Here is a 125,977-nt window from a genome sequence, read left to right on the forward strand (position 1 = left end):
TATAATATAATATAACATAATATAATATAATATAATATAATATAATATAATATAATATAATATAATATAATATAATATAATACTTTTTTGGTCAAAACTTTAGATTAGGGTCCAATTATCACTATTAACAAACTAACTATTAACTGCGACTTTTGCCTCAATAAACTCCTTATTACTGGTTATTAATAGTTAGTAATATAGTTGTTAAAATTAGGTATTAGGTCATTTCATATATTAATTTTATAAAAATTGGAATTGAAAAATGTACATGCATTTCAGAATTGTAATTTTTGGTATATGTGTACAGAATGCACTCAGGCTGCATGGACCACATTATGCAAAACTGTTTAATTCAATTAACATTATTTATTTGGTTGAAGTTTTTTATTATCTTTATTGTAATCTACAGCTGGTTAGGCTAAGCAAAGAGCTATTGGACCCACTTTATATTAGGTGTCTTTAACTATGTAGTAACATTTAATTTAATCATTTGATACAATGCACTTGTTGTGTAAATACATGTTTTTACATCATACTTACTTTTTTTTTTAAATACCTGCATGTAATTACAGCTGTAATTACTTTAATAACATCTATAATTACAATGTTGGCCTTCCCTTACCCCATAACCCACCCTTACCCATACCACCAAACCTGTCCTAACCGTATCCCACCTCACCGCAAAAAGTGTTTTGTAATACAACATGAAGACGTACATAAATTTTTTATTTTTTTTGATGTTAGTAGACACCTAATATATAGTAGGACCGAGCTATCTAACATGTACTGTAGAATGAAATGGCCTACAGTGCCCTGCTTATATATCTCAGAAGAACTGAGAATATGAGGAAACTTAACAACTAAGAGAATAAACAGTTGACATTTAACAGAAGAAAATCTTCTTATACGGCATCATTTTAAAATGAACCCACTTCCATGGAAGAGAGCGGCAGTGGCACTCTGACTTGACAAAATGTCAGTGTGTTTTCCTCAGGAGAGCATGCTACTTTGTCCTCTCTTCTCAAAGCTGAACGCATGGTTTGCTCCTGGATGTGGAATGTTAATGAGGTTGATGGGTTTGATTGAGGTGAGTTGGGAGAGAGAGGGAAAAGAGGGACAGCGAAAGAGAGGCCCGCCAGAGCGTGAAGGAGTATGTCGCTCATAAGAATTTACCGCTCCCCCCTTTCATAATACAATAATAGACCCGAGGAAAAAAGAACTGGATTTGTTTGACTTCACCAGTCCAAGACATAACATGTTTTGCTGCATGTCATCTGCTGATGTCAACAACTGCCGAAACAACCGTTGTTAGAAAGTTTTACTCCCTGGATCCAATTTTCCTGCCTCTTCACCGCCAGTACATGCCAAAACACAAAACCTTACAGTATGACTTTTTTTTAGATATAAGGAAAAGCAATCTTGTGTTTTCAGTGAGTCATAGCCTGGACGACATCATTGTCATTATTTTCATTTTCAAAGTCCCCACGAAATCAAAATGATTTTGTTTAAATTAAATATTTCAGTCTTTATTATGATTTATCCGTGCACATGATTAATGTTTTTAAATTATTTTCAATAATAACGTGTAAACACGAGTCGTGTTTCTCGGCGCAAGGGCGGGACAACCTGTCAATCACATGAAATCACACCAATAGCAAACAACAACGATCCAACCATCCAATCAATTACTAATGGGCAAAATCATGTCCCACCTTACGTTTTTTTTCGTTTTTTTTTCGAGAAGCCGTTTCACTCGGATATATAGGTCACAATAGGGAAGAAAATACAGCTTCTGTTTCATGCCGACTTTAAAAAGACGTAATAAATGAGCTATTTTCACATTTGCAATGTCATTACAGGAGACTCTGCTGTGTACCTTTACTTACAGATAAAGCCAACAAATACAACAGTACATTACCATGCTGCTTTTTGGACTAAATCCACTATGCTCAGACATGCTTGAGGGGGAAAAAGTTATAAAATCCTTCATTATCCCAAAGCTCCCATACACCTGAGCCCTTGGCGCTTTTTTGCTCCTGCCAATGAAAGAGTGTGAAGAGAATCAGGTAGCTGTCAGAGCGTATCTTATCATGTCTCCACAGAAAGCCACAATATGTCTCTGCTGATGGTCTTGAAAACAGAATGAGATCTGCAAGGTTTTTCTTCCTTAAACCGCAGAAATGTCCGGACAAGATCAGAGGATGTATATGTGTGCTCATGAATTAAATAACCTGTGTTTTCTTGTACTATATTCCAATTTACATTTATCTGTTGTTGTTCCAAGCAGATGTTATTGCAGAAATATGTAGGTCTTTTTTTTCAACCCCATTATCAGATGCTACATCTTTTGGGGCTACAGAATCCACGGAAGCGAGAACAAAATTGAAGATCTCATCAGCAAGGAAGCACATCACTGGAACGCAGAATGCCGTAGCCTACGCTGTGTGTAGGCAGATATCACAAGGCTCCAGGCAGACGCATCAGGCTATGAACATACAGATCACAGCTTGCAGCTGGCTCAAAGCTAAGTACAGCATCTAGAAATGACTGTCTGTGAGGGCAGATGCTGAAAGGTTATTTCATACATATGGATGGTTTAGGGTTTATTTCCACACACTAAACATATATATTTAGCAACATATATTTGTGGATAAGTCAATAAGAAACCTTGCTTTGCTAAACAAAACATATTATGAAAGGTTTTGGACTGTAAGCAACCGTGAACAATTGCACAAATGTAGGTTGACATGAATAGGTTAGAACATCATTGCCATGAGCTACTACACAGAAGGTTGATGGTTAGGCCTGGTTAGTCTCTTGTTCTCTCCTGCCCCCTGCTGACGTATTGTGTTAATGACAATACAAAACAAACAATGTCAAGTTCAATTTGCAGCACTGGTGATGCATGATGATGATATGCAAAGTTTAACACATCTTTTACTTCAGCATTATTATTATTATTATTATTATTAATCATTCTTTTTGTCTTGTTTTCCAGTACAAATGTCTAATTTACTTGAGAAGTTGTGTAAGATAATAAAACTTGGTTTCAGAGAAAAACAACTTGAAATAAATTTATTTTGTACTCTATTTTTTTTACACCCTTTTCTTATATTAAACAAACTTCAATCATTTTTAATGATTAATATATATAATATATAATTCAAATGATGATTCATGTATAATATATAATTCAAATATAATATAATTCATATGATTTTATTTAATTTTATAATTCAACTTTTTTTATAAGATTCATTTGTAATATGCAATCTAAGTAATCTTGTTATAAGGATTTTTATTGGAATTAAATAGTTTTTATATTATTATTATTATATTTGATTGGTCTTTTTGTCTTGTTTTCAAGTGAAAATATCCAATTTACTTTAGAAGTAAAGTTGTATAAGATAAGAGAACTTAATTAAATAAATGTATTTTAACTCCATTTTTAACATAGGCCTACTTGTCTTATGTTAACCATAGACTTCAGTCATTTTTTAATTAGTTTTATATTAAATATATAATTCATTTATCATATTTATATTAAATGTAAATATAATATAATTAATATATATTTGTATTATTATTTTATAAAAAAAATTTTTTTTAAGATTCATTCATAATACAATCTAAGTTCATTTTTATCTTGTTTTAAGAATGTCTAGGTATTTTCATTAGAATTAAATAGTTTATCATTATTATAATTATTATTATTATTGGAGTTTACGCAAAGCTATTCATCTATGTGTTACATTCTTCTCGCCTTCATTTCTTATTACAGTAGCTCAGATTTTTCCTGTGCACTCTGTTGTGTATTCACCTGGGCTTGATAAGACAGGAACAGTCTTCTGATTGCCTAACCCATCTAGCTATTTTTAGCACCTTCACCATCCTTATCATCAAGGTAAAATAAGAATGTTGCTGAGAGGGCTTAATTACGTATTTCAAACAGATGCAGCGACACAGACTCATTTCCCTCGTTCACTCACTCTTCGCTTTTGGGACTCTGTAGTAATGAAACAGGAATTGACCTAAATATTCACTTTGCTTCACTATCGTTTTTAATTATTGCGACGTTAGAAAGCTGTGTGCGTTCAAAAGCATCTAAAGCTTCAGCTGTATTGTGGGAATTACATCTTAAATAAAAAAATCATAGTCATTATTTAACTGGTGCTCAAAGGGATCCATGTTTTTTTTTTTAATCCAACATTAATTTATATTATGTTCCCTTTCGAGGGAACTCGCGCTGCGTCAATGACGCTTTGGAAACGCCCCTGCGTGATTGTCTGAAGCACATGTGTCAACTAGTTCATGGGCGGGTGACGTCATGGCCAAGGTAAGGATAAAAGCACATCCGGTCTTCTGTGCCTCAGCAAGCGCTCTGTGTTACAAACTGTCTGTCTTATTTATTGTTGTCTGTCACAATATATATACAGCTCAATCTAAGATATTATGGCGTCCAAACAGTCTTACAAGTTGTGTGCTTCTCCTTGCCCTCGTTACATCACGAGTGGAGATACACACAAACTTTGTGTGATGTGTTTGGGAGCGGAGCATGCTCTGTCAGCCTTCGAGGGGGCTGATCGTGAGCATTGTGAGAGGCTGCCGCTTCGCACGCTCCGCTCTCGCTTGTCACTCTTCGAGGAGGGTGTTCAAGTGAGCGTTCCCTGCAGCTCGGGCCCCACTGCTGCCGAGGCAGCACGGAAGCTTTTGACGTGGGGATCGTAAATGGAGCTCACTTCGGGGTTTGAGACGGGCCCCGCCCTTTCTCAGCCTTTACCCGTGGGATCCAGTGCTCTCTCTCCGGAGTTGGAAGCCTGCCCCGGGGTTCCTTCCACTCCGGAAGAGCCACAGGTGCTTCAGCTGTCTAATTCCGAGGAACTAGATGTGCTGAGCATCGAAATGGAGGAAGAAGAAGCTTCTTCCTCAGCGTATGAGGAGCTGGTGGAGATATTATCTTACGCTGTATCTAAATTAAATATTGAATGGCCAGCCGAGAAACAAGGCGCTCGTTCCAAAAGTCTATTAGACGCTTTTTAACACCAAGCACGGTACCTCCACTGAGGGGACTTCCATTTTTCCACGACCTTCACAAAGAGATATCGAGGACGTGGAATAAACCTTATTCAGCCAGAGTATTTAGCCCCCAGGTGCAAATTTATTCTGATATAAGGGGGCTAAAAGAATATGGTTATGGGATGGTGCCTAAAGTTGAACAGCCACTAGCCAGTTATTTATCCCCGGCATCGGCATCATCTCTGAAGTCCCCTACGCTGCCCACTAAACCGCTAAAATCATCATCTATGTTAGTGGGTAAAGCATATACGGCAGCAGGTCAGGCTGGAGCATGCCTTCACACTAAGGCCATATTACAGGCATACCAGGCTGATCTGCTGAGGGACCTGGAGACTAGCGAGGGGGCGGGGCCTGACGTGGTTCGAAAACTATGTCGGGCCACTGATCTTTCTCTCCGAGCCACGAAAGAGACCGCTTTTGTTATTGGGCGGTCTATGACAGCTAATGTGGCATCAGAGAGGCATCTTTGGTTAAATTTATCAGACATCAAAGATAAGATAAATATTTCCTTTTCGACGCCCCGCTATCGCCTCCTGGCCTCTTCAGTGACGCAGTAAACACAGTTGTCGAGAGGTTTCAGGAGGCTAAAAAGCAAGCGGAGGCGTTCAAACGGTATCTCCCTCGGCGTCACCAGGCCCCTAGGGCTGCTGGGTGTGAGCAGCTCCAGCCGTTAAACTCCTCATACAGAGCACAGCAGAAGGAGAGTGTCGCTTCTGGCGGCCCACCCCAAAAACCGTGGGGTTCTGTTTGCGAAGAAGGAGGCTTCTGCAAAGAAGAGGTCCTGACACCTATGGTGTCAGACTTCTGAGGGCAGCCCCCTCCAGAGTGGAATGGTGTTCACCTCAGTACATGGTGCCCATTCCATCTCCCACCACCCTCGGTGCCTCGGGCGCAGCGGTTTCCAGCGAGCCTCTGACTCAGCGCCTCCACGACGCTGAGGAGGGTCGAAAGTCAGTCAATTCGGTTATTTCCTGCCAGTATATTTCAGGTCACCGAGTAACTGCTCTTATATCACCAGAGGCCAGCCTCGAGAGACCATACTTAACTCCAGAGCTCCGTCCACATGGTGTGATCTAAGACAATAGGATCCAGTTAATTGCACTGTTAGTTCAATACTTGAGTTCCTGCAAGATTGTTTTGATTCAGGGTTATCTCTTTCCACACTGAAAGTTTATGTTGCTGCCTACCATACCCCTCTGGGGAGGTTATCTATTGGAAGAGATCCTCTTGTTATACGTTTCCTTCGTGGCACCCTGAGGCTGAGGCCAGCGGTCCGTACCAGAGTTCCAGCTTGGGATCTGGCTCTAGTTCTAGAAGGTTTATCTGTCGCTCCCTTTGAGCCTCTCGATTCTGTCTCAGAGAAGTTTCTGACCCTCAAGACTGTCATCCTTCTAGCCATTTCCTCACTAAAAAGAGTAGGAGATCTTCAGGTCCTATCAGTATCTCCGTCATGCCTTGAGTTGGCACCTGGGATGGTCAAAGCATTCCTTTATCCTAAACCTGGATATGTACCTAAAGTTCCAACCAATGTACCACCGCCTATTGTTCTGCAAGCGTTCTGTCCTCCTCCTTTTAAAGATCAGGATCAGGATAAATTAAACCTCATTTGTCCAGTCAGAGCACTGGACACTTATGTCCACAGAGTTTCCCAGTGGAGGAAGTCTGATCAGCTGCTGGTTTGCTTTGGGCCCCCTTCCTGCATCCATACTGTTAGCAAATGGATAGTCAAGGCTATTTCATTTGCGTATGAGGTTATGGGCCAGCCTTCACCTTTGTCCACTAGAGCCCATTCTACTAGGGGTATGGCGGCCTCCAAGGCCCTTATTTCTGGGGTTTCCCTTCAAGAAGTTTGTGATGCAGCAGGCTGGTCTTCGCCACTCACGTTTGTCAGATTCTATGATTTAGACATGGATACCCCTGGGTCTAGGGTTCTCATGTCGTGACAGTTTTAACACATCAGGTTCTTGGCCGTATGGCGTTCGAGTATTCTCATTCCCAAAGCGTCATCGACGCAGCGTGAGTTCCCTCGAAAGGAAACGTCTCAGGTTACAACTGTAACCCTAGTTCCCTGAGTAGGGAACTAGACGGTGCGTCACTTTGCCATACTTCCTACATCACTGTGATCAACTTGCCTTGGGCTTATCGAAGCTAGCGGGTCACCCACCCGTGATGCTCATTCTCGCCATTGGACTAGTTGACACATGTGCTTCAGACGCAATCACGCAGGGGCGTTCCCAAAGCATCATCGACGCAGCGTCTCATTCCCTACTCAGGGAACTAGGGTTACAGTCGTAACCTGAGATATTTTTTCTTGAAGTCAGTTGAATGTTCAGGCCAAAGAAACAGAATTTGAAAAAAAATTAAATAACATTGAGTAAAACCTCCCTTTCCCTACTAACTACTCCTCAAGGTTATCCATTAATTCAAACTGTTAAAGCTGTATAAAGCTCTCTGGCATGGCTGTATTCCAGTCATGGTTCTCACAGCACTTTTTAACACAATTACACACAGCAGCAGCAGTGCACAGCAATTAAAACTCAACATTGATTTTTTTTTTTTTTTATAGAATAGTTATTTTTTTTCTGAAAAATATATTTGAACTAGAAAAAGCATGAAATAAAATAAAAATGTGCTTAGAAAATGAAAAAACACAATTTACTATGAACATTTACATATGAACATTTTCTGAGTAGACATCAATTTACAGAGAAAATATACACTCACCTGTTTAACTGCTCATTGATGCAAATATCTAATCAGCCAATCACATGGCAGCAACTCAATGCATTTAGGCATGCAGACATGGTCAAGAAGACGATCAGCTGAACTTCAAACTTCAAACCGAACATCAGAATGAAGAAGAAAGGTGATTTAAGTGACTTGAATGTAACAATGTTGTCAGTTCCAAATAGGCTGGTCTGAGTATTTCAGAAATTGTTGATCTACTGGGATTTTCATGGATACATGGATTTTCTCAGGTTTGATCCGAAAAAGAGAAAATATTCAGTGAGTGAAAATGCCTTGTTGATGCCAGAAGTCAGAGGAAAATGACTAGGCTGGTTCGAGCTGACAGAAAGGCAACAGTAATTCAAATAGACACTCATTACAACAGAGGTCTGCAGAAGAGCATCTGAACGCACATGTGACATATCGAACCTTGGAGCAGAAGGGCTACAACAGCAGACCATCACACCAGTGTCTCTCCTGTCAGCTAAGAACAGGAAACTGAGGGTACAATTTGCATGGGCTCACCTAAATTGGACAGTAGAAGATTGGAAAACGTTGCTTGATCTGATGAGTCTCGAGTTCTGCTGCGACACATAGGATCAGAATTTGGCGTAAACAACATCAACGCATGGATCCATCCTGCCTTGTGTCAGCAGTTCAGGCTGGGGGGTATTCTCTTGGCACACTTTCCACCAAATCTGCAGCAACCGCGTGATGCTATCATGTCAATATGGACCAAAATGAGGAATGTTTCCAGCACCTTGTTGAATCTATGCCATGACAAATTAAGGCAAAAGGGGGTTCAACCTGGTACTAGTAAGGTGTACCTAATAAAGTGCATGGCCGCTAAAGTGTATATAAAGTGCATATAAAGTGACTAATCTACGTTCCACTTACTACCCCTAATACATAATTTAGATTTGGTTGATACTTTAACATTATATAATTTAATTAAATATGTGGTTATAAAAAAAATATAGGCATTCAAATTGGCTCCTGGCTCCACAGGGGGTATGGGAGGGGGACATGGCCCACCCTGGAAACCCACCCTGAGAGTTCTGTGACCCACTTTAAATCCAAAACCAGGCAACAATCACACCAAAATACCATCCTATAATGCCTAAAACAATGTCGCTACATTTTTACAGTGAATTTATGGCAATCCAATTTGTACTGTAAATTTAAAAAGGTTTTTCAGCTCTACATTATTTGATGTATTTTTTAAAAACTTTCACTAATATCTAATATGAGATTGAGTGCTAGTGTGTGTGTGGTCCTGGTAAACCCTACGCTATGAACTGTACAAAAATGGCAATATCCGAAATCCTTGTCATTGTGGGAACATTTTTTGGTCCCCATGAGGAAAAAAAGCTTATAAATCATAGTTGATGTTTTTTGAAAATGTAAAAATGTATAAAGTTTTCTGTGATGGGTATAGGGGTAGGGTTAGTGTAAGAGCATATCATATACAGTTTTTACAGTATAAAAATCATAATGTCTATGGAATGTCCCCTTAAAACATGAAAACCCAACATGTGTGTGTGTTTGATGTGTCTGAACACAAAGTTCACTACTATCAAACTTACACATGTCAGACTCAAACAAAGTTTCTAAGACTAAACAGCTCCGGTCATTCCCTGAGGGAACCCAGCACTTACAAGCCAACTAGTGCCAAACCAGCTATAATTCATATAATGTGCATCCCTTACATGTCAATCTGATTCCACAAAGGGAAATTGTGCACAAGCAAATAGAATAGAGAAGGAAAATAGATGTTTACCAAGTAGTTTGCACTTATATTGCCAAAAAAGTAACAATAGTAACTTCACAATGAATATTGCCACAGGAAGACCGTTTTGTATGTAGCTTTTCTAGGACTTTTGGAGCTCAGTATAGATGGGAGGACCGCATTCACGTTCTGAAGAAATGAGGTTCGGAGGGGAGGAATGAACAAAACATTTGTTTGTTATCAGAGGACCTCTCTCCCAAGGTCTCCCTTGGCTCTGGCTGTAGAACTTCTGACCAACACGCCTCTTAGAAAGAGATCAGCCTCCCCGCGGCTTCAGCTTCACTAGAACAGACCACTACAACCAGAAAACAGCACGCACATAGACTACTTACCAAGACCAATCTCAGCGGTCCAGCCCAGCACTCACCTGAACATCGGAGGAGAACAGGAGCTGCTTCAGGACGCCACACTAGAGGCCTCAGTTCACAAACACTGTAAAAACCCTTCCACCTAAAAGAGAAGATGATAAAGAGGATGGTCTGGTGGATGATGCTCTGCTTTAGTCTCGGCTGGTCCATGCCACACGCAGAAGGCATGTTTGCTGGATCTCATTTCTGCTCAGTTATTGGTACAACTCGCTGTTTCTTCTGTCTGGGCAACAAGGTCCATGAGATGCCAAGAAATATACCGAAAAATACCACATTTGTGTGAGTATAAACAAACACGCACACAAATGCACGTTAAAATGCATGTATAGTAATAAACAACTAGATCTAGAATTTCAGGTATTAAATAGCTAAGGACACGAAATTCCACATTAAAAACATTTACATTTTATATTCATTTCAAATATTTTGATGCCACATAGTTGTTTTGGATGTTGAAGCTACAGTACCTATATGTGTTGTTATTGTTAACTAAAACTATAAAAATAAAGTTTCAAATAAAATGTTATAAATATCACATGACAAAACTGTAATGGTTAAATACAATTACTATAATCAATTTTTGTAATGAAAATTGATTATAGTGATTGTATTTAACCATTACAGTTTTGTCATGTGATATTTATAACATTTTATTTGAAACTTTATTTTTATAGTTTTAGTTTATTATGATTAAATGTTACTATAAAATATTTGTAAATTACAAAATAAAATATGCACATTTTTATGTATTGGATTAATTTTTTTGTCATTTAAACCCATTATAGTAACTTTTAATCAATTAAAAAATGTATTATACTGACTTGTGCGCTATAATAATGTCAAAAGCTTGACAGCCTTATAAAAAAAAATCGGAGAATCTCAATGACATTGTTATTGTAGAGCTTGTTGTTGTGGTTTTGAAGAGAATACATGTTTCTGTTGTGAGACCCAGAACATTTTTTTTTTGTAAACTCAAGGCTATCGTCCCTCAAAAGAATTCTCAAGAATGATATATGGGGGAGTGTGTTTTTTTATGTAAAATGTATCGCATGAATTCATTTGTTATTTAAGTCAACTCATTTCAGCCAGTCAAAGAGACAGAGAGGTAAACATGAAGATGAAACTATCTTTGGCTCCTCAAGCAGGTTAATCATGGGTTGTATTTCTGTTTTGAGCCGACTGTCAGTCAGTTTGGATAAGGCTGCCCAGCTGAATGTATCTCAAGATGCTCTGCTTAATCACACATTTCACACTAATGTCTGTCTGCACTTTGGATTCATTACTTACTTTTCCATTATGGAAAGAGCAACACGAGCTTGTCAGCTTGTGTTTCTCAGCGTGCCATTTGGCACTGCAGGGATGAACCGTTCTGTGCTTTCCAGATGTTTTCTCTCTTTATAACTGCAAAGATCAGGGCAAATGTGTCTGAAACATCATATTCTTATTCTTTGAGTTAACTTTTTTTTACTACAAGTTAAACAAAATGAAAAAAAAAAATTTTCATTTGATTTTATTTCACTTAAATGTTACATTTGTTTCCTGAATTTTTTTTTTTTTTTTTAGTTTTAGTTAACAATAATAACCCTGATTCTGTCATGTATGATTAAAGCTGCAGTGTGTATTTTCTGCACCACTAACAGCACTATGAAACATAAAAATAATGATCGCTTGCACCACTGGTCAGCCATACAGACAAACCCTCCCAAAGTTCAGTCAGGGACAAAATAAGTAAAAATAACAAGAATCAAACCAGTCAAATGATGTAACAAAGATATAGTGATTTTTCTAATCTTTAATTTCCATATCTCTTGTACCAACACCATTTGCTTTAAAAGGCACTCAGTGTGCTTTGTGTAATTGTGCTGTCTGCATTTCTGAGGGATTACAGGCATGAATATCCACAGGAAGAACACACAGACACTAATGGCAGTGCGCAAAAACAATTACACAAAAAGCTGGACAGTAAATAGATAATTTGCAGTTGTCTGTAAATAGGCTACTGGTAACTGTTCCTATTTCTCATAACATTTCACATCTTGAATGACCTAGTTTCTGCTATGACTCATTCTGTTCAAACTGACTTTCATGAGGATACAGCTCACATATATTTATAGTTCAGAAATACACTTGGAAAGAGTTTTTAAGAGCACACACACATTCTGATACTCTAAAAAGAATAATTGATTAATAATGATAAATTACCGAACAATAACCACCAATTCGCTGATACGTGAAAAAAGTTATGAACTGCCATGAGAGTGTGATTTCAGCCAGTCTGCCAGATTTCATATAGCGCACTCTCCATTCAAGTAAATACCAGCTATGATAGTATATGCCCATTACCCATAGAACATATAGCTGCCTAGACGTCTTTCCAAAATGGCTGCAGAGTCGATTGACTTATTAAATTAGATTGAAAATAAATGAGTGTCAATCTGGTGGATGCTAAACTAAACTAAACGGCCATATCTGATATAGCTCTGCCAACTTTTACATCTGATTGCTTATAAAACATTCACATCTGAATAGACTGTGATATTTATAACTGTAATACACTGATGGTAATGAATTATTGGATGGTGAATCACATCTCTTCTATTTAATTTTACGCAGGGAGATCAAACTGACTCAGATCAGCGTGTTTCACCGAGCAGCCCTGTCTGAACTACATGAGCTGAAGAGAATGTGAGTGTAAGAGTGAAGGATACAGATATGTTTACTACTAACACATGGAAGTGCTGATTCAGCAAGAATGCATGGAGATTAGAAAGCATTCAAACAATCAAAAACCAGAGAAATTGCTACTGAATGCCCACAACTCTTTTGGCTTAGTTTGGCAAAAGCGCATATAAACACATGATATTTAGTCTTGATTGAATGTTTAGACTTTAATATGGAACATGATGTTTAACAGTGACCCAGACACTGGAGATATGTATCACAGGAAAATACTGCAAAACCTAAGTGAGAGAAATTGACAAGTGTGATTCTTTATTGTCAATTTCATTTCTCAAATCATTTGTGAAGTGATTTGAATTCCCCCGATGCACTTCAATAGATGCAAATAGCGAACATTGTGCATGGCAATTAAGATTTTGTATCAATTTGATGTATTACAATAAGCTTTAGACATTCATATTAAAGGCTCATAATAATATCTGTCGCTATATGATTATTATTCTCCTCTTCAGAGTGGTGTCCGAGAATGGTGCTCTTGAGCAAATTGAAGCCTTTGCCTTCTCCAACCTGACAGAACTACAGGAAATGTATATTGCTGCACTGCGTGTGGAAATAACGTCCAATCACGTTTTTGTTGACACATTGGAATCAAATATTGCAGTAAATTTTATGAAACACATAGTAACCTTTCTATCCACCTATCTGACAGAACTATAACAAAATCCAAAAACCTTGTGATGCACAGAGATGCCTTCTGGAGACTTCCAAAGCTACGGTATCTGTGAGTTCTTTTCTGTCTTCATTACTCTTGGGTCTAGTAAATTCTGAATCATTGCGGTTTCAAGCTGTAGTTCAGCAATTTAAAGGGAGTATATTCCCACATTAGTTTTAGCCTAGAATTGAGTGATGTTTAGTGTCCTGAAAGACCTCAATAAAAGCAGAATCACGGGTCAATTTCCATATCAAATGTTTCTCACATGAAACATAGGCTACAGATGCAAAGACAAAATACAAATGCCACTCTGATGTATTACATTCATTACTTGTCTCCCTGTCTGTCTCTCTGTGTGTGTGTGTGTGCATGTGTGCGTATGTGTATTCCTCCAGGACAATATCAAACACAGGTCTTAAAATCCTGCCTGATTTTTCAAAAATCAACTCTGCTGCTCTTGAATTTCTATTGTAAGTCTCTACTCATCCTGTGTCACTGTCTTAATGTGTATTTATTAGAATAAATTATCTATATACTGTTCAAATCTGCTATATCAAATCTATGTTATAGTGATCTACAAGATAACATGCACATAGAGAGAATTCCCAGTAACGCTTTCCTCGGATTGACCAATGCCACCATAACTGAGCTGTAAGTGCAGTTATTCTTTATGTGAGGAATGAATGATGTGACGGGTTGTTGATTTATTGAATAATAATGTGCACTATACTTGCATTTAAATTGAATAGTTTGTCTTGGAATAAATGACAAACACAAGCTACTTTCAACTGCTGTTAAATGACCTGTTCAAACAATTTTTTCAAATATAATACACAAAATTACATTAAATTGACTAACAAAATGTTTACCATACATGAAAATGTAACAGAGTTATACTTTATATGAAGAGTTCAGATGCAAAAGTGGAAGTGGCATCTAGTGCCATCTGAAATTTTCTTCTAGAATGATCATTTTTATCAAGCTTGTATATTTAAATTCAGTAATTTCACTTAAATGGCAATGAAAATGACCTATTTTCATTGTAATTTAAAGGAGTCATAACCTAGTATTACATTGGATACCTACTGCTGTATTATAGTCTTTCAGGCCCTTCTAAAAAAGAAAAGTGGAAAAATAAATAAATAAACACAGAAAAAAATAAACACAGACCTACTTTTACCCTTATTTCTGAAGGCATTATTGTCTCGCGAGATCAATGCGATGTTTTGGCTGTCGTGGACGCTCTATATGGCTCTGCACGCCAGTTGAAAGGGTTGTTGGGACAGCGTCATTAAAAATGAATTTCATCCACTGGTCCCTGATAGTTTCGTCCGGTTTTGGGAGATAAAACACATTTACATGTTTTTTATGGCAATCAACCACAGAGCAAGTCCGGTGTGCACTCGGTTTCTCCATCTTTCTCGACTGAACTGACTAATATGAGGGGGAGAGGGGAAGGGCAGGCTTGCTTCCTGCTGCGGTGTCCATATATGGTATATCCTACTACCTCATGACGTCAAGAGGGAGCTGAAATCAAAATCTCGTATTTGAGTGCGCGTGCACGCGCGCTGGTTTATTTACCCTGAGGTAAACAAACGCTTCACTTTTAAATATCGGCTTCCCGGCCAGTGTATAATCGTTAGTCGATCATAACATACATTGATTCTCGTGGAAAAGTGAAAATTGCAGGTTATGACTCCTTTAAGTGAAATTACTGAACTTAAATGTACAAGCTTGATAAAAATGATCATTCTAGGAGAAAATTTCAGATGGCACTTAGAGGCTTTTGCATCTGAACTCTTCATATACTGTTTAAAAGTTTGTGGTCAGATTAAAATAATAATAATAATAATTTTATTCAGCAAGGATGTTAAATTGATCAAATGACAGTAAAGATGTATAATGCAAAAAAATATATATATATAACGTTATATATATATTTTAAAATAAATGCTGTTCTTTGGAACTTTCTATTAATCAAAGAATCCTAAAAAAAAGTATCATAGTTTCCATCAAGAAAATATTAAGCAGCAGAACTGTTTTCAACATTGATAATAATAAGGTAGTCATAGTTATTATCTAATAAGGTAGATAATAATTGGTCTTGAGCACCAAATCAGCATATTAGAATGATTTCTGAAGAATCATGTGACTGAAGACTGGATTAATGATGCTGAAAATTCAGCTTTGCATCACAGGAAGAAATTACTTTTTTAAAATAGATTAATAAAGAAAAAGTTACTTTTAAATAGTAATAATATTTCACAATATTACTGTTTTAGTGTATTTTTGATTCAATAAATGCAGCCTTGGAGAGAATAAGAGACTTCTTTAAAAACGCGCTAAACTTTTGGAAATCTTAATGTACTCTTTGTAGGAGATTAACAAAGAATGGGATTCGTGAGATAGACAGCTATGCATTCAATGGTACCAAAATTGAGAAACTGTGAGTTCAGTTATATTTTTTTTATACATTTATAAATTAGCATCTCACATAAAACCTCTAATCTTTCGTCTAATCCCTTTCTCTCTCTTTCTCACAGCTTTCTCATGGGAAACCAGCAGCTGAATCACATCCACAGTAACGCCTTTATAGGAGCTGAAGGCCCCATCGTTCTGTAAGCATGAACAACTCTGACTTTCAACAACAATACAACTCACCAGCTGGACAAACCATACACCCACTCTATGTCCTCAGGACAAGCTCTCACGGCAATTCCTGTTACACTCACACGAACCTGTTACCTGGTTTGTACACAATTAGTGTGTGCATATAGTTCAACAACAATCTACGCACATCAAATCCTGCATTAGACACTGAAATGGCTGCTGTCATTACAGGGACATCTCACGTACTGCCGTCCACACGCTACCAGAAAGCATGCTGAGGACCCTTAAGCTTCTGACAGCCATCTCGGTCTACTCTCTAAGGAGACTTCCAAGCCTTGAGCTGTTTACTGAGCTCACGCAAGCCAATCTGACATACCCCAGCCACTGCTGCGCCTTCAAAAACTTCAAAAAGCACAAGTCAGTTACAAAATTACATCACATCTGTTTAATCTCTTATGAGTTACTCATCCTCATATTGTTCCAGACCTATGTGGTTTCTTACATTTACAAAAGGAGTTATTAGACAGGATGTGTACGCTGCTCTTTTCCATACACTGTAAATAGATGGTCCCAAAAAGCGAAAAAGCTGCCAAAAATTACGAAAAAGCTCCATAAAGGTCTGTTCACAACCCGACGAATATTCCGTGCGATAAACACTTTAATTTGGATGAGCGGATGTGAGTCCGTTATGACTGACAGAGATATTCGTGTATCGTCAATGCGTCAGAATTGCTTTTCCATCGCATAGCAAATAAAGCTGGCCAACCAATAACATATGCACTTTTGGTCACATGTCCAGATTCACTGCTGTTATATAAAACTAGGATTTGGTATTTTGATTCCCTGGAATCGGCTCTTTAGTTTCTGTACTCTTGTATTTGATGTTGATGGATAAACAGTATGGCTAATACAAAAATCTGAACAGCTGTTTGAATTACTTTCTTTATGACAAGCATGTGCCAGAAACCAAAAGTTGCGCAGCACTCTGTGTATTGGGGTAATTTCTGCTTTTCTATAAGTGCCACCTACTGTCAGAAAGTGAATTTTCATTTTCATTCAGCCTGTCGGCTGTTTTTTTATGCATTGGTCTAAACAGGCAAATTATATGCGAAAATCAGACTGAATGTTCCAGTGCATTCCAGCGCACTCTCGTGGCAGTTATTTGAAATATTTTACATTTTGCCGAATTCGTGGATAATTCGTATGAATTCTTACAATTTCATTCTTACATTTCCGTACGATCTACGTAACCCACTGAGTTCGTTTTAGGGTTGGGGTTAGGGTTGGACCATAATGCCTTGGTTTTTTTTTTTCTTCTTCCTAAAAATTGTACAAATAACATTAATCTGAAACTGCCAACTCATAAAATAGTAAAAAATATATATAATAATGAGATCGGGTTGAACTTCCATGTTGGTGTGAACCGGGCTTAAAGTATAACAGTAGTCTGTTGGCCTTTTGCTCTATATTTCAAGTTGTTTAAAATCACATTTTCAAATTTGGCATGTCACAACAGGTTACAAGAAAAACAACAATAAGCGATGTTTAGGCCTTACTGATACCAAAATGCTGTAAAAGATATTTACTGAACACATTTAAATATACACAAACTGACTTTTCTTCACACAAAGCGCTCATATAGAAGCATACAGAAGACTTGGAATATTGTAAGACCAATATGTCTTATGGACTACTTTTATGATGCTTCTTGTCATTTTAAGAGCTGGTCACCATACACTTTCATTGTATGGAAAAGAGCAGCATGAACATTCTGCTAAACGTATCCTTTTCTGTTCCATGGTAGAAAAAAAGTCATACAGGTTTGAAACAACATGAGGGTAAGTAAATTGTGACAGAATTTTTCATTTTCTTCTTTTAACACTGAAAACCTACTGTACACTCAGATATTTTTTGGTGTTTCACACAGATCTGTAAAGAATCAAATGTGTAACGACCCCGGTGCCCTCAGCCTGGAGCCAGATTTTTTCAAAGACCACTGTAAGGATGTGATAGAAGTGACATGCTACCCTACACCAGATGCATTCAACCCTTGCGAAGACATCATGGGTTTTATGTTCCTACGTGTTCTGATCTGGTTCATCTGCGTACTGGCCATCGTGGGAAATTTAGTTGTTCTCCTGGTGCTCCTCACCAGTCACTACAAACTGACCGTTCCCAGGTTTCTAATGTGCCACTTGGCTTTCGCGGACCTTTGCATGGGAATTTACCTGTTGCTCATCGCCGGCGTGGATATTTACACGCAGTCCCACTACTACAACTATGGCATCGACTGGCAGATGGGAGCAGGGTGCCATGTGGCCGGCTTCTTCACGGTCTTCTCCAGCGAGCTGTCCGTCTATACCCTGACTGCCATTACCCTGGAGCGCTGGCACACCATCACTTATGCCATGGAGCTGGAACGCCAGCTGCGCCTGCGCCATGCCTGCGCAGTGATGGCAGCGGGGTGGCTTTTCGCCCTGCTGACTGCTCTGATGCCCATGTTGGGAGTGAGCAGCTACAGGAAGACCAGCATCTGCCTGCCCATGGATGTAGAAACAGGGCTTTCACAAGGATACGTGGTGCTGTTGCTCATACTCAACGTAGTTGCTTTTCTGGTTGTGTGTGTCTGTTATATGCGCATCTACCTGACCGTCCGCAACCCTGCCTTCGTTCCTGCCAACGCAGACATGCGTATAGCCAAGCGCATGGCCGTGCTCATCTTCACAGACTTCCTGTGTATGGCGCCCATCTCGTTTTTCGCCATCTCCGCTGCCTTAAAACTACCACTGATCACAGTTTCTCATGCTAAAGTCTTGCTGGTGCTTTTTTACCCCATAAATTCCTGCTCAAACCCATTTCTCTACGCCTTCTTCACTAAAACCTTCAAGAGGGATTTCTTCATTCTGACTAGCCGGTTCGGCTGCTTTAAAACGCGTGCGCACATTTACCGCACAGAGATCTCTTCGGGGCAAAACGGAGCCATGGTGCCTTCGCCAAAGACTAGTGATGGAACACTGTACTCCCTGGTGCACATCGCTCAAGTGCACTGACCACCAACTCAATCCACCATAACACAGGTGTGACCAGCTGAAACCATATGCTGTTTTGAGGCAAAAATGAGGATAAATAAGGAAAATGTGGAATCTGAATATAGAATTCTTGAAGGTTTCTATGGCATTAAATAGGGTGAAGGCGTCCCATAATGACATTATAGTGCTTGACCTCTCAGGTCAACTGATTCAGATGTCTGTAGAAGTAAACCATTCACAAGATGCTGCTTGATTTTCTTTTGACATATCCTGCACGCATTAGTGTTAAAAATTGAGATTAGGTGATATCTTTAGTATGAATAATGTAGATCTCTTAATTTTTCAACAAAATTCTGGCATCACATCATTTCACCCTCACAATGTTTCAAAATTGTATGACTTTTTCTTCTTTGAGATATGTGACCCTGTACCACAAAACCAGCCATAAGGGTCATTTTTATTAAATTGAGATTTATATATCATCTGAAAGCTGAATAAATAAGCTTTCCATATTAGGATAGGAAAATATTTGGCCGAGGTACAACTACTTGAAAATCTGGAATCCGAGGGTGCAAAAAAACGAAACATTGAGAAAATAGCCTTTAAATTTGTCCAAATGAAGTCCTCGACTGTGCTGCATTCACTCACAAAAATACATTTTTTTATATATTTACGGTAGGAAATTTACAAAATATCTTCATGGAACATTATCTTTATTTAATATCCTAATGATTTTTGGCATTAAAGAAAAATCGATAATTTTGACCCATATAATCTATTGTTTGCTATCGCCACAAATATACCTATGCGACTTATGATTGGTTTTGTGATCCAGGGTCACATATTTTGTCAAATGTTTTACTGGCCTTTCCATACAATGAAAGATAACAAAAGTAATTGAAACAGAATAACTTTTGTGATCCATGGAAGAAAGTAAGGCATACAAGATTGGAACAACGTTTAATTTTCACTTTTTGGGTGAACTATCCCATTAAGGATTTGTGCTCATACTGCTGACAGAGAAATATGCTAAAAATGAGACTGAGGAGATTTTGAGAACTGAGGAGTGAGTTTTTGAGATGAGGAGTGTGTTTTGTATATTTGTTCATTTTTTAAATAAGAACGGCCATCATATAAATGTAATTACACAAAATAAAAATAAAAACTCCAGGTCCATTCAAATAGTTTTCCTTTGTCTGTTGTATTATTTCATTTCTCATGCGTGTTGAAACTGAGAAGACATTTATAGCCCTTGCCATCATCCCCTCTTATCGAAAATATTCCAGTACTTTAGCACTGGAATGGTTTGTTCAAGGTCACAGTAACCTCACTGGCCACCCACAGTATGAGAGAGGATGTCTGAGAGTATGGGAGTTTTAAGTCGAACGGACTTACGGTACATTAATAAATCCTTCGCTGGACATCCACACTAAAGTAAAGCGCAGCAGGCTGCTTTACACAAACTGAGGCACATGACAAGTTAGGAGTGAGTTTCACTCCAAGTTCTTCCTCTGTTCTTATCTTTGCACCTGCAATAATGTTTAAGCTCTGATACAGAGAGCTGTGGTTCTGCTGGTGTTTTTTTTAGGCAGCAATGTTTGTGAGCGGTGGGAGTGTGTGGCAGTTACAGCAGCTGCTTTACATGGCACCCTGAACTCAAACCTCAAATGGGCCTAGGAAGTCCACAAAGAAGAGGAATCTGTTATGAAGATATGGCTCATGTATCAAGGCCAGGGGTTCAATGCCGCAAGTCAAGGGAACAGTGGACAGCGAGAGAGCCACACACGGAGAAGGCAGAGAGCAGATACTGCAACTTTTATAGCTTTAAAATCATTTGTAAAAATCTATTTTTAAGCATTACTTAAAAAAAAGCAATGCCTGTGCTGAATGTGCTCCATTCGATTCCACATTTCAATGACGACCACGTTTCTACATAAGACTTATGCTTTTATAATAAATCATGATTATATTATTACGGCTAATTCTGTACACATAAACATAAAACGGAGTTTAAAAACAGGCCAGGTTTCATGGGAATTTCAAGAGTCTGTAACTTCAACTGATCACTGGATGGCGCTGTAATCCACCAAAAGCAAGAAGCAGGTCACAAAAACACCAACAAACATTGTATACTCTCGCAAAATATAAACTTGCAAAATATATTCTGTGCACTGTTTATTCTGTATGCGTAATTACACAAAATGACCAGTTCACTGCGTGGAATAACGTATCCGACACGACACGACCTTTCAGTTCCAGTGTGATGGATGTTTCTGAAATAATATCGGCCGTGATTAACACCTTTCTTGACACGATGCTTCTTTAGACCGCCAAATATTAAGGAATTTTTACACAATCGGGATCAATAAGTTATAATTTCTTAGATTACAACTGGATAGGCTAAGGTTACTTGCTGAATAAAACGTGCAATTTCATAAGGTTATTTGACAACAATTTTGCATATGCTGTTTGGGAACTATCCCTACTTGGTGACAATACTTTTCACTTAATATTTTTCAAAAAACATAAATCAGAACACTGTGTCCGCAGTATTCAGTAAGGGCCTTAAGGCATGGAATTAATAATCATTTTAACTCTATGATAATAGGGAAGACCACACCACAGATATAACGATAATGACACAGAGGAAAGATATCGTTGGAATTACTTTCAGAATCCAGAAAGATCACAAACAACACACAATAAATCAGTAAAAGAAAAAACTCTTTTATTCTTTAATACCATATATAATGCAACAATTGCATATCTTTGGCAAAAATAAACTTTATAAACCTTTTATTAACAGAGGTTAGCTTACAAAATCAAAAATCAGGTTCGGACTGCCACATACATGGCAGACGAACATGACAAAATTGATGGGAAGTGGCAACTCAGTTAGTGGACCATATCTTAATAATAATAATTAATATTAATAACAATAATAATTAATAGGCAGCTGTTTTCAGAATTGGCCTCAAATTCTAAAACTACTGCTCGGTCCCCCTCCCTGCATTAATACTTGCATTCTGTAGTAGCACTATGTACAGCTGGGAGGGGAGGAATTGGCAGCCATGGTTAAAGTGACAGGGAAAGAGCTTCACAAGGATAGGCAGTTTTATAATAATCAACTCAAACAAGAAGTTCTGGTTTGCCAGTGTAAGGGGGCAAGTGGCAGTTATAGTTCACAATTTCACATGCTTGGGTATATAAAATCCTAATGTAGCCTCAAACAAACACTTAAAAACCCAATCATAAACAAACAACCTAAAGGTCCGGGACCACAGGGTACACACAGCCAGGCGAGTTTTGTGAGCAGCAACTTTGGCGATCTCAAAGGGGACAAAAAAAGAAAAAGAAAAGAAAAAAAGTACGGCCGGGAGTCCAGAGTAGCACAGTTCTCACTTCACATCCGGTTGGATATCCTATCACCTTTAGCTCATTAAATATAATGTCCACTCTCCCCTCAGTTCCTGTCATCCTTTCTCCCATGATCAGCACCATCCGCGAGCCGCAGTGATGGGAGAATGTCTTTGTCTCAGCTTGCAGGCGTGTTTATTGTGCAGTTCACATTGTCTCCGGTTTCCTCTCATGCCCTGGGAACTCTCTGGAGGTCTCAAAAGCAGCAGTGGAAAGAGGCGGTCCACACAGCACCTCCTACTGGAGGATTCGTCACACATTTTGAACCAAGAAAGATGATAAAGGCCCGATTCAGGTAGAGGTGACGCTCTTGCCAACAAAAAGTCAAGGAGCGGGAAGAGGGGAGAGTGTTAATAGAGGTAAAGAGGTTCTTGTTTTGATTGGCCGCTATTTAGTACGCTCCAAAAGCAGGCAGTATGCGCACGGGCAATGATTTAATCAAGTCAGTGAGTGCACGTGGAGCACAACACCTGATTATACAGATCGCTAGCTTCTGAGAAACACTGAGGCTGATGGGCATGCAACAAAAAGCTGTTTCTTTCAAGCTGTTCTCCAGTCATAGTGGTCAGGATGGGGATGCAAAACTGATCCAATCAGGATGCACGGGAGGAGTCACATGGTTTTGACATCATAACTGCGGCAGCAAAAGGCTCCCAGGGGCATGCCGTCACCACCACCACACGATATATAAACCAGCAGTACAAAAATAAAATAACTACAGGTATTTAGGTCAACTAATTATTGCATTTCTTCTTTGTATCATGTTTATATTATGATTCAAAATCAATGGCACTTTCAAAATTCTTTTTTCTTTTTTTTTTCCCCGCTCTGGTGAAGCGTGAGAGGTCTTGGGAGCTTGAAAATCCATGCATTCATTTTTCGTATAAATAAGTTTGTTGATTTAGAGGTGGAAGCATGCAAATCTTCTAAGTATGAAGCTTTTTGACAGTGTCTCTCTCTCTTTTATTTTTTTTTATGATTAACTTCAAACCCTCCAGTTATAAACTAGCTGATGTGGGCTGTTCATTCAAATCGGATTCTTTTCTGTACATATAACATGTCAGTATGGCTTTTCTCTCCTGTGTTTGTATTGCCATGTTTGATGAGTGGACCGGGATGTTACCCCAGTTAAAAGACCAAAGGAAAGAAAACACCCCAACAACTACAAACAAGAAGGAAGATACACCAAACCAGAAGAGAGAGGTTGGGCAGGCCACAGGATGGAGTTGGAGTTGGGAATTGGGTTCATTTTCTACTGAGTTTCCTGCTCTTGTGTCTCGAGGCGACTAAACTGGTGCGAATACCGGCCAGGTGTAGAAGCGAGCCGGCCGCCTCCTTGAGCTCCTCGTCCACGTCAGACCGAGAATCTCTCCTGCTCCTCTTCCCTAAATGCTGGCCCTGCAGCGGGTTGCGTGGCCATCGAGCCCGGCCTTCCCTCTCCTGATCATGGTGCAAACCCAGGCTGAAGTTGACTGGCTGTGAAAGAGGCATCTGGCGAGGACAGGGCGGGACAGGGGTGCTGCTGTAGTTGTGATCCTGCTTTGGATCCCGACTCACAACCACCAAGTCCCTTCGGGAGAGATCTATGGGTCCTTCTTGGTCTGGGTCTGAGAAATCATAAACAGAGTGATAACTGATGATTAGACAGTATTATGAATTACTGTAAGATCAAATGTATTATTTTGATGGCAAAGCTGAATTTTCAGCTGCCATTACTCCAATCTTCGGTTACATGATTCTTTCTGAAATCATTAAAATGTGCAGATTTGCTGCTCAAGAAACATTTGAATTATAATCAATGTTGAAAAAAACAAACAGATGTGCTGCAATTGTTTCAGGATTATGAATGGAAAGTTCAAAAGAACAGCCTTCATTTGAAATATAAATCATTTGTAACATTATAAACTGATTGTTCTAACGCAAATTTTTGATTGAATGATCCTCATTTGAAACCAATAACATAACAGCCAATATACATTACACACATACATGATTGCTGTGATTATGTGAACAGTCTTGATTAAAATAAACCAGATGTAAAACATGAATAAAAAGAAGCAGAGGATGAAAAAATGAGGTGTTGGTGTATGTGATGGTGGTCTCTTACATGAGTCAATGTTCTGCTCAGAGGCAGACTTTAACAGCATCATGGCAGTGGCAGCATCAAAATCACATTCTGTAAAGAGAAAGAAATCTTTGATGCACACAAATATTGACTATGTGATGTGTATATGTGTGTGTGTTTGTGTGTGTGTGTGTTTAAATGAATGAGTCACTTCCACCCAGGAGCGAAACAGTCTCTTTCTAATTTCAAAGTACCAGTGCCTTGGTTGTCAAGGTTACCAAATACAGGAAAGAGATGGCATCTATGAGAACCGTGTAGACTTCAAGTACAGGGTGAGCGGAACGAAAAGAGCTGAGATGAGTGATAGGCTTCAATGTGTGATGGTATGTCAGATAATGGTGTGTAAAATGTGACCAGGTCATGGATTTTCTGAACAGACCTGATGAAGTCTACTAACCTTTTAGGGCACAGCCCTGCTCTGAAGTGAAAAGGTGATGAGGAGGAGACGAGGCACTGCAGAGTAAAGAGAAAGAGTGAGAAGATATTAAACACACCTGTTGGATATTCTCTACACCTCTATAGTAATACAATACAAAGTGTGTGTGTGTGTGTGTGTGTGTGTGTGTGTGTGTGTGTGTGTGTGTGTGTGTGTGTGTGTGTGTGTGTGTGTGTGTGTGTGTGTATGTATGTATGTGTAACATTTAATTGAACTAAGACTCAAAACAGTAAAATATAATAATGGGGTGTAACAATTTACTAGTTTTCTTGAAGCATGTGTAAAAATCCTAAATGTATCGATCTTGAAACAATTTTATCTCATGAATCGCTTGTGTTGCCTAATAACACCGCAATTGAATTCCAATACTAGTTGCTGATTCCAAAAATAAAAAGTGTCTGTTTTGCTCTACCATGTCACACTTTCTCACAAAATATGATGTGCTTTTCACAGCATTTCTGCTTTCGATTTGTAATGTGAAGAAGTCTTGTATTATCCCTTATTCACCAGAAAAACTGCCACAAACAAGACATGATTCCTATCTTTCTCTGAGCCAGGTTACAACTTTGTTCAATTCTCCATCCTATTTTCACATTAATTCCTGATTTTAAGGTTAGAATTATGGACGGTGACAAAAGAAAATGCAAGCATGACTTATGTTTTCAGCTACATCTGTGGGTGTTTTACTACATCCAAATAGCTACAGAAAATTATAGATTTTGTACAAGAAACTGTAACTTTAATATTTGTGGGATTGTGGTGTGTAAAAGAAAAATATGAAGGATCTTTTGATTTGATCTCTGCTAAGTTTATTTGTGCATGTATATATTATTCTAATAAAACATTGAGAAAAAAAAAATTATTACAGATTTTATGAAAAAAGCTGATTTATTTCTTTGACATTTAATGATTATTTGAGGATAGAGTATTTGAACATTTTTCCAATCCTTTGCAGAATGCAAGTTAAATGACATTTTAAAAGTCAATAAAAACTTTTGACGTATAACTGCTTTTGTTATTTTGATAACTGCATTAAAGCTAATACATGTACATAATTTTAAAAATCTCCTTTTGTGGAAAAAACTACAAGATGGAAAGTTTATATTGATTTGTTTTAAGATGCTAGGCTGGGTAATTGATTTATAATGCAAAAGATTTGTGTACCATATTTAAAATAAATATTAAATTACATTATGTGCAAATGAATGGCAACAAAATACACTTAACTTAAAAGCTAGTTTTGGCGCAAAAAACTGTCTGAAGTGCTTTATTTTTCCTACCTAAGATACAAGTTATTTAAAAATGCATTTTAAAAAAAGGACTTTTTTTTTTTTAACAGAGTATCAAATCTGCAAGAAAAGCTAGAATTAAATACCAGTGAATCAAGATTTGAACAACTATATTATAAATACAACTCAATGAACAACATTTCTAACCACCAAAATACACGCATCTGTAAGTCTGTGACTGCAGCTGAATAGACATTGTATACTAATGCAGGAAGCTGTGGTGTTTTTTGGCAAACAACCGAAATTTTGGTCAACACCAAACATGAGCAGAGCATCATAAAAACTAAATCACTCCCATTAAATTCAAAAAAGCTGTCTACACTGGAAGCGCTTGTCTGTTTGCAGAGTATTAGTAAGCACTATAACAAGCATTGTTGATAAATGTCAGAATTATCAATTTGTTGTATAATCGGGCCAGTGTTTATACCTAGGAGGGGAGGCAGGAGGGGTGCAGAAGGCATGTGCATTTGGGAAGTGCTGCTTCTTCAGGGCTTGCATCAGCATGGGCCGGAACTCGGGGTGAACGCACCACAGAGAGCCTTTCCCATTGGTCTAGAAGGAACAGAGAGGGGAGGAGTCAGAAGCGCAAGAATGATTTCAGCATGGTGGTGTGAGGAAACGGCTCAGGTTAAATGACAACAGGACCATCTGTCTGTCTGATCCTACACTATACATTCATGAACACATCATGAATGCAAAACTATCATTTTGAATCATCATGAAACTATAATGACCATATGGGAAGGATGTGGAATGGTGGCTTCCACTGTGTTTGCATGGGGGGTTTTGTCTGTGTTTGAATAAAGGACTCATCACCCTTTGTCTGAGGTGTGGTCCTGCAGGGGGAATATGACCTTGACTCACTTCACTAGCCGTGTTCATAAACAGGAAAGAGGAAACATTGCCATGGCAACAGACACCAGGCTGAGACATATGAAACCCACAGATTCACGTTAATGAAACACACTGTCCTCACCGTTCCATAAATCATTTCGCCATCTACGGTTCACATAGAAGAAATGAAAACATCTGCCTCACTTCATTTAACTGGCTGCGTGCCCTGCTTTGAACACATTGGTTTTCAAAAAGCCCTAAACCAATATCCCTCTTGACAAGCCTGTTAGCACACTGCAGTCAGCCCTGCACTACTTTATACACTGACCCAGTTAGTTAACATCTGAGCGAGTTCTCTGCAGCAATGTTGTGTGAACCAGTCTTGAGAAAAAGATGTTATTCTAATTTATTACAAGGCTCTCTGGAATACTTGATTGTGATTGGTCAGTCGCAGCATTCTGAGGTCAATGAGCCCACTTTGCTGATTTCATGTCTCTTACAGCACAATGCGATCATGCATATTAAAAATAATTTCAACCCTCATTAATATTTTAAGTATGGCTGTCGATTTAACGTGTTAATTTAATTAATTAGGTATGGAAAAAAAACACGATTAAAATTATTTAACACATTTAACCTACCCACCCTGCCCTAGAACTACATAGGTCATCTTACATTTCATACGGTTGATTGGTGACGAACAAGTAGTGCAAAAGCTCAGTGCGTGATGGAGCCTATAGAATGCAGTTAGAAGAATGCCCCTATAATGCAAGATATTGGGGCAAAATGCCCCTGTATGAATTTTTATGATATAGTTAAGCAATATCACACGAGTAACGAGCGCAATACCACACAAATGCAAATGTGATATTGATTTACAAAAGTTCAATAAATAGTAAGTTAACATTGTGGTATATTTTAGACAATATTTTCTGCTTTTGCTCAATTTTATGATATGACAACAAAGTACAGTGAGATCGATCAGAGAGCAGACAGAATCGCTCTTGCGATACATTGAGGACATATACCTATCGGTCTGCGCAACACCGCTTCAAGTCGAACACACCTGGTGTTTCGTTTCTGAAGGAATTCACGTACTGAGCGAATAAATCGGGTGAACCAATAAATCAATGGCTCATTCATAAAGAGAGCCACTTAATTCCTCCTGAATGAATCAGCCGTTTGAACGAATCCAATGAATGAATGACTCAATGACTTACTCATTTAGACATACCTACTGCCAGTTTTAGTTTCTTATTTTGAGTATCACTTTAAAAAAAAAAAAATCATATTTTGGGGATAATTTGCCCAAACATGAAAATTCAGTTTATTTACATTTACTCACTCTCATGGTGTTTCAAACCTGCATTACTTTTTTCTTTTGTGTACCATAGAAGACATTTTGAAGAATGTTGGTAACCAAACTGTTTTGGTCTGTATATCTAAATACCTATTCAGATGCAGCTTTTGACAGAAAACATGGCCCTTGTAGTCTAAATGTTTATGTGTAATAAATTCTAATAAATATCTAATGAATTATTTATTTCTAAAACCACTTTTTGTAATGTCTATTTAATGCTTTTCAAATTTAACAACGACTTAAAACAATCTTTTGGGGGTAATTTCTCAGACAAATTTGATGTGTGATTAATTTGTGATTAATTAGATAAAATAATCAGCACATCTTGTAATTAATTAAATAAATAAAAAATTAAATCGCTTGACAGCCCTAATTTTAAGCCCATTAATTTAATAATTTTGGAAATAATGTGCAGTAAGACGATCATTATTGCTAAATGTGTATTGCCCTTCGTAATAGGGATGCATCAATATTAAAATTCTGGCAGATACTGGCAAGATGAAAATTATTTAATGCCATTTATTGATCATGGCCGATAATTAATAAAATGCTCATATTAAAATATTATACTATTTTGTCTAAATATATTCAAAATTAAAAACACTATAACTAAAATTAAGTGAATTTAGGACTCACGGCATTATAAAGTCCAATACAAAACATGAATATACGTTTTGAGATTAGCTAAAAACAACATTTAACAAAAAGCAAAAGTTATATATATATATATATATAATTAAAAGAGGCAGAAATAAATGTCAACAACAGTGTTTAGTATTATTTAAATAATATTCTAGAATTTATTAATATTATTTGAATTAGCTTTTATTATTAGCTTTAATTTATTTTATTTTTTATTTTTTTTCATGTTGGTATGTCAACTTAAACATTTAATTTCACTTAGTTGTCAAGGGAACATACTTTAATTTCGTTTTTTTCTCCTCTTTTTTTTTCACTTTAATTTGTAATAGTTTTACTTTTAGTTAATAATAACAACATTGGTCCACAATTAAATATCCAATACTGACCCATTCAAGAAAAAATAAAAATAAAAAATAACAATATTGTGCATCCCTACTTCAACATGATAGAAGACCTGATGGTAATGACTGACTGTCTGTCTAACCCTTACATACACAACATGGGAATGTTCCGTTTCCTTGAGTTCTTACCTTTCCTATGCTTCGCTCTACTTTACGGAAGCACTTGTTGAGGGACAGGTTGTGGCGCACTGAGTTCTTCCAGCCAGTAGGGGCACTGGAGAAATATGGAAAATGCTTGAGGATCCAACCGTAGATGTCCTTTACTGGGAGAGATTTGCTGGGCGACTGCTCAATAGCCATGTATATCAGTAAGGAGAAAGAGAAGGGAGGCTTTGACTTGTAAGGATCTCTTTCACTTCCCGCAGAGACAGAGGAGGCAGACGAGGCGGTGTTACTGTGTGGCGATCCACCGCCACCCTCGATGTCAAACAACGGGCTGTTGATGGGTTGTGCCTCGGGTCCACCGAGTGTGAAGTTCTGCAGCAAGTTCTCATGAAGCCAGTTCAGGTTGGTCAGCTCGTCATCTTCAGACTCGCCTGCTACCACACTCAGTGCTCCAGTACGAACAATCTGGTCCAGACTGGTAGCCATGGGACTGGAAGCACTCTCTGCTTCAGGGAGAGTTCCAGCTCCACACACGCCCTGCGCTCCAGGAGATTCAGCTTTCTTATCTGGAGACATCCCTATTATCGGACACATCAAACCAGGAGGGTCTGTGGAAGTGAAGAGCATTGGAGAGAACACTGATTACTACAACAGTCAATCATAAATATATTTGGTTTTATTTATTTACCAAAACACAATTTTCATTTAGCCAAAACCGAAAATGAAGTTTGAGTAATTAAATTTGGAAAGCATTGAGTGATTCTTTGCAGTGAGTCTGTCTGTTGTTTGATTAACATTAAAAACACAGACACAAACTCTAAAATCAAATGCACGGATCCAATATACTGATACACATGCGTTTTCTCTCTCGACTGTTTACGTTCACTTAAGACACTACGTTTACTAAGATACTCGCCAAAATGGGCATTTTGACATCATTTTGTGTGAAATTGTCAGTTCAAACTCAAGACGACGTGAAACAGAGCTCAATTCAGTATTCACGTGCTGTCAGACATGGCTTTCTGGGCACGTACTTCGGATGTGATATCTTTCGCGTCTTCTTGCGCAGAACCCGACAGTTCTGTCAATGAGCCCTGTATGTACTCTCTTTTCTCACTGTGTGTGTGTGTAAGCGCTCTCAGCCAAGCCACATTGCGTAAAGCTCAGCAGGCAATGAAATTATATCTGCGCTAAACTTTTTTTTTTGCGTCTAACTCAATTACAGGCGACTGTAATCCTACAATTTACTAGCCATTGGCTAACTGCATAGCCTATGCGAGTGATTAACTCGCATTGTAGAGGGTTGTAAAGTCCTTCAGTAATGCTTATCAATATTGCAGTCAAACTCTTTTGCTACTCTTTTGACTCGTTGGGCAATAATTGCTCATTTTCGGTCACATAGGCACTGCTGACATGTTCACCTTTTGTAGCTTATTAACATTGTGTACACAAAATATGCTGACATAGTCAAAAGGCTTCTTTGGAGAAGTGCTAACCCTTTTTATCAATGATTTCATTTCTCCTAAATGATTTTGCAAAAAAAAAAAGACATTTTGGTTATCAAATTTATCAAGTTATCAAGGTAATGTGTGTAATTTTTGCTGGAGGATTCTAGAATATGACCACAATTGATTAATGTACTAGCATAACAGAAGTCAATGAGAGAATTATGTAATATACAGTGCAATGCATAAGTTAATACACCCATGCTAAAGTTGACTAAAAAGAGGAATAAAAAATCATATTTTGGAAATTGAACTTAATGCCTTAATTTAAAAAATTAGGAAAAATCCAACCTTTAAGGACACCAATTTTCTTTGTGAATGAATAATGTATCGTAAATAAATAAATGTTCTTCCTTAAAATACATGGTGCATAAGTTAGTACACCCCTATGTTAAATTCCCATAGAGGCAGGCAGATTTTTATTTTTAAAGGCCAGTTACTTCATGGATCCAGGATACTATGCATCCTGATAAAGTTCCCTTGGCCTTTGGAATTAAAATAGCAATGCAATGCAATTGAGAGCAATGCAAATCAAACTAGCTTTTAGGCTAACTGAAATAAAACCATGCCAATCTCTAGGTATGGTGAATGCTATGTGATGATGTGGGGCTATTTTAATTCCAAAGGCCAAGGGAACTTTATCAGGATGCATAGTATCCTGGATCCATGAAGTAACTGGCCTTTAAAAATAAAAAAATTAAATTAAGGCATTAAGTTCAATTTCCAAAATATGATTTTTTTATTCCTCTTTTTAGTCAACTTTAGCATGGGTGTATTAACTTATGCATTGCACTGTATATATTGGTTACAATTTTAACATTCATAATTTAAAAATGTGAAAAGTATAAGATATGTTGAGTTTTTTTCCACTTTCTTTTATCCCTAAAACATTGTGATCTCATTGTCATCTCTTCCTGTACCATTTCTCTTGCGGGAATTAAGAGGCCCTTTAGGACAAAGTTAAGGGCCTCTTAGGCATCTACTCAAGTGTCTGAGAGAGCCATGACCCTCATCCTCAAGACGATACCACACCAGAACAACTAAAGTGTGTACTCTAGGGTTCTTAGAGGAGATTCAAGATTAGAGGGTCCTTAGACAACCACTGAAGACGTGCAGGTCTGTTATCAGCGCCATATAATAAGACAAAGACAAGGATAGAGAGGATAAGTGATATTCAGTTCCAACCAGTGGCCGGCATGGTGGGGGCGCCCCCACACAGCCTGAAGAAACACAAACAAGAGAAAAACTCACAAAGACCGATTAGAAATCTACCTGCCACAGACTAAGCAAATGGCTTTAATGGACATCCATGGAAAGCACACAGAATATTTATAAATAAATCATCAGCTCAAGTAAAAGAGGGCTGAGTGACTGGGAGAGTGAACGTTCCTCTGCCCACTATTATACCCACTGCCATGGAAACCATACAGCACATCAATAAATAAATAATCACATAAAGTGCTGCTCTGAATCACTCTCTCTCCCACTCTGGAGAATAGAGTGGAGGGCACAGGGAGGGGGTTCCACTTCCTCTTTTAGACCGTTCAAAACACCAGACACGAATAAACATCAACCCTTTCACATAAGTACTGTAATATAAGGTGCTAAACAATAGCTTTTACACAAAGTTAAAGAGATGGTTTATCCCAAAATGACAATTATGTCATCATTTACTTATGTTCATGTCATTATGAACCTATATGACTTTTTTTTATCAGTGAAATACAAAAAGAGATATTTTAAAGAATGTGCACGCTGCTTTTTTCCCACAATGAAAGTGGATGGAAACCAGGGAACGTCCAACTCCAAAAAGAAAAAAAAAGCACCATAAAAGTAGTCCTTGTGATAGCTGAGATGTATTTCAAGTGTTCCAATGCTACATGACAGCTTTGTGTAACAGCAGACTGACAATTAAGCAATTGTTCACTGAAAATGCTTTACATTTGTGATCACCATTTACTTTTACTGTGTTCCACTGAAGCAAGTAAATCATTCGTGTTTTGAAAGACAAGAAGGTAAATAAGTGACTATTTAAATTTTTGGGTAAACTATGTTTTTAGGGAGCTTTCTTACATCCGCATGATTACTCAGAATAAAATAGCTTTCACATTACGGATTAATACAATGTAGGGCTGCACGATTAATTGCAATTAACATGAAATCACACTTAAAAACGATTTGGCTTACTGCGATTAAGAAAAAATGTCTGCGATTATTTTTTATGTGCAGCTTGTCAGTGACGTACGGCTCTGTGATCAGTAGTAAATGCTGCTCCATGTGAAAGCACTATGATTTTGAGTCGCTTATAACGCGTCAAACATCTTTCCAAACATTTATGAACCTCTTGTCCAACAAAAGACAACATTTCATAGATCTATCAAATCAGTTCAATCTTTTGTTTATTCAGCTACAGCAATAGTATGATGCCCATAGGGATTTCCTGGAATCTGCGGAGGGGCATATTTAGAGTTTCTGCGCAAGAGCGCCCTCTGGCGTTCAGATGGAGCAGCATTTACTACTGATCACAGAGGCCTGCTGCACTTACAAGCTGCGCATTAGGGATGTGACGGTGAGTATATTTTCCCACCGGTTAATTGAAGAGTCACAACACCGGTAATACCGGTATCACCGGCGGGGGCTTTTAAATCGCTAATTTGAAAGCAAAACTAAAATATTGCACGTCCGCACGGGCATTCTAAGGGGCATCTTTCAAATTAGCGCCAATTCGGGGGAAGATTGCTTGAATGGTGAGTTCATTAGCCTATTATTCTTAATGAAAAACGCAAATAGGCGCTTTTATTATAATTATATTTGAACTCAATAATATGAACAGGGAAAAAATTAAGTAAAAATTAAATTATCTCATGTTATTGTTTTATCAATCAATTACATTTCCTGCCTTTTAAATCTGTAGGATATGGGTAATACTAGTTATATTGTTGATATTTGTTCCCCGGTACAGTTTTGTCTTGTCTGCTTATTGCGTTTTTAAAGGGCTTGTTTTGCTCTTTTTGTGATATCTGGCAACCCTTCACCCGGAGCTTTAATGAAGAGGGTGAAGAGTTCAGAAGAGAGTAGAAAGGAGGGCAGCAGTGTGTATACGAAAAGCAGCTAGTGCCAATTGGCCAGGAGTTAGCCTAACTAATAAAGTAGTTTAAAGTATACACACCTTGCAACCAAGTTAGTATTTTACTCTAGCCTGGTGGAGACTGAGAAACTGTCTCCGCTCAGCCGCTCGGCTCTCGCAGCGGGTCTTTTGCATCAATAAAATGTGATCGGTTTATGCAAGCGTCAAGTTGAGACATACGAATCCAAGAAAGTGATTATCAGCTGGTTCCGATCAGTGGCCGATCATTTGGACTTTTGAAAAATATAATATGCGCAGTTGCATTTTCAGTATTTAGTGATTTAGCCTCAGATACAGGATATGTTGCTTCGCTTTTACAAGCAGGAATTGACAATTTCCACATGCCGTTTTGTTTTCCAGTACCATTCTCTTTGGATGTCTTTCTTCATGGTCACTCAAGGGCAGGGACGACAGCAGTATGTCCTTCATAGAACATTTAGTACTGTCTACTTTCCCTTCTGCCCCAGGAGGAGACTTGATCTCTGCTCTCATGGTGGCTCTCATTAGCAAGACAAATCTACCTCCCTTCAACAAACTCATCAGCCCATTACCAAACCCTCCATCCACACATACAGACAATGCTAATGGTGACGCTCTACCACGGTTAACTACTTCAAACAGAAATACGCCCAAACAAACCCACTATGCGTAAACTTTGGTCAATGGGAGGGGCAGCTGAGAAATACAACTAATTACCGTTTTAATTCCTAGGCTCTCTGGGAAACCTATGCCATTTATTTAATGTCACTGATAATTATCCAGAATAGTTTATGTACACTCTAATGTTAAAGTCGCAATGAAACAATGTAAAGACAAACCTTTTCTTCAGTATTGTAAGACAAATCTGAATGTAACAGACTACTGAAAAAGAAAAAGAAAAAATTTGCTAATTTTTTTACTTTTTGCAAGCACCATTTATTTTGCTCAGTGAAATGATCTAATGGATTTTACAAAGAACAACCTGTTTTTCCTTTTCATCCCCTCTATCTAAATTCCATCAGTTAGAAGGAGGATTTATTCAGTATTGAACCGCTGATGTTTGCAGAACAGAGTACTGGGACGAGCATGTGCATCTGTAATAAAACAGTTGGAGATGGAGATCAAGGGGTCTTCTACGTGTTTAAGCATGCTTAAACAACCTGTTTCAATTGGGCGTCTCTGCTGAGGTATAAGAGCTGTTCTGCCTTGATTCCTGTAGCGGTTGGTATTGGTCTGTCTAGTATCAGTCCTGACTCAAGGGCTCACAGCGCATCTCTGTTGCTGTGTGAGAGCTGATCTAAAAGCCCAGCAGGAAGGTCACCTAACCCCTATTAGAAAACTACTGGAGATTAACTACTTTTTTATTTTTCTCTGTATAATCCAGAATTCAGGTATTTTCCTTGATGTCGAGGTGACATCTGACAGAGACTAATGGATTTACTTCCAGTCACAATAAGCTCTAAGAAACTCTAACAAATCATACAGTACAAAGACCCTGTTGTTGTTAGTTAGTTCAGGGCTAGTTTTCTCCACAACTCTGAATCACATTTAAAAGCTAAAGCTTCTTAAACATTCATATGCTGCAAGGATTCTAGAAGCTTGAAAGCCGTAATCCACAGCTGTAAAGACACCACATGAACAATGCCCGAGTTTGTTTTTAAAATTGAACATTTCAAAACTTGTCAGAAATGTTTTCATTTTCAATTCTAATTAAAATGAATTTAAACAAATCTTATTTACATACAAATGAGTTCCTTAATTTCATAAATGCTTCCTATTTGTTAACTTCTTGACAACTTTACTTTACGTAAAACATATAGGCCTATACTTAATATTCCAAAACAAATTCACAATAATTAATCCGTAAAGCCTCTAATTTATCTCTAATAGATGCAGAGTTTTATAAACAAGTCCATTTGGCGTTAAATTGTCTGTCCCCACCAACCATTCAGGCTATCAACATTTTGGTGCTTTTATCACAAAATTTGCTTGCTAAATGGAAAGCACGCAGTTTGAACTCTGTCACTAAGCACCATTCAATGACAGTTTTTGCATATATTCACAAGAACATCACTTGAATTTTGAGAATTAATCTGTGAATGAACACTTCAACAATTAAATGTTAAGTTTTACACACTGCACTGCATGTAAAAATATGATTGAATCAAGCCATGTTAACAATCTGTCTGTCATACTGCATGACTGTTGAGGTTATTTTTTTCTGCGACTAACTAATTAAAACTTGGTTGAAGAAAACTCTTCTCGTCAGCTAACGTTCAGTCGAACTATTAGGTGGCAGCCCTAGAAGAAATGAACCAAAAGAAGGTGAAGCCTAAAAAGAGCACACCCACCTTTAGATTGGTGCAGGTATGACATCACTTTGTAGGCCAAAACGCGTAAACGAGTTTTAGCACTTCCGGTTCCATCGTCTCAAAGTCAATGGTTTTTTTTAATGGGATTTTGGTTAAATGGCTGAAATAAGGTCTGTGGTGAACACAAGCTCAAGATACTTTCACATTTTAGCCTATTCTACGGCATAAAATCAGTATTACAACACCAGATTTTTTTAAGATGTTATGTGGCGGTTGCTAACAAGTGGCTAAATGGGACTACAGAGGCTGTCGAGAGATTAAACGCCATCAGCTGAACAGGTAAACTCAATTCACTTATAATTGTGCTCTTATAAACTATTCTAACTCAAACTTTCTGGGAAGAGTTTTCAGAAGCTTAGTGATGGTGGCGTTGAATTCTAGCGATCATGGTAGTTCGTTCATAGCCTACCTTTAGCTTTTTAATTCTGGCGACTGCATTTAGGCTTCAGAATTCATAAAAGTTGTGTTTATCTGTGGTAATTATCTTGATGGACAAAACCTGCAAGTATCATAAACTTTAACTGATCACAGAGCTTGTTTTTTGCGATAATCCAAAAGCCTATGGAAAAATCCTATTGGGTTTTTGTCGAGGGAACCAGTGTGAATTTTAACTGTTGGTTGACCTATAAAGTGACGTCATACCTGCACCACTCATTTACGTAATTGCCATGGACCAATGGTAGTTTGAAGCTGTTTACCAGCCGAAGAGAACTTTTCTTCGTTTTAGCCTGACTTTGTTCGGAATTATGTCACTAGTTTCTTATTTTTTTTCCATGGTGGTGGCATACAAACCTTCACCCATACAAGCCTCCACACAATCTTCACAGCATGCTGTCTGGACTTCGTCCCGTGTCATTGTCACACCCTACAGTCTCAATTAAACACACCCTGTTTATTCACACAGGAGTGACCAACACAATGGAGGCTATTGTGATCACAGTGACACAGGCTATGGTACTGGGGGGCAAGCTCTTCTCATCAAGGCACTGCCTGACATTAGCATCACTGTCAATGGACAGAGGGGCCCTAACTGCCTGCCGGCTGCTCGACGGACTTAAATCCTTCAGAAAGGAGACGAAGAACTAAACGAGGAGTGTGACAGACCAAGTCTAAGAACCCAAGGTTGAGTTGGGGGTCGGAGTGGGCGTGAGGTGCGAGGTGTGACACGGTCCAGGCAAATGCAGGGGGAAAAAAAAGCACACATTTGCAACTGAAATCCAGAGCAGTCGCCTATATTTGATTACCACGCCCCGGTGTCACCATGTAGCCATGGCAACCACAGCGTTATAGCCTCCTGGGGATGTGAGTTGCGCCTTCTGGTCTAACGTTGAGGGCATCGAGGAACAAAAAGAGGCTAACAGCAGATGAGAAATATGTGCAGCTGGAGGTATAATGAGAGGATGGAAGGAGGAGGGGTCAGCAAACAAAGGCATTGTCGTTACAGGCCGCATAAAAGCTTGGACATAAGTTTGATTTGCTTTTCAATTGAGCTTGGAAAGGCTGATGGGTTTTACTACAAAAACAATTATAAAGCATGTTCGATAATCTTTGGAGGAAAGCAACTATATGTTCGTTTAAATGTTTTGCCAGTCAACCAGGAAGAGTTGCCAAATACAAATTTGTGGTCAAAGCTTGTTGTTGTTTTTTTACACCCCTCTTGCAGAGAGAATGAAGCATTTACTGTAATGCATATGTGTTTCTGCCTATTGTTTTAAAGTGTTGTTGACTGCTCAACACTTTTTTGTCATGCACTCAAACTCATTAAAATGAAAGTTGTTTAATTTTGTTTTGACTGAAAGATTCAGACAGCTTTGGATGTCTATACACACACTTTTTTTTTTATTATTATTCTTTCTTTATAAAGAGACACGCAAACCTGGTTGAACCTTGCAGCAAAAACAATGACTTAAACTCGTACACTCTGCATTTTTGGGACAGAAACGTGCATACAGCCAAGAGCCAGATCTTATCTATCATTGTGAGAGTCATAATGAGACTAATTAATTTCCCGTTTAATGCCAGGAGAGAAGCAATAAGCAAGGGATCATTTGCTGTGTCCTACAAAAGCCCTCCAGAGAAAACAGCACTGCACAGACACTATTGCCATTCTCTACATTAGCGCAGGATTCGGTACTAATGAAGTCTCTTAAGGCAATTGTGCCCTTTCTGATACAGCCAGCCATGCATCTGAATTCTGTACACTGTGAGTACAGCTAATGTGGTCATACTGCAAATAAAAGCCAATACATGACAACCCTGTTAACAACACAGACACCCTTTTCACTGCCTACGCAACATGACCTGAATGAGTCTACAGTCTAAAGTGCAAAAGTAGACAGCAGAACTAAATAATGTGCTCATGTGACACTCAGCTAGAGTTGTGTACTCGTCTCTCCAGCTCTTCCCTAAGCACAGCTATGCGTTCACTAAGACCACGTGTCAATGTCACTCAGGCGTTATCTGCAGCCGGAAATAATGAGTGCACGTCTGCGTCAGAACATCGCATTTCATCAACAAGTCACGAGCAAAACTATCAGTCCTTTGCTTTCGATCTCAACGAAAGTTCATGTCCAACCAACACATGTAATAAGCCAAACAAAACAAGAAAATAACAGCCCCCCCTCCCTCACTTCTCGTGTTACATAGTTGCCCTAGATTCTCACTACTCGCCACAAACTGAATATTTATTTGTAACCTTCAACTGTAACCTTTAGCATTACTCTGGTGTTACAAGGCGACAATCAGGCGAGTTCGATTAGCGTTCTATTCGAACGTTCTCTCTGATATTTGAGCATTCAAAATTTAAAAGGCGCTTTCGCGACACTTGACGTTTTGAATTGTAATTTTATCTGAAAATATTTTATGACTGCATATCTGTCGTGCGTTCTGAAACTTCCGCAGATAATGTCACAAGAATGCTGGCCAGTCTTCTTTAGAATGAGGATCTTCAGTTAGCGTCAAGCTAATGCGTGGAGCTTCCGAACACCACGCGAAATAAAACAGAGAAGTCCTGGGATATACTTATTGTTTTCGAGTATTCATTCAGGAAAAGTAGACGAATATGACTGGTATGTGCTTGGTTTAATGTCTCGTGTCAGCTCGACGGCAAACGCATGCATTTCACTCAACTAAGTTAGCTAGCAAGATCACATGGTCTAAAATGTTTCTAAAATGATTCTGGGAATAGAACGGACGAGTGTACATTTCAATACGAAAGGTGAAAGAATAAATAAATAATTAATTCAACAACAAAAAACAACATAAACACCGAAATAAGGGAGGTCAATGGCTTGTTATTGACTAGAAATTATTTTTTTTTTTTTTTTTCACGAGACACGTTTCATACTTGTCATCTGATTTAAAACGCGATGGCATATACGATTCCGCTTTAAATAAACAGCATTAAAAAGCGTTTACTTACATTCGTGCATTCTACTGTCGCGTCCGACGACAAAAGCTGCCGTGCTTTCATGCAGTAGCCTTTCGCTCGCGCTGTGTCAAAAGATCAGCAGCTGCTTCCTCCATCCACGCAGCAGCGCGGAGATCACGCCGCACGGCAACGCTTCCGTACCCCCCCTGCCGTCGCCAAGGCAACAGGGCCACTTCAGCCAATCACACCCCCTCCTCTCCGATATCCCCCTGACAACTGCCGCATCGCAGTAGCACTTTTTTAGCAAACCTAAGCAATTGCGTTCAGCACGCGCTCCGCGTTGCACCACGTTATTCATTCGAGGTTTGTGAGGAAAAATCTCGGTGTTATTTCAAACGGTGTCGCTAACCAAGTCGGTGTAGATTCAGATGTTTTTTGACGTCACATTCTCATTGAGAATATGCTTTATATTTAAATGCTTTACTAACTTAGACGGCGTATGACCACCAACCAGCTTACGTTGGAAACGAGGTCAGATGCTGTTGCGTCATTTCGCGGGGGAGACCTGGAGGCTCGTCGTCCAATCGCAGGCTATTGCACGATGTGAAGTAGAGAAGTGCTTAACAAAACTTACCAGGCAAACTTATGTAAGTATTGTGCTCCAAAAAAAAAAAAAAGAGTATCTCTTTGGAAAGTAAGGACTATGACCATAAGAGTTTTATTGTAGCCTACTTTGTTTTCCCCTCTGGTAAATATTAACCCTTTCTGGCTGAAATTATGTTAGAGAGACAAAAATGTCTGCAGCCATAACCAGTCAACATTTTGATATTTTAATAGTTATTTCTAATGTGCAATGTATCAGTTCTGACTGACAGAAAATGCAGGCCTGCATTATCTTATTAAACAATTAGAAAGAAGTAAAAGTGAGTTAACTGTAGCCTCATTATAGGAGCTGTTTATGCAACCCCCATGCATGTTGGGTGATCACATGATTGATTTATGGCATTGAAGTGGGCCGAAGAAGGGGCCTGTCTTCAGCAGAGGACAAAGTTTAGAGGAGATACAGCTTACTGACTTCATTCTCAAAGGTCATCACACGTGACACACTCAACATGAATCTCACGGGTTAATTAAGAGTCGTGCAAAATTGAATACTTTCATTTTGCTATACCAATACCATTTAGTTTAAGTATTTATTCATGTATTTTTACGTTATGCCAATACGTTTATAGAAACCACTTGGCTTTTTATTGCAGTCATCCAGGTTCATATACAATTCAGTTCCACTCACTTCCGTAGATAAGAAGTTCACGGCCATGTGTGTTCAAACACTACGTCTCCATTTATTTGGCCTTAAAAGTCTGAACTACCTAACAGTCATGTATCTGAAACGACTTTATCGTTAATTCAAGTTTTTAGTTTCTCTGAATAATGCAAGCACAATTTTTTATACGTATGGATAGTATTAGATGCAAAGCAGCCAATTTGCCAATGACATAAAACCTCAAGTTACACTGACCCAAACTTAAAGTGTGGAATATTAACTACAGAAGTACTCTCTCAAAATTGTATCCATATTATAGGCTTTTTTGATGAGTACAATCCAAGGAAGAGTTGTTTCTTTGAAGCCTGAAATCTAAGCATGTCTATTTAATAGATTTAGACAACAGACATAGATTATTGCGATATGGATTATCTCGTATAAAAAAACACAGAATGAAGCATAAAAATACAAATACTTGAACCAAGAGTGTGTCAGTATGCGGTTCAGGTTGTTTGCCTGTAATGATGGTGCACATTTACCTAGGAATAGTGGAAAGAGAAGGGTTTATGATTTCATGAGTTATTCTTATCAGACAAGATAAAGCACAGCGCTATAAAAGTCTCCTACAGCGAGGACCTTGCTTCCGTTATTTGCACAAGTCGAGCGTATGCATTATAATATTACAGGAAGGTGACACCTGCAATCAGGGTGGTATCGTCTTATAATAACTGTAATCGAATCATATTTAACAAGCTCTTGAAGGCAGTATACTATTCTGTTCAACCGTAGTGACAGATGTTTTATGGACAGGAAGACAGGCTACAGTTTTATCAGATAGTAGTGCATGTCGAATGTACTGTTAGGATTCAACAAAAACAAACACAACCAGAGTTGATCTAATAAAGTTTATTTTCTTAAAAATGACCAGTTTCTGTTCTTTTCTAGGAAATTAAACCATTTTAAAATTCATACTAGCATCTACATAATGGTTATTGAAGACTTCACAATATATTAAGTCTAGATGTTATGGTACACATGCATAAAATTCAGGCTGCATGAGAAGCCACAGTCACCACATTACACATAGATGGAGTTTCAGGGGCAAAAAGACAATGGGGCTGTAGAGATACTTGTCTCAGCTTTAAAGAGGCCAGAGGCCTCTGATATAACCAACTCCAGCAAGGCTTTTCAAAATCAGCATCGTACTTAAAAACAGGCACAAGTCAGGCCATGGGCCCAAAAGAATGCAATAAAATAGTCAGGATGCACTTTTAACAGTGATGCTATGACCACATGAACAAAAATTAACTGAATGAAAATGCTCAGGGATTGTTTTTTAATAGAAATCTTTTCTTTACATTCTCTGTAAGATTAATGGTCAAACATGTTTCAGAATTCTTTGGGCCCTTAGTTAACACTTCAAACCGCTTGGAGATGAAAGCTCCAAATACTAAGAAAGGGAACTTGAGAATGAGAAAGTTATATACAATAGGCAAAAATAACCCTTTTCTAATAATGGCAGCAACAAAGGTGTTGCAAACATTTCTGAAAATGCACAACCGTAAGTTCCACACATCAATCACTCACATAAAAGAATTTCACTTTAAAGAATTCATCTCATTAAAATGAAAAAAAAAAAAAAAATGCTGGAGGACAATTTAGTGTTAGTTTTCTGATCTTTTCTTTGTTATTCCTCTTTCACAGAAAGAACTTATATGCTGAGACATGTGTATGATTACAGCAAGCCTAATGTGTGCTAACAAAAAAATATTAATAACAATAATAATAATAATATAATAAAATAAAAGACATTCAAATACAGTAAGATTTTTTTTTTTTGCCTGAAAATATAAAACTACATGAGAAAGCATTAAAATCATATTTGTAGATCAGAATAACATATTAACATATTTAAAATAAAAAAGCAAGTGCTAATCACATTGTTTGTTTTTTTTTTGTTGGTTTTTTTTTTGTTTGTTTGTTAATTTTTTATATCATACATATATTTCAGCACATCTGCTGTCAAAAAAAAAAAAAAAAAAAAAATTTCCCCGGGGAGCCATATTGGTATGGCTCTGCCTCTAATCTGAGAAACCGCAATCTGTAGCTCCTAGTGGCTCCGGTCGCGGTCAGATCTGTACATAAACTGCAGCAGAACTTGTCTTGAATCTCCACTTGAACTGAAGTTGCACAGGGCAGGGCGCACAGCGTAGGGCTATGCGATTGGAAGGACCAAATAAAGTCTACTCCCTTCCCAAACACCACCACTGTGGCACCCACCTCCATAATCTCCATAATCCTGAGTCAACATATTGCTTCACAATATTTCACTCTTCCAAATCATCCATCACGCTCCCAAGCAGAAGTGGAGAGAACTCCTTGCATTCTCAGTTAGCAATATACAGGAGTATCTGCACACAGTACTGAGGCAGCTTTACACGGTTTCAGAGTTCTGCATCTCACCTTTCCAAAGATAGTTTCTTTTAAAATGATTAATTCAAAGTCTGACATCTGACGTCTTTTGTTATCCACACACACTTTGCACACCAGGTCTCTCTGGCCCAGAAATGGCAGGCGCTCTGGATTTGTAGGCAGGTAAGATAAAGACCAGGGTGCTGTGATGAAGGATGAGCTCGCTCTCAGTTGTGCTGTAATGTGTTGGATTCTATGGGAGGTGCCGAGTCATACAGAGTGTCCGTGTCATGGGTCGGCTCTCCGGCCAATGTGCAAGGATTGGACAATGTACCCGCGCCACAGTCACAAAAAAACCTATATGGAAGAGATTATAAAACGGATTAGAGCAGAATCTATGAGTCAACTAAAAGTTACAGAAAAACTGTAATTCTGCAATTCACCAGGAACTATAGCTTTCACTTTAACTGTCACTTTTTCCAAAAAGTATTAGTTAAGGCATTTACAGTGTTACAATTTCTATTCTTGAAATTGTCATATTTCACAACATTATTGTTTTTACTGTATTTTTGGAGACCATAAGAGAATACACGGTACACAGTAGTGTATATATTGCACTGACCTATCATGCCGTATAAACTCCACATCATGCCCTTGGTGGCACTTCTTAATACAATTCACACAAATTGCATTACGGTCTGTTGTGTTACAGGTGTGACACCTAATGGAAGAGAAAGGAACATGGTGAAATACAACCATTACTGTTGGTTTTCAAAGCAGACTGCTTCAAGTTGCCTGCCTTCTGATTACCTGTAGAAATCGTGCATGGGGTAGCTGGTGTAACTGGAAATCTTGTACAGGCACTGACCTCTGCTCACTGCCTTTTCTATGGCATCCTGATTGTTCATGATTTTATTATCTAGAAAGTTATGGAAAAGATTTATTTTAACATATCTATATACATACATATTATTGAGGTAAAATGAGAAAGATAGTCGGCTATGAGTTTATAAGATAACGTTTACCTTTCATTGTAACATTGACACCAGAGGCTAGAAATAAGCCTCCAAATCTGTTGTTGAATATTTGATTGCCTTCCAGAGTCGCCGTTGCATGGTTTGTGATTTCAATGCCTAAAGTGGGGGACAGAGAGAGTGTTATTTGAGCAAAATATTAGAAAAATGGCACAAGTTATTTGGGCTAAATATTAGAAAAATGGCACAAAAAAAACCACACACAAATTCCAATTCCAAGAACTCCAGAATGCCCAGTACGCGTTTTATTCACAATCATTATAATAGCACTGCTTTTTAATTATTTCACACCAAAATAACCATTACATAAGACTTAAGACCACTACAGTGGCGGCATGTACGCACTTCTGACCTTAAACCTTCTACCGACCTGCAGCAAAGCCGTCAAATATCCGGTTCTTCCGCAGCACCGGGTGGCTGTTTGTGCTGATGAGAACACCAGCCTGTGCGTTCCTGAAGATGTCGTTCTCTTCCAACAACCCTGAATATGCATATAAAGACATTGCTATTAGTTTCTATGATAATGATTAAACATGGTACATCCATTATATTAATTGGGTAGCTTTTTTGACAGATTAAGCTCAGTTTTAAATCACAAGGGCTTTCATTGGGGGATTAAATCACTAACTGTGTGATTTAGCGCAAGAGAACCCTTGATCCGTGTCTAGGAATCTGTTCTGTTTACATTTTTCTACTTTAAGTCTCCATCAGCTGGCGTAGCATTTCCTGCACTGTACTCATAAGCAGAAAGAAATTTTCCAATCCATTCTTACCCCTCCCGCCATTGAATATGCAAATACCCCCATCCCGTCCATCATGGATCTTATTCCTGCGCAGCGTGGGGTTGCTGTCCGTCTTAATCCACACCCCCGCCATGGCATTATCAAAGATCTCATTGTCCTCGATAAAACCCAGCCCTACGAACAGACAAACAAATTATGTTAAACCAACAACAAGCAGAAACCTCTCTTACAACTGGCCACCCCAATATGACAGCTGAGATCTGTAACTGTTTTCACAATTTACAGCATTACGGCTAAGGAAAGAACTTACTCATAAACAAGCTTCATAATGAGTAAAAAGACAAATGGAAAGAGGAAGTAGATAAAGAACTTACCAGAGTTGTAAACAAGGATGCCTCCATTTTGTCCACCCCAAATTTTGTTTCTTCTGATTTTCGGATTGCTTCCAGTTCTATTTAAAAAATAAAATAAAAAACAAAACCATCATCAATCTTGTACAATGCGTCCAAAAGGTATCAAAACAAATTCAGTAGACTTTTTTTTACAACCAAGAATCTTGAAAACCTATTTGTACCCTTGATACTTCCCCAAGAAGCCAAAATTCAATTACTTCCTCCCTACCTGATCTGGACTCCAGAGTACATATGATTGTAGATATCATTATCTTCCAGTACACCATGTCCATTGTCATAAAAATACACCCCAACCTTTTCAGAAAAAAACAAAACAAAAAACAATATTAACAGGGAAGAATGAAATCTAGATTATATCAAAAGAAGTTTAGAAGTTCCATACCTGTTTTCCGCTGTGTATCCTGTTCCTTCGGAGTACTGGCGTGCTTCCTGTGGTCACCCACACTCCGGCCAGTGTGTTGCTGTATACCTCATTCTCTTCTATTACACCCTGGCCCTTCTCATGCTACAAATAGAAACAGACAGTCATGCTATGACCAATGCATACTGTGCATATTTTTTTGTTAGCAGCCCGCAATCTATTCCAGTCAGCAGTGGTGTAAAGTATTTGAGTAAATGTAATTAGTTACTGTACTTAATTAACTTTTTGGCTACTCTGTAGTTTTACTGGTGTTTATTAAAGATATTAGCAACTTTTAAGCCCCTTTCACACAGAGATTCCGGAAAATACACGGATAAAGTGACCCGGGATTTGACCCGGGTTCATTTGATTTTGGTTCATTCACACTGCCAGTGATTTTCCGGAATCAGAGAGCGCGTTCACACACAACCCGTGTATGTCCCGGATAGACACGTGACATCGATGTGACTTGTAATGTCTCAGCAGCGTCTTCAGTTTGCTTATGAGCTGCGATTTCTTATGAACCACGCTTGTGCATTTATTTCTCTGATTCGATCATAAACTTGCGCATGACGTACCGTTTCACAGCTGGCGAACGATCCTGGCTTCAGCGTCATCACTACGACACGGCATTATTACGGCTTTTGTTCACACAGCGCGCGTTCCGGGACTGAACACGGCAATGTTACTAGGTCCCCAACCCGGCATCGATCCCGGCATTAAACCCGGGTCGTGTTTGCGTTCACACAGAAGGCGTTCCGGCAATTTGCCGGCAATTTCCCGGGTTCAATGCGCTGTGTGAAAGGGGCTTTACTCTCTACTTGACAGCATTTTTTAATAAGTGTATGTACTCTTTACTCCAATACATTTGTGATGAGTAATGCAATTACTCGTTACATTTTGCATGGCACCTAACTTTTTTTTGGCTGCAGTTTATGTCTGAAATAAAGAAGCGATATCGCCATCCTCACTGTAAAAATGATTGTGTTATTAACGGTAAAATACTGTAAAAATACTAAGATAAAAAACGGTAAGATTCCATAACCTTAGATCTAACCTTACATTTAAATGTAAACTTCACATTTGATGCATTTTTGTTGAAATAACAGTTTCTTTTTCTTTTCTGATCAGTTATGTACATTAGGGTTTTATGTTACATCTAATGTTGTTAAATTAATATTTATTGCATTACTTTAGTGTTGTGTGTTACCATGATGGTGTTTTGTGTGAATGACACTGTGCACCTTTTATATATTAGTATTAACTTTCTCAGCGTGTGGAAAAGCGGCTGATGAACTTTGATTCATCATGTGACTTTTTTTTGGTGGTATGGTTTTCAGGTACTCTTTATACCACTGCCAGTCAGATTATGTGCATGCTCACTCACCACATAGATTCCTCCATGCTGCCCGTCATGGATCTTGTTGTGCCTTACTATAGGACAGCTGTTCGTTCTGATCTGAATGCCAGCCAGGGCATTTCCATAAATATCATTTCCCTCAATGAGGCCCCTCCCATCACCAAATATGTAAACGCCTCCTTGGTTTCCATTGAAGATGGCATTTCCCCTAGATTAAAAGCAGACAGCTCATTTTATAGATAAATCAACAAGATGGATCAATCAATTGACAGTGTGCCGAGTGCTTAGCTCAGTACAATCGATACCCAAAATTATTTTCAAGTCTAAAAATAGCAATATAGATTTATACTAATAGGGCAGTGAGGACAAGGGAGACTGACCTTATTGTCGGATCACTGTTGGAGGTGATCCACACGCCAGCAAAGTTATTGGCATAGATTTTGTTTTCTATGAACTGGCCTCGGCCTTTCTCGTGAACATAGATGCCCCCCGTTTGGCCGTGGTGGATCTCACAGCGTACCACAGTCGGGTTGGCATACGCTTTAACCTCAAACCCTGCAATCCTGTTCCTATGGATATTACAGCTCTCAAAGTAGCCCTGCAGAGGGAGACAGAGACAGAAATCAGCTTACTGGCTGCTGCCAAAAACGGATGAAATCTCTGATTGAACAAAAATTAGGAGCAATTACCATGCCATGGTCAAAGGTAAACACTCCTACATCTCTGCCATGGTGGATATGATTACGTCTGATGATAGGATTGCCATGGTTTTTTACCCAGATACCCGCAAGAGCATTGTTTGAGATTTCGTTATCTTCATAAATACCCTGTAACAACAGCACACAGGTAAAAAAAACAAAACATAATACAGTTATTGTGATTATTATTTGTCAGTAAAGCAGGCAATAGTCTTGTCTGCAACTGTATTATCTACAATTTATGACTAACAATCAGAGTGTCAACACTGAGATAAAGCAGATGTTCAAAAATGCAACATTTTTACCAGATGATTTTGCCAAACCATGATGGCATTAATCCATTTGGGTATAAGTCACACTAAGCCTTGTAATTTAACCACTATGTAACTATAGATAACAGGAAAAGTCCAAGCCAAAATAAAAATGTATCATATGGCTTCAGAAGACTTATAACATAGCTGCCAACTTTTGAGTTTAGCTTGGAGTGAGAATTATGGAAGGGGGTGGGAAGTGAAATTGTGGAAAAAAAAATCTTGCATCACAATAAGTGTATTGTGATTGTCAAAACATTTTAGTAGCTAAAATGAATTTTATTAGGATGAGGGACAACATGTTGCAATGTTTACATGGTACAATTTCTGGTAAGCTACTTTTTTAAATATTGCTTGACACAAATTTCACGATTTCAATTCAATTCAATTCTTGTGATTTGATTTAATATTGACTCATTTGGATAAATATTAGGTCCACAAGATAGGCGTTAATTTCTCAAGAAAAAAAAAACTCTCACCTAATGCTTTAAACATACAGAGAGCACTATCAGCTGGTAGTAAAAAAAATAAGGTTAAAAAAAGTCCTCTTTGCTTTGCGATTTTTCTGTGCGTGATAAAAATGGATGTGTGGCGTGAGAGTGTGTGAAAAGTGTGAGTCTCACGGTGAATGCGTGAGAGTTGGCAGTTCTGTTATAATATTGTGCACGAGTCATATGAATCACTTTTAAGAAGCTTTAAATGTTTTTTTCTTCCCTGTTCGTGGCTTGACTGAAAGATCAGTGTGATCCTTTTGTACAGAAAACAGTTGTGTGAGAAACTTAACAGCATACAATCTTAAAATGACATGAGGATGAGTAAACAATGACAATTTCCATTTTGAACAGTTCATTTAATGCAGGTTCCTACCTGTGCATGATCAGTGATGTACAGTCCAACGTTTTCACAATCGCTGATGTTGCAGTGTTTAATGGTAGGTCCGGCACCCTGACCACTTACACACACTGCTGATCCCACTGCGCAGACAGAGAAAGGACCTCAATCACACAGATAAAATTTCTCATACATCAACTGCTAAAATATGCCACTAACAGCAAGGTCGTGAAATCAATTCTCAGAGAACACATATACTGATAAAATGTATACTAAGTTTAAATGCATTTCAAGTCAAATGAATTTCTGCCAATTTAACTGAATGCATGTAAAAAGGACTTCTCCCTCTTAATGCGTCATGTTAATGAAACAAACATTAGGCTGAGGAGCAAAACAATCGTGCCACAAAGCATTTAGATATGAAGTAAGCATCCATCCATGATGCCTAGTTACACAGAATAGACAGGCTATATAGTACCGTTCAAATGATTAGGGTCAGTACTATTTTTTTATTTTAAATTAATACATTTTATTCAGCAAGGATGGACAAAAAAGACATTTCTAGATTTCTATTTCAAATAAACACTGATGAAAAGAAAGTTCAAAAGAACACAGTATCCTTAAAAAAAGTATAACGGTTTCCACAAAAATATTGTGCAGCACCACTGTTTTCATTAGGCCGGTCACAAACGATTAATTTTACGATTGAGTAATCGGATAACTTTTTTGCAGTAGTAAAAATAGACCTAAGGCAAACAATAACCTTTAAAATTACTTAAAATACATATAACAATGAAGCAATTATTATTGCTTCAAATAAAGTATAAAAAAAAATAATCAAATGGTTCAATCAAACACTTAATATGTTTGTATATTACATTATGTATTTTAGCAATCAACCTATGTCCATTATGTATTATAAAAAAAACGAGCAAGAAGGTGGCTGGCCGCACACTGAACTCAGTACAGACTACAGAAGTCTATCAAAACTTTTTTTTTCCTTCTGGATTGCACAGCGCAAAAAGTGCAAAGTTAATTAAAAACAAATGAACAGGAGCAAACGTTTCAGCACATTGCTATCATCATAATGCATTATGTATTATAACAAATGCCTGAAGAGGGCACCACATGCCTGGTGATCGTTGTTGTTGTCACACTTTAGAGCATGTGTCAAATCCTAGTTTAATATTGGCATTAAAATGTCCACTTAATATTGGGCCACTTCTTTATGATAGAAATGCTACAGTCACTGCAATTTCTTTAACAAGAATATGTGGACATTAAAACATGCAAACTCAAAGCGAGGCTTTAAACGTATATAATTGCGATGAACAGTTAGCATATTTAGAAAGATGTTGATGTATTCTCCTGTGATGGCGTAGGTTTATAAATGATTTACCTTACAAATCTGGCACTAAAATGTTGACGTAAAGTAGTTCACTATGGCTAGATTAACAGTGTCAGTCCAAATCCAAATCCGATTATCTTTGTATCCGACTGGAATATGATCTAAAATGATGTCCACACTGTGTATCGCAACTGTTCAGATCCGATTTGTGTGTCCACGCAGATCTTTGACAATACGGCAATGATGTTGCGCTGATGGAGGGGTTTGCATTTGCAATAGAAATGTTGTCTTATTTAAATTTTACAACATGGAAATGTGTAGCCGCGCTGGACTACTGCGTCTTGAGCCTGCCGCAGAACTGTAGGAGGCTGGTATGCACAACTCTTTTTCCGCGCCGGTTTTAAAATACGTTTCAAAAATAATAATTTTCTGCTCGCCTGGCACTTTGCAACAACACAGCCTTGTTTCGGCAGCGACTTTCAGCATGTTCCCTATAAAACGTCTGATGTTTACATTTTACGTGGCGTGAGAAAGTCACATAAACCACGCAAAATCTGATCAGAGCGTTCAGACTGAAGTGGATTTCCTGATATGTGATTTGAATAGGATTTCAAACCACATATGGATGTAGCTTGAAATGGATTTCATGTGCTTTTTTTGGACTGACAGTCTGAACGTAGCCAATCTTGATAAGAAATAGAAGGACGAATTGCAGTAAGGACTAGAGAAGCTAGCTCGTTCGGATCTTTACCACATATTAACTTAAGTTTGTCAATTTCGCGCTCTTTCCTGCTTACTAAGTCCTTCTCTATATGATTTCGCAGCTTCCATGTGTTTTTTCCGTGGTTTAGACATCATAAATTAGTGTAACAATGTGTTCAGTAGTACACAAACAGTGCAATCCATGCCGTTGTTTACATCCGAGTACCTCCAATATGGCCGCGCATCCGGGTAACTGACCAAATCGTGACGTTGGTGCAAACCCTCTATTGATAAGAAATGTCAGCATTCATTTCTTATCAGCATATTTAGAATGGTTTTAAGGATCATGTGTCACTGAAGACTGCTGATGACTGCTGAAAATTCAGCTTTGATTTCATAGAAATAAATAACATAAATATACATTTAAAATAGAAAACTAAATAATAATTTTTCACAATATTACATTTATATAACATTAATATTCGTTTTTTCCTGGATTTTTGTTAACATAAAAACAGCCTAAGTGAGCGCAAGAAATTTCTTCTAAAAACATTTTAAAATATTACGGACACCAAACTTTTGAACAGAAGTGTATTATGCTAGGGAAGCAGATGGTAGTGTAAATTAAGCTTACCTGTGCAGGTGCTGCGGATAACACAGTGGTCGATATTGGGGCTGCAGTTAACCGTGATCTCCAAACAGTGGTGAGCATTATGGTGCTGTGCTGACTTATCATCAGGGTTGAACTGAAGCAAAAAAAAAGCAATATTACAATCACTCAAAAACATGATTTGCTGCAGCCTCTGATCAAAAGCATTAAGGGTGAATTAGAAATGAGCCAGCATTATTATCTAAAAAACACCATGCAATGAGCTAAAGAGAAAAAGCTGTAAAAACTGTTACTCACCCTGATGGTCATGTAGCCCACATATGCATCTTCAGATCCCTCCATAAACACAAACGTTGAATCTCTAGTGTTTTCAATGACAACCTTGTCAGCTACCTTCCCTGAGGCTGAAAGGAAAGAAAACAGGGGTGTTAGTGACTTTAGTCAAAGTATGCAAGGTTAAACATTTGATGTTATTTTCAAGATTTAAAGTTAAAGGATATAGGTAACAAAAACAGGGTCATCAGATTCACCTGCGCCAATCATTGTGATGGGGGATTCGATGTAGATCCATTCATCTGTGTAAATGCCAGAATGCACAAATATCAGGCCATCAAAATGAGCCTCTTGCACCCCTCCAAGTGCATCCTCAATGGTGTCATAATACTGAAAACCAGAAAAGCGCTGTCATTACAATGAAGCTGAAAATGTGTTTATTGAACTTTCTTCAAAAAAAAAAAAAAAATATATATTGTAATTGCTGAAGCCAACGATCCATACCAACATATTCTCTCTGCCTTTGTATCTGGCTGGATTACTATAAAAGTGTTCTGCAAAACCAGGCTTTACATGTGCTCCTTTATACTGTGGAAAAGAAAAAGCAAAGACTTAATGAATACTTCATTTTTTGCACCTGTATTTAATATTTTTGATTGGTTTACCCAAGATGGACAGCTAACATGGTGCAAATGTGGCCTTAGTCACTTTATTAACTTTCGAAGAGTGAATATCATTATTACTCATTGTGACAAATCACAAACAAAATGCATCAGACTGGAAAAATCATCTAAGCATTCACATCCATCCTGATTTAAAGAGGAAAATAGAAACACAAGCTCTCATACCAACTGCTGAAAGCTCTCTTTCCATGGGTTTGGTTGCTCATACTCTTCCGGGTTGATCTGGTAGAACTTCCCCGGCTCTGGATGCATCATGGGTCGCGTGTACTCAAACACCTCCATGTATAGTCTTTTCCTGTAAAACACACAAACAGACAAAACAATCACTAAAGATATAACCTTATGGAAAAGGTCATATCTGAACCAATCCCCCACTAACAAAACATTATGGTGGCTGATAAGCATTTTGATAGCAATTTCAGGTCAGTGCTGAGCTTAAACACTACTGTTCAATTTATTTATTTATTTTCCAAAAAATTGTTTTATTTAGCAAGGATGCATTAAATTAATCAAAAGTGAGAGTAAAACTCTAACATGGTTACAAAAAAAATAATTTTCTATTGATCAAAACATCCTGAAAAAGAGATTACGGTTTCCACAACTGATGTCAACGTTGATAAGAAATGTTTCTCAAGAACAAAATCAACTAATTAGAATGATTTCTGAAGGATCATGTGACACTGAAGACTGGAATAATGGCTGTGGGAAAATCAGCTTTGCCATCACAGAAATATTATGTTTAAAAATATATTAAAATAGAAAATTATTCTAACCTGTAAAAAATATTTCACAATGATCAAATAATGCAGCCTTGGTGATCATAAGAGACATTTTTCAAAGAGATAAAAACAAAAAACATACAGACATCAAACATTTGAACGGTAGTTTATACTGTTCTATTGTGTAAGCTGCAAACAAGACCTCAAGAGACAATTCTGTCAAGATTAGATGTTAGAAATGTCCGCTGTAAAAGCATTACACTCTTATATTTTTTGCAAACCATCCCTATTAGTGCAGTTTCCCTGTCATGATCATCATAACATAACTTTTTAAGGACATTGCGACAATGCGCTGGTTGTCTCAATCTACTGGATCATTAGTATCCCACTTACAGCATGACACTGCCCTTAACATTTTCTTCCATAGTCCAATGAAAGTAATTAATGTACTTCTGCAAATCCTTCTATTGTCAGTATGTAAATTCTCACCAGAGAATGGGGTCATTTGCAAGCTCACTGAAACGCTTGCATACGCAAGCAGCCTGGCACAAGTCCTGCTCCAGCAGGTAGGAGAAGATCTTCAGAACGACTTCATCCGGAAGCTTCTCTTGTAGATACTGCTCTGCAGGGGCAGCTGAAACATTGTCAACAGGGAAAAAATATATATAAAGCAAACTGCTTGCAAAGCACACGTAATTAATAGCAATAGTCCTTTGATAAGCAACAAAACTTTTAATAAATGATCCGAGACCACAACTCTTCACTCACCTGGCAGGTCCTGGGATTTTCCCGACACTCTTGCACGTTTAGCTCTGTGACCGAAATTTTCTGTGGCTGAAGTGGAGGCTCCCTGTATCGCACAAATCAGACATTGACTTGTTAAACTGATTAAAACAACTTTAGTAGGGCTATCTCTGTCAAAAGTACAAACTAAACAGGGTTAGTTTTATCTCAAAAGTGCAAAATCTTTACCTCCATACTGTTTTTTGTGGGGCACACGGTTCGTTTAGGCAACAGGGACTTTCTACGGAGTTGGTATGGACTGTTTTGAGCTCCTGGACCAGATTCTTCTGCAACCATATCTGCAGGGATGTCCTCATCTACAGAGGGCATAGAAAGAAAAAGAAAACAATCCATTCAGCAAAACATATCTCAACCTGCCCTGCACAAGCTCAGACCCCAAGTTCCACCACAAACTCCTGATTTCCATGTTTGCACTGAACATTGCAAAATGTGCCTGCAGGAACAAAACAGACCCATTCTCTCAAGGAAAATAGTCAAATAAAATTGCTGGCTTTCTCCAAAAGCATAGCAGTGCAGACAAGACCTTTGCCCATCAGTAGGTAAGAACATCACACATCGGTGCAAAACTCTGAATTTCCATACTTCCAGAAGGCTTGCTTTTCCATATCTTAACGCATTTAAGGAGTAAAAATCCTAAATGCCTTAACCTTCTTCATACAATTGGTTTTGCAAATGTAAACACCATTATATGTTATCCATAAACCAAGAAAACTACGGCAAAAACGACTGCTAATCTTTATTCAGCTGCAAATGACTTACCTACCTACCTGTCAATACCTGGTGTACTGATCACCTGAGAGCCTTACGGTCTGTCCTTCCCTACAGCACAATTGGTACCTGGAGACAACATCCAAAAGTGAAAGATGAGAAGAGCAGCTAAAGCTTGACTCTCTAAACTGTCACGAATTGTATGGCAACTCACAGCTGACTGGTCCATCGGTAGCAGACTTCACAGACAAGACGGCAAGGCAACAAAAAGTACATCAGGGCAAAATATCAACACAAAAGGAAATCCTTATCTGTTCAGCCATGGCTCTGGTCAGTCTCTCTGCCTGCCTTGTGCCTACATATGCATCTAGTCAGTGTCCACATCCAAAAACGTCTAAAAACAAAGCAGTATGGAGAAGATGCTCTTCCTTTTCACCAAAAACAGCATGCACAGATTTTAACAAAATGTGTACCCAAATAAGAACTTAAGAGCATAACATCACACCCTTATGTAATACAAATACAGATATTACATCATTTTCCTTTCTAAAAAGTCCAACTACCCTAACTAAGGAATATGTTGACAGTGATACGTTGATGCTATCAGGTGGTAATATCCTAGTATTACTATGGTGCGTGTTAAAAAAAAACCATTGGGTTCTTTTTAGTGTAAAGGTTATATTAATATTAACTTTGAGAATATGAATGGTCTGTACACTCAAGTCAATGCATTGTTTAGGCTGATGTTCTAACTGATATAAACAGTAACTGCAAACATCAGAACAAATGTAAACATTGAGGTAGTCAAAATGCACTGATCACTACTGGTCTAAAATAAACCAATAAACCCTAATACATGCTTAAAGAGCATGCAAACCTAACGCATTAACACTTTATCAATGGATTTTTTTCAAAAGAAGACCAGAAAGCCTGTCAGTAGGGGGTCTGTAACCCAGCTAAACGTGGAAACAAAGGTTTCTGATTGATCATCGCAGAAGCACCTTCATCAGCAGAACCCAGGGCTATGTGCAAAGCATCTACAAACCAAACCAACAAAAATAACTATCCGTATGATAAATGTTCCACCATGCACATATCCCCAACAAAAGAGCAAAGAGAGCCTTTATCATACCCCGTTTTCTCGCTGTGAGCTCAAGTGCGCAGCTACTTACGTTAGCTAGCGTGCTACCTAGCAGTGTAAACAGTTAACTTCACAGCCACTGCATTCAAAGCTAACGAAACCCGAATAAACACAATGCAGTTGTAGACATTAATGCGGTGTGGAAAGCAGCACCTGTGTTAGTATTTGGTGTAAATTGACAATGCTATCAACGGCAGCTCAACACTGAATACTACAGCTACGCAGCGCAGATTTTCCTGCTTAAATCCACTTCTCACGTCTCTCTTCCACCTATAACCCACGACAGATAACTTATACCAGACATAAATCAACATTTACCTTGTTATCTTGTTTCTAGGTTTAAAGTTAAACAGGAAAGGTGACGAGTGCGTTGAAAGCTAGCCGTTTACGATTCGGGCTCGTGAAGCCCAAACAAAGCGCGGCCTGGCCTATATATATATGCGCCTCGACGCTCTGCACACAAGCCCTTTTAATCAGGCCGTGCGGCTTCGGAGTGGCCGTGTCGGGTCAGATAGATTAAATACCGTATACGACACGGCACAACATTGAAGCGTTGTTGAATAAAAGGTCCCCGTCTTACCTCTTTCTGCGTTGTTTCTTTCCGGCTGCACCGGGCGCGGCCTCGACACTCGCCTGGGTCTCCTGCTGCTCGCTCTGACGGAGTTCATTTGGCGAGGTGACTTTACCCAGAAAAAATACGCTTCCCTCGAACCTTATTCTGGTGTTATTAGCATTTACACAAATCTCTGGTCTGAAACAAGTCAAATCACCCGTCTACGCCGAAAAAGGACACCAACCCTAGGCAGTTTTTCTTATTCGGGGTGTTGTTGGTGTGTGTTTTTTCGGACAGCTCCCCCCTGTGCTGAGCTCCGTGTCTCTCTCTCTCTCTCCCTCTCTCTCTCTAGCAGGAGGAGCCATTAACATGGACATGGTGAACGTGCACAAGGGGGCACCACTGGTATTCAGCAAGAGTAACATTGAGTAATTGCTTTTAAATATTGATCCTCCAATTTTGGAGAAGTTCAGATTCAAAGTGTTAACAGCCCTGGTGCCATGACGCTGAGATTATAACTGTGTAAAAGCTTTCCCTGATGATTAAAAAAAACAGCTTAAACCAGCCAGAACTGGTCTCCAAGGCTGGTCAAGATAGCAAAAAGTGGGTTATGGGTGGTTCTGGCTTTACTAGTTGAGCACCAGTTTGGTCAGGCTGGGAGACCAGCTAGACCATCTTAAACCAGCGAAATATCGTATTCTGGTTTAAGATGTTTGCACTAGACAAACTCGCCTTAATGCATTACTCTTATAAACCTGATTAATTAAAAAATTAAACTGTCTTAGAACTGAATGAAATGTGTACTTTATTCTGCTTATATTACCAGGTAAACTAGCATGGATTTTCAATTCCAGACTTCCAAATATGATCACCCTCATGAGAGACCCCATCCTAAAAATGTAAAAGGCAGCTCTGTATATATTTCAATGTGCAAACACCCAATTTATACTGTGAAAAAATATATGAATTCGTGTAACATTATGTGGATAATATTTAGTTTATATGACGTTTTCTTTCTAATCATTATAGTACTGTTACTTATACGATTATAGAATAAATATTTTTATTTATTTTAATCTTTATTTTAATCTATTCGCTTTTTTTTATTATTACAAATATTTTAGTTTAATCTTATTTTATCATTTAATAATTTATACATTTGTTACACTTTTCCCAGACCTCAATTTGAAATCCCCGGAACTACGGCAACATGAAGATTTAGTACATTTATAAAAGCACAATTCATAGAAAAACATTTAATTGACTCTTGGTTTCTTTAGAGTTGCTTTTGGGTTTGAATCGAAATTTAAATGTAAAGTTAAGTGTACAAACAAGGTCTGTCTGAACTAAAAGAGTTTATAAACCATTATCTTTGAAATGAGGTAAAATGAAACAGAAAAATGTAAACGTTCCCCAATTTATCCATTAGATGGCGACATTGCCACTAACCAAAATTCAAGTTGTAATTTTAACTGACAGTGCACACACACAAACAAACAAAATATTTAGAAATGTTTTACTCTGAGAGAGGATTAATGGCTACAGAACGCATATAACAAGAAAAAAACATCTGAAAAGAAAGAGATGATGCTAAAATGGAACATTTTTTCTAATCTACTATAGATGATATAAACTTCCATTATACCATAACCAGTTTTACTGAAATGTTGAACTTTCATCCACTAAGACAATGCTTATCCTGAAGCCCTCAGGCTGAAGTCAGTTTGACTTTGGCAGAGCGTGACACTATCTCATTGATGAAGCCATTGTTTTGGCCGATGACCTCTGCCTTGAGTTTGCGCAGCTTCTCTTTGACAGCCTCGTCAGACATGCCTTCAACAGGCATTGATTTCACCTTAGCCAGGAAAGCCTCGATGATCTTCTCCCCCTCCTATGGATAAATTCACAAGACAGCACAGCAGTTTATTAACTGTAATATTTTAATGCACTGAGCTTTGCAAATGCAAACATTTCTTTTAATAACACATCTTACCTGTTTCTCCAGGCAGCGTTTTTTGGCTTCAGGCCCAGCTTCTTCCCCGGCTCCGGAAATATCCTGGAACTCCTCAAGCTCCAAAGCCTTCTCCCTTGCATTAGCAATCACATGCTTGGGGAAGTTAGCAAGCTCTGCCACATGAATCCCAAAGCTCTGGTCACACACGCCTAAGTCAAATCAAGCACATATCATACACCAAGCACAATGGAAATATACAACCCAATCCAAGTTTTCAAAATGATTAAAGAGTGTAGTATGCATTTCTTTGCTGGAAAGCCACATACCCTTTTTCACCTTGTAGAGCATTGTGAGAGTGCTGTCTGTGGTCAGGGCAGTGACGTGGAGGTTACGGACAGTGGACACCTGCTGCGCCAGCGCCGTCAGCTCATGGAAGTGAGTGGCAAACAGGCAGAAGGACTTGAGCCGGGTAGCGATGTACTCGGAGATTGCCCAGGCCAGACCAAAGCCATCATATGTGGATGTGCCTCTGCCTAATTCATCAATAATGATGAGGGAATCCTCTGTGGCTGATCTAAAAAAAACAAAATACAAAACATGACATACATTTATCACAAAAAAGCACAGAAGGCCACAAAATGCACATTGTAAAATAGGGCCGTCAAAATCAACGCGTTAATTTTACGTTAACGTGTTAAATATTTAACGCAATTTGCACAGCATCTGTTTTTTTTCTCCTGCCATCCTTTGTCTAGCATTACAGTTTATGATCATGCACTCATTCATTCAAGTTAGGGGTGTAACGATACCCTCATGTCACGATTCGATACATATCACGATACTGAACTCACGATACGATATTATTGCGATACTCCAAGACATATGTCTTAAATGTTAACAAAAAATTAACTGTTGATTAAAATGCTAAATTTGGTATTATATTGTAGGTGTGAATGAATACGCTTGGACTTGGTGCTGGAAACTCAAATGCACAGGACAATAAAGACACCAGAATAAAAATATTAATGATTCTGAAGCTGAAAATACAGAATTATTTTAGATGAATATGCTTGCACTCTTTCACTGACTAGATATATTTTAAATAATGAAGGCCACTTCTTACTGGTAACATCAGACATTTGGCATTATCAGGACCCACAAATATTTCCCCATTGCTTCATTATACATTATATTCAACATTATATCTAATAGTTTAATGTAGTACTGACACAAAAACTCTGTAAACTTAAATTGTATCACACAGTAATTTTTCATTTTGGGTGAACTATCTACGATACATTGCATTTTTGTATTTCGATATATTGTGAAACGATATATTGTTACACCCCTAATTCAAGTGCTATTTAAACCATTCTCATCGGAAATGCATGCAGAGAAAGCCGCGCCAGTGAGTTTTCTTTTGCTCTTGAACGGACAAACACACAAAATTATGTCAAAATGACTATATTTGGCGAGTATCCTCGGAAGCAGCGCACTCAAATGAGTTAAGTCTTAAATGAATGTGAGAAAATCCAAGTCATGTGCGTCAGGTCTTAGTGACAGCAGCCTAGTAAACCTGCTGCTGTCTGTCATTAATGTTAATCGGAAAAAAAGAAAGAAAAGAAAACTCACTCACTGCTCTTGAATGAATAACCTTTGTAGCTTTAATAAGAATGAATATATATTCAATTTATAGTTTATGTATTTATGTATATACAATTTATAGTTTATCTGAAAATTATTTTAAGTTGTTGATATTTTTAAAAGCCCATTAAATGTTGAAAATTATGGCTTTAAATTATACTGTAATGTTTAATGGCAAAAACTGAGCAAAAAAATATTTAATTGAGACATCAATAGCACTATTGGTAACATTCACACTGGGATTCATTCATAGTGCTTAAGAAAAAGATACCATTAAATGTTAAAAATCTGCCATCTTTATGTTGATTCTACATTTTGGAGATACTACAAGATAAAAATATATTATGTGATTAATCACAGTTTTTTTTTAAAGTAAATTTTCTTAATCGATTGACAGCATTTTTGTAAATGTATCAAATGCATTAAATTATGATAATGTATGCTGGAAGCATAAAAAAAAAAAAAAGTAAAAACTTGCAATGTTAAATGTGTTTAAAAAAAATTCAGGTTCAATACAAGTCACTATGTAATCAAAACGGACAAATCTTGTGTGCATTATAACTGGTTTATCTGTGCACATAGTTTTTTATTATTTTTTATTCATGAGCCCTTGTAATCTTTAATCAAGATAACTACGATATCTCTTCTCTGATAATGTGTTCACCGGCACGAGGGCGGGACAAACCGTCACTCACAAGAGATCACAGCAATAGCACACAACAATCCAATCAATTCCCGATGGACAAAAACAAGTCCCGCACTACATTGTTTCTCGTTCGAGAAGCCGTTTCACTCGGATATACATCACAATAGGAAAGAAACGACTATCGCAACTTCCATTTCATGCCGACTAAGTTCAACTGACCGCATTTGTGGCATAATGTTGATCACCACAAAAAATTTAGATTAGTCCCTCAAAAAATCAAGGTTACAGTGAGGCATTTACAATGGAAGTGAATGGGGACCATTTTTGGAGGACTTCACAGCAGAAATGTGAAGCTTATAAATGTATAAAAGCGTTGTCGTGTGTAGTGTGAAAAGTGTAGTCGATTGGTACAACTATTTTAATTATTTCTAGAGTCATTTTAGGTTCATACCTTTGTTGTTATATATCTTTTTTCACACTAAAATCATGTTCACTAAACTACAAGCGGGTATAGTGAGTATTTTAATATTTACAGATTGGCCACATTTACTTCCATTGTAAGTGCCTCAACTGTAACCCAGACTTTACTTTTAGGGACAAGTGGAAATTGATTGTTGGTTACCACTGAATCTACAAATGCTGTCGATTCAGCTTAACTTGTACTGAACCTGGAAAATTCCTTTAAAAATAATGGGAGTACAAAATGTTTCAAATGTGAGTTCTGACCGAAGAATAGCAGCCGTCTCCAGCATCTCAGCCATAAAGGTGGACACTCCTTTGATTTGGCTGTCCCCCGCACCCACTCGAGCGAGCACACAGTCCACCACGCTCAGCTCTGCCGCATCACATGGCACAAAACAGCCAATCTGTGCCATCAGCACGATCACACCCACTTGGCGGATGTATGTAGATTTACCACCCATATTTGGACCTAAAAATATCAGAAAAAAACCTTTTATCATATAGATTATGGATTAATGCATTTACATACATGAATCTTCAAATTAATGCTAGTGCTCATCTTGTACTCGCTCATTTTTATAATCCTCCAATCAAATAAGAGCTGACCTGTGATGATATGAAACATCTCCTCGCCCCTTGTGAAGGTGACATCATTGGGAATGAAAGCCACATCATCTTGGGCTTCAACACAGGGATGTCTTGCCGCTTTCACAATGAGTCTCCCTGATCCTTTCTCTAGTATTTTGGGCCTAATGTAAGGCACTGGGGCAGCATGGGACACCACGGCAAAGCTCACCACGGTATCCAGCTGAGCTATCACCTCATTTAGAGTCTGTACTGGATCCACATAGCCTATGGTACAAACACAGGGTTACTGAACTATTCGTTCTCAACAGGCTAACAACATTATTAACCAAAATTAAAAACAGCTTAATGTTAAAGGAGAACTCCGGTCAATTTTAACATTGAGCTAATTTTTTTGTACATTTGGAGTGCTGTCAGTACAGAGAACAACGACAAAAATCGGTGTTGCCTACAACGTGTTATCCTCTTTTTAAAATTTGCACCCTGTTGACTTCAATGGGGCAAGTTTTAAACCTGCTTTTAGCCTCTTAACATCCTTGATGTGTCATTACAAGTGCACAGGTCATGTGAGTGATTCCTTCGGAGTGAACGCGGGTGAATCTGACTGCAGTAGATGTGAAAGAAATATATAAAAAATTATGTTTATTCAGCCAGCGCACATACCTGTATTTACATCCTGTTTTCGGTCGAAGTCCACAGTAATCGATTGTCGAGTTCACGCGCGTGATCATAGGTACTAAACCTATGCGAACCGGAGTTCTCCTTTAATAACCAAAATGACTAAAGGATAACGTGTTCAATATACATTAATGTTGATAACCACAGAAAATCATTTTAAACCATAAACCTGGGTAAATTCACAATGAAATTAAAATGTAAATTATTTTAATGGAACTTTGCCGTATTATAAATTATACATGAGATCGCACCAGTCAGCAAACGACAACCAATTAGCCAACGATCCAAACAATTGCAAAAGGACAAAATCAAGTCACCCCGATATTTCTTGTTCGAGAAGCTGTTTCACTCGGATATGTCACTATGTAAGAAAAGAAAATCAGAATGTCCATATCATGCCAACATTATTTAAATGCTTACATTACAACAATTCTTCCTTAAAATGCATTATTTGAGCTGTTGTCTAACCTGCCATTTTTGAAGTACATTATTGCAACATTTGTTTTGACAAATACCATGTTAATAAAATGTTAAAATCATGTGTTCCAATCACTTTAAAGGTATAGCGGAGGATTTTCCCGAATTTTAGAAAAGAACCGCTCTCTCCACTTTTTGAAAAAATGCACATGCGCAACACTCTACCTGCTCCCGAGAGGGAACTCCTATTAAACGTGTGCATAAGAGAGCATGCACGAGCCTAGTTCTCCTCGTGCACGGTCTGTTTACAAGTTGCTGTCGGCATGGCTCATACAAGCCTACTTTCCTTTACCTGTCAAGTAGAAACTTCGCGACTGAGGCATCAGTGGGAAGCCCAACCTGTGCTTTTAGCGCACGCCAGCGTGTGAAATATTCTCCCAAAAACACTCTGGTCTTGTTTCTTTCTTCAGAGGCCTTTCTCTTCTTGTCATACAATTCGTAGACACTTTTTCTCTTGCGACCCTCAGACATTTTGAAAAAAACCCGGTGAGAACGGCGAGCTTCAATGAATGGCTGAAACCGTAGCTCACCACACATATACACCCGAAAGTGCGCATGCGCAGAAAGCGAAAACTACCTAGGGACGAGCACGTACAATGGCCTTACGTAAACATATCACCAGAATGATTGACAACTAGGAGGACCAATAGTCTTGATGATCCACCTGGAAAAAGAAAATCCTCCGCAATACCTTTAAGTGCTCGAGCTCTTTAACGCTGGATGGATTCTGATTGGATTCTGTCAATGTTTTTATCGTTCATCAGTTGGAAAAAATCATTCCGAAAAAGATTTCAACAGTATCATTCCTCTGTGTCATTATTGTTATAGTTGTGGTGTGGAAGTCCCTATTCTCATAGAATTCGAGCAATTAGTATAGATATATGTAACGTCCTTTGTGTGAACGGGCCTTTATTTCATACAGGTTTATTTATTTATTTTTATTATTTATTTTGAGGAGGGGGGTTTTATACTCCTTAATAATATTGTCTCTTTTTTGGGATATTATACTCTGTGTTAATGGTACAGAGAGAGCCTTACCTGTATAGTATTCAGAATTACAATCAGATTAAAGTGAAAAGTTCAAAAACCACAGGGAACAACCCTTTAGAAATGAACGACTCTCACCAGCGGCTATGCTGATGATCTCTTTGACGATGGCGTTCTGAGCCTCTTCATACTCTTCTCTGCTTTTAATGTACTCTTCATTCAAAGAGCTCAGCTTACTGTGAAACACACAACACAATCACTTACTAAGAACTCCAACCATTAGCTGCACCAATATTTGAACATCTCATACAACATCCTTGCCTGTTAGTGAATCGCACTCCGTTCTTCTGAACATCTAAAGTTGTGAATTTCTTGTTGTTGCGAAGGCTCTTTTCTTCTTTGCACGTGACTCGGAAAAAGTAACCGATCTGTGCATTGGAATCGAGCTTCACAGTCTTGGCTGCTTCCAGCCCTAAAGATCAACATTTGTTACTAGTTCAACACCAAAATGCTTAATAGGGAAATGCATTTAATTTCCACACTTTGATCACTTACCAAGCTCACGAGCCGCACTGTTCAAAGCGGCTTGCATGGATTTCTCCAAACGATCCATGTTCTCCCTTAGCTCACTCAATGTGGGATCAAATGAGGGTTTTACTAGGAACTCGTGATGCTCAACCTGACCAAAAAAACAAAAAAAAACAAGTGTTACACATTTAAGGAATATGAGTACTTAATGATTTTAAAGTTTGCTTAAAGCACAAAGTGCAAATGACAAGAGCAGACCTGGTTCATGTCCAGTGTGGTTTCAATCATCTCCTGAAATTTTGAGAAGTCAGAGATGAGGTCGTTAAGAGGAGAGATGAACGCTGCGTGCAGGAGGACCTGATGTTTCCCTGTTAACAGATTAAAATACAGCCGTCACTCATTGTGGTGTCCCACAACAAACTTTGTTGCTCAAATGCTTCGGATGCAAAAATGTTTCGAAATGTCTTTTGGCAGACCAAAGCACAAGTTTCAATAAAAGGATATGTTTCAGTCCAGTCGCTTTTTTATGTACTTCACATTTTTGCTGCTGTCCTAAAATGTATTTTGCCATTACCACAAACAAGCTACGTAGCTGCTTGAATCTGAGTGCAATAGCGCTAGGTTACCATAAGTGGTTTGTAGTTGATTGCTGTCGTGACACACGAACAGCACTGAACGTGCACATTGGCCGGTACAATTTTAAATATATAAAAATGTATCATAATAAACTTTTCATTAACTTAACTGTACAACAAAGGAATTGTAATTGGCTGCTGTTTCTGCATAAAGTGGATCTATGTTGATATATCTAATTTTTTTATCGATCATTTATTGGTAAAGGGCGAGAGACCTGGCGAGTCACATGATTTTTGTCAAAGAGCCAGGTGTGGCTCGCAAGCCATAGGTTCCCGACCACTGTACTAAGCCATAAAACATTTTCACAACCATGTATTGTCCAAATCCATACAAAAGTTAACCAGCAACTTGTGAGTAACTGTTTCAATGCCAATTTTTACTCGCATTTGAGGATTTGAACCCTGGCTAACATGCTAAGGACGTCCCGCAGATGCCGCTGCGAGCTCGTGTAGAGATGTCAGGAGCAATCCGTGCAGGAAATAAATGTATTAGAAAACGTAACATTTTGCAGTTAATTTAGTCATTTTTAAGGCCATTTCACGATTTCAATCATCATACAATTACGATTTATGATCTCGGATTTGCGCTTTTCACGTGGGTCATACTTTTCAGTTCAGACAATACAGAGATCCGTATAAATACTGAAGAAAAACTGCTTACCACAGTATCTCTCCAATGCCAGCACCAGATTCGGCAGTTGCCCCACAGCTTGATAGACCCGATAACAGTCCTGTAAGGTAGAGCTCTGACGCTGGAACTTCTTTGCCATCCGGTTCAGATCTGGAAAACGCCGGAGAAGATCCTCTTGACAACTTTTCCTCAGCTCAGAGTCTTCCACAAAAGTCTCCACAAGGTCCAGTCTGCACAACATGACCACAAATGCACGGATCAGTTCTAACGTCAACCACACACGCTGTTAATTTTAATTCACATATCATCCACCCGCCACCCACTCGAACCTATGATTTTCTCTGATATAGACATCCGCACCCGATCATCACACATTACAATTTTTCAAAAATACTCATTAAGCATGCTAGTTAAAAATGGCAAAAATTGCATTTCCTAATAGCCTAAACACAGGCTTTACTCCCTTCAAACATAAATTGTCGCTGTTTCCGTCACTGCAACTTCCCGAACACACATACACACTATATTAAATGCATTCATCCCAAGCAAAGGCTGGATATAGGCTTTATGAGCTTATTGTCATATTCACATGAAGCGCTTCACATCACATTCCTAGCACTTGATTCGTCCTGGTTAACTATCTCCCACGAATAATTTCTGTTAAGCTTGAGTGTATTTTTTTAAGCTATTAAGTTATAAACAATAATGTAGGTTTTTTTGCCTTTGTGTTTTATATAATGATATAGGTGCTCTAGCCATTTTTTTCCTTTATTGGTTTCCCCTTAAGAGATAGACATTGTTGTTGAAAATGAAAGTAAAAGAGTGACGCACGTTTGTTGCGTTTTACAATTAAATGAGAGTTCGGTGTCTTTATTTTAATCAACACAATAATGATTTATCTCTCTTCGACCCGTGACCCACATTTCAATTGAATTATTTTTTACCTGGCCTGCCGACCCGCGGATTTTCCGCAGTGTCCACGGATATAACCATGTTAAACACATACACACTACCGTTCAAAATATATATATATTTTCAAATAATTAAGACTTTTGAGAAGGATGCATTAAATTGATCAAAAGTGACAGAAAAGATATTTAATGTTAGAAATGATTTGTTACAATAACTGGGTAATAACTAGGTACTAACCCTGAATCTACCTCTAAACCTAATCTAAGCCCATGCAACCTTATATTACTTATAGTACACCAAGTTCATTTATGTTTATTTTGTGCTGTAACTAGCAGTAAAGAGGAAGAGATGATCGGGGTCTGCCGCTTTGCTTGAACTGAGGTGCTACAACGATTTGTCACACCGCGCTAAAGAGCTCCCAAACAGTATTTATTGTTTGAATTTTATAATAAAATGGACAGAATTTAAAATCTGTGTCTTTGTTTCACATTAAAAGTAACAAAAGAGAAAGTGATAAAAGTGATTTATTGGATAGGAGGCGTGATAAAGTTCTGTTCATTCATTAACTGAAAACAGCATAGCCTGACATTCTTGAGATTTAAGAATTGATATCAGGTCATAAAAATGAGAATCAATTAAAATCAAGAATATTTTTTACCCAGGCCTTATATATAGCAAACAAAAGCTCACCTTTCTTCTATCTTGTTTTTGTCAGTGAGAGGCTGTTTGATCCACTGGTTGACCAACCGCTGTCCTTGAGGGGTACGACATTTGTTTAAAAGGCCTGCCAAGGAGTGTGTGCCAGTGGCATCATCAGAGGAACCCTGAGAAATCATAGAGGAAGAACATATATCAGAACTCAAAATAACCCTTCGCTGAAGAAATAGCATATTTTTGTGTTTTTGAATAACCCCTGACCTGGAAGAGATTCAGGGCCTGCACAGCAGCATTATCCAGACGCATGTACTGGTTGAGGTCAAACGTGGTAATTTTGAAGGAACCGAAATTGGCCTCATCTGAGAGAAGCTCCAGGTATTTGATGACTGCTTCTAAGCAAGACATTGCAATCTGGAAAAGCAAAACCTGGTTAAATCTCCAGGCGAACCACCTGAAATGACACACTTGTAACTTGTTGCAGCGCCCCAAACCTGCTTCTCCATCTCTGGAAGGGCAGCACTGGACACCGTCTCTCCCTTGCGGGCCTTCAGTAGGCGATTCAGATCCTGCACAATGTCTTTGGTTGTGAACTCAGATTTCTTCCTGTCTGTGAGCAGAATGCCACCCCGTTGCACAACCTGAATTATAAATAGCATCCAATATGGATGAAAGAATTATTATGGTTATAAAATCTTGGTCTATGGATGCAGTGATATTAATGGGGTCATGAAATGTATTTCCAGATCTTTATATAATGTTTCTGGAGGTTAGCCTTTGAAGTTAGTGAAGTTTCTTTCATTAAAAAAGTTCAAATATTTATAAAAATGATCATTTTCTATCCTCATTTCCAACCATAGACGGTCTTACTCAAAAGCAATATTGACACACATGAGTTGTGGAAGTCATCATGAAACCAAAATGAACAATTCTTTTTTTGTTATGGAATATTGCAGTATTTATTATAAATTATTTATCCATGCATTTTTTTTTATTATTATTAATCTCCTCAATCTTTAATCAAAATAACTTCTCCCTCTTGCAACAACATTTCTTCTCTGATGACACGTTTACTGGTGCAAGGGCAGGACGACCTGTCAATCACATGACATCACAGCAATAGCTAACGCCGATGGAGCAATTTGCAGAGCGGGCACGGTACGGAGCGATCACTTTAGTCAAACTAAACAGACTTTGGGGGTCAAACTTGCTCAGGCATGGTTCAGATCGCCAAAACTCATAAACAAAAACTCATACGTTAAACTGTGGCGTTACCTTTAAGGTATGAAACTTGTTTGTTTTTATTGTAGAGTGACTATTTCAATGTACCATTTTCTGACCCCTTTAAAATTCTATAAAATTTTCATTTTATAGTCAATATTAAAATTGTACTGTTTTGTCAAAATGTACAAACTAAAACAAATCATTTTAGATGGTAAAAATAAATTTAGGCATCTCAGCATTATGTTGTGCAGAATAAAAAGTGGATAATCATTTTGAGATTCCCAAAAGATTACAGTTAACATCAGTGTTATTAAATTATGTTTTTAAAGATTAACTTTAAGTGAGTATTATGATGGCTAAATGTAAATGTATAGGATATAAACATGCACAGTTAAATACCCAATATCAACCAATACCGTTTAAAGGCAGGTAGGTGATTTGTTCCAGAAACATTTTTCGTTATGCTGGTTGAAAGTCTCTTCACAACCTGATAGCAATCACTATGTTAAGTTGTCTAAATGTATTTATATGTATATTTATTGTCTTTGGAAGTAATAGGACCATGGAATGTTCATCCAATCCAACATCCTACCTGCCTGTCAACATATGTCTTTCCATACCTCCGTGCACCCTGCTCGCGCAGACATCACACGTCATCAGTGTGTTTCATGCTATGCAGAGTTAGACAGATCTCAGTCACGGAGCACCACAACCGAAACAGCAGCCACCTTTTACAGTTCAGCTTATGCTGCATTCACGCGATAACTACTGTAATTTGTAAGAGATGGAAACCTGTAAATTTATAGGCTACTCGGAGCGGTTCTTGACTCGAATTTATGCGTTACAACACTATCAGTGCAGAAATGAATCTGCAGCAGTCAGGTGGTACAGGTCAATGCTCTTTAAGTTGTTTATGTTCATTATTATTGTAATGTTATGTGCTTTGAGACATTAAGTAGTTTAACGCCGTTGTTGTGCCGAATTCTGACCCCAGCCAAATTATTACCGAGGGGGATAATACTTTGTCAGGCAGTTGAAATTCGGCACAACACCGTCTCTCGCCTCATGACGCTTTTGTTTGCTCCCTGCTGAACGCGTGCACGTGTTTTGAAGGAGATGTGGCTTTGGAGACGCTCTGAAGGGATCTTTCAAAGCTAACTCGCTATTGCTAGCCTCTCAGAAAATTGCTTACCCTAATTTTAATAAAAAATAAAAATAAAAAAATAAATCTATTATCAGTTATTAACTGACATGGCACCGATATACCCTGCATCCCTATCTTGTTTCAAAACTCACAATCTGGCATCTATAAGAAAGTTACCTGTTTGAGCTTCCCAAGGTCTCCACCTGCATCTCCTCCAGGAAGCACACACTCTTTGGGCCCGATCTGCACAAGAAGAGCCTCCAGATTGGAAAACTGATCATTGTCTGGGAATTCACACACACCGAGTTTCCGGAGTGTGCTGTCTACATAACCAACACCGACAACACGCTGTCCATCAGCCCCGGTGCCAAGACGAACCCCGACGACACCGGCTGCAGCCTCCCCAGGTCCTGCTCCACTGCCAAACAAAATCTCCTCAAACTGGGTCAGGTTTCCTGGGGAAGCCTGGAACGCAAAATACAAACATGATGAGATTGGGAGGGGTGATACTGAGAAAAATGTATCATAACAGTAAAGAATGTAAGATACCTTGAAAGATATCTGCCAGTCATGATCTTTGCTACTCTTACTGGCATTCTTGAAAACTTCCACCCGGTACTGCCTGACCAGCAGCAGGTCCCTCACAAATGACTCAAAGTTCATCTTACTGAGGACCACACTCTCCAACCTCTTGTTTCCTGCGTAAATTCAAAGTATATTAATTTGACCTTATTACAGATATAATAAAATAATCAACATACTGATGCAGTTTAGGCAAGATGCATATATCTGCACAATAGAAAGAAACAAAGAACCAGATCTAATAATCCTATAACTTTACAGCTAACCTGTTCCCAGGTTTTTGATGACTCCGTTCGTCTTGAAAACCTCCTTAGCTGCAAAAACCGCATCTTTTCCGTGTACCGTATAGTAATCGTTTCGATCAAATACTCTCACGGTGGTGTCAGGTTTCTCAGGCATAGAAAAATAAAAATTCAAGAATCCATGTTCAGACGCACTGTCCATAGACAGATTTTGTTTAGGTTGCACCGCCATGCTGGAATCTCCCGCCACAGACCAGGCGCGCCAGGAGGGTCAAAGGCAAACGGGGCGGAGCTAAAATGACGTCGACCACACTTCAAATGAAGAACGGTTATTTTGTAACAATTCTTTTAAACGTATGCATCGCTACTATCCTGTTAAAACCTTCATTGTGTCCAGATTTAAATAGAGTATAGATGTGAATTGTGCTTTTTGTGATTCACAACCAGAGACTTTTTTTTTGCCATTATGATCATACAAGAAAACTCTTGCAGGATAGGCTATTTGCCAGTTCATTGTACATTTCAAATATAAAGACTTTGAGCTTTATTTTAATGATTTTTGGATTTATCACTTTTGAGAAGCAATATGATTTTGTTTGTTTTTTTACTTTATTTTGTATTTTTTTCACCTTCAAAAAGATATTAGGATTTATATTAAAGGGATAGTTCGCCCAAAAATGTTAATCCTTCATCATTTACTCACCCTCAAGTTGTTACAAACCTGTATGAGTTTCTTTCTTCAGCTGTACACAAAACTGCACACAAAAGAAGATATTTTGAAGAATGTCAGTAACCAAACAGTTGTGGGGCACCATTGACTTCCATAGTATTTTCCCCCCAAACTATGTTAGTCAATGGGGCCCATCAACTGTTTGGTTATCCATATTCTTCAAAATAACTTATTTTGTGTTCAGCAGCATAAAGAAATTCCTACCAGTTTGGAACAACTTGAGGGTGAGTAAATGATGACAAAATTATTATTTTTTGGGTGAACTATCCCTTTAAATCTTTATCCACCTCCTGTAATATATCTATTGTAGCAATTCTTTATATGGCGCTTGTGTATTCTGTGGATTTGAAAAAGAAAGAATATTTATTTGTCTTAACCATTGTCTCTAATCAGAATTGTTCTTGAAGGATTTGGAGATTATATTAGGAGAAAACTGGGATGTTTAGTAAGGATTAGTGTATTTGATGTGCTATTTTATTTTATTTTATTTTATTTTAAGACTTTTTTGCAATACAAACAAATGCATGTAGAGTTCTATAATTATTTATATATCTAATAATCAATTATAATTATAATTATTATATTGGGTTAAGGTAAACACCATATGCATATGAATAATATACCTTGCACACCCAGTTGCTCACATCTAATAAATGTTGAGTCATGCATTAGCCTCTTAGCAAACATTTTTTATTTTATTTTTTAGTAATGCTAACAAATGATTCAACTGAAACTGATATTAATATTACTATATACAAACACCTCTTTTCTGTGTTGTGGCATTGACTAAAAAACAAGTAAACAAATGTTCCACAGCAAAGATGTGCATATATAAAGCTCTTAATATTCTAATATTATATCCAGGGTATTGAATTATATAATTATTATATAAGCCATCTTTTTCCAGAGTGTGAGCTGGAAATACATACATACATCTTATTAAAAAAAAAACCGAGAACAATATCATCCATACGTCATCCATTATGCTGTTACAGTAATAATGTACTATGATTAAGTCCTTGATCCAGCTATTTACTGACCTTTATTCATAATATGATACTAATGTCACAGGACTTTTATTGTTTAACATGCAAGCATAGCTGTCATAATCAACAGCATAGTAGTTCTGAATGTCTAAATCACAGTTATATCTGATTGAAAATAGCTGTTTTGCATGTGTCGGGTTAATTACAGATCAGCGAGGTCACATTTAATGATGGTTATTTGCTTCATTCCCTTGGACGAGATAACCATCCATTCTGTATGAAGCTGTAATTAAAGGACTGTTCATTTGAGCCCTCACTCTGAGCTTCAGTCAAACAAATAGGCTTTTATAAAGATATGGCAAATTGCTGAAAAACAATAGTAGCTTTTAGTTTGCTTGAAGTGTTTAACAGGTAAATTATCCCTTTAGTTCAAGAGACGTGGCTTTGGAAGCCAAACACAACAGAAGTGCAGAAGTTGCAATAGCAGGTAAGTGTCACTTGGTGTCAGAGCTGGGCTAGTGAGGCCAGAATGAAAAGTGATCCATGCCTGCAGGGATTCTACATGAAAGACTCCTTACATAACAGCTACTTCAGCTGTGTGCCTCTCTAAAGTATCTTTACTTCATTCACTGAATGAACAGACCAGGAAAACATTTGAACTGTATTTTAGCCTACAAAGCACAATTTGCATGTGTACATCATACAGGTAAGCACTATGCCAACATATGTGCACACACGCAACCTTTTTCCACTGAAAGTCACTTTCCAAATTTGAGAAAACAGGTTGAAGGACAAACTAAAGCTGCCGAGGCATTGTTATCACATCTTTTTACGCGTCTGTCCTGTTCGGGGTTCGTCCTTAAAGAAATAGTTCACCCAGAAAATAATATTCTGTCATCATTTACTGAACCGCATGTCGTTCCAGATCTGTATGACTGGAACCTAGAAGATCATTTGAGAAATATCTCGTAATTTTATTAATTTTTTTGTCTGTACGATGAAAATAAATGGTAATTGGCAACCTTGGTTACCAAAATATCTTCTTTTGTGTTATGCAGAAGAAAGTTGTACTTGTACAGGTTTGGAATGACATGACTTTTCATTTCTGGGTGAACTATTTCTTTTAAGTATTTTGTTTACATTTTTGGTTAAACTATCAGTTTTAAGATTACACTTCTTACATTCAACAATGATCATTCAATAAAAATCACTTCTTCTGCATTTAATCAAACTTCTGTAGTGTGAATGAAGTTGAAATGTTGGGATGTGTACTACTTGTGGTGTGTGTTTAGTGGAAAAAATTGTGGGTGGTTGGCTAAACTTAAGGCTTTTCCTAGAATTGATTTCATCAGGTACATAAAATTGTGTTTGGCTACACCTAAAGTATGTTTACAATGAATGTATTGTATACAAAAGGGACCGCCACAAAGAACTATGTACACTCCTGGGCAAAAAATGGGCCAAGCCCAAAATGACAACAATGTCCTAAAAACTGAAAAGTTTTTCCTTTGTATTTTTCCGCGTACAGACAACGCCATTGTCAAAACGATCCCCGTTCACACAGAGACTAAAAAGCGTTTGCATTATGCATGCCAGGCCAGTAGTTGGCGATGTCACTTTGTAAAGAAACACTATGCGCCTATAGACTGAACACGTAATACACATGCACATGACGTCACTGTTTTCACAAATTTACGTTTTTGTAGTTTACAAAGAGACAATAGCGGTATTATTTTCAAAAACTTCCACTTTGAACACCGTTTTCAAACGTTTGCGTTTTCAGGCCCCCAAAACGCTGTTGTCATGTAAACGAACAGCCAAAACACATAAAAAGTTTAAACGGCCCCTAAGCTTTTAATTGTCTTAACCACAAATTAAAAGCCATTGCTGTCTCCGAAAAACATCACAGACAAACAAAGTTTTTGGCAGAATATGGAAGTTGTGTGTGGAGTGATCTCAATGAAACACGAGTTGCATAGTGATGCTTCAGAGTGGTGTCTTCAAAAATATGCTGAGAAATATATCATGATAAATGCATTTCTACCACAGTGAAGCATGTAGGAAGAAGGGTCATTGTGGGGAGCCTTTTTAGCTGCTGGTATTGGTGAGCTGCTTCACTGTGAAAAGACATTTAATGCTTTGGAGTACAGGAGAATATTGACTTGCTTCCTACAAATGGTAAGCTATCTAAAGAGGAATGATCGGATATTATTTTCCAACAGACAATGCTCCTGCCCAGAATTGCAAAGACAACCAAGAAGTGGCTTGAGATCAAGTTCACCAGGGTCATGTTTTGGCCCGGTCAGAGTCCAGATTTGAACCCTAATGAATCCATTAGGACCCTAGTTTGAAGCCATTAACATTGAGTGGAACAACACTGACTCTTCTTCCTGTATAAAGTTGTCTGCAATTTGGGGAAGGCTATTCCGTGCTATACGTCACTCTATCTACTGTATACTGTAAAAATGGGCCACGCCAAAAATGCTGGAGAACCATTTTCCAATCACTGGTTAGGAAATGAGCAAGAATTGCACATATACAGTATATAATTTTTGGCTTGGCCCATTTTTGTTACCCAGGAGTGTATGTATATGCCAAAGTATGTATGTAAAGAACCCATGACTGTTGCATTGCCATTGGTGTTATTGGTTCTCAGTTAATTCCATATGGGCCGAGTGAGAGAGTGTTTGTTCTCTGCAGTGGCCTTTCGCGGTGGGATGGCCTGCTTAAAAGGGGGTGGCAGCCTGCTGCAGAGCTCTGGACTGTGGCCAGATGCAATGGTCTGACTCTTACTGCTGTGACAGGGCAGAACTGGGAGCACTGCAGAGGATTAAATCACCAGGACATGGACAGACAGATTTTAAAGTACCCACTGTTGCATTGAAAATCAGTCTTTAATTCTACTTCATAGAACAGAAATCTATACTGTCAAACTTTTTAAATACACAAGTAATGTGCCAGTTCATGCACTCAAATATTTGTTGGGGCCATTGATTCAATGTACACATAAATTGAAGAAATAAATGTAATCTGCACACTAAAAAAAGGACAAATTGAAGTTATTCCAGAATAAGAGTATATATATAAACAGGGAATAAAGTTCGTAGCCATCTCAAGCCACTGCTGTCGGTCTTACAGTGTGACATTAATGACAACTGAGATCCCACAGTGTGACATGGCTTACAGCTGGGATCATGTTCATGCAGTCCAACAAGCAACAGTCATAAAGAACTGTTTATTATAAATCGTGTGCACCTGGCTTTACATCACGGACATTGCGGTTTATTGCTCTGGCCACATCTGCAGTGCTCATGCCTCCCAGCAGCAGGTCTATGGCATCTTCACACATGAGGACATCTTTCTCCTGCTGTTTTTCAGAGTAGAAAGGTCTCTTTAGTGTCCTAAGTTTTCTTAGTGTCCTAAGAACTGTGATTTTAATACCACCTGTTATCTGTAAGTGTGTTAAGGACTGTTCCACAGGTGCGTGTGCAAATATGGTTAATTGAACATTGTTTAAACCCTTTCCAATAAAGCTTATTTGGATTTTACTAAATTACCTTTAAAATACAGTATCCTGAAAAAAGATATATATATATATATATATATATATATATAGCAATTGTGGTATCAATAACTGTAAATCATTAAGGTCATATATACAGCACAAAATGCAACAAGAAGCAATAAAAAAATGATTTAACACGAGGCAAGGACCAGCCCAAAAAAGCTATCAGTTGTTACTTCATTCGGTCATATGTCAGTAATTGCCCTTGTCAGCACAATATATGTTCATATTAGTCTTCTCGTTGTTATCTGCTAAATGGCATCTTAGTAACTTGGCCATCAGTAAGTATTGAACAGTGTGTCTGTGTGTGAGAACAGCCAAGTCTATCAGCTGTCTAAAACTGGGCCATCTGGAGTCAACAAAAAAAAGTCAGAGAGCGAATCTAAGTGTATGGTTAAATACAATGTAGAATTCATTTTGAATTTTGAATGTGCTTATAACTGCATGTTTATTTTGCTATAATGTTAATAAACAAATACATATACAGCCTCTAATAAAGAACAGGATAATTGTACAGAATATTATGTACATATAAAGCTCCTTTTTAAAGTGTGTTAATTATCTGGAGGGTTCGGTGATGTCAAATATAGGCCTCACTAAATATGTGGTTAAATATTAATGCTTTTTGTGAAACTGAAGCCTCTGCTGTACTTGAATTACAGGTAGCATTTTACAATGTATTAGAGACACAACTATGCTGACCAAGAAAGTTTAGGGTAAATATATTATATAAATATTCATAACACATCAGTTTGCTTTTTGACTCTTATTTTTGACTCTCCTTTATAAAGCCATGTCTTAAGGTCACTACTTATTTTTTGTACCATTGTTACCTGACTTGAACTGTTTTACAGTAATCCTTGTTGCAATATCAGTTAAGTTGCACTTTAACCCACCATGTTTGTGCATTTTATTTGCGGCAATTAAAGCTATGGCTGAGGTTTGTTTTAACGGTGGAGCTCTGCATATCTGCAAAGGGCAATAAAGAAGGACGTGACATAATTTATGTCCTTTGTAGATAGAAAATCTGTGCTTCTAAATCTAATCCTATTTAGTGCTGCAGTTATGTATTCTTTGGATCTTATTATTGAATGTATTGTTTTGTTTACACAAAGGTTGTCATATGCATTCAGGCAGTTTATTATAACGCCTCTTTATAGATATATTATGTCAACATGAAGAATAATGTAAAATTTTGCATTAAGTAATACAGTACATATAATAATTTCAATTACAAAGATTGAAATTGAAGATTCCCAACCTCTTTGAACACTAAGCTCCAAAAACCATCCATAATTAAGCTTTTTTATACCACTGATCTCTTAAAGCTCCTGATGTTAATAAAAAAAAAGCCTGCGTTTGCCACAAAACACTCTTTTTATGTCCATTTAATTCTGATTTATTTATTGTTCTTATTGAGAAATCTCACAGAGGTGGTAGATTATATGAATGTAAATCCCCTTTTTAAATCGGCTTTACTGCCAAAGATCCAGAGCTTATCTATTATTAGTCAGGATTCAAGCCTTTGTGAATTCCATTGTGGCACAATCTGAATTGAATTTTGCAGAATTGAATTTGAAACATCCTCCTTCCATTCTCGATGGACAGCCTATGTCAGTTTGGTATAAACCCTGACCATAATTACCATGTGTCGTTCACTTTTAGTGAAGTTTGCCTAAGTTTCCCTGTCTGCCTTCACTATTCAACAACATGATTTTTGGCTGTCATTCAAAAAAGAGAGAGGGAAAGAGATGGACACTCAGAAAGGGAAAGACAATCTCAGTTACGCTCTTTTTCCTTTATGTACAGCTTCGTGAACACAACCACACATACACAGACACGCGTGCCGTGCATACAGGCACACACGGGTCTATGTTGGGAAACCGGAGCCTGGTGTTGCAAAGTCTGCCACTGCTTGCTACAAAGCCTCAATGTGCATTAAGAATGAATAGGTCTTCAATTTCATGGCCCTCACTCCGAGTAAACACCTGAGTGGTCAGGGGCTCTTTATACCAGTGATTATCAGCCATCTGTGTCTCACATGGCTTTTTATGTCCTCTATTACCCATTCACAGACATTGGCATCTTATTACCAAAGTTCCTGGCATAGTTAAACGCATACACATGGTTCACCTGGACTCATTTTACTAGATTAAAATCCTGAGTGAATTAATTCGTTTGAACGTGATCATGATAATGATCATTTTTCACAATGCCATATTCACATTGTGCCATATTCATATATCTGTATACAATAACGTCATGATATTTTATGACACTACAATGTTGTCCAAACCATATAACATTCTCAGCGCAAGACCGTATGAAAAATGTGTGTGTAAAAAGAGTAATTTTAGTATTATTTATACTATTATAGTAGTAGTTAATATTTTGTTTATAGTAATTTTAGCACTTCAGTTTAAACTTACTTTATTCCAGTTAACAAATAAGGTTTTAAGATACCAGACACCCTTCCAGACAGGGCGGAAACTGTTGGTAACCTGAATGAGGCATTAAGCACACATGTTGCCTGTGTTGTGTGTAACCAATGCATGATTCACTCTTTCCCTTAGTTTTACAACCTCTGGGAAGGCAAGTATACAGGAACCACCCAAGTTCATGTTTTAGACATAACTGTTTTCTTAAAAGGAAGCTTGATTCAGTCATCTCCTTTTTGGAGTGGTGGTGGTTAGGGGTGAGGGGGTCCAGAGACATGGAAAACATAAATAGTGAACTCCATGATCCAACATTCACATGTATCACATTTACAATATATTGAGGACTGTTGTTCACTCATAGATAATCTCAGTTGCTCCTGCTGCTCTTTTAGTATAAAAACGCCTCAACCCCTCTCAGCAACAGTCTGTCTTCTCATCCCTTCAATATCCAACAGACCTGGGATATAGCCAGAGACAGGTGGCCTGGAGCTAAGGCAGTCAAGCATTGAGAAGCTGGCTAGAAGCTTATAGGCCTAGAAACAAGGCAGGATCTGGTTGTCGGCATCACTACTTTTGGTGCCATTGTTTTTACTGGCTTTTTGCGATCTTATTAATCAAACTTTTTTAATCATATAGACCTTGGTTTGCTTTCCTTATTGTTTTGGTTGTTAAATGATAACTAAAGCAGATACAGTATGCTTAACTGTCACCATCCTGCTATAGCGGGACGCTTGGCACTCGTTTTTTATAACAGCTACTTTGTTATTTTTTATCACATATTTTAGTATTCATCATAAATCAGGTATCATTCAAAAGCTTACAAACTCAAAATTCATCCTGTGTAAACAGTTATGAAATTGGACGTTGCGTTACCATGGAAACAGTACTCTAAATTCTTTTTAGCGGGCTCCTCCCCTAGTGGGCGGTGTAAGGTTTCATATCACAAAAAGTAGGTTACTTTATCAAACCTTTTCTAATCTTGACAAAACACATATCGTCGGAAAGGTCTGAGTCTCAAGGTTCCATATTTTGTGATAGAAGTGATATTTGGACAGACATTTATTAATTTCTCACAGGAGAATGCATCAAAACAAAATTCAATGGAATATGTGGGTAAACAAAATCTCATAGGAACTTCAATTTTTGTGATATCAACTTCAAATTTGGAAGACAACTTGGTTAGACATATGGCTTTGTTTTTATAGTAATTTTAGAGTCAAAATTATTTTGTAAAATATATATTTTATATAAAATAAAAATATTTTAGGACAGTACATTTGATTTACAGTAAATTGAAACTTCCATAACTTTTTTATACTTTCATTTTTTGAAGTGCTTTCACTTCAGCAATAATCTGCTGTGTCTTAAAGTCCTCATGAAATGGAAGCTGTGATAGTCTTTTCTTCCCTATTCTGACATATATCCGAGTGAAAGGTTTCTCGTACAAAGTGTAGGGCGGGACTTGATTTTGTCTATAGGGAAAGATTAAGATTACAGGGGCACAAAACAAAAAATAATAATAATAATAATGGCCACGGATAAATCATTTATAAATACTGCAATATTCAATAAAAAAAAAAATAGAATTTGATGGTGACTAAATGCTTTAAAGATTCTGAATGGCTGTCAATGCTTTTATTGTTTCATTCTGAAAGTGATTCCAATGATATTGTTCCTCTGTGTTGTTCCCTATTCTCATAGTTTTAGAACAAACTTTACAATTATCATTACAGTTATCATCCTTGTGTTTTACAGTGGCCCTTCTATCAATATATTCCATGTGCATGGGTTTTACCATGCGTTTTACAAGCTCTTTACGAAATATCGAAAGTACGAAGTAATATAATTTATTTTCAAATGGTCTTTTAAAGCGGCAGACTGCAGTGTGCACTTACAATAAACAGAATGTTATAAATGTATATGCTAATACAGTTTATCTAATAGTTAATATCATTATATAGGCTAGTTATTGTTTTTGATGTGAATGGGCCTTATTGTGCATATAGGGCCTAATTACACATACGTTGAACAACTTTTCTTTGAATACACATTTAAAGCATTTAAAGTTCTATGAATCTAAAAATGCCCATGAATTGCACAATATGTCCATACATTAGGCAATAGCCCAACATAGTAAACCTTTACTGAACAAGTTTTATCGTCTGTGTGATGCATTGTAATATTAGGCACACATGTAATTGAAATGTATGTGTTATGTAATTGAAAAAAATCTTAACATTTTAACACTATAATTTTGGCACCCTAAGGGTGGAATTCACAACAGCTCAGGTGATTCCCTATTTCATCTCATGGCATTTACGACCAGGCAAATTCTACAGTGTGTGACCAGGGAGTGACGCATTGCAGGTACAAACGAACCAATCAGAGTCATCCGCACAACCGAAACGCGTACAGTATTCTTCCGCCGTCAGATAGTACCTCCTGTACTTTTGCGTCAATATCTGCCGATTGCACAATAAAAAGACTATTTTGTTTATGAAGAATGACATAAATAACGTTTGCTCAAGCTTTGTTTATGTCCGTGGACAAATATTGCGGCATTTCCGACGCACCCTTAGCCAGAATGCAGTGCGTTTTGGCGGATAAATACAGGAAGATGGGAGGTGTTTATGTACGACCGTTAAGGCGGGTCTATACCAATATTCCGACCACCATTTGTGAATCTTTCACGGAGACGGAGGGAGACTGACAGAGAAAAAGAGAAAATGGTGAGTGCACACCAATATTTCTAATGAATGATGGATATGCGTTAATGAAAATATATGTAATCTTTACAACTATTTGTGCGGAAGTAAGGAAGTCAAGCAACAGAAAAGGAATATTTAAAAAAAAATATTTACAGAAATGTGCCGCCAAAATTACGACTACAGGGGATGGACTGAATGAAGGAATACACGCGCCGCTCCGCAATCTTCAGTTTTTGATGTACTTTGTGTTATATTTCGCTTCGGGTTTTTAAATATCACAGGCTAAACCTAAGATATTCCGCGAAGGGAGTATTACTAAACTTCAGGGGTGTGCTTGAGCCCCTTCACTTTCAGTTTCCTATTCACATCGTAACGTAGTTATTACAAAGCTTGGTAATGGGGTTCAGTAAGTCACATTTTATTCAACCTTTAACATAATTTGCTTCTGTTCTTTACTCTCTGGTTGTGTACCGACTGGTACGTGTGGGCTGTATAACGGGAAGCGTTAAGAAAAGTAGCCGGTTAACATTAAACAAAAAAAAAAACTTGTGTATTGTGCTTTTTAGCATTAAGTCGTGGAGGATTTATGTTTTCTAATTCCTGAACCATCTTAAGGATCCTAATGTTCAGCATCACACATTTTTCTCCTATATCCATTTAGTTTAAGTGCATATGCATGTTACAACGTAGTGATCAGATTGGCTCGTTGTGAAATAGCCTGCAGTAAGTTACTCGGGTTACTCGAGCATTATAGCACAGGACTAACGTTACAACAACAGTAAAAGGGTTACATTAATTTTTTTAAATGACTGTCTATAGTGCCACGAGAGAATAGTTCACCAAATACCAGGAATCAGGTGGGTGGATGAACTGCTGTTGTTAGGAGTGTCTTGTGTTGAGACTTTATTCTCTCGAGCTGATGTCGTAACATTTAGCTGGGAGGGAATCTGAGGTCTCACACGGGTTGCTAGACATGTCAAGAGCACCAAAACACTACGAATTCGTAGTGAGTATATTGTACGCATGATTTATTAATACGATGTTTGCATCTCTTCCCATCCCCAGGCCGATCAACTCACAGAGGAGCAAATAGCCGGTAAGGTCCCTTACTTTCTTTGCTTACACACCCCTTCAGTTTCTGCATTGGCTTGAAGCGTTTTGAAATAGCCTGGCTGTTCTAGTTTGTTATAATTTGCCTTTTAAGGTGGTATCTGAGGCAAATCTGTGGGCATGGGTGGGTTATCGCCTCCTTGAATGTGCAAACTCTTGTGCATAACTTTAGCTATTTCTATTAAGAAAAAAGTGAGCCTAAACTATAACAGATTCTGTACAAATAAGTATAACTGTAATTTCTTATTTTAAATTTTTTGTTCTCACACACACACACACACACATATATATATATAATTAAAAATTCAGTGAAATAAGTGAGCCTAATGCATTTCCTTAAGCTTTAGTATTATTTTGCATGTTTATAGTAAAACATTTGAAATGGGCCAGTGTTTTGTGTAACAGAGGAACGCCGGTTATGCATCTGTAATGTCTGATGTCATATCAAAGGGAGTATCAAACAGTCTCATCAGCTCTGCTCAATGAACAGTGTTGGCACAGAGGGGAGTTTGTATTACCCTTTAGTGTTCAGAACGCTGGGCAAAAACGTGCACTGCTGAAATACAGTCTCACTTGTCACTATAGTTTTGTCCCGACTATGCCTTAAAGGATAAATTCTCCCCATTTAAACTATTTAGTGACAGTGCTGACTCTTGCTGGACCTTCTTGTAAAATGTTATCTTGTGAAATTAAGTACTTGAGGCATCTATACAAAGTGATCTTGTTTTGCATGTCTGCATTTAACTACTGGTGCTCGGCGGGTCAGGTTAAACTCAAAGGCCTAACACTAGTACTAGTGGACAGTTGTTGCCATGGCTCTGGGGTGTTTGCGTGTTTTCCTCGGCACCCTGTCATCCTAGTCATTTATCTATGAATGTGTTTGTTGTTACTGGTCTTGGCTATAGACAACTATGCTACTTTTAGCTGTGGGGACCTGTTTTAAAGTTTAAGCCTTTTCTGACATGTAGTACATTGCATATAGGATCTACAAAATGCCTTAAGCTATGTGGAATCATAATGCACACAAGCAGTTAATTATTTAAAAAGCTAGACATGAAGTTGAAGTACTTTACCTGTTCCTGTTGTTTATTGCTTAAATGAAAAAGTGATTGACATGTTTATAAAAATGTGGTTATGGGACTCAAACTGATTTGTCTCCACTGTTAATTCTCACAGAGTTCAAAGAGGCGTTCTCGCTATTTGACAAAGATGGGGATGGTACCATCACCACGAAAGAGCTGGGCACTGTCATGCGCTCTCTTGGCCAGAACCCTACAGAGGCGGAGCTGCAGGATATGATCAATGAGGTGGATGCAGATGGTGAGGACACATTTTTGCTGCTACATTAGCCATCAGCATGATGTTAACTCTTGCGAGTAGGGTCCAATTTGCATATGACTTGAAACCATTTCCCTGAAGTATTTTATCACGATTCGAAACTATATTCACTTAAAGTGCTGTGTTGCTTATCTGCTTGTGTACTTTGCCCTTTAATTAGGTAATGGAACAATAGACTTTCCTGAGTTCCTGACGATGATGGCAAGAAAGATGAAGGACACCGACAGCGAGGAGGAGATCAGAGAAGCTTTCCGTGTCTTTGATAAGGTAAGGCTCCTGAAAAACTGTTGCATTCATTTAACCTGCTATTAAGGCAAAATAATTTGGATGGATCATTGTTCACTGGTCTTTGTCAGGATGGGAACGGATATATCAGTGCTGCTGAGCTGCGCCATGTGATGACAAACTTGGGGGAGAAATTAACAGATGAGGAGGTGGATGAAATGATTAGAGAAGCAGACATTGATGGAGATGGTCAGGTCAATTATGAAGGTAAGAGTTGTAATTCAAATAGTCTGCATCCATTTTTTTAATTGCACTTGATTTGGAGTTTTGCTTGTTTGCGGTGACTCTTAAAACGTCCCCTTTTCTCTTTCTTTGCAGAATTTGTACAGATGATGACAGCGAAGTGAAGGCCTTGTACAGAATTTCTTGTATAAAATTATATGCCTTTTCTTGTTTTTAATTTCTGTAAAATGTTTCATTTTAATTTCCCCCATCCTCTCCTGCTGTCCAAAGGATTTGCATGTATACTATAAGATTTGAGTGCTCATGCCTCCCCCCAACTCCTAACCGTTGTAAACAATCTGTTAGAAGGAGCAGTTATGGGACCAGGTGATGCGTATAGGCACAGATACTGACTGCGCACAGGCCCCTTTCCCCTTCTGTTGCTCTGTCTGCCTGCCCACCTGACGAACGGTGACATCAAGGGTCCAGCTGACTGACAGTGTGGCGTCTTTGCAACAATTTTGGCATGACTTTTTTTTTTTTTTTCTGTCTTTCGATTTTATGTGGAGGCACAACTCTGCATGGACAATGGACTGAGTATAAATAGAAATGGGAAAAGTCCTCAGCATTGCACTATTGCAACATCATTGAATTCAATACTAACGGGTTTATCGCCAGGTACTCATACACTCTTTTTGTATTTGTTCTGTTCTTACTATGCTTTTTAATTAGTCACTTTTCTTTTGTAACTGCTTATGGCACAACCATGCCTCAGAATCCATTCCAAGTTGTATATTTGTTTTCCAATAAAATTAACAATTTACCCAAAAACTGCTTCCCCTGCCTTTTTGTTTAAATGATTGCTTAGTTGGTTGGAATGTGTCAGTATTTTGGTTAAGCATTAGCTAACAAGGTATGTTGCTGTTATTAAACTGCACCTACAATGGTTAGACCACTCTCCAGTAACATGATGTTGGTTTTACCCACTTACCTTGTCATTGCTACAAGTTTTAGAGTGATATTGTGATTACTTTCAGTGTAATTAGCTTTTAATTAAACACTTACCCCTGGTTTCACAGACTAGGCAAATGCATGTTTGAGCTGTTTTAACTGAAAGCAACTGGCACATATCTTAAAATATATATCGGTGTCATTGTTTTGTGATGCACACCAGTAATGTTTTTTTCTAAGGCCCATATATAAAAGCTATTTAAATGTCCTAATTGAACAAAGGCCTAATCCTGGTTTAATCTAAGCCCTGTCTGTGAAACTGGGCCTTAATGACTTGATTAGTTCAGATGTCTTGCAAGAATTGTGCAAAGAAAGTGGAATTTCTGTTTAAATTGTTAGCTATGTTTGGACATAACCTCTAAGTGACAATCTGTTTGCCTGGCCATCGCTCTGCCGTTTACAGGATTGAAAATAACAGACTTCAAACTTCTTCTGAATGAAAAATGTACACTGAGGTTGCTTAGTCCACTGTTTGAAACAACATTTTATAATATGCTGGTGAACGGCACGGCTATTCAAAAAGCTTAAAATCTAATTCTCAGAAACAATGACTTTTGGTTCCTGCTCAAAGGGTCCTTATTCTGCTAAGCCTTTTCTATCAGACCACTGCAGTCTCCTTAAAAGGGCTTGTTGAAATGATGCCAGAGTTCCCCATGTTGGATACACAACAGATTTTGTAGCTGCAAGGCTGAAATACAAACACTGCCTTGAGTGTTTCATTGTTAACCGGCTGTGCACAAATGGTGATGGGCCTTTGAAGTAATCACGTGTAGGGAACTGCTAGTTTGAGGAATGAGCGAAGGCTCATTCACAATGCAAACAAATGCGAAGAGATGGTGATGGAGACCAATGAAGCATAAGCGACTCACTGTATCGAGGGAGATATGTGTGCATCTCATCTCAGAGAAGTATTTACCACCGTGCTGAGCTTTCTGACGTGTGATATTCATGTTCCACCATGTTTCCTAGCAACCGTGAATTCCAGTCTCACGGGTAGCTGCTCTTTCCCTTTTCCAGTAGGCTCTGAAGGATCATCGGGAGTTGAGAAGTGCTCCCATGTTCACGTCATGTAACTATGAGACTGACTGACGATGGAGATGTGGCGCTCTGTGGGTGTAGAGTAAATAAAAGACAAGGCCAGACTTTATATTTGTCAGGCCAGCATTTGCAGCCAATGGCAATACATGAGTAGAATTAAATTAAATGGAGAAGAAAACACAAAAAAAACCAGAAAGCATATTTTTATTTTATTTTATAATCTGTCTGTGTTATGGATTAAAAGGCACAGCAAAGTCCACTAGACAACAGAGTCATGGGACCTTGTGATATTACTGTGATGCAGGCTAACAATAGCTCTTCCCCTTAATATCAGGTCACCTTTATCACTGTACTATAAAAGATAGCTAAAAAATCTCTCAAGTCCTCACAAGTTCTTATGGTGTTCACTTTAGTCATTTCTTTATTATTAGAAAGAAGAACTGAAAATGAAATATGATTTTTGGGAAGTGGCAAAGCAAGTTATATAAAATATATATATATTTAAAAATATATAAAGAGTCATCATGTTAAACTCTTCCTCAAAAAAAAAAAAAAGGGTTATTGCAATTTTATTTATCATAATTGTAACTATATATCACAATTCCTAACTCAAATCTCACTGTCACTACAGCTCACAGTTAAAATTGTATTGCATATATATATCGTATATCTTGGCTCAGAGTAAAAAAAAAAAAAGCTGCATTTTTTTTTTTTCTTAATTGCAACTTTATATCTCACAGTGTAACTAAAAAAGCTCAATATTAAAAAACTTTCCAACAATCAAAACTTTATCTCGCGTATATACCTTGCATTGTGAATTTTTGTCTTGATATTGTGACTATACACATAACAATTTCAAGATTATCTCTCAATGTACCTATAGCTCACAATTAAAACTTTCTGATGAATGCCTCGGAGTAAAACAATGAAAAAGGTTGACATTTTTACAAATTTTCATTTTCAATTGCAATTTGATTCCTCATAATTGTGTTAGTTGGTAACATTTACCTTGGGAAAATATTGAATCATCCCAATAACAAAGGGGTCTGGTAAATTAGGTATTCCCTGTCAAATATCCATCTCTGTCTTGTTTTTTGGAATGCATCAGCTGAAAAGTGCTCTGCTCATCTGGCGCTCATGTTGTTGCCATCCTTACGATTATTGCTATCACTCAGCAAGGACACAATGCCAGCCATTCTCAGAATGTGTCAGCCACCTCACGTACAGCCTCCCGTACCACATTGACACTTAATAAGATCATCTTTCTCCTCGGGTCCTGGCTGTCCACCCTCTCTGTGCGTGGTTTGGCAATCGCTGTGGCCATTATCACATGTTGCTGATGGATATGTGTGTGTGTGTGTGTGTGTGTGTGAGAGCGCAAGCACACAGCTGCTCCTGTTGTTGTGCCATGATAAATGGGAAAGGGGTGTTTAATGGGCCCCTGTGCACTTTTGTGGTTATTTTTCAATCCTGGGTTCAGGGATGGCTCAGGGCTTCGCACTCCCAGGGCCCAGTTTGTACCAAAAAACAAGCCAAAAACAGAAATCACAGGAGGACGCCAATGAGAACAAACAGTTATTTCATACAAACGCTACGGTGTTGGTCAGTTCAAAAAGCCTTTTCCTCTGAGACAAAATTAAAGCTTTAATTTAAAGGAACAAGATAGGTCCAGTTGTCTAGAAGCCCAAGGTTTGATTAGCCTCCTTGTATGGCAGCCAAATCCAATTCTCCGATTCTCAGCCAGGTTGGCAACTGGTCAAGAAAAAAGTTATTTTAATGAGGTTAGCACTTGGCAGCCTCAACAGGTCTCCATATAATCAGGGTTTGGATGCGCCAAAATTAACACCTCTTCCTGAGTCTCTTTGCCCCTCTTGCCTCTGAAGGATTGAGTGACTACTGCCTTGGGAGTCCGATGACATGTAATGCTGGTGTAACCAGATTACTAGGTGTGATTTAACCGGAGCTGGGTGGTAACTGATTATATGGATTACGTAATCATATTCCAAAAATGTATTCAATTCAATTCACATTTATTTGTATAGCGCGTTTCACAATACACATCATTTCAAAGCAGCTTTACCGAAAATGCACGAGTCCATATTACAATTTAGAATGATCTGTTATCTGGGGTAACTGTCTAAGTTATGTATTTCAGAAATGTACATATACAAAATTAGCGAACACAGTTAGCGAAAACAGTTAGCGAAATTTTTTTTTATTTAAACAATGTAATCATTTAATGCAGAAACAATGAATTCCTGTTAAGTACTTGTAAATATATTATATTACATTTCAAAATGCACAGTTACTTTTTTATTGATACATGATGTGTTAATCACACATGGCATTTGAAAAGTTATACGTAATGTTTTTTTGGAATTGCACACAGACCAGCCATAATCGGCTATAATCGGTTACTGGTCACATGGTCACATTTTTTATGTTTATTTTTGTGTTGAAGTGGTTTATTAAAAAAGAAAAACATGGGTAATGTACGCTTTATGTGTCACCATGTTGTTGATGATAAAAAAATGAAATATATTTTCTATCTCTTTGTATTTTTAAATCAATATATTACTATTATTATTTATTATTATATATTATTTTATATCAATGTGATAAACAAGTTAGGTCAAAAGTATTCAAAAAGTAGTCTGATTATATTAGGCCTACCTACCTTAAATGTGTAACATGATAGATTACATTACTAATAACAATTTTCGTCATATAATTTGAGATCAGTAACGGACTACGGTATTTGTAAGTAATCTACCCAGCACTTGATTTAACCACACAAACACCTGAACGCTCATCGTCATTAGGTTGCTTTACTGAAATCCAATGGACTAAAAATCAAAAGAGATCTGTTTCCAACATAAATTGATCTCTGGAAACTCACCGGATAAGATTGAGTCATGGGAGGCCTGATGCGGACACAATTGGGTCATAAAACGAATCTGTTTTCATTAATGGTGGCTCATTTTTCTGTCTAGAAAGGCACGCTGTAGATACAAGCAACATGCGCTATTTCTGCCCACCTTCAAAGGCCAGGGAGGGGGTGGTGAGAGATAGAGAGAGTGAGAGAGATCGGGGGTGGGAGGTGGAAGTTGCTGAAAATAGTGGAAAGCAATTAGAATATCACAAAGTTCAACCCTGGGGGGAAAAACTGGTGAGATTTTTTGAAACAAAAGAGCTGTGTTTTCAGACGAGCAAAAAAACAGGAGAGAAGCAAAGAAAAGATAGGGAGTTAAATGGGGGAGGGGAATCGTTATGTTAGCGTAATGTAACTCACAGGGATCTGACGCCGGGAGGAGTGGTTCATTTCTGGCACAATGCCACATAGAACTCTTTTCAGGAAAAAAAAAAAGATGTCGGAGGCTGGGATTATGTCAAGAGCCACTCAAAATAATTCTAAAGGTGAAGCCAAGCGTGCTGGAAACAGAGTATGGAGGTCATATAACTCAAATAGAAGAGGAAAAGGACAGTTTAAGTGCTAGCCTGGTTTTGTTGGGTTGCAGTTTGTCTTTGTAATCACTTTTTCCAAGGGCTAGGATGACATTACTGTGCTACTTTTCTCTAATACACGTGTGTTTTTGCCTGCTGAGGAGAGTGAATTAAAATGTCACCTGAATTCTTCCTTGTGCTGTTGACCCAGACCAAATTTAAGGTGTGCAAGGTGCCCTGCCCAAATTTTCTCTAGATTTAGTAGGCAAGATATTTGCCATTCAAACTAATCCCTGGTGAACTGCTTGGAGAAAATATTTATTTCCATGGTTTAAAGAGGCTATTTACCTTTAAAGTCCAAAACGTGAAAGTTCTCTTATCATTTACACAGCCTCATTCGACTTTAATTTTTCTGCAAAACACAAAAAGGAAATAAATCTGTGTTTTACATCAGTGGTTCTTAACCAGGGGGCATCAGCAAACTTCCAGGGGGGCCAATAAATAATTATAATTATTTAAATGTAGTTAACTTAATCTTAAATCGTGTCTACACCAGACATGAGTGACAAAAGCAATTACACTGAACAAAATTATAAACGCAATACTTTTGTTTTTGCCCCCATTTTTCATGAGCTGAACTCAAAGATCTAAGACTTTTTTTATGTTCACAAAAGGCCTATTTCTCTCAAATATTGTTCACAAATATGTCTAAATCTGTGTTAGTGAGCACTTCTCCTTTGCTGAGATAATCCATCCACCTCACAGCTGTGGCATATCAAGATGCTGATTAGACAGCATGATTATTGCACAGGTGTGCCTTAGGCTGGCCACAATAAAAGGCCACTCTAAAATGTGCAGTTTTACTGTATTGTATTTACTGTACAGTCAGTATCTGGTGTGACCACCATTTGCCTCACGCAGTGCAACACATCTCTGTTTTGATTGTGGCATCTCTCTTTGTTGATTGTGGCCTGTGGAATGTTGGTCCACTCCTCTTCAATGGCTGTGCGAAGTTGCTGGATATTGGGAGAACCTGGAACACGCTGTCGTATACATCGATCCAGAGCATCCCAAACATGCTCAATGGGTGACATGCCCGGTGAGTATGCTGGCCATGCAAGAACTGGGATGTTTTCAGCTCCCAGGAATTGTGTACAGATCCTTGCAACATGGGGCCGTGCATTATCATGCTGCAACATAAGGTGATGGTCTTGGATGAATGGCACAACAATGGGCCTCAGGATCTCGTCACGGTATCTCTGTGCATTCAAAATGCCATCAATAAAATGCACCTGTGTTCGTTGTCCATAACATACGCCTGCCCATACCATAAACCCACCGCCACCATGGGCCACTTGATCCACAACATTGACATCAGCAAACCGCTCACCCATACAACGCCATACACGCTGTCTGCCATCTGCCCTGTACAGTGAAAACCGGGATTCATCCATGAAGAGAACACCTCTCCAAAGTGCCAGGTGCCATCGAATGTGAGCATTTGCCCACTCAAGTCGGTTACGACGACGAACTGCAGTCAGGTCGAGACCCCGATGAGGATGACGAGCATGCAGATGAGCTTCCCTGAGGCGATTTCTGACAGTTTGTGCAGAAATTCTTTGGTAATGCAAACCAATTGTTGCAGCAGCTGTCCGGGTGGCTGGTCTCAGACGATCTTGGAGGTGAAGATGCTGGATGTGGTGGTCCTGGGCTGGTGTGGTTACACATGGTCTGCAGTTGTGAGGCCGGTTGGATGTACTGCCAAATTCTCTGAAACGCCTTTGGAGACGGCTTATGGTAGAGAAATGAACATTCAATTCACGGGCAACAGCTCTGGTGGACATTCCTGCAGTCAGCATGCCAATTGCACGCTCCCTCAAAACTTGCGACATCTGTGGCATTGTGCTGTGTGATAAAACTGCACATTTTAGAGTGGCCTTTTATTGTGGCCAGCCTAAGGCACACCTGTGCAATAATCATGATGTCTAATCAGCATCTTGATATGCCACACCTGTGAGGTGGATGGATTATCTCGGCAAAGAAGAATTGCTCACTAACACAGATGTAGACAGATTTGTGAACAATATTTGAGAGAAATAGGCCTTTTGTGCCCATAGAAAAAGTTCAGCTCATGAAAAATGGGGGCAAAAACAAAAGTGTTGTGTTTATAATTTTGTTCAGTGTAGAACCCATTATAATCAGTGATGCTGTCTACACTGGATGTGGTACTTCTGACATGAAGAACAAATGGATTTTTATGGTTACTTTGTCGTGTCCAGTGAACTCTCTCTCTCTCTCCCTCCCTCTCTCTCTCTCTCTCTCTCTCTCTATATATATATGCATGTATGTATAGAGTTTTTTTCAATGAATCAGTCAATCAGATTCACAAAACTTGTTTGAATGATCCATTCACAAATTAGACTGATCTGATTCTGGAGTTAAACTCACTCACTCTATCAGCAGTGGTTAAAGGAAGATTACCTGGGACAACAATAGAAAATGGCTTCAGAAAATTATATAGTGCAGTCATATTGACCACTTTTATTATTGGAAGCTTACATAAAAAGAGTGATCAACAGAGCTTTTAAAATTTCTCCTTTTGTGTGAAAGTGAGTTAATGATGAAGTGCACAACCTCATGTATATATTACTAAGCAATGCCAAGGTTGTGAGTACATGTCCAATCTGACAAATGCTTATATTCTAATCTGGGACCTTTGCCATTAGCACAAGGGTTATAAATTCAGATCCACTTACTCAGTGACTGAATATGATTGCAATTCTGCCCTATTGCCATTGTGCCCTTGAGCAATGCAATTATCGGCAGTTTGACCCAGGGGGACAGTTCCTGTGGTTTGGATAAAAAGGCTTCGGCTGAATGACAAGTAACCCTAATATCATCCATGGAGTGTTTCCCATTATTACCAGAGCAACAACACTCTGTATTAGCCCATCCTTCTTCTGATGAGAAAGAGTAGACCACTAAAGTAGTCACTGGGATGTCTCTAAACAGCCCAGACATAATGGCCAACATAAATTTGGATCAAAGCAATATCACTTTTATTAGCAGCAATATATCCTCCTGCATTCCTAAATGCAAAATGTGAGCCACGAGAACAATCTGTGTTGCGCTTTACGATGTGTGCTTATTTGTCATGTGCTTTCACCTCATCCCTAGATGCCAGTGTAAAGACCGGCATTAAAACCATTCGGCTCTCTCTGACACGGCCCTTTGACCTTCTGGCACAGGTGAAATTCTGGCATCTGCACAAAAGGCAATTTAGTTTATAAGAAGACACATGGTGTAAGTGGTCAAACGAAGATATTTATGACCCAACTGAATATAATCGGATATGAATAACGTTCATTATTGTACGACAATAGATGTTGGTGATCTTTAGTCAGTGATATACAAAGGTTTGAAATTGAGTTTGAACGTTTCTTGCCAGGGATGTGGTCAGTCTAATGTGATCATGTACACTGTAATCCATTTAAGGCATTTTTATGGATGCTCAGCAGGGAGATGGCTCACTCCCCTGTCTCGGATGGCCTTGACTTCTCTAATTGATCCACTAGTGAGACACACCGATCGATGAGTGAATCATGTCCAGCACATATTATTGTCCTCCTGCAATTATACCCAAATGATAATCATGTAAAGATAATTCAGTTTCATAGTTTAGTTCCGGTTAGAATTCTTTAATGGCACCGTGAAATAAAGTGAATTCTCAATTACTTGATTTGGGAATCTTTTGTCTGTGAAATCACAAAGGATAATTAAACAGAACTATTTTCAGCCTGATAGACTGAGATATCACCATGTAAAACTTTTGGGTAATACACTACCATTCAAATGTTCGGGGTCGGTACAATTTTATAAGATGGTTTAGAATGCAAGTCTCTATGCTCACCAAGGCTGCATTTATTTGTCTAAGATCAAAAATTGTTACAATTCAAAAGAACTGCCTTCTGTTTAATTATATTTTTAAAATGTAAATTCTTCCTTTGATGGCAAAGCTTAATTTCCAGCAGTCTTCAGTGTCACATGATCCTACAGAAATCATTGTAATATAGGCTACTGATTTGGTCCTCAATACATTTTTCTTCTTATTATTAGTATTATTAAACAGTTGTGCTGCTTAATATTTTCATAGAAACTGTGATCATTTTTTTTTCAGGATACTTTGATGAACAGAAAGTTCAAAAGAAAAGCAGTTATTTGAAATAGAAATGTTTTGTAACATTATAAATGTCTTTACAGTCACTTTCAGTCAAATTAATGTGCCCTTGCTGAATAAAAGTATTAATTACGTTAAAAAAAAAAAAAATCTCACTGACCTGAAACTTTTGAATGACAGTGAGTGACGGACAATTTATTATCGTTCAGCTGGGCACAGCGGTTTATAGATTTATTTAACAATGTCAGATTTATAGTTATTAAGGCATGAAGTTCATTTGATAATAGCTTGTGCTCAAATATAATCCCTGTATGATCTCTGTTTGCGATCTCACAGGCAGACAGCCATAACTCAGTGTAAATGATTAAAACAGCCCTGTAAGGGATTTGGCTAGCTCTTGAAAGAGAGTGTTGTTCTAAACAATGGCTTTCTGTACTACCAGGTCATCTTTCGAACAATCACTAATGACAAAATCAGCAATCTTCTCTGTGCCGTTGTCCATGCAATGGGTAATCTTCTGATCCAGTGACCTTGCCATGATAGGTGTCCAGTCTCTAACATACGCTTCATTCTACGATTAAAACGCCCACACACCCGTTCCAAGTTACAGAGACAGGTGATATTTATTTGCATACAGCTGCATGCACTTGCATGCTAATGAAAATTAGATCCCATGAAATCTCTGTGACCTCAGATCAACCTGTCCAAAGGAAATGAAGTAATGATTTAGACAGAAGGAAAATAAAAATGTATAATGACACCCCTTAGAATATATATTTCCCCCAAATGTAAATCTTGAGTCAAAAAAAAAAAAGAAAAAAAAAAGAAAGATATGAAATACCAGTGAAGTTTTTTTGGGGGGATATTCACAATATAATATACACAACTCAATATAATATAATATTATATAATAGGAAAAAAATTGAAATAATGAACAATTAGATAATTACAGTGATATGAAACCGCGTAGACCTTACCAGAGCTATCAGAGAAGGTCACATTTGAATTATCCATGGCCTGGAACCCCACCTGCGCTTTTTTCCAGTGACTCCCCAGATGAGATGGCCCTGACAGGGCCTCAGTAATGCAGTCGGACCCAGGTGCCCCAGTATCCATTTTCTCTACACAACACGGGCTCCCCTGGATGGACCGCACTGCTCTATTGAATGACTCTTGAAACTTTGATGAGCTTGAATGGGCCAGTGCTCCACAGACAAAGAAGGAGTGTTGTTTCCCCAACAGTGCTACTATAGGAAGACACTGGGTCAGCCATGGGACATGGATAAAAACTGTTATTAGACACCAATCTAGTGCTCATGCCTCCATGAAAACAGAGGATAATGGGAAACCACTGGCTTATGCCAAAATGCAAACAGATTGATTAGGCTTGTAAACAGGGTTAGCCCCAAGTTCACCTGTGAAGAATAGGATAAGAGCATCTGTTTGCATTTTTCTATATTAGCAGCTGAACTGTAGAATAATTTAATGGAACATTAGGTGATAAAAACCAATGGTATTTATTATTAAATAAAGATTTCTAAAAGGTAAAGGTACATCTAAGTCTCATCAGTATGGAATTACTCTGAAATCCTGAGCCCTTTATGAATGTTTATGAATCTATGTGACATGAATATGCATGGCAGGGCGCAGTTACACAAGCCTGTTCAAAACATTAGATAATCCATCTTCAACCCAGACAGAAATTCCTGGCAGAGGACCAATAACATCTTTACAACAAAGCATTTGAAGTGGAGACGCACTCCTGAGAAACACCACAGATACGCACTTCGAAACCGTATTTCAGTCATTGCCATTAATAGAAATAACAATGCTGGTAAAGCTCTGTAGTTTGTTAGCAAGTTATAATCCTCTGATAATAAAGAAGTCAAGCTTTTGAAAAGCTTCATGCAAAAAACAAACAAGCAGGATCAGGATCTGTGCATACCGAATTAATCCATGTACAGTAATATTGCATAAAAAATGCAGATATTATGTACACCCATTATCGTACATTCTGTATTTATGCGTCATGTTGAAACTTTGCATGGTAACCGAAACTGCCTAAAGGCCTGTTCACGGCAAGAACAATAAGTATAAAGATAACTATGGCAATAAGAATCCATGCAAACGTGAATTTCATGTGAGAGCTAGGTTTCCCAACACAGATTTTGCACCTGGTTCAAGTTGGTAATGTGGATTCACAGAAGCTGCTTGGTTTAAAGGAGAACTCCGGTCAATTTTAACATTGAGCTCATTTTTTTGTACATTTGGAGTGCTGTCAATACAGAGAACAACGACAAAAATCGGTGTTGCCTACACCGAGTTATTCTATTTTTAAAATTTGCACCCTATTGACTTCAATGGGGCAAGTAGTAAGCCTGCTTTTTAGCCTCTTAACATCCTTTAAGTGTCATTACAAGTGCACAGAAAATGTGAGTGATTCCTTCCGAGTGAACACGAGTGGATCTGACTGCAGTAGATGTTAGAGATATTAATAAAAATGAAGTTAATTCAGCCAGCGCTCATACCTTTGTTTACATCCTGTTTTCGGTGGAAGGCCATAGTAATCGATTGTCGAGTTCACGCGCATAGGTTTAGTACCTATGATCACGCGCGTGAACTCGACAATCGATTACTATGGCCTTCCACCGAAAACAGGATGTAAACAAAGGTATGAGTGCTGGCTGAATTAACTTCATTTTTATTAATATCTCTAACATCTACTGCAGTCAGATCCACTCGTGTTCACTCGGAAGGAATCACTCACATTTTCTGTGCACTTGTAATGACACTTAAAGGATGTTAAGAGGCTAAAAAGCAGGCTTACTACTTGCCCCATTGAAGTCAATAGGGTGCAAATTTTAAAAATAGAATAACTCGGTGTAGGCAACACCGATTTTTGTCGTTGTTCTCTGTATTGACAGCACTCCAAATGTACAAAAAAATGAGCTCAATGTTAAAATTGACCGGAGTTCTCCTTTAAAAGTAACTACACAATTGACAACAGACAAGTAACTTTTTTTTGCCCTCAACATTTTTATCAAAATTTAGACAAGACCTAAGGGCCATTTACACCAAGGGTGATAACTATCATTCTAAATCTGTGAGAATGGGGAAGTCTACATCACAGCTGTGTAATGATAAGGTCACACAGAAATGATATGGTTGGGATCACTTTCAGAGCTATTTTTTTCCTGATGGTGATTGATAAAAACATTGACAGCCAATCAGAATCCACATTGCTTTTAAGAGCTCAAGCATTTAAAGTGGTATAGGCAACATAACTTCAGCATGCGCTCATATTAAACAGAATGTGCATCCATTGGTGTGGATGCTGATATAGAAATGACTATATTTTGCATGTGACAATTCACTGAACACTGGCTAATGTACTGTATGTATATAATGTTTATTCTGATGCATTATTTTTGGACCATTTGTATCTTTTATTTTTCATACTGCTGTTGCCACCATTTTACAAGAGTAATAAGCCACTGAAGGCTGAGTGTTGCAGTGATTAAACTGCAGTTAAGGGGGTTTTCGGCATTCCACTTCACATTGTGCCAATGAAAAAAAAAATGCATTTAGTGCCTCATTGCTTTAAATTTGCATTTTGTCGAGCTACACTAAATACCTTGTTACTGGAAAAGCAAGTATTATGAAAACAGCTGCTCTACTGAAAGTAATTATATAGTTTGCTCCTCCTCAACACTGATAAATGTGAATATGTATAGAAATGTGAAGGTAAGAAAGTCTTCTCTTTGCATATTTTAACTCTTTTTCATCTCTCCCCAAAGCTGATGGTCTAGAAGAATGGTTAATCACATTTAAGCAACTGCACATTCCCATTATGAAGAGAAAGGAAGGTGGGCTGATTATACAGATGGTAAAGATGGAGAAAAGAGAAAAGAGGCAAGAATGGGGGAGGGGAGGATGCTCAAGTTAAAGTCTGACATGATTTCCCTTTTCACAAACCCGTGCATTAAAAGAACCTCCCACACTTGAGGGCGAGGAGAGCAAGAGACTTTACATCACAAGTGATGGTATAGATTTCAGACATTCCCACCAAAAGGGAACATGATCACATCCTCCACATAAGCAATCTTCTCCTGGGGATCTTGAGGGTTCTGTTGGGATCTATGGTGTGGGATACAAGAGAATATGATAAGTGGATTAGACATCGACACTGCCTCTGGGAGCCCTTACCTCACATGCCCTGTGTGAGAGAGTTTTTAACCGTTTGCCACACAGTGCTGGTTCTTTTCACGCAAGCAGGCTTCTCTGGAAGAGCGTATTTATCTTGTCAGGCTGCAGGGTTCAATACTGTCATTGCGTAATTGACAGGAATGCTACCCCACCAATGGAATTGAATTACAACCCCCAGAGAGTCTTGACAGGTAATTGAAAAAATGCAGGGGACAGAAAGACACGCTCAGGCGTGATGCCTGGAAACTGCTGTGCAATGAGGAAATCCTAAAACACTGAGGACAAATCAAATTACCACTAGGCCAGAATCAGAAAGAAATGTTTCACTATATCATCCATGCATGGACTGTGTAAGAAATTTTGAGAGACACATGCAGGCTAACATACTCTGATCATGACAGATGGAGGTTGAATGTGTGCTGGCCATGCATGAAGACTTTGTGACGTACAATTCATGCATAGTTACTTTTCTTCACAAGTTACCGTCTGGGTAGTAGAGGAAAAAAAGTAAAGGGAGGGGAAAATTAAGTACACAACACTAGGTATAGTACAATTGTATGATGCATTTTGTTCCTAATTGTCAGGCCCACATAAACTGTATGCTCAAAACATTAAAACATGTCTGAGCTGTTGTGCAGAATGTAGTACCACTGTGCTTAAAATCAGAGTCTCAGAAGATGGGTACACTGTGGTCATAAAGGGATGGACATGGACAGCAACGACTGTGGCGTTTTAGCGATGCTCATTTGGTATTAAGGGCCCCAAAGTGTGCCAATATCCCTCACACCATTACACCACCACCAGCAGCTGAACCGTTGATACAAGGCAGGATGAATCCATGCTTTCATGTTGTTTACACCAAATTCTGACCCATCTGAATGTCACAGCAGAAATCGAGAATCATCGGAGCAGGCAATGTTCTTATATTGTCCAATTTTGGTGATACCCGTGCGAAATTGTTTCCTGTTCTTAGCTGACAGGAGTGACACTGGTGTGATCTGCTGCTGTAGCCCTTCTGCTTCAAGCTTCAACATGTTGTGCGTTCAGATGCTCTTCTGCAGACCTCAGTTGTAATGAGTGTCTATTTGAATTACTGTTGCCTTTCTATCAGCTGAACCAGTCTGGCCATTCTCTTCTGACCCCTGACATCAACAAGGCAATTTCGCCCACACAACTACTGCTCACTGGATATTTGATCTTTTTCGGACCATTCTCTGGAAACCCTTGAGGTGGCTGTGTGTGAGAAATGAGTGAGTTTCTGAAATACTGCTCATCTGGCACCAACAACCATGTTACATTCAAAATCACCTTTCGTTCCCATTCTGATGCTCAGTTTGCTACATGCCTAAATGCATTGAGTTGCTGCCATGTGATTGGCTGATTAGATATTTGCATTAATGAGCAGTCGAACAGGTGTACCTAATAAAGTGGAAGTATTGTTGTTGTTAGTACATGTTAGCTAATGTAATTGAATAATGTTATGAAACCTTCCTTACTGTAAAGTGTTACCGAAATAAAGCTGGAGTTGTGAAAACAGAGTAGCAATTATGAGGAAAAAAGCTCACCGTCACAATAAATAGTCATAATTACAACTTGCCTGAGAACTATCAATTTTTTTTGTGACATGTAGTGACATACATTTAACATCCTTTAAAGCACCAGACATATTGGTGTGACCCTTTCAGTGTGTGCTATAAAGGACAGCACAGTCATCACGTTGAAGACTTCAATTATACAAATCCTAAAATGCACCAGACAGCTCCAACAGTTACTGTCACTTACACAATGTGGTTTCTCCTTCCTTTCCATCTAATTAAAATATTACGGTTTGTCAAATGTCTGACATGTATGCGCTTGAAAATTCTCGCGTCTATTTTTAAAGCAAGGTGGTTACGTAAATCTTCACACAAAGAAGGAGATCTGAATGACGATCTTTTCTGACTGACTCTCGCCTCCCTTCTCCTCCCAGTCCGGTCTTTCTCCGTCCTTTTCCGGCCTCTTCTCTTTCTTTATGTGCATTCTCAGCGAGATGGCTATTCCAACGGAATAAATATTCAATTATTCACACTGCAGTTGTGTAGCTATGCCCTCAGGTCTGCATCACACTAATGGAGATGGCAGGCTGCTTTTACTATAGTAGAAGAAACAGATGACCGACGCCCCCTCAGTCTCAAATCCATCCTGGCTTCCAAAGCAATCACTTGAGATCCTCATTAAAACTCCGTGTATCGATTCTTGTGTTCTGCTTTCTCCTCTTTGGTGACTGACTTATGTCTGGGAATGACTGATTGACTCACAGCTCACGAAAGGCCCAGCTGACACTCTTGAATTATAGAAACTCAAATTTACTCAACCTCAGCAGACTGTTGTGCTTCCTGCCTTTTTAATGCTGTAAACCTTTAGGTCAAACTGGTTTCCTAAAGTACACAGAACGGCAATTATATAGATGATTAAAAAACCTTGTTCCAAACCTCTATGACGTTCTTTCTTTGATGGAGCACAAAAGGTACTGGTCAATCTTTTCCATGTAATTGCAATGAATGGGACATTAAATAATCATAAAAGAGGTCCATATATGACACATGTGCTATAGCCTACTTCTTTCTTTTCAAAGTCTTTTCAAAAACCTTGACATCGGCCCTATTTATCCTTATCGCATTCAGCAGTCATGTACAAATCATTCTTTTGAATCAGATATCTTCAACGAGTCTGTTCATAAAACAGGTTTGAATGATTCATTAACGAATTAGATGCATTTGGTTTTCAAGTCAAGACTCATTGACTCAGTAATGTTCGCAGCAGTTGGCAACCAACTGGACGAGAAGATTACATAACTGTAATAATAATGACTTAAAACGTTCAACCAAAACTGCAAATTCTGTCATCATTTACTTCATTCCAAAACTTACTTTCTTCTGTGGAACAGAACAAAACAAAGTTCTGTGAAAGAAAGTCCAAAAAAGAGTGAATAATTCCTTTAAAATACATCTGATAGATTTTACATGCAATAATGATTTTAAATATAGTTTATATAGTGTATATATTATGTAAACACACACATACAAACCTCCACAGTGCTGACAACAACAACTCTGCCTAATGCCTTTCATGCTTTCTGTTGTCACTTACTTATTTACTTGATATTCTCTTATTGCAAAATGCAGAAAATTAAAATTGGTCCCAGACTAATGCTAACAAGACAAGATTTACATTACATTTGTGTGTATTTGGGCCACGGTTGACATCGCATTAGAGCAATAAAGAGAATTAACTGACCTGAATTAACTGAAATACTTTGTGTGTGTAAAAAGCATGTTAGAGTGGTACCAGAAAATAGTAGGTGTATGAACAATTATTACTGCCCTTTCCCTCTCTCTCTCTCTCTCTCACTCTCTCTCTCTCACACACACACAGGCATACGTGTGTATCTGGGTGATGCAACCCTCTGAAATAATGAGAACAACATTTGATTTTGTCATGCTACATTTGAGCAACGAAGTAACAGCCATTTTGAGATTTACATGCATCTTTTTTCTTGATATGTATTACATTACATTATTTTATTTTGTGAATGTAAATTGTATCTCTGCAAATGCATCCAACCAATCAATTACCAATGAGTTTTTCATTAGATCCGTCCTATTGCGATGTCAACCCTGTCTGACCTTAAACTGAACTCAAAATGATATCAGAGGTTAAACTTGTGTTTCGTCTGTAGGAGGGTAAAAGTGTCGACACCAGTGTGCAAGCAAGAACAAAAGCAGGTCAGAAGTGCTTTGACCTCATCTACACCTACATCCATCTGTCCCTTATCTCATAACACTCCAGAGCTCTCTTAATTGGACAAGAGATGACACTCACACTAACCAAAACCCTGGGGGTCACAACCTCATCATGGAGAGGGAGGCGGAGCTAGAGAAACAGCGATTACAAACTACAGTGTACACAACGTCTAAAGTAAACCATAAGAATTGGATTGGTATAAGTGGCTAAACCTAACAGGGTTATCCCTAACTGGTTATCAGTTTTGAGACATTTTTATAGTTTTACATTATTACAACCCAAATTAAGCAACATATGCTATAGAATTTATGTGGAAAATGAAAAGATAAAGATATCCAAGGGAAATATAAAGGGTGTGCTACTATTTTAGTTTTTATTAATATTATGCATTAGCTTTTATTTTTAGATTTTCAGTTGTCAATTTAGTTGTTTTTTCTGTAATTTTACTGCTTCAACTTCAACTTATTTCAGTTGCCAAGAAAACATTTCAAATTTGTATTTTTATTTAGTTTAGTAATATTTATATTTGATGTTTTTTTTTACATTTTTTTTTTTGATGGTTTTAGTCTTAGTTAATGATAATAAGTAACAAGGCCCCGATATAGCCTATATTTCTTTTTCCTTCTTTGGTTAGGGGGTAAAACGAAGCTGGAAATAGGCCTACATGAGCAGCGGTATACTGTAATTGAACGTCCGACACGTTCATTTAGATGAATATGTAAATATGTGCTGCATGTGCGCAGTTTACTCTCAATAACAAAATAAACACACAACAAAATTGAGAAAACATTTTTTAAATAAAGCATAAGATCATAGCAACGTGGGAATGTTTGCACGAGCTCTGCTTTTTGGCACTCTAGTAAAGTCACGTCACGTTTATTTATACAGCACTATATACAATAGATTGCTTAAAATCAAGCAGCTTTACCGTATTAAACATGGAAAAACAATGTCAGTGTCTCATTTCATCAGAACAACTTCATTTTCTGCTATAATGTTAACACAGATGTCACATCAGTTCGTTCTTCGATTTCGCTTGAAGTACATAGGGGCCTTAACACGTGAGCCCTGCCCATTTCTCAAACCTCTTCCTTCTGATGCCCTAATTAGAGCGGAGACCACATGGGCGTTCTTTGGGTGCCTCTCATACCCGTCAGTCTCCAGGAAGTCACTGGGAGTTTGGTTGGATCAACAAATGCCAGTGTCAAAATCACTTGGCAGCATGGAAAGGGCACGGAGAGCTCCCTTTGCCAAAACTTGTCTCATTGAATAATTTGGGTCAGCTGGGCTCAGCATTTTCCCTGTTAAGCATTAGCTCAGCCTGAAACATTCTCTCTATGCACAGTGATACATATCCTGCCTACAAGGCAGCTATTACAAATATTTTTTTTAATAGTCTAACTAACTCCTCTCTCTCTAATTATCCGCCTCTCTTTTTTTACTCTCCCTCTCTCTCACTGGAATTAATTAGTTTGGTTGTTAGAGGACTGAAGGCCCATGACACAGGTTCTGGGTATTTATAAAAAGCATTGTGTCACCTTCTAATCAGGTACCCAAAAAAACACAACAGGAAAGAGGAAAAAACGCAATATTCATGATTTATGGGAGTGTGAAGAGAGCTCACACCTTGCTGTCTGTTCTGCCTTTACCAAAACCAACAAAAGAACTACAAAAAATTGCAATAATCCCAACCTTTATATTAAAGACCGAGAGGCCAGTGCTCAGAGTTATATTGCACCCTCTTATAAGGAGCTCTTCAGACTAAAACATTCAGGGAATTATGGGTCTCCAGAGAATCCTCATTTTACCTCTGTTACTATCGCTTCCCTTGGATGGAAATAAGTGTGTTGGGAGATGATGTGTTGGATGAAATGGGCTGAAGTGCTCTAATGGAAGAGAAAGAGACAGAATGTGGATTAGCGAGATTTGAACAGACCTTAATGTGCTCTCACATTTTCAGTACTCTTTCACAGAGAAAAACAGTTATTATTGGTGCTTGCTAAGGCAATCTATTGCACTTTTTATGGTAAGGGATTTAAATAACCGTTAGCCTAAGTATTACAATTTAGCACATATTGCACTGTTTGTACTAAGGAAACACTCATGCTGCTTGTTGAGAAAAGGTGAGCTATTGCTTTTCGAAGCATTACTTTCAATTTAATAGACTGAACCTTAGAAACTGTATAGAAACATAATAAAGAACACAGAATGCAGCTAGCAACCACATAGCAACATGCTAATGATCATGCACACTTCAAAGTCGCGATAAGTATTGACAGATATTTTCTTCGGTATTGTGAGTACAAGTGTAATGTTGCGGTATCATTTACCATTGCTCTGTGAAATTTAGGGTACATTTACAGAACAATGATGTACTAAAAAAGTTCTTCCTTTGCATTTTTCGTGTACAGACGACAACGTTATCAAAACAATCCCCGTTCACACGGATCCGCAAAAACAACTAAAAACTAGGGATGTCCCGATACCACTTTTTCACTTCCGATACGATACCGATGCCGCAGCTTTGGCTATTTGCCGATACCGATATCAATCCGATATTTTTATTTTATTCTTGAACTTTTACTAATAATAATAAAATATATGGAAGCACTTTGCTCAATTAGCCACATAAAAACATCTCACTCAAATGGAGAACAAATACTTCTCCAGTATATAGTCCACAACAACAGTTGATAATGAAAGACTGCCACCCTTTATTCAAAAGACCTTGAGATATGTTTGGTAATTGTACCTGAATGAAATTTAAAATGAATTTGCTATATTTCAAATCAATATATTTGTTTCCTTAAAATTTTAATTAACTTTAACGTTATTCTCATCTGAATTATAAATAATTTATTTCTGTATAAAATAATACTACCATTAAAAACACATTTGATTTTCTTTTTTAATCAATGTAGAATGTGTAACTTCAAAATAAACAGATTAGTGCTCTGTTTTAGGACAAGAAATGAAAACCAATGCAATATGATGAATGTCCAAAAGATGAGATAATCTTTGCTTTTAAACAGCATGTGTGTGTGTGTGTGTGTGTGTGTGTGTGTGTGTGTGTGTGTGTGTGTGTGTGTGTGTGTGATTTTGGTTGGGTGACAGTTGTAGATTACAGTTTGAAAAGAGTTTACAGTTTGACAAAAGCACAATGTTGTGTTTTACACAAATATAAGTAGGCTAAACACTTTTTGCAGTTTTAATGATGTCCTGTATGAACAAAATGACGGAGTATGTTTTTATGTTTCCACTGTTTGATCGCGCCCATGCCTCTCTCTCTCTCTGACACACACACACACACATTCCAGCATTGCAATCTTGACATCGCAGCCTGTTCATTTTGTCTATGCGCGTATCTAACAGTAGTTCCGCATTACATTAATTAATGTGCACGCGAGTTTTATTTATTTTTATACCGTGTATTCTCCGTGTAAATCCATGCACCGAACCGTGACGCACGTAACGAACGTACGTTCAATACGAATACACGTACCGTTCCACCCCTAATAGGTATCGGATCATAGGTATCGGATATATTTTTTTCTTCCCTCCGATATCCGATCTAGCGTTCTGGGCCAGTATCGGCACGATACCGATGACGTGGAACGGATCGGGACATCCCTACTAAAAACACTGTATTATGGTGCCAGACCAGTAGTTGGCGATGTCACTTTGTAAAGAAACACTGCGCTCGCCTATAGACTGAACACGTAATATGCACATGATGTAATCGGTTTCACAATTTTTCCACAAATTTGTCGATAACAGTTTTGTTTTCAAAAACATACACTTTTAATCCCGTTTTCAAATGTTTGTGTTTTTAGGTCCCCAAAATGCCATTGTAGTGCAAATGAACGGCCAAAAATTATTGGAAAAGTCCTGCAAACATCTCCAGAGCTTTTGTTGTTTTCACCTGAAGTCCAGTTATTTTGATTCAACATTACGACATAAAAAAAATAGGTTTAAAAAACTCAAACATATGCATTGATAAATTCACAATAAGATCTATAACATGCATTTAGAGAATAGGGTGAAATTTCATTTCGTGCTGACTTTAATGCTTGCACTGTATCATGACATCAATCCACTTCAGCTTCCTGGAGCGGATGGAGGGATTGGGACAGAGCAATGCAAAAGCAATGTCTGTCTGAGAGAGAGAGAGAGAGAGAGAGAGAGAGAGAGAGAGAGAGAGAGAGAGATGGGGACGGGTAATGAGAGGAAGCTGTGATCGATGCTCTAGTGCATTACTGATGATTTGCACTCAGCCAGTTAGTGGTTTTTGGACACATCTATTAATGAGCCATGTCTGTCCTAACATCAACGACATACAAGCACAATGAGACTGGACATGGCTCTTAGTTTGATTATGCAAACACCCACAAACATATAGTATGTTTGCGCGTGCACAAATACACTTAATGCACATTCAAGCTCCTAAAAGTGGTCATCGAATAGAAGCATCTTCACAAAGAGCTGTTTAGATGCGGAGAGAAGCGGGATAACTTAATTTGGTGTGATTCCACCAGAAGAATTACAGAGAAGAGCTGGGCAGGAATGAATTGTGTAAGTATTGCTCGCCCTCCTCCCAGCCCCCACCAGCAGGCAGAGCAGTGAGTCACTCTACCCCCTCACTCTGATTTCACTCAGCCCAGCCATGAGCTCCAGCACTCCTCTCTCAGCTGCTGTACCCAACAGACACATGGATGCACGTATACCAGCAGGCGCATGTTTACCCAAAGAAAGCGAGTGCCTCATGCAAATCAGCTGGGCACATTTTAACACACCTTTCCGAACGTCTACTGTGTCTTATTTCTCATGTTGGGCAGGATGCAAATCCTCCATTTGGATTTACAATGGAAATCACCTAAGCCTGTGTTCAGTTGGATTGATTCTGCCCAGATTTGAGCACAGCTTGTGTATCGGCCTGTATTTCTGCACTGGGAGAGTGAATCACCACCCACTAGTAATCACCTCTGAATTCACACACAGTCACAGTGTCCGTCCCGTGTTCTACACCCACACCCTGCCTACAGCTGACCATCTCCTTATGGAGCTCACACACGCACGCGCACACACACACACACACACTTGTAGGCTATATGTGGTTTACAGAGACTTGCATTGGCATAATGGTTTTTATACAATACAAACCCCAAAACATACCCATCACAAACTTGTGCCATTAAAAAAAAAAAAAAAAAAAAAAAAGTTTAATATGTTTTTAAGCCATTTGGTTTATGAGGACACAGAAAGTGTTTACGTTGTAATACCCATGTCATTATAAATATTTGTTTACACACACACACACGCACACACACGCACACCCCTACCAATACGGTATGCAAACACAAAATTTGCTTGATCTTCAATGGACAGTAAATAGCCGGAAAAGTACCAAAATGTTCCTATAATTACAAACCGGTGAAACATCTCTGTGATTAGCACTTTAAATAATAATTATTATAATATGTATTATCATTGTTATTATAATTGAATATGTCTGTCTCTTTAACAAAAATCAAGACCTGCTTTACATGTTTAAATAAATAAATACATTTCTAGGGGCTAATTAATAATAATAACAACAACATACATTACTGTCAGGGTTCTGTCACTTCTGTCTAGTCTATTTCTTGGTTTTGTGACAGAGCCCTGACGCTTCTGTTTTGTCTTGTCTGTGCCTTGTTTCATGTGCTTTCATGTCGTGCTTTGTCTTGAGCTGTGTTTATCACTGGCTTTTATCTGTGTTTATCACTGGCTGCGTGCTTTCATGTTGTCATGTTTTGTGTGAACGCATGGCTTATTAGGGTTCTCATCGTGTCGAGTCGAGTCGAGTCGAGTTGAGTCGACAGTTGAGTCGACAGCCGAGTCAAGTCGAGTCGAGTCGTTTTCCCCCTCGGGGTAGTTTTTGTTTGTGGCTTTTTTCTTGTGTTTTATTAAATAAAAGCCCATCAACTCTGCACCTGAGTCCTCGCTCCTTCCACCACACCTGACACATTACTGTGTGTTATTATTAAAGATAAATGGCTATAATATGGCCCTATCTCTAACACCAGTCAAGACATGTTTTATACATAAATAATTAATACTTAATACTGCTTTAGAGGCTAAAAATATACTCTTTACTTAAAGCAGGTTTTGATTGTTGTTAGAGAAACAGCCATATTCGCCAAAAGCATGCAGTGATCTTGTGAAATACTTTTGTCATAATGAATCAAAACAGCATTGTTTGCATAAGATGAGATCTGATTATGGAATGGTTGTGTGTTTGCAGAGCAGTATGTTCTCTCTGGTTTGTACACACAGAGAACAGGGCCTTGATGTGCTACTTAAAAAACTCTCGGCTGACTCATCAGCTTCATTCCAAGTGATGCACAGACAAGTGTGAATATGACTCACTCTGCTTGTAGATCTGACAGTCAAACATTTATCAAAGACCAACATCAAGACAAGCAGTAAGCTCTGGCATAGCGAAACACACCACACACACAGTTTCTTTCTACTACAGTCTAAGTAGGGAAGAGGGCCAGGTTTAACCCTTGGCCCTAAAAATGAATCCTTCTGTACTTACCCCCTCCTTCCTCATTCCAATGCTGCAGACTTTCCTCACATGACCTCTCTTTGCCAGTTTCGTTGGTGAAGAATCTCCTTGAGAGAATACAGAGTGGGCACAGAAGCCCGGTTCCAAAACACTGCCTACATAGGCAGATGCCTTCTAAAGCAACATACTACTCTTCGTTTACAATTTGGAACACTCTACATGGAACATAACTCAAACAAACAGCACCGCCTCAAGAGACCTGACTCTCAATACAGAAACTTCAGAAAAAGAATGAATAAAAGAATCCATTCTTCATTACAACAAACTATTTTTATCGTTACTGTACGGTATTGAATAAACATGTTTATTTATAATAACAACTTTCTCACCTCGCCTGGCATCCCCATTGAGCTTGGCACAGTGCATTCTTAGAATTCAGAAAAGCTGCTGTAGAATTTGGTCACAAGTTGGTATCTTAAGAGGAAGCATAATTAAGTTTCGGTTTTGAACAGAGCAAGAGTGTGTTTCCAGAGACCTCAGAAGAATCAGTCGCCCTCCAGAACTTTCCACAGATCCTCTCTGTGTTCAATTTGGTTGGGTTGGGTCAAATATGGACAAACCCAACTGTTGGTTTAAAGATTTTTAACTACGTTTTTAAACCCTACAGTTGGGTTTGTCCAAATCTGACCCAAACATGGGTTGAAACAACCCAGCATTTTTTAGAGTGAGCATAATATAAATCATATTATAATTATATATGGCTTTATATCACTCTATAACCAATCAAGTATGTTAACAACAACAATGGCGCCTCCCATTCAAGCTTTCTGATAAACCTGCCATTGTATTCTACGAATATTCATGACAAATTGCTTTTGTTAAATTATTGCAAGTTGCTTCTGTGTTAAATGCATAAATATGAATATTAATGTAAATAATAATAATAACAACAATGAGCATAATAGTTAATAACTCTTAATGATGATTATTATTATTAATATTTTAAACAGGAATTCTAATTATTCTAATTATTATTATTTAATGTTTTAGGGGCTTAATTATACATATTTCTATTACATAAAAAAAAGAAATGCAAAAAAAAAAAGAAAGAAAAAAAGAAGAGGGCTACAACCCTGTAGAGAGAGTAAGGTGTTACTTTTACCTGAAAGTGTTTACAAAAGTGTAAATTGTAATATGAAGCAGCAACTATAGGTATATTGGCAATGGATTCATGGAGCAAAGCACTCATGGATGGGTGAAGAACAGCAGCTGCTCTTCACCTCTCAGCAGTGAGGACCTCACCTGCCCCAGTGACCCAGTAACCAGGAATAGTCCAGCGTGACCAGCACGAGGGTGGGCGTTTCTTCCCCTCAAACCACCTCACCATGGAGAGTTTATAAATATACTTTCTGCATTAACAGACAGTTCAAACTAATTTCAGAGCTCCAATAAGTCATGAGGAGCGCGAATGGCATCAACCGCATGTTCACGAGTTGCTATTCTTTCTCATGCATTCACACAGCTCAACAGATATCATGAGGAGACCAGATTATGCTTCTTCAGTCATCACTGCCATAATAAATGCTCACGGCATCATCTATATTGTCATTACACTTCTTTATACATAATAACAGACATAAAAATGTAGAATCTCACATGGAGATTCAGAGACAGGCAGTTGCTGTCCAGTCATGTGTCTTGTTATTTAAAGACAACCTAACAGCGGCTCTCGTTTAGTGCATGCAGATGGACACAAGCAGTTGTGTCAGATGCAGAGAACATTGCTTAACCAACAGGAACAATGTCTCATATCCATGGCAAGATTTTCACCACTTTTTACACACAGCTAGAGAGTTACATAACTGAGTTATTCAGTGCTTGGCAGTGCTTCATTTTGGATGCATGACTGTGCTTTTCTTAAGCACTGCTCTACCTTTACATGATCTACAACAGCCCAACAATGAGCACCAAATCAGCTTATAAATGTTTTTGAAGGATCATGCGACACCGAAGACTGGAGAAATGATGCTATCGCAGGAATAAAGGACATTTTTTATATATAAATAGAAAACATGTTTTAAATTGTAATACTATTTTTTATCAAATAAATGCAGCCTTGGGCGGCATAAGAGACTGTTATACATTTCGCAATAATCTAAAAATAAAAGCCTAGTTCTGTCATGAAACTCTAGATAGCGCAGGCTGATGCAAGCTGATATATACAGCGTTAACTACTTGGCACAAGCTGATTGGTTCATATTGCATCTGGAGCCAATGAGCTTGCTGCTCAACATTTAAATGGCTGGTCATCATTCACTATAGCAGACTAATTTTCAGAGTTTATCTAAAACCCTCCAGCTTCCCCAGCTCAACCTGCATAGGTCTTGCTATAGGGTAATTGATATGCTATTTGTGCAGCAGCAGTATGTCTTACTCACAGCAGCGTATTGGTGTATGTATTGGTTCTAGTACTTGCTCTGCAGCAGCAGTAATAATATACAACTACAGCAATAATAAACAGCTGCAGCAATTCAGAAGCAGCAGTGTAGCAGATCTACAGTGGGTACGGAAAGTATTCAGACCCCCTTAAATTTTTCACTCTTTGTTATATTGCAGCCATTTGCTAAAATCATTTAAGTAAAAAAAATGTCCTCATTATTGTACACCGAGTACCCCCATATTGACAGAAAAACACAGAATTTTTGCACATTTATTAAAAAAGAAAAACTGAAATATCACATGGTCCTAAGTATTCAGACCCTTTGCTGTGACACTCATATATTTAACTCAGGTGCTGTCCATTTCTTCTGATCATCCTTGAGATGGTTCTACACCTTCATTTGAGTCCAGCTGTGTTTGATTATACTGATTGGACTTGGTTAGGAAAGCCACACACCTGTCTATATAAGACCTTACAGCTCACCGTGCATGTCAGAGCAAATGAGAATCATGAGGTCAAAGGAACTGCCTGAAGAGCTCAGAGACAGAATTGTGGCAAGGCACAGATCTGGCCAAGGTTACAAAAAAAAGTCTGTAAGTCAACCATCACTGCAGCCATCCACCAGTCGGGGCTTTATGGCAGAGTGGCCCGACGGAAGCCTCTCCTCAGTGCAAGACACATGAAAGCACACCTGAAGGACTCCAAGATGGTGATAAATAAGATTCTCTGGTCTGATGAAACCAAGATAGAACTTTTTGGCCTTAATTCTAAGCGGTATGTGTGGAGAAAACCAGGCACTGCTCATCACCTGTCCAATACAGTCTCAACAGTGAAGCATGGCGGTGGCAGCATCATGCTGTGGGGGTGTTTTTCAGCTTTTTCAGCTGCAGGGACAGGACGACTGGTTGCAATCGAGGGAAAGATGAATGCGGCCAAGTACAGGGATATCCTGGACGAAAACCTTCTCCAGAGTGCTCTGGACCTCAGACTGGGCCGAAGGTTCACCTTCCAACAAGACAATGACCCTAAGCACACAGCTAAAATAACGAAGGAGTGGCTTCACAACTCCGTGACTGTTCTTGAATGGCCCAGCCAGAGCCCTGACTTAAACCCAATTGAGCATCTCTGGAGAGACCTGAAAATGGCTGTCCACCAACGTTTACCATCCAACCTGACAGAACTGGAGAGGATCTCCAAGGAGGAATGGCAGAGGATACCCAAATGCAGGTGTGAAAAACTTGTTGCATCTTTCCCAAAAAGACTCATGGCTGTATTAGATCAAAAGGGTGCTTCTACTAAATACTGAGCAAAGGGTCTGAATACTTAGGACCATGTGATATTTCAGTTTTTCTTTTTTAATAAATGTGCAAAAATGTCAACAATTCGGTGTTTTTCTGTCAATATGGGGTGCTGAGTGTACAATAATGAGGAAAAAAAAGAACTTAAATGATTTTAGCAAATGGCTGCAATATAACAAAGAGTGAAAAATGTAAGGGGGTCTGAATACTTTCCGTACCCACTGTATTCCACCAAGACCAAATACATTAACATTGTCATATCCATAACCATGCTAAAAATCTTCAGAGAGTTGTGAAAATGAAAAAGAAAAATGCAATGTTATAAGTGTCAATAGAAATTTTAAATTCATAAAAAGTTGGGGCAGTGAAAATCTGAAAATGCTTGCTGTTGAGCCTTTTAGTAGTGCGTAATTCTGATGGCCATCACAAGCTTGCATTCGTGACATTTCAGGCTTCAGTACGGTGCTCACAATGTACACTCTATGCAGCATTACGTCATCAAAGTGTGGACTCTGAGGAGGACTGCGAGGACTCAGGGCAGCGTGTGAGACTGCGTCAACAGTGTCCGATGCATGTATCTTATATCACTTAATGTCCTGCATCTTTGCTTCATGCAATAGCTTTGTAAACACCAATCTGTTTGAGTTGACCCACTTGAGGATTCTGGGAGGAACAGTGAGAATCTGCCTAAGATATGAGGCTGTAGAAACTCATGGAGCAAACACAAAACAGCTGTGGCCCACAATCATGTGCCATTGGCTGTTTACTACTCTATAATCAGCCTAGCTTACCAGCACATTTGTACCAATGTTCTGGGGAAGGCTTGAGCTGAAAGAACACCAATAGTAACAAGGTAACAAAATAAAAGAATTAATTACGAGTCAGTGCTTACAGTGCCAGTACACATTAACACAAACATAAATTACCACATGCAAATTTGGTTACATCTTGTGTATTCTCTTAGTTGTGCTTTTGACCCAATTAAAGGATCCTCTCGATCTCTTAACCAATCAGATCCATCCATGAGCTAGGAATCCCCATTACCCTAGCAACTGTGAGGTCACTGAAACAGATGGGGGGAGGGGGGGTGGGGGGTGCTTGGTCATAAGGTTGTAAAATGCAGTTTCTCTCCCTTGACAGTACAGCTGCTGTGCAAGTGTTTAATGCATGCATGCATTCATTAGCACAGGCATACAGGAAGGAACTGAGGGAGACAGAAATCCATTGAGACAGATGTGCTTTGAAATATTTCCCTGCCTGTTCCACACCGCATCGTATTTCACATCGCAAAGCCAATCCATCGCTTTTGATGACAGAAATCAGGGCAGATCTGTGTCACAGCAGATTTTTCAAAAATGGCCAGATTCATTACTGGCTTTGCAATGCGTATGATCAAACTTTTCCGCCGTGTTACATGAGTGATAACTGCAGCCTGAGCACATCAGAGTAGAGAGGAGAAAAGAAAAAGCAAGGTGATGAAACTCCTCCATTCTCTCCTCCAGCGTGACCTATTATTATTCACTGTGAGAATTCGCTCTCATCCATGTTTTAAACTCCCATCTCTCTCCCACAAAGAAAAGCACTCGCTCAAGCTGAAATGTTAATGATGACGGCAACAAATGAATTGCACAACCAGTCCTTGCACGTTTCTTGCGGTCTCTTTGGCTATCTGAAGCCGGGTGACCAAGTTGAATAAAAGAGGACTGGATTATGGAAGGAGAGCAGATGAAAGGAGAGAGGAAGAGAAAGCAGAAGAGCAGTGGAGACCAGGGCAGCGGAGTTGAAAAGCGAGGAGAGTGGGGGCGTATAGAGCTGTCATTTCATCTTAGATTTTCCTCTCTCCTTGTCTCCACTCGTCTTGCTTGGTGAAATGTTAATCTGGCATGGAGTGGAAAACAGCACAGAAGATCAAAAATAGGTCAGAGGGAAAGAAAAGAGAGGGTGAAGAACGTTCCGTCCTGTGATTTGAAATGCACACTGAGAGAAATGAGATCAAGCTTCAGAAGATGCTCATGATATTTATTGAACACAGGCTGCTTCTTGGTACTATGGTTCCAAAAAAACAAGATGAATAGAGACTGCAATTAACATTTCAGATATTTTATGGATGAAAATTGGATCCTTTAACTGCTGTAAAGCGGGCTATATCAGTAGTTTTAGTGGGCTGCGACTCAAAAAAGGGCCGCAGTTCTGTTCTGAACAGCTGAGTGCAAATAATAAACTTTTAGGGGAAAACGCTTCCCTGTGCAAATTTGCAAAAACACAAATTCATCTATCATAACTGTCCATTTGTACATAACATCTCAAAATGTTGCATCTGTAAATAACATCTTAAACTGTATACCTTTAAATAACATATCTGTACGTTAATATATATATTTATTACTGTACTATATTGCATTCTTTTTAATATTATTATTGTGTTATATTTCCTTTTTTATAAATAATTCCTATATGTATATCTGCACTATGTCTGTACTTTCCTTCTGCACTGGAAGCTTCTTCTGTCACCAAGACAAATTCCTTGTGTGAACATACTTGGAATTAAAGCTCTTTCTGATTCTGCATTCATCTGTCAAACTAGACAGATAAGGCAAATGGTTGCCTGACATGACCTAATCCTCAAAAACCATGAATGAAACGACGCAAGGTGAGAGAAAACTTCTCATGCTACATTAAATATGGGTTACGCTTGGTTCTGTGCTGCGTCACTAAAGTAAAAACTGGTTACAGAAGCAAACGCAAATTATCAGCTTGTGCAGTTTCTGGTCTCTTAAAAATATATATAATTCAAAATAATGTATATATATACTTATATACATTCACCAGCTGGATTGCCCTTGGTTTCCACAAGAGGGCACTCCTTCCGTCTTAGTTATCGCACAATGGACTACATATCCCATAACCCATTGCCAGGACTCATTAGCCCTGATTACTTCCACCTGTGTGTCATTACCTTGTTTAGCTAAACCTTTATAAGCCTGGTCAGTTCATCTATTCATCGCCAAGTCTTGTTTGTTGTTATACTTCAATTCTGAGCACTATTCTGGTTATTTGGATTGTTTGCCTGTGTGTTTGACCCTGATTTACGATTCTGGATTACCCCTTAAACAACTGCTTTTGGATCCTCAGCACCGTGTGTCAGAGCAGTTTCATGACAATACTTACATTTACACATGCTACATTAAATATGGATTATGCTTGGTTCTGTGCTACGTCACAAATGTAAAAACTGGTTACTGAAACAAATGCAAGTTTTCAGCTTGTGCAGTTTCCTGGTCTCTTAAATTTGTTCTGAACTACATACATTTTTAAATACATACACAGACACACAAGTGTGTGTATATGTATATATATATATATATCTCAATCTTTCGATCAGTATGTATATATATATATACTTAAACATACACAGCAATATATATCACTTCGTTCTACCATGCGAATCTTAGGATGTGCTATATGTGGATCATAATTTCTCCTCATCCCCTCTTTCTTACTCTGTCTTTCCTTAACTGTGGAGCTAGAAGGGCAACAGAGGGGGTTGGGAGCTAGTCAGACTGCACATTGAGTGGAGTAGGAAAGCAAAAAAGGTTAAAAATATTAAGGAGGTTGTAGATAATAGAGGCACTTTGAACAACAAACGTGCTGAGACAGGAAGTATGCAAATACATGCACACACTCATCATACACCTGCAGAAACACCTCACACTACTTCCCTCAAAAGTTCTGTTTCTATCACAGAGCTCTTTAGTTCCCTCTGGTGGTTGAGACGCAAAAAGCATCAGCACACAAAAATGTAAACCTGAAACCACTGATCGAGAGACTGATAAACGTCAGACTTCACGAAACAGCACCAAAACCGCTCAGCTAATAAAGGCTCTAATGTGAAGCAGAGAGTTTTAGATATATGTACCATCTGCAGTCAGGTGAGGGAATTCACACTGTTTTAAAAGGATAGTCCACCCAAAAATCAAAAATGGTCATAATTTTCTCACCCTCGTGGCGTTACAAACCTGTATGTCTTTATTTTTTCTTCTGTGGAACATAACATAACATAACATTTTGAAGAATGTTGGTAACCAAACAGTTTCAGTTCCCACTGACTTTTTTGTCTATATAATTTTTGTCAATGCGAACCGAAACACTTATTTTGAGGAATGTTAACCAAACTGTTTCGGTTCCCACTGACTTCCATTGTATTTTTTGTCCATACAATGGAAGTGAGTAAATGATAATAGATTTTTAATTTTTGGTTGGACTATCCTTTTAAAGTCATCACGAACTCAAAATTAACCATTCTCATTTTTTACGGAATATTGCAGTGTTTATTATAAAGTGTGCCACTGTGTGCAATGTGCAATGGAGCGAAGGCGGGACATTCCTCCCCTCCAGCAACCCGTCACTCACGAGATCACAGTAATTAGCAAACAAAAATAATCTAATGATCCAATCAATTCACAATGGACAAAATCAAGTCGTTAGAGAATTTATTTCACTTGTATATAAGGGGCCCTATTACCCCCTGCTGATGTCATCTGGCTGGAAAAAGCATCTTTCTCCACTGACAATCATTCAAAACATAAGTATTCTAACTAAATAAATACTTTTACAAGCACCAACATCAAATATTCTGAGTGTATGGTACAGAAACATGCAGTTTCATTTCATAACACATTGTCCACACAATGTTTTCTGTGCTCTTATTTCCCCCCAATATTCTACATCCTTCCTCCATTAACATGCTATTGTATTAAAATGAACACTAATGCTCAAGAGGAACATCAGATGTGCCCAAATGTTTTGCTCCCCTGTGACCTCATAATCATAAGTTGAACCATTTTATTATCTGAAAGCAATTTGCTGTTCACCTATTTTTAATTTGTATTGCTCACATGTAATGTGCATGTGTCCTGCAAAAGCCTGGCCCACAATACTGCGCTAATGTAATCCAACTCTACTGCACTCACTGACCCCCCATTATGAAACAAAAATGTGTGAAGAGAAGTGCTTCTTTCAAAGGAGGCCAGTCTGCTCTAAGCTTCTTGTCCATCCAGCTTTATCTCAATCTCCTTCCACAGCTTCCTTCTCCCCATCACCAGCTGTGCACGCAATCCTCGGCTCTGTAGGCCCACTCGAAGGGGTCGTAAACTTCTTAATCACACCCATCCACCGCAAACTCCTGCAGAGAGAGTGATGGATATGTATTTTACTGTCACTCCGCTGTTCACACTGAAATGAGCAGCCTCGGCTCTCTCGCCCTTCCTGGAGGTAGAAAAAGCTGAGCCTTTTCAAAAATCAAGACAAAGTGACACGTCCAAGGCCACCTTTTCTCCCTCAACACTCACTCATACACACACACACCTCTCTGGTTTTAGCTCTAATTATACTGAGAAGTAGGCTGCTGTTCTAGTTCAGAGCACCCAAGTGGGTGGCCTGATTCACCATCACTGGGCGTGGAGAGGACGGGAGGGGATGAGAGAGAAAGGGAGAGCTGTGACGAAGGAGAAGATGAGCATGGTCCTGCAGGCTGCCCACAGAGCAGCAAGACGTGCTGGAAGATGTTCTGTCTACTCACTGCTGTGAGCTTCCGAGAGATGGAGATCCTACTCATCTTATAGAATTCGTAAAATTCTTTATTATTTGTTTGTGTTTACTGCAATTTAGCGTTTAACAGCATTTATTACTGGTGTTTGCTAAGGCTGACCTTGCTATTATTGGTCATAATATAGGGGTTTGTGCAAATTTCTAAACGTGCATTTAAACTTGCATCTACATTGTATCTAGACACCATAATATCACACATTTGGGTGTGACACATTACTAAACACCTAGAAAATCACATCGAAACCACCTAGCAACTACCCAGAACCATAGATATGTATATTTAGATGCCACATTCGACCGTTCCAAACACATTGAAGTGTCGGCCATCTTGGAACGGTCAAAATTACAGATACTGTTTTCAACCACAGTAAAAATCAATGAGCTTTCCAAAATGCCACAACATTGAGCAGCCTCTGCTTAAAAAAAAGCGAAATAAAGAATAATTAAATTCCTGGAGAAATGGGATAACCTTTGGGGGGAACCTTTTAATGTAACGCCTGTTGCTACTGAAGTCTATTGCAGATAAAGATATTCATATATGTAGGTGACCTCCTGGTTATTGCAATGTTGCAGGACAGTTCATTTGATTATGTGGGACAATGTGGGACACGTGTGGAGAAATAAATGTACTACTACAGTATTATACTTTGTAATATTTATTTACATTAGTTAGAAAGCCTATTTGCCATCACGTTGGATGATATGGATGGATGGTTAGAAGATATCATCACCCTTCACAAACAAGGAACAGAATACAAAAAGATAGCGATGGCACTAAATATTCATAGAGACACTGTTGGAAGCATAGTTCGCAGGATCAAAGTTAAAGGAACAGTGGTTACTCTACCTCGGGACCGAAAAAGGCAACTATCAACAGCTGCAACCATATTTCTGATAAGGCAGGTTCAGAAAAGCCCTTGAGCGACTGCAAAAGACCTGCAACAAAACTTGGTGGCAACAGGCACTGAGGTTTGCTAAATGCATGCTAGAACTCCAAGACGTACACCACTACTGACCCAAAAGCACAAGAAAAGTCAAAACTTTTCAGTCCTATGAATCAGCGGTATGTCTGGAGGAAGAAGAATGAAGCATATGCTGAAAAGAACACGCTGCCTATACAGTTAAGCATGGTGGGGCTCAGTGATGCTCTGGGGCTGCTTTATATCCTCTGGCACTGGAAACCTTCAGCATGTGGAAGGCAAGATGGATTCAATGAAGTATCAGGAAATCCTAGGAGAAAACGTCATGCCGTCAGTGGCGGCAACCACCAAGGCTTGGTTGCAGAAGAAGGCCTGGAAGATTCTACAGTGGCCATCACAGTCACCTGACTTGAACCCCATAGAAAATCTCTGATGGGGTTTGAAGAAGGCGGTTGCAAGAATATTACTGAACTGGAGGCCATTGCTCATGAGGAATGGGATAAGAGTCCTCAGAATTATACATCTCGTTTGCAGCAGATCATAACAGCAAACGGTGTTCTACTAAGTACTGAAGATGCTTGCCATGAAGAGGTTGAATAATTTTGAGACTGCAGAAGACATTAAAAGTCGCATTTTCTGTTGAATTTCACTTGAAAAATGTGTTGTGTTATCCATTTATCTAGTTGTTGTGTAAGCTATTTCAATTACTTTTGTTTGAATTGTTCATTGCAAACAGCTGAAAGTCTGTAAATTCTGCCAATAAACCTGATTTGCAATGGGGGTTGAATACTTTCGACTACAACTGTAAGCCTAGGACACCCAAGCATTGACCTAGCAAAGTACTATAGGACAACATAGCAATGACCTAGCAACCACCCAGAACAGTGTCGGCGACACAAACACGTTTTCAACTGAGGGGAAATACCACATCCCCTCTATCTTACTATAATGTGAGAATCTAGTTATTACTATTGGACTCTCTATTTAACATCTCTTTATCTGATTGTTTGTTCAGTTTGACAAGAAACAGACATGAATCCATCATGAGTGGTTGCTCAGCAACTAGCAGTTAATCGGGACACGGACACCAATAGTCTGATCTGATAAAGAGGTCTAAAATCAAGCCGACATACAACATACAACAGAATAAAAATGAAATATTCCCTATTCAGACAACTACTCCCACAATCTGCATCCAATCCACCCATCACAAAGTCCATGAGTCTGTGATGTACCTGGGCATTCTTTATGTTGGACAGACAACTGTTTGTCATCAACATTAAAACAGACTTTAGGGCAGATCTGGCAAAAAAGACCCTAATGAAGAAAGCCCAGAGGTGAAACAAATGAAGATGAATCAAAAGGGACAGACAGAAAGAGAGAAGGGACTTGCATAACCATGAGCAGCTTCTGGTGATGCGCTGGTTGCTAAGCAACAGCATCCGTACAGCAGCTGCATTGCGACATTGACTTGAGAACACTTAGTCTACAGTTGACCACTCTCTCAGCCTTTGACATGCTTTATACCAAGCTGTGTCTTTGAACTGATCCCAGGTCTTAGAAAAGGCATAAAATATTGTATTCCTACCATAATTATGAAACACAACTGACTCAGGCACACACATGCAGTGTGCAGATCATGGACTAGTACGAGTGTGAGCTGTTATGCTGAGTCACATTGTGCCAACGAGGAAAGAGTTAAACTAATCACATATGGTTGGAGGAGTGTAGGAGAGAGAGGGAGAAAGGATAACGTAGAGGAGAGTGTGGGAATGATATAACCAGGGCAGGAGAGACAGAGTGAAAGATCCAAGTCATTTTTTTTATATATATCGTGTAAGCTTTTCATCCAAAGAAAATTCCAGCATACTAACACTCCAAATGGTTTGATCCACATCAACCTGTCACATATAGGCTACCAATAAAAAACAGAAGGAAAGACAGAAGATGGGACAAGGGTCAAAGAGTTTACTTCAATAATAAATATGGCATCAGAGCAACATGCAGCCCTTATCCCCTTATTGCGACGGAGAAGTGGTGTCTCTGGCCCTCATTTACCAAACAAACGTAGCCTGCGACAGAAAATTTGGTGTACGGTCGTTTCCACGCAAAACTTGGCATTATCAATATGGACGTGAGCGGTGGCTAGGTCAGGTCTCAGCTCGTGTACGCAAGTTTTTGAGTTGCATGAACTTGCGTGCAGCAAAGTAAATCTGGTGAATTATGAGAGCATTTTGTTCATTAAGATTATTTTCTGGACTGACAACCGAAGCTCATTAACCGATCATTATCCGTTAAACGACAAGATTAGTATGTAAATAGTTTTTTTTATTAAAATAGATGGGTGTCTGTGACCCATTCAAAATACCACAAATTTATCACAACTCGCTATCTCAGAGTCAGACAGCTGCCTTGTAACAATCATCCGAAACGCTATGAACAACTCAGAACGTCAGTAAAGAAAGGCATATAGTTCATCATAACATCGTAGGCTATACATCATACACCCGCTATATCGCTAAATCTAACCGAACGAAAAATATACCGATGGCATCACCTGCCATCTCTCGAGACTCCCCTGCTAGTTCCCTGTTAATGATATGCTAAAGCCCGCTGGCACATTGACGAGATTGGTTACAAAGTAGTTTGTGACGTCAGAAACACCAGCGATTTCGAACTGCATTGTCTTTAGATCACTGAAGTTTTAAAGAGAAAATACTCAGCAACGGACCGGTGTTGATCTATGAATTTGCAAATGGTTTATCTTAAAGCATATTAAAACACCACATAGACATACAAACAACATTAAAAACTTGATTTTCACCAAAAATAATTAACAGATAAAAAAAAATAAAAAAATAATAAACGGCATGTACAACATATCAGTTCTAGCCTTGACATTTCGGCCATTAATCATCAAACTTAAGTGCAGTCAGCCAAACATAAAAGTTACTCTGCTCAATTTAAACGGTCCGCTGTACAATCAGCATAAAGCCCAACCAAACACATTTTTGCATATAGCCCATGTGAAGGATGTTTTGAATAGTGGAACAAGCAATAAATTAGATCTAAATAAATAAATAAATCAGATTTTTTTGTGTGTGAATGTGAACCGTAGCAAAAATTATTAGTTGGTTATTAATCTATTAAATTAGATTAAAATAAATTAATACAAAATGTGATTAATATAAATAAATAAATAAATATTTGATTAAAATTAAATAAATAAACAAAAAATAATACATATAATAATACATTACTACAGTGATTAGAACAAAATATATAGGCTAATCATGTTACTGAATTTTTTTTAGATTTATAAAATTCATTTTTCTGTGTATAAATTGGGTGTTAATAAAAGACAGATGCCTTATAAAGGGCAGGGATGGATGATCATATTTGTGGGTCCGTGGCATCTAAAATATTTAAAAACCTTGGTTTACATAATAAATTAGCAACCAAATTTTACATCGCAAATATGGAAACATTTGGATTCCGTTTTGCTTTAAATAGCCAAAATTCATTTTACTTTGACATTTGTATGTTTGTTATAGCCTAATGAAAGCCACTATAGCCCGCTTTTATTTTATAATTTAATAAATAATTGTACAGCTAGGCCTACTTATTGTTCATTCTTGTTCTTTTCTGAATAGCCTACTGTTAAAATTTAAGGGGAAATAAAACCTATAGTTTATAATGTTTTTAAATGGTACATTTTATTCACCGGTATTTAAATTGTGTTAATAAATTGTACACATGCAATTGTAATTAGGAGGTTAACGGGTGTTTTTAGAGTAAGATCCACTTCTTTTTGAGATTGCATCCTCTTCCTGGCCCTCTAGGGGCAAGGCTTCTCAATTTTGGGCCGTGAGATTTAAATGACGATTGTTTTGAGCCACGTACATCATTCGTACGATGGGACTTGGCGGCATGAGATGTTTTCATGAATCACAGGTGAACCCTGTCGTAAGGTGATTTCTGCGCTCGTTTCTACCTTAGATTGATAAATGAGGCCCTCTCTGTCTTTTCCTGTTACTGTACCGACACCTGCTGGACACAAAAGGAAACAAATAATGAAGACTTCGAAACCACTCTAATATCTCAAACTTGCACATGTCGTTTCAAACCCGTACGAATTGCAACCGAGGCTTCAAAATGGTCACAAAAATATCTTAAATGTATCATGAAAGTGGTTCAAATGACCTAGTGCATAATATTCCTTTGATATAGGTATTTTTGAGTAAAGAACAGAGCGAAATTGAAGCTATAGGCCTACATTTCCCTTCAGTGAGTGAACAGTAGTCTACCACTGCTGTCAAGTTGAACTTGAAAACCGGATCAATCCGATTCGTGAATGAATCAATGTAACTGGACAAACGGTTCAATAAAGGAATCTGGATCAAAAGAATGATTTGTTCGTTACCTGCCAAGCGAATAACGACATACATTTCGGTAATATATTGAATGCCGTCAGAAGACATGGCCTATCTTGACACTTTTCTGGTGCTTTTCCATCCCTTTTGAAGCGTGGAATCAGTCCCTCATTGTATGGAAAATTGACCAGTACCTACACGGTTCCCGATGTGCTCCACAAACGGCAGACAGACATAGGGCCTACATAATTGAAATAAACAATACAAACAGATAGAATATTAATTGTTTAGCCAGGTTATCTGTAACTTTAAGAAGTCATGATAGTCAAGTTTTCTTCTTACCCTGAAAAAGTAGGCTCTTTATGATTATATGTCTTTTGACAATATTGCATGTAAGACTACAGTGCAGCATTTCAGATGGCACAAAAGCCCTCTGCTCTTCACATCAAAACTCAATATGACCTTCAAATGTGGCCTGCTCCTGTCAGCACTTGTGTGTGTGTGTGAGAGAGAGAGAGAACAGTTGCACTACATCTCTGTGTTGGCATGACTGAATTCCTAGAACTCTTAATCAATAGTAAATGACTTTTTGGAAGTTACTCTATCAACCTCAATCCAGCTGCCTTTTAGATTAGAAAACATACTTATATTTCTTGCGGACAACTTTGATGTTGAATGTTTGATAAATAGGTCTCCTATGTGTTATGTCTGGTAACTCAATGCCCTCTACATGGATGTCTCACAAGATCCAGCCAGACATGGCATGGCGTGCAGAGGAGAGAATGCAACCCGACCCTTGCCCTCCCCATTTCTGTAAAACAGACAAAGCCTGAATGATGAACCGGCAACATATTATAGGATCGCAACGGGCCCAGCAATAAGAGGCGAGTGACCTGGAACCTTTTCTATGAACTTGCAGAACAGGCTGCTTGAAAGGTACTTTTAACCACAAGGGGGTAGAACTGAGCATTAGAGATGTCCTGAAGGTAAATTAACAGGATTTTTCTTTTTCCAAGTCAAAATAACTCTAGCAGAGGACAGGAAGAATCTTTAAAATAACAAAATGTTTGGGTGACTTGTCTGCTAAAAAAAGGTTGACTATTCTTTTCTTACCTTGTTTAAGCTGGATGACAAGACCAGATGAACCTGGCTAACACAAGATCATGAGAACCTTACTGTGAACTTCAAACCGTTGCGATGCCCAGATGTCTGGGTATATTTATAGCACAGTACAGTGTCTTTGAGGCAGACTCCAACCATGCTGAACTCCAGCAGGTCCCTAAACATTTACCCACTGACCTCAAGTGTCCCGAACAGAAGTGCATTACATAATACTGGTTTGAAGTGACTAGTGCATTAGACTGAGAGATTACATCTTTTTCTCACACCTCCATTTCAATCAATGCAGCATTTAAGTTATTCAGAGGTCTGCTGCAGATAAACTTCCCCAGTACTATTTTTACCTGACTTCAACAGAACACACTGCAGAAACAAATAACCTGACACTTCCTTCAGTTCCAGTCACGCAAGAGCCATTTTCTCAATGTTTGATCATAAATGTAGCACATTTTCATATCAATTCTTCTAATCTAGCTAATCAAAAGTGCTTATTTTCACCTGTTAGCACAATGCTAAACTAGTAGGCTAAGTACAAAAGGCCAACCAAAAACACAAAAAAAGGGTAATTTACTATTTTTAGCACTTGTAATACAAATGTTAAATATGAATATCATTTCAAGAACTAAAAAACTAATCTCAAACCATTTCATTGAGGTGGCATTTAAATTTCATAGAAAATTTTCAATATCAAATTTAGAAGATCCAATCTGGTGTCCGTGTGCTAAATGCAAAAGGAAAACAGGAAACCAGATTACACATAGAACACTTTTATTTTTGAATATTAAGACAATGAAGCATAAGCCAAGAGCACCAAGAGTGACAGCTACTGGTGAAAGAGGGGCATGTGGAGGCCCCCAAAAACAGCAAACTGTTACCCAAAGTCAAAAAAATAAAAATAATACAACAGAGCAACTTAGTAACAGCCTGGGAGTAGGGACCATTTACTGTACATAAGAGAGAATGAAGGAAAGATAAGAGAGAGGACATTGAGTGCGAGTAATTACATTGTACAGTACAAACCTTGCGCAGTGTATAAAAAAAAAATTTAAACATAAGATGGTGAGAGACAGTGATATCCATGTCACTCCAGAACCATGGTGCATGTTTCAGCAAGTGTCTTGAGGGGCATGTCCCAAGGGTCCAATCAGAAATTCAGAGGCAGGTCATGGGTGGCGCAAGAGTCATCTTAAGTGTAATCATTGTCAAGTGTTGTCATCCTGGCACCCAGTCCTAAATCTCACCTTCAGCCCATTCAAACTTTAAGGTAACACGGTTACCTTGGTGATGCTTGTGAATTATTGAATCTGAAATAGATCCAGCAGAATTGAATACATGTCAGCACGTCTTTTATTTCTGCCTAAACATTGCTGAACACAATCTCCCTATAGTTTGTGTACAGAAACATATCAAATAATATTGAACAGAAAGCTTTTCCTGTTGGTAATGTGCAAGGCTCTTGCACACAAAATGGCTTGCAACATTCTCTATAACATTTTAACATAGTATTGTTATTTTCTAGAAGAAACTCTCCAGCTAGGCCAAACACCGCCAATCTAAGCCTTAGTATCACATCTGATGTCATGAATCATGACCTTTCATCTTGGTTTGTGGCCATCTGTGATAAAGTCTCCATCTATGCACATTTACATGTGCTGATCGATCACTTGAGTCAATCATACACCTGATGGACTATAAATATTTTATAATCACATTTAACTCTACTCTTCTGGCGAACAGATAAACAG

At 38.3% G+C, this 125,977-nt stretch overlaps 5 protein-coding genes across 5 annotated transcripts; 2 read left to right on the plus strand and 3 right to left on the minus strand.

Moving 5' to 3' along the window:
- Positions 1-10,054: 10,054 nt before the first annotated feature.
- Positions 10,055-19,122, plus strand: fshr (follicle stimulating hormone receptor; the record flags this gene model as incomplete). The annotated part of the gene is made up of 10 exons (XM_084434369.1): positions 10,055-10,239; positions 12,574-12,645; positions 13,152-13,226; positions 13,349-13,420; positions 13,747-13,821; positions 13,922-14,002; positions 15,729-15,797; positions 15,895-15,969; positions 16,193-16,378; positions 17,889-19,122. 10 exons carry the CDS (start codon positions 10,055-10,057, stop codon positions 19,009-19,011), a joined length of 2,013 nt encoding a protein of 670 aa, XP_084290495.1. The 3' UTR covers positions 19,012-19,122.
- Positions 19,123-21,697: 2,575 nt separating this feature from the next.
- On the minus strand, positions 21,698-40,442 carry foxn2b (forkhead box N2b). Its single transcript, XM_084434373.1, has 6 exons — positions 40,004-40,442; positions 29,624-30,207; positions 26,685-26,809; positions 24,930-24,985; positions 24,515-24,583; positions 21,698-24,014 (listed from the first exon to the last, which is right to left on the minus strand). The coding sequence occupies exons 1-6, from the start codon at positions 40,011-40,013 to the stop codon at positions 23,653-23,655; spliced, it is 1,206 nt and encodes a 401-aa protein (XP_084290499.1). The 5' UTR covers positions 40,014-40,442; the 3' UTR covers positions 21,698-23,652.
- Positions 40,443-42,107: 1,665 nt separating this feature from the next.
- fbxo11b (F-box protein 11b) lies at positions 42,108-57,373 on the minus strand. The gene is made up of 22 exons (XM_084434368.1): positions 56,987-57,373; positions 54,726-54,853; positions 54,522-54,603; positions 54,243-54,387; positions 53,200-53,329; positions 52,856-52,939; positions 52,609-52,741; positions 52,376-52,482; positions 52,103-52,214; positions 49,455-49,561; positions 48,268-48,405; positions 47,959-48,176; positions 47,606-47,786; positions 46,201-46,323; positions 46,027-46,112; positions 45,780-45,856; positions 45,436-45,579; positions 45,033-45,143; positions 44,654-44,761; positions 44,439-44,547; positions 44,251-44,349; positions 42,108-43,985 (listed from the first exon to the last, which is right to left on the minus strand). The coding sequence occupies exons 1-22, from the start codon at positions 57,072-57,074 to the stop codon at positions 43,856-43,858; spliced, it is 2,640 nt and encodes an 879-aa protein (XP_084290494.1). The 5' UTR covers positions 57,075-57,373; the 3' UTR covers positions 42,108-43,855.
- Positions 57,374-58,461: 1,088 nt separating this feature from the next.
- On the minus strand, positions 58,462-71,252 carry msh2 (mutS homolog 2 (E. coli)). The gene is made up of 16 exons (XM_084434367.1): positions 70,969-71,252; positions 70,670-70,818; positions 70,298-70,585; positions 68,247-68,393; positions 68,017-68,166; positions 67,789-67,922; positions 66,217-66,416; positions 65,179-65,288; positions 64,948-65,071; positions 64,714-64,864; positions 64,531-64,628; positions 62,272-62,517; positions 61,930-62,134; positions 59,240-59,487; positions 58,953-59,122; positions 58,462-58,850 (listed from the first exon to the last, which is right to left on the minus strand). Exons 1-16 carry the CDS (start codon positions 71,174-71,176, stop codon positions 58,668-58,670), a joined length of 2,811 nt encoding a protein of 936 aa, XP_084290493.1. The 5' UTR covers positions 71,177-71,252; the 3' UTR covers positions 58,462-58,667.
- A 9,796-nt stretch (positions 71,253-81,048) lies between these two features.
- Positions 81,049-85,097, plus strand: calm2b (calmodulin 2b, (phosphorylase kinase, delta)). The gene is made up of 6 exons (XM_084434378.1): positions 81,049-81,392; positions 82,437-82,467; positions 83,658-83,801; positions 83,980-84,086; positions 84,176-84,311; positions 84,423-85,097. The coding sequence occupies exons 1-6, from the start codon at positions 81,390-81,392 to the stop codon at positions 84,449-84,451; spliced, it is 450 nt and encodes a 149-aa protein (XP_084290504.1). The 5' UTR covers positions 81,049-81,389; the 3' UTR covers positions 84,452-85,097.
- Positions 85,098-125,977: the final 40,880 nt, after the last annotated feature.

The sequence above is a fragment of the Rutilus rutilus genome, assembly GCF_951802725.1.
Source record: "Rutilus rutilus genome assembly, chromosome: 16".
NCBI lineage: Eukaryota > Metazoa > Chordata > Actinopteri > Cypriniformes > Leuciscidae > Rutilus > Rutilus rutilus.

Bases quoted from the DNA above. Each gene is read 5' to 3' on its own strand.
- foxn2b (XM_084434373.1), bottom strand. The intron at 26,810-29,623 runs GTAAGAACTCAA...TGTTCCTTCTAG, and splicing joins TAGAGCGAAGCATAGGAAAG to ACCAATGGGAAAGGCTCTCT. The intron at 24,584-24,929 runs GTTAGTAGACTT...TTCTCTTTACAG, and splicing joins GCAGGGCTGTGCCCTAAAAG to AATGTGATTTTGATGCTGCC.
- fbxo11b (XM_084434368.1), bottom strand. From the start codon at position 57,074: ATGAACTCCGTCAGAGCGAGCAGCAGGAGACCCAGGCGAGTGTCGAGG. The intron at 52,215-52,375 runs GTGAGTAACAGT...TTTTTGCTTCAG, and splicing joins TGGGCTACATGACCATCAGG to TTCAACCCTGATGATAAGTC. The intron at 44,762-45,032 runs GTCGGTAGAAGG...CCCCCACTTTAG, and splicing joins ATTTGACGGCTTTGCTGCAG to GCATTGAAATCACAAACCAT.
- msh2 (XM_084434367.1), bottom strand. From the start codon at position 71,176: ATGGCGGTGCAACCTAAACAAAATCTGTCTATGGACAGTGCGTCTGAA. The intron at 67,923-68,016 runs GTCAGGGGTTAT...ATGATTTCTCAG, and splicing joins AGGCCCTGAATCTCTTCCAG to GGTTCCTCTGATGATGCCAC. The intron at 64,865-64,947 runs GTAAGTGATCAA...GTTGATCTTTAG, and splicing joins CAGTGCGGCTCGTGAGCTTG to GGCTGGAAGCAGCCAAGACT.
- calm2b (XM_084434378.1), top strand. The intron at 84,087-84,175 runs GTAAGGCTCCTG...GGTCTTTGTCAG, and splicing joins CTTTCCGTGTCTTTGATAAG to GATGGGAACGGATATATCAG. The intron at 84,312-84,422 runs GTAAGAGTTGTA...CTTTCTTTGCAG, and splicing joins TGGTCAGGTCAATTATGAAG to AATTTGTACAGATGATGACA.